Here is a 139,327-nt window from a genome sequence, read left to right as displayed (position 1 = left end):
CCGTGGCTGTAACTCCCACACATTTAAACACCTCCTTGCCCAGCTCCTTCCCAACAGCACTGTGACAGAAAGCAGCTGCTTTGACACAGAAGGGAACTTTGGGCTGTGGAGTAATGGAGGTGAAAGGAGCCTGAAGGGTGAAGGTGGGTGCCTGGGTGTGCTGGTGGGGCAATGAACCCAAGCAAACCTGAAGCAGTGGTGGGATGTGGTGTTGTGGGATGGCTGAGCCCATGGGCTCAGATTTTCCCTTCCATTGCTTCTCACTGAGGACACTGTCATGGGAGCAGAAATCCCCATGGGGAGGCTCATCTATCCCACTCCCTGGCTCTCCTGCACGAGGAGGTTTGTCTCCTCATGGGGCTACCACAGATTTTCCACACAGTAACTCTGTGACAGGATGGTTGGATGAGATGCATCTAAAATCTGTCTGGGCTGACCTCCTCCAGCACCTGCCCAAGTGAACTTTCATGGTACCTTGGTGGCATCTTGAGGAAACCCAGCTCCTTTGCCCTGGCTCCTGACCTCCTGGTGTGTCAGGAAGCTTGTCCCCTGCTCTGAGCATGGCTGGGCAGGATTCCCTGTCCCCCACTCTGGTAACAGCCAGTAAAACACCAGGTAATCTTATCCCATCCTTACTAAACAAAGCTGAATTTCCTTCTTGGGGAAAGCAGACAGCATCCTCCTGCTTCCACCTATTTAGGGGATAGCTGAAGGTTTGGGGTTTTTTCTCTGTTGCAAATGGGTAGGTTCATAAAGAACAGAAAAAGTAAAAAATGGCCACATTCATCTTGCTTTGAAAATGCTGCAAATAAATCAGCTCACTCCCAGAATAAGCTCTGCCTTCTTTTTGCGGTTGACTCCTGCCAGTGCTAATTGGAGCCAATAGGCACATCACGAGGGGAGCAACCCCCTTTACAGGTAACACTTCAGCCTGGCGAGCATGTTTACAGCCTTATTTCAAAGCCTTAAGGAGGAAGGATCTGTCATAAACCCTGGCAGCTTTCACTGAGCAAACAGTGCTGCTAGAACAGTTAAACCCCCAGCATTTGGGTGGAAAAATATAGAAAACACGTGTGTTTCCATGCGAGCTCTGCTGCTGTGCAGAGCTGGCTTTGTGGCAGTGCCGGGCAGCTGTGGAACCTGGCATGTCCTAGGTCATGAAGAGCCATCTCTGGCAGGGCTCAAGGACACTATTAGGTCTGGGTGACCCTGAGGACCCCCTGGGACCCTCACCCTACCCATGGAAGGGCATCCATATAATCCCAGTGCAAGGTTTAAGGAGATATATTCCCTTTACTGTGCTTGTCCTAAAATGAGCCCTTCAAATTTTGGGGTGTCTGAAGACAGTGATCTAGAAGAAAACCACCATTCCCAATTAGTGAAGGTGTTAGGTGTTGGTTTATTCATTTAAAGACAAAAAATATCTTGGGGAAACTGCAGAAGTTAGTCAAGACATTTTCAGGATTACTTTTATCTGAAGAAAATAAGGAGAGATTTCCTGTAGTGAGGATGTCAATGAGGTTTATAGGAAAAGCTCTGTGCAGGTGTCGATGAATGTGTGAAGGAGCCATGCTCAGGGACTGGGATGGGGAGACCATGGCCTGCACCTGCAGCTGATGCTCCCGATGCTGGATGCTGCATCTCTTGCTGCAGCACCATCTGCTCAGCCATCCTCACCTCTAACACTTGGGGATAAACTCAGTGTAAACAACTAGCAATAAATCAGCTCTTCCTTGTGCAGACCCCCCTGATGGTGCCCTTTGTCAGCCCCCCTGCACAAAGTAGCTGATGGTGCCATCTCCCACTCTCTGCAGGGTTAGGACCTCTCTGTCCCTTCAGGGCAGGGAGCAGGAGGCTGGCAGGACTCCAGCAGGGACATGGCACTGCCACAAGCCTTCCCCCAAAGATGAATGGCTGCCAGTTTTCTTAATCCAGCCACTTTGGAAAAATTGTTTGTTCTCATCCTGTTTGAAACAGCTTCAAAGTGGCTCCAGTCTAGACTGTGCCAAGATAAATTACAAACCTAAAGCACTGATATAAACCACAGGGGAAGGAGTCATTTGCTCTAATGTAATTAAAACAAGATATCATAATGTATGTAAGTATGTATATGTGCAGGCAGGCTCTCCTGGCAGGGAAAGAGCAGGATGCTGCCAGGCTGTCCCCAGCAGGGACCATCCCTCCTGGGCCGGGGCGTTTTGTCCCTTTAAGGGGTGGTGGAGCAGGAAGACCACTCCTCCAGCATCTGACAGCCAATCAGGCTGTGACGGGTTCCTGTGACATCACTACAGCTGCTAGAAAAGGTAACGGCACTGAGCTGTGCTGGGTGGTGATTGGACATTGTGGTTGGTCATGACCCTGGTTCATGGTGGTTGGTCATATCCATGACCCTGGTTCATGGTGGTTGGTTACATCCATGACCCTGGTTTATGGTGGTTGCTCATGTCCATGATCCTGGTTCATGGTGTTTGGTCATGCCCATGATCCTGGTTTATGGTGGTTGGTCATATCCATGACCCTGCTTCATGGTGTTTGGTCATGCCCATGATCCTGGTTCATGGTGGTTGGTCATGTCTGTGATCCTGGTTCATGGTATTTGGTCATGTCCATGATCCCAGTTCATGGTGTTTGGTCATGTCCATGATCCCAGTTCATGGTGGTTGGTCATGTCCGTGATCCTGGTTCATGGTGCTTGGTTACATCTGTGATCCTGGTGTGCAGTGGTTGTTGGTGCCCATGATCCTGGTGCATTGTGGTTGATGCCCATATGTGGGGCTGGTGTGTGATGTCATTGCTGGGAGCAAAGTGGAGGGCTCTGGAGAGGTGGCAGTGTGACAAGAGAGGCCCAGACCATGGTCATGGGAGGAAGGGAATGGCAGAAGGGGTGTCCTGATGGAGGAGATGAGGCAGGGAATGGGAGTCTTCCAGCATCCGGATGACTTTTGTCGAAGGGTATTTGATGGGAGCTTTCCTCCAGACCGCCTGTGGAGGCAGCTGAGGAAAAGGGCTTTTACTCCACAAAATACAGAGGGAAATAAACACTTCTTCATCGAATAGCTCTAATTTGTGATGAACTAGATCAAATGATAAGCAATTGTTCCGCTTCAATTAAATTCAACTCAAGTGAAATAGATGGGGATCCCCTTGTTCTTTAAGTCTCCTCTCATTTGCTGAAAATGAGGAAGGAGGAGAAAAAGGAAAGAGAACAACCTTTGAAATTTGGGGGAAAGTAAAGTAAATAAAATTGTGATTAAAATTCTAATTCTGAGTCATTTTGTTGACAAATAGAGAGTCCTTGATAAATAATGATTATATAAATTCAAGAGACTTTATAAAAAGTTAAAGATCATTAATTTTTCACCATGATTTGGGATAGAGACAAAGCTCAATGAAAGTGAATCCTATGACAAGAGGCAATTGCTAGCTACACTGTGTGTCTTTTAATAGCATTATGACACTTGTAAATTCAGGTATGTGTATGTACAGCTGGAAGTTAATAAGTGTCTGAAGATATGTGTATGCAGAAGTGTTTGTGAGTGGACGTGTGCTGTACATCATCCCTCCACTCCACACTGCTGTCCTCCCCAAGACCACAGCCTGCCTTTAACACCTCTCGGATCTCCTGTCTGGGTCTCTTTCCCTGGAGCTTGCAGCAGTGGATCATCCAGACACCATCTCAGGTGTGCGATGCTTTCACCCCTGCACTAAGCACAACACAATTCTTTTGCCAGTCAGTCCTGAAAAACGTCCCTCTGGTGCTGCCCAGACGCCGTCCCCAAGGGTGCGGTGGCAGCGCGGGAGGGGTGGGGACACCACCGCGGGATACCCTGGTGTGATGCCTGATGGACGCGCGTGGAGTTTCGGCCCGTGCCACAAGAGGTCTCACGGATTTCATCGGGACCATCGGAGGAATAAAATCCCTGTTAATGCAAGCGGGAGTAACGCTCGTGGGACCTCTCAGACGCAGGTGGAGTGTGGTTGTTGGAGTGTTCCCTGGGAACAGCCCTAAATCTCCCTCCTGACAGCCTTCGAGCCGGTCTCCAAAGCTACTTTATGCCTGTGAAAAGCAATTGTCCCTCATCACTCCTGGCAAATCACTTGCAGTACATTTTTATGGGATGGTTTGGGAGCCTGCAGGCACAGAGAGCCCATGGCCATGGAGCAGAACCCCGTCTGGGGCTGAGCTGCTTTTACCACTTGTGCCCATCTCAGTGCAGGGTAACCTGCTCTGCTCCTTGCCTGCGTTCCCTTTACATTCCATTTGTCACATCCACAGCTCCTGCAGGCAAAGCGCGGTCCCCTCCCCATGTCCTGCCCATGTCCCCACCCTGGACTGCCCGCACCCTCCCAGCACCCACGCAGTCTCTGTGACCACATAAATTTCAGCTCGGCGCTTTGAAGTCCCGAGGAGGGGAGTTGTTGTTTTTGTTTGTGAGTGCTTATCGCCGCGATGCTCCCGCCTGTCTCTCGGCGATGGCTCCGGCCTGCCGTCCGTGCAGCCCCGCTGCCAGGGACCGCCGGGCTGCCAGCGCCGCCTGATAAGGATGATGGATGGGGATGAGCTTGGCTCCACCATGGCCGGCTGCTTACTGGGAGCCAGAGCCGGCCCAGCGCTCCCTGAGCCTGGAGGAATGCGAGTTCCTGGGATGGAGAGCCGGCACGGGATGCTGGGCCCTCCACCAGCCCTGACAGGGGGTGTTGGTACCACATCAGTCAGGGTCCTGTCCATATCCCCTTGCCCACAGAGCAGGGTGGGCAGTGCATATCCAAATCCGCAGCCTGGTTGAGGAGCAGTGGGGAGGGGATGCTCCCACCCTGCTCCATCACTTCCAGAGTGGCTCTGCAGCCCACCCTGGTCCCCTCGATGGGATGAGGGCAGTGGGTGGCTTTGACAGGTGATGGGGGGACTGCCACCATGCTGCTGGGGTGACACCACATCTGTTAGCAGCAGCCTTATGCCGTAGGGACACCTGCATGCAGATGGTCCTCACTTGCTGTGCCAGGGAGATGCTTTTGTTTAATTAGGCTTCCTGGGTTGGGAGCAGGTCTGAGTGGGCTCTGCACACCCTGATCCCTTCAGGAGGGTGGGCTCCAGCACTGATGGGTCCCTACCCTGGGTTTAGGGCATCCCAGCTTTGAAATGATGGTGCATCACATGTGGGTCTCCCCAGCCTTCAGGGAGGCTTTTGCAGTGATTTTCAGAGTTGAGCTGCTGCAAACATACCTGGAACTGCTCTCTCCATGGGCCAGCTCTTGTTCCCGACTCAAAGCAAGCCAAGGGAAACATTTTTGTGCAGCTACCACAAGGCCCATGTTGTAGTTTCTTTGCAATGCTGTTCTTGCTTCTCTCCCTTACCACAAGTTTTCTTTGCCTGCCTTTGACCCAAACCTCCCTCCCTTTTGTATTTCTTTCCCATTCCCTTTCTCCCAACCTGTGCCATGGAGGACTCAATGCCTCTGCTCTCAGGTGTGAGCTGCAGAATTCAGCCAGCCCAAACCCTCTTCCCCTGGAAAGAGTCTGGATCTGGTTCCCTCAAACAGGCAGGATACCGAAGAGCCCAGAGCACGGAGATTGCCTCTAGTCCATTCCCCACAGCATCTCTCGCTGAACCCTGCCAAATGCAAACCTGGGATAAAGCACACTAATTCCAGCCCCTCAGTCAGACAACGGAAAAATTGGATGCCTTTCCACGCCAGCCTCATTACGAGGGTTTCTTAAATGGAGGTTGTGCTTATAATTAAATAGCCATATCTTGGCTCCCCAAGACAGGAGGAAAAGGCAATTTGAAAATGTATTAAAACAGAAAGTTTGGCAATTCTCCTGGATTCAGAACAATTCATGGATTTAAATTGTTCCATTTCAAAAATGTGTGCTTGCTTTCAATGGAATTAAATAAAGATGTGCAAGATGGAGGGAAAGCAGTACTTTCCTGAATGTTTTTCCCTCTCTGGCTGTGAAGGGAAGGGGTAAGTCTGGGCTCTGAGAACTTCCTTGGTAGCCATGTGGGCTGCTCTGTGTGGCTGATGCATTGGCTGACTCAGCTGAGGAGTATAAGAAAGCAAGAAGTCCTATTAATGTCAAACTTTCCAAAATTTTTCATCCTGGTTTCTGGTTTTACTCTAACCTCTGGCACTCCCTAATGTGCTCCTGCCACTGGTGGGACCAGCTCCCCAGGCATGAGCTGTGACTATCTGGGGATGGACAGGCTCCTCTTCTCCAGCTGCTTTCTTTTTGGGGGTGGCGCATTAAAAATAATGGTCTCAAGGTCGCTAACAAAGGACTCCTCAGGCATTTTGCACTCTTTGATTTGGCATGAAACATTAGTAATAGCATCATTATACAAGTTTCCACGTCTACAGGGGGAAACTCATGAGATATTTGAGAACACATCAAAATCTAACACCTCTTTTACTCCAAGAAAATATAAAAAACACCCTTAATTTCTCTTTAGACAGCAGCTCTTGTGCTGGGAAGGTTTAGCTCAGCAACAGCAGACGAAGCTCCTCACTTGACCAGGGGTAGTTACTGGGGAGGAATGGGAAGCTCCAGGAGAAAGTAACCCCTTTGCAGAGCACTTGCACACCTTTGCCTGCTTGTGCATTTAAGAGTCACTTATTCTAAGCCCCAAACAGAAAAAATCCTGTCCCTGCTCCCTCTGGCTCCTCTGGCACCACACATGCGTGTGTCAGCTGGGAGCTGAACGGGAGATGAACTGTGAGATGACTTATCCGGGTAGCAGGGAAGATGGAGGAATAGTTTGAATCCAGACCAAATCCTGAGCTCTGTGGGCTTCACATAAGCATTTAAGCCTTTGGTTGGGATCTGGTGATAGAAGAGGGCTGGAAAGCACATTTCTTTTGTGGTTAAAGGTCCTTTTGCCAGTCCATAAATCCAGAGGGAGGTCTGTTTATTCTGTTTACTGCAGTTACCTAACCTGTGAGCCTCTGTGTAAATCATGGCAATTTGATTTAGGGGGCAGCTGCTCTCCCTGTGGCGTGTGCACCGTGTCCCTGCCCAGACCCCCACGCAGGCAGAGGGATCTTCCAGAAGCTGGGAGATAAGAGCAATAAAAGCCGCAGCTCTCTCCAGCGCCACTGCCGCTGCATTTGCTTTGGCACAATCACACACTGCTGTGAACTGGTGGGAAGAGGGACCCGAGCCCAAATTATGCTTTTCCCTTTCCTTATTTTAAGGAAGCAGCAGGCATTTCCCAGAGCTCCCCAGATGCAATGTCCCATTTCCACCCTGTCACCCCAGGGGTGTCTGAGAGCTGCTATCTGATGGGGCTTGGCCAGGTGAGAGGGTGGCCAGACTGATAACCCCCCCTGACTGCACAGCACGGGCAGCTGCTGTCCCAGCCTTCCTCACCTGAGAGGTGCTGACTCTCCAGAGCCAAAATCGGCTGCCAGATAAGGGAATGACTCCAGATAATGGCGCCAGCTCCTCCAGATGAGTCCCCCAGCCCCTGGGGAAAACTGTCTGTGTTGTCTGTCTGTAGAGCAAGAGGAAGAAGAGAGTTTGGGCTGAAAGGGAAAAATTTGAAGGGGAAAAAAAAATCACCTTTGAAGCCCCAGGCTTGTCATGCTGGGCTTGGACACAGGTTTGGCAACAGAAGAGGGTTGATGCAAAGCTGGACTGCAGCAAGGGAGGAAAGTGACTCCAATCCAGGGGCTCCCCACTTCCCACAGCCTGGGCTCCATCCTCCAGAGTCCCTTCAGCCCTCTCTCCACCTCCTCCCACCCACCTCCCTTAAGCAGCCACAGGATTCCCTTGGCCTTCTCCTCTAGAACGCTGCTGCCAGTTTTGATGCAAACCATTGCGCTCTCCCGATCCCCCCCCATTTCCAGGCCAGAGCAGCGCAGGGGGGATCAGCCCAGGTCCTTGCTGTTTAGTCTACCCATCAGACTGGTGACGAGCAGTCTAGCAGCTGGCAGAAAGCACTTTTCTAATTGCTCGGATGCCGGCTCCGAGCTGTTTGTCCTGTGGATCTTTCTTTAAATCCTAGAGTGGGGGAAGGGGAGGATGATTGGCAGAGGGGTGGGTGAAAAATGTTATGTTCCCAGCATTGAAGTCTGGGCAGCTGGAAAGCTGCTGACCTCAAATGAGAGGGATTTGGGGTGTCGTTTGCTGGGAACAATAAAGTCAAGAAGCACAGCATCCTCTAGTCTGGGATGGCTCACTCCACCTTTGGCTTGGAGAATCCTCGACTGAAAAGCTGGACAGGCAGCACGTGGCTCTGGGCGTGCAGATGTTCATGCAGATGTGAGTGTGCATTTGGTGGTGAGGGTCTGAGGACCCCTCAGCATGTGGGCAGCTTGGTCCCTCCAGTTCCAGATGTGATGCAGGGGGATGTCCTGCCTCAACTTCAAGGCTTGAAGGGTTGAGGAGCCGCATTTGGCCTCAACTCACGTGTGCACTCGAGTACGTAGGCAAAGCAAGTGACTCATGGCGTTGGGGTCCCTACTTTGAACACTGATCAACGTGAACCCCAAGAGCTCAGGGCTGCCAGCTCAGGGAGGGGTGTAGACACTCAGAGGAGTCAGTGCAGCAGCAGGAATGACAAAGTGGATAGTCCAACCTGACCAAAGAGATGGGCTTTGTTTTCTCTAGAAAGCTGGAAATGGAGAGGGACATGATAAGAGTCTCCCAGGACCTCTGAGACAACAGTGATCAGTTGATCTCAGGGTCTGCTGAAGTTGGGACAAAATGTAATCAACTTAGTTTGCAATGAGAAAGCTCACAGGTCAGGTATTAAGACAAATGATTCAGGCACCATAGGACAGTCAAGCCTGTGCCAGGTTATGTGATGGGTAAAACCAAGCTGGACAAGGCTGTGGGAAGGCAGACAGGTGCAAGCATTGGGCTTAGAAGGGCTTTAATTCCCTGAGCTTGGTGGTCAGGCAGGGGACACACAGTGGCATCATGCACCGAGGACATCCTTGTCCTGCATCCCTGACTGTCCCCATTCCAGCAGCTCTGTTTCCTAATTGGCTGGACAGGCTTGACCCAAACCATTTACTCCTCTGTCACAGCACAGCCTGGACCACTCAGTGTCCCCTCAGCAGCTCCTGCCCTGCAGTGGGACAGGGACCAGAGAGATCTCCCCAAACCCTCCCTCACCCTGTGGCTCTGCTCTGGAGGTGGCATTTCTAAGCCCAGGAGAGCAAAGCTCGGCGGCTTTTAGACACTTACAAGATATTTTACAGGAATTTTCAAGCTATTTTCTAAGCCTCGTTTTGGGCTGGTGCCTTTTGGCATTTTAAAGAGAAAAATTATGTGGAAGCTGAGGCTTATTAAAATCCAAAACTCGACCACTCCTGCAAAAACAACCCCGTTTGTTCCAGGCTGGCTTTTATGGCTGCCTGTGCGTGATGAAAACTGGCTGGGGCTAGCGGCAGAGTGGTGTGGCTATTGCCATATCCCAAACCGCATGTTCACGGGTGTGTTCCTGATTTGTTGAAGCGCTCCGACTTTGGAAAGGTTTCGTTCAAACAGAGGCGGTGGGGAGCGGTGCTCGTTTGGGGTTTTGTGGCTCTTTTCATGTGACTTTGGATCTCTGGTTAAAAAAGCAGAATTAATCAAGATTAATCAAAAGAAAAGCACTTTCCTCCCCTTTCGCAGGCTGCAAGGAGCACACGCACTCCACAGTTACCGTCTGCAGCAGGAAAGCTTCCAAATCCTGGATCTCCCCAGCTCACGCTCCCGCCCGCATCCTTTCGGTCGGTGCCTGCAGTCTGCTGGTGACTAAGGAGGTTTATCTGCAGGGCTTTGCAATCAAAGGGCTGCGATAGGCAGGGAAGGATTAACCCCAGAAGGGGAGGAAAATCCCTCGCCGCCTCCTGCTCCATACATCAAACGCAGCGGCCGCGCGGCTCCTCTGCAGCGCAGCCCAGCAGTTAATCACGGAGGAGCCCGAGCCTCGGAGACGGACGAGACCTGACATCTGGCTCCTCCAGCCAGCACAGGACCCTTCATGCACTCCCTCAGCCTGTCCCAGCCTCGGGGCTCCCACTCGTGCCCGTCACCCTCCTCCGGGCTGCTCTCCCGAGTGCCCCCACACCGGATCCCGTGCGGCCGGGCGGCCACTTGGCAGCAGCGTGTGTGCAAAGAGAGATGGGATGGTTCATTCCATGGTCATGGGACAGTCATCAGCTGTGCCATTGTGGCTGCCAAGCCTCCCATCCTGCCCAGCCAGGGACGGGAGGCACTCCCTCCTGCAGTGCAAGGCGCTGCTGTGCAGGGGTGCAAGGGGGCAAGCTTCCCTGGGACCGGAGCATGTCCCTGGCATTACAGGGCTTCCCCCCATGCGGTTTCCATCCCATGGGCTAATGTCTATTGATAATGATCCTTTGGAAGCTTTTTGCACTTACCACGAGAGGCAGCAGCTCGCTCAAACTCCACAGTCCAATGCGTTCATAAACTTGTAACCTGAGCCGTCGCCCCTTCCTTTTAGTCCAACCTGCGTGTCCTGCACCCCAGCCCTGCCCCTTCCCTCCAGTGCCAAGTGCTGGATCACACCCACTGCAGGCTGACAGCAGCGAGATGTCCCACCTGGGCCATGCCAACACCCACAAATGGCACCGTGCCACATGCTTTCCCCCAGATGATTAATCACCACCAGGACTTCAGAGAGGAGAGATGGTAGCCCTGGGAGCTGGATGAGTGTTTCAGCTAGAGTGCACAGCTAATGCTGTGATGCCTTGCTGAACACATCCAAGAGCAGCTGTAACATCCTCCTGGCAGGTGAGTGGTCCCTGAGCAAGTAGAGTGATTTGATGTTTGGAGGAAAGATCAAGGGACTTTTAAGGGAAAAGATCCTGGTTTTGCAGCCATAACAGTTTCCTTAGAAGACAAAATGGCCATCCCTACCCAGTCCACAAGCCAACCTGTGGGAGGCATCCAGGCATGGATGCTCCAGCTTGAACTGTTGTGATCCATGTCCACCTTCAGTTTAGCAGGAAGCACTCCTGGGACCCTCATGGCAGGCAGGAGGGGAGTATCCAGCCCAGAATGGAGGATGTGTGCTGCCACTCTGGCACTGCCACCTGGGCATGTTTTCAGGCAGCTGCTCAGTGCTGGCCATACCCTTGGAGACCTGATGAATGCCCTGCCTCACTTGGAACATGATCCTGGCAGCTCAAAGTGCTGTGTTGGGCAGGATGGGGACAGCTCCCATGGCACAGGGAGCGCAGGCAGGCTGGCAGCAAGTGCATCCCATAGTGCATCCCTGCTCAGGGAATGGTGGGGAGGCAGGATCCCCGGAGAGGGCTCTGCAGAGCAGCACAGGGCAGTGCCAGACCCGTTCGTGACGGGAGCTGATGGCCAAGAGGGTTATCCCGGCCTGCCTGCAGCTCCATCTGCCTCCCTGCGCACCCGCAGTGGGAACAACTCAAAGGAGCGATGCAGGATGCATGCGTTCACCGTGCTATAGGGATTTCCCTCTCACAGGTGACCATCACCTGGCCGGCAGCATCCCCAGGACGGGACCCAGGAGGGCGGAATCGGGCCAAGCCCCGAGTGGAGCCGCAGTCCACATGTGCCACCCCCTGGACACTCGGCGTAACCGACTGGAAACCTCCGATCCCGCGGCAGGAGCCTCAAATCTGGCTGCTGGCGGTGGGACACGGAGATATTTGGCACTCCTGGGACTCTTCTCCCGGCTCAGCGGGACCCAAAGGGGCAGCGGGGCTCAGAGACAGGACTCTGGGCGAAGGGCGTCGTGGGGTGACTTAACCCACAGCCCTGTCAGCGCATTCTCCCAGCTGGACTCTTGCTGTTTGGGGAGTTTGGCTCTCCCATCCCTGAGGACTGCAAGGCACCGCAGGGAGCAGCAGGGTTTAGGAACTGTTACCTTAAACTATCTCCAAATTTGCAAAGAGCACGGAACCTCTGGGCTTTTTCACCTCGGGATTCTGCCAACCCAGCCCTCCAGGTGTAGCTGGGGTTGGAAGCAGCTGTGTTGTCTGTAGAGCTGAAATTTGGGGAAATGAGGGGGAGGAATTGGCGCTCACTGGCCCTGAGAGCAGAGGACGCAGAAACAAAAAATCGCCTCTTTTGGGAACCCTTGGAAAATGGGATTTGTTTGTTGCACAAGCGGGTATTTGCATCTCTCTGCACACGCAGGCTCTGGCAGAGCGCTGCTGCTTGGCCTGGCACCGGAGCCGCGGGATGCCGGCTCTGGGAGCTGAGATCTTATCTCGGGGATGCCCCAGCCAGAGCCAGGGCGTATCAACCCGTACTGTGCCGAGGACACCTTGCAAACGTCCCAGCGTGTTCCTGGGATGTATTTCTGGGATGAAGCCAGGCAGGAGGAGGCTTTCTGCTTTCCTGCCCCGGGCAGCTACTTTTCAAGCATATCTTTTGTTCCCGCAGGACAAGTGTTTCCCTTTGGAAAGAGAGAAAGGGTTTGTTTTCACGGTTTTTGGAAGAAGGGCTGAGCAGCGTTCCGGGCTCCCCCCGGGCCGGGCTGCCGGCGGCAGATGGCAGCAGAGCCGAGCCGGGGCTGCGCTGCGCTCCCGGGGCTCCCCTCATCCCCGGACTTCCCTGATCCCGGGGCTCCCTCGCTCCCTGGTCTGTCCTGGAACGAGCCAGCAGCAGTTTTTCCTTCCAAGCCGATTTTCCTTGCGGCGCGAGGAGCTCCTCTGCTGACTGTGCCGTGCCCTGGCTCCTTTCCCAGCAGGAAAGGGGAAGCCCGCAGGCAAATTGAAGCTGGCTCTGTGCTGCTCCCCATCCTCAACCACCCCAAAGCTTCCACCGTGACCTTGGCAGGGCCCTGCTGGGCACGGTGACAGTTCAAACATCTCTCTGCCTGCACCATCCTGGGGTCTCATGCCTCCCAGAAAGGATAAGCAATTCCCACTGCACCGATTTTCTAATGCCTCTCAAGAGAGAGCCCCGGGGACCAGGGAGAGGGGGAACCTCCTCTCACCTCCAAATACTCTCTGGAAAACAAAACAGAAAAAAAAAAGCACAGCACAAGGCTGCGGGAGCCATAAACAGGTTTTCAGTGGGTTTTCCATGGCACCTACCACCTGCTGGGAGCTCAGCCAGAACCCACGGCAGAGCATGGCTGGCCAAGGCACCAACCAAAGCTCTCACTCGGCTCCGGTGCAATGCTGGGAGGGGGCCAAGGACACCCCCCTTCATCCTTGGGGTGCTCTGGGGTGCCTGTTTACAGGGTCAGGTGGTTTTGTTGAGTCACGGGGCAGGGCTGGCAAGTGCCCAGAGCTGCAACATCAGCTGGATGGAGGCTTGGGGCTGTGCTATCCTCAAAGAAATAGAGGGGGAAAGAACTGTAACCCCTGGCAGGGAGCTGGGAGCATCCTCCCCAGACTGCCATGCTCCTCTAACACCCTGCTTGGTCAAAAAAGGAATAAATTAAAAACAGGGAGAGGAAAAAAACTCTGTTTTGAGAGCACAGATCCCTGGCTGGTGGAGCAGCTCCTGCCAGGAGCGTGGGCACAGGAATGGGATCAAGCTGTCCTGAGAGTCATGGTGTGGGCTGCAAAGCTGGGACCAGGTCCTGATTTGGAGCCATATGATTTTAGGAAGCCCAAGTGTGGCCACAGGGGCAGATGAAAACTGCTGCAAGCAAGGAGAGAGTCTCTGAGCTTGTATGTGCTTCTGAGCAGGACAGGAGGTGGTTGGGACCAGCTGGGGATGCTGGTGATGGAGGATCTGCAGCCTCAGATGGTGCTGAGCCAACCCCAAATATCTCCCTTTTACTCCCTGGATCACCTCTCCCTGGAAGCAGGGATGGGGGAATTTCCACTGCAGAGGCCCAGAGTGAGGGAGAGGGCACGAGAATGGCACTGCCAGTTCCCAAAGGACTGACCATGCAGGGAAGCCCACCACAGCTGCACAACTTCTTGGGCTGCACTGGCACCTGCCACGGTGGGAAATCCTCCCTGTCAGAGGCAGCCCCTCCCTCCCTTGCCGGCTCTGTCTCCTGGCACACCGAGTTATCTCCGGCACTGCCATCCTGGTGTCACCCCACCCAGCCTGGCTCACCACAGATGCAGTTAAGAGCTGGGGCTGCCCTCTCCTGATTACACACAGGGGTGCTGAAGCTTTTATCATGGGCAAAGCCCTGCTGGCTCACTCCATCCCTCTGGCCTCTCTGAGTGCTCGGAGCCCGGCTGTGCTATCTCCCCTCCTCATGTGAACTGCACGCCTTGCAGCCTGCCTATCTGCAGAGCCCTGCTGAGCAGGACAGGGTCCCTGGCCTCTGCCCAAGGGAAAGTCCCATTTGCTGCTACCTGGGGAACTGGTTCTTCCAGGGAAGGACAGATCCTGATTGCTCTGGTGCTGGCATTGCAAACCCCCAAACACCAGCAGCTGCTCCTGGGACAGGTGCAGCTCAGGAGCTGCCTCCAAACCCTGTCCTGTCCCTGGGAGTGGGATGAATGGACAGGATTGCCCTCCAGTAGCCAGCAGACCTTCAAGATGGGACAAAAGTGTGTTAGAAAAAGTTTAAATGTGAGCAGCCAACCTCACTGCAATTTCCTGGGAGTTTTCCTGGTGTTTGGGCTACCACACAACTGAGCAGGACACTAGAGGGATTGCAAAGAGAACAGCTTCAGTAGGCAAAGCATCCCAAACAGCAGCACTTGGGGAACTCCATGGATTCATCTTCCACTGCCATCCCAAATAGTCCTCAAAAAGCAATTGCACTGCATCTGTCAGTGGACCCCCTGCTTGGAAAGGGGACAATATGGAAGTGTTTAGCCCCCAGAGAGTGTGGGGAGGAGGAGAAATGCTGAGGACCCTGGGAGGACATGTCTGTGTTTGAGGATGAAGCAGACAGCATGCCCCAGTGCCTCACAGCAGCAGCAGCTCAGTGCCCCGGCCTTGGCTGGGATTATCAGTGACCATAACACGCCATCACCATGTGGAGAAAGGCAGGAGGTGCCTTAATGAGGCTCGCTAAAGTTAATTATTAAATTAACAGCTAAGACAGTACAGCTGCAGAGACGGCCACTGCTGGCACAGGAACGGCAGTGCCACGCGGAGCAGGATGGCTCCTGCCTGCCACAGGGAGTGTTCAGGCAAACCCACCTCAGGATTTGGCAGGTGCAGGGATGGAGGGATGTGTGTGCAGGGACACTGCCCTGGGGTTTCCCCTCTCTGGTGTCCCCATCCCACCAGGCAGGAGAGAAAGTCAAAAGCAGCCACTAATGTGGGTTTTGTGTTGTGTCGTCCTGGGGAGGTCTTGTGGCCCACTAGCATTAACCATCCCTAGCTGCTCTCCAGGCTCCAGCTGCCATCCTGCTCCAGGCTCTGGGCCACCATCACATGCTCCTCCCTGCTCGGATAAACTGCAGGGATGTTTTGGTTTGGCACGAGCTTTGGTTTTGCATCTTTAGGAGAGGAATTACAAAATAATAAGATAAGGCTGTAGACTGGAAGCAAGCTCAAAAAAATCCCGTTCCAAGAGTAAAGATGTCTCTCCTGCTGGGCAGACTTACAGGGTGATCTTGGTTTAGGACAGAAATTGCTGTCAAGGGTTTCTGGAAAGCTGGAAAGACCACCTTGAGGTGGAACTGTGCTGACCTTGTGCTGGCTGTACTGAAACAGAGGCAAGATTTCACTGTGGGAACAGGAGCTTAAGTAACTTGGTGGGCTGGAGAGGGGCAATATGTGCTTTTCTCCTTGCTCTTTTTCTGAGGATGGAGACAACCTGAACAATGTCTCTCTCTGAAGAGGATAAACTCCTCTCTGGCTCCTCTTGTTTCCACTCTGAAGTCCTGGCCTTGCTTGCTGTCAGATGAAAATGTGTTTAGGAACAAACAGCGTTAGCTGAGAAGCATGAAAATTGGACAGACTGAAACACAGGCGAGAAATCCTGGCTCTGACTGCTCACGACTTCACATTTATTTCGCTCATGATTTAACTTCAAAGTCTAACAACAAGCCTGGCAGGAGGACAGACTCCCTTACAGGTCAGCACTGTTCCTCTCACCAGACAAGGGAAAGCTCTTGTATCACTGCCAAACTGGGCAGCCAAAATATAACAAAATCCACCTGCAAATTCTGCACTTCTGGCCTGAGATTCTTTCACCAAATGTGGCTGGAGCTGGTCAGTCATTGTCACTCCTGCATCAATCTCCATCACCTAACATCCTCAGGACTTCCTCAGTCACTGGATGTAATTGATATTGCTTGATGTAATTGTAGAAATGAATTCATTGATGCAGAACATGGCCACTGCATCCCCAGATTTGCAATTAAACTTCTCATCCCACATTAACTTCCCCTGACAGCATTGGAGGCAGAGGATATTTCAGGTCCCTGAGGTCAGTCTCTTTTCCCCTTGTTGCTTGTTCGGCTGTCAAGAACCTCAGGAGCTCATTGGGAAGCACAGGGGCAGAAGAGGCAAGGGCAAATATATAAATTCATAAAATACAGTATCTTGAAGCCTGGGCTCCTGGTCCACTGGCCTCTGTGGTCTATGGATTAAAGATCTTCCTGGAAGCTTTACAGGAGCATGTCCATGAGCATCCCATAGTCTTGCTTGCCCCCTGGAGCTGGGAAAACAGACAAGCTATATCCTGGGGTTACTTAGAGATACTCTGGTTAATGCCATTGCAGCTGCTGACCTCGATGACTCTTTCCTACAGCAACAGCTCCGGGCTTTTTAAAACCACTGGTGGAACAATTCCTTTCCTTTGCTCCCATCTCCAGAACCAGGTGAGGTTCTCCAGCCCTCCTGAGAGCCACTACAGAGCCAGGGAGTTCCTTGCAACCTTCCAGGCACTACAGCATTATCTGCCATCCCCAGGCCAGGTCTCTGTGGGGAGGGGAGCTGGGGTACAGTCCCCTTGCCTGAGGCCAATCTCACTCTGCCATCCCCAGCCCTGTTCCTCCTCTGGCTGAGAGGACTGACACAGACGCTGCATGTCCAGCCCTCCACGACCCTTTCCCAACCCCACTGACCTCCCTGGGGACAAAGCATGAACACGAGCCCTTTTAGCTGCCGTGTTTGTGTACACAAGCCCACTGCTGACACAGATCTCTTAATCCCCCTGCCTGTGTCCCACGGGCCATGCTTGTACAGCGGTGGCCACGGCTGGGTGCTGGCACTGCACTTTGCTGAAGCCCTTTTACCTCTGACTCGCTGATCAGCTGCTGACAGGGTGTTATCAGGAGGCTGTGGTGGGTGCAGTGGCAATGCCAGCATCCTGGCTACGGGGACTGTCCCCAGCTTCACTTGGTGGCACCAGGGCAGACTGCCAGGGGGTGAGGAAGACTGGTGTATGTTGCTCTACGCTTTGGCGTTGCTTTGCTTCTAATTTATCGTCTCTCCCACTTCATGGGCTTCAGCTTGAAGGTGGAGGTGGCTTAGCTCACGATTCAGCAGGCTGATGTTTCCTTTGCACCAGCAAAATATTTGGGAAAGCAAACACAAAGCTGGCAAGGCTGAGTGGGAGTCACAGCCGGAGGGCCTGGCTCGAGGCAGAGCCCGAGGGGAGGGGATGCTCCGAGCATGGAGCCATGTCCCTTCCATGCTCCCTGGGTGCTGGGTGCATGGGAGAGCTGTGCTGGCTGCACGGGGAGCATCTGTGCAGGATGGAGCCCTCCCAAGTCACAGCGTGGGGAGGAAAGGCAGGAAAACCTGCTCAGCACTGAAACTTCCCTGCAATGGAATGGGAGCAGAAACATATGCAGTGGAGGAAGAACTTCGTGATACCAGGAGCACAACAGGCCCACACAGCACATCCCAAAATTAAAGGAGGCTCATTTAGTCATGCCCGGGGGTCACGTGGAGTCAGGTATGGAGCTGCCCCTGCTCCAGCCCCTTTGCTTATGTGCATGGTGCAGCTTTTGGACACAGAGATGTGCTGTACCCTCCTGGGGTCCTTTGTCACTCATGGTGTGATGGCTGGTGCTCAGGGCAGGCAGCCAGGACCGGCTGGACAGGGAGTGGGTGTGTGCTGACCCTCTGCTGCGGGTCACAGGAGGAGACCTGAACTCTGTGTGGGACAGCTGGGCAGGCAGCTCAGCCCCACCACTGCAGACTGGCTCTTGATGGGCTTCCTGCCCGGTTCCACCTCCTCTGGTACCCCCATGACGCCTGTTGGAGTCCAGGCTGTTGGCTGCTTGTGCCTGGCACCAGAGTCAACGTGGCTGCAAAAGTGGAAAGTGCAAAAGGAAAGCATTGGGGTAGGATGCCTAGTGCCCTCAAAAGTGGGGGAGCAGAAGTCTGAACTCTTGCACACAAAAGAGCAAAATGATTTTAACTTCTCACCAGTTTTCAGTCCCCTGGCTATCCGAGGAGGAGAACAGCACCCACTGGATCTGTACCTACTGGTGCAACGCACAGATCCCAGCATGCTGCCTGCCAGGGAAACACCTGGCAGTGAAATCCTTGTGCTGTGGGTCAGGCCAGGATTTGAATGGCAAAGCCCAGGGCTTTGCTTTGACTGCAGAGGGGTAAAACAGTATTTAAATAACTGCCAGCCCCTGAAAGGAGCAGAAGTCCCACGGGAAAAGAGAGAATTTGCGGCCGTGCGCGGCTGATGGCTTCATCACAAATGTACAACCTGCAAAGGAAGCAAGCGAAGCTGCTGGGAGCTGCCTCTGATTTAGTATTTCATAACTTTGGTGGTTGACTCCAAGCATTTTGGCTGTTAATTATCCTTAGGTGCTTAGAGGAAAATATCCCAGCAATTCCACCCATCAATCTTATTGATTCTCACCTTGAGTCTTTGGGAGCTTTTAGGGCACCTGCACTAGCTGCCACTGCTTGAATTAATTGAGCTCTGCAGAGTAGCTGCTGGCTGGTGCCTCCCTGCACATCAAGCACAAGGCAGAAAGATGTATGACCCTGGCCAGTGCTGGTGCAAGGAGCTGATGGCAGGGAAACACAAGTTCCTGGGAATCACAGCACATTGCCAGCATGCTTTGTTTCTCCGTAGGAATGGCACATCCTTGGGCGAGCTGAGTCAGGGACCTCCAGCACTGCTGTAGGTGGTTGGGACCTGGGAAGGATGCAGGACATCGCATCTGAAGCAAGCTGAGTTTAAGGCATCTTGAACAAGGATGTAGAGGTCTTATATCTCCTTTCTCTTTGTAGAAGTGTCTGAAATATTTCTGCTGAAATTCCTGATGGTAGAGGGGTGTCATGGAGGGTAAATATCCTTCAGAGAAAATATCAGGCTCAGTGGTCAACTTATGTCATGTTTTCACGAGCTCCTGGAAATGGAAGTAGTTTAGGGGACATAAGAAACCTTGGGCTAATATATCTCCAGCAAAATATACAAAGTGAGAAATTGTGCTCTAGAGGACGTATTGCTTTCAAAAGCCCATGTCATCAATAACTAGGAAATGGGGAAATTTTTCTCAAGCAGTCAAGATTATTTATTGGCTTTGGGGGAGTCCTACAAGTACTGTGGCTTTTGGAGGGAAAAGTTGGGATGGTAGAAGCAGTTATGTATCATTCGATATCCCTCCCTCCAATCCACTTATTAAAAACATGCAAAAACTCCATGGCAGACTTCAGACTTTTAATTACAGGATATTTGCTCACATTTCAATCTAACTTCCTAACACCAGGAAAACCCATGGGGTGCACTCTCAGGCACGAACACATCTGCAGCACCACTTCCCAGTGTGCAGAGGATGGGTGGAAGCAGCGAGGGGCCAGCGACTCCAAGAGTTGGTTCCTACCCCATGCATGGCACGAGTGCCCTGAGAGCACAGTGGCTTTGGCATCAAACCACTGAGCCCCAGCCCCTGGGCTGTGGAGTCCTGCTAAGTGAAAGCACTTTTTAATGGGCATGTAATGGAACTCGTTAGTGTCTGCTGTTTTATTACGCAGGTTGAAAATTACTTATTGGTGGGAATGCGCTCACTCTTCATGCTGATCTTTCATATGCTTTGCTAGAATGGTCCAAGTGAATTAATCTCAGAGCCAGGGAGTGTCTTCCATCTCTGTGCATCACATGGCTGCAGATAGAAAAAGCTTATGGGACTGTCTGGGAGCACTCAGTGTGTTCTCACCCCTGGGCCCTGGCAGCAGAAGTGGAGAAGAGGCTGCGTGTTGTGCTTTAGTACACGGTCCCTCTCTCCAGAACAGGGGTGGGAGCTCTGGGGTTAAAAACACAGAGCAAGGAGAGGCTAAAATGTGGGTTAAACAATGGGATATTGGAAGTCTCTCTGGCAGAAACCTGCAGGAATGGGCACTTTCTTCTGGTTATGAGCTAAAGCAGCTTGAAATGTGAGTATTTTGGGTAGTAGAATAAAAGGTTTGGGTGTTTTATTTTAAAAGTACTCGAGTCCTTTGTGGTGGCCACAATGTGCCACTAATAGGTGTCTGCTGGGGTTGGGAAGCACTTGCCATGGCAGGGTGTCAGGGATTTGCTGGCAGCCTGCCCTCAGCCCCACTCACCAGTGGGACAGCAAACCGGGACTGGAATTTGGGTTTCCACTGCCTTGTGGGAAAGAATCTCACCCAGACTGAAAAGGTTGGGTCAGATTATCCTGATGAGCAACTTCAGGGCAAGCTGAGTATTTTTCAATGGGAAACAGTCAGGTTTCCTGAAATTGAAAATTCCCATTTCAGTCTCAGAGTTGTAAATGCTGGCCCGGAGTCCTGATAATGGTTCTGCACCAGCATACCACCCTCTCAAAGAGAAGATGTTTCTCTTCTAGGAATGAGCTCTGGGTGTTCTTTGAAAAGCTTTTCCCTGTGGGCACCAACAGTTGGATGGTCAGGCTGCATTTGCAAGTCCTTTGGGAGCAGGACTTTGACACCCCTCAGGGGCAGTGGGGTTTGTTGGAGGGCAACACTGCAGGGCTGCTGCAGGAAAGTCAGCCCAGCCTTGTGTGCATTGTCCCTGACAATGTTTTTGCCTGGCAGGGTTCATGGAGCAATAACAACCACATAAATAAGTCAAAGCATATGACTCAGGATAGGAAGCTTGGACTTGCCTTGGCAAAATCCTCTTTCTCTTTTGCAAAGCATTAAAGATGCCTGAGCCTTAATATTCTGCCATCCACGTGTAAAGCTTGGGCATCTCACCAGGGAACAGCGTGACCAGCACTGGCAGCAGGCAAACTGGTCTGGAGGTGCTGGGCAGAGAAAATTCCGTTGGGAAGCACACTTCAAATCTCAGCTGACTGCGAGGTCTGCACAGCCCCTGGATGCAGGGAGAAGAGGTGTGATCAGGAGTGTGCTGCAGACGCTGATCAGCATTGGGCACCAGATTAGAGCAAAGGTGAAACTGCAGGAAACACTTTTAACGGTGACCTCGTTGCCACAGCGCTGGACAAAATTAGGAAAGTAGAACATGAGAAAGGGGCTGAACTACCAGCCAAACAGGATGGTGAAGTTAAGGAGTGTATCAGTCACATTGGCTGCTTTGTGCTCCTTGCCATGCACAGCCTTGCTCCATGCCACTGAACTAAAGCTGTTCCCAAAGGGAAGGTTGGGACCCTAGGTGAGCTTGCCAGACCAGCAGAAATTAAGCTGGGGATATTCCAGCCAAGCAAGACCCAGAGATGCTCAGAGACATTAATGGCCACCATCAAAGCATCTTTAAACCTGCAGGCCAGCACCAAAGCAGCCGGCTGTCTGTGATAAATATGCAAGCCACGCTTCAGTCAGGGAGAAATAAATAAGCTGTTGTACACGGAGCAAGGGAGGTGGGGAGCTCCTGCCCAAATCACTGCTCAGCAGAGGAGTTTCCCTGGAGACTGCTTCCTCGGAGCCTGCGCAGGGCCAGCACAGGGCTGGGAGGCAGCACCCAGAGCTGCTTGATGTGGTCTGGGCAGGCACAGGGACACATCTGGGGTGAAGGATGAGGTGGAGAAGCAGGACGGGGGATGCTGGTCAGGTGCTTTCATTGAATTTGGGGAAAGCAGAGATGGATTACTTCCTGCAGAAATGTGGAGACTCCTTGGCTGCTTCTCAGCAAGCCCCTGGAGGGAGGAGCAGAATATCCAAGTGCCGTGGATGCTGGGCAGAGCAGGGGAAGATGGGTCCAACAGAGGTGAGGACACCAAGGGGAGAGACATGGCCGGTGTGTTTACACCAGCTGGAGGTGGTGCACACTCAGCTTCCCTTCCCATGAAGGATGGGGTGTTTGAGAGCTGACCTGCCAAGGTGATGTTCCCTACGGCTGATGCAGGAAGCTTGCATGGACACTTCCCTCTCTCCCCCCTCGCTTGTGCATTTATTTTCTAGCACTGAAACCCTGCCGGGGTTTGGCCTGGCTGGGCACAGCATGAGGGTGAGACTCGCCCAGCTCCCTCCTGCCTGGCAGCTCTGGAGCCAGTTTGGCTCTTGGCCACCGCGGGCTCCTTCCCACTCACGTGGCAGCAGAGCAGCGTCCCAAAGGGACCGAACTGGAATGCTGCACACTGGCTGGGGGACAGGTGAGGGACACCACTGGGCTGCAGGTCCCCTGGCTGCAGCCACCTTCCTCACCCCACTGTGCTCCCCACCCAAGGAGCTGCTCCTAGAGAGGGTGTAGGTGGGAGACTGGCTGGGGGTTGTGCAGCTCCCAAGTCACACTCATGAGGAGCGCAGGGACGCCTGGCACAGCACGGACTGGGCCATACAGAGCACAGGGTGTGGCCTGGGTTACTGCAGTTGAGGTACTGAGCCAGCCAGGCAGCCAGGCCAGCAGACAGCTCACTGGAGTTATATTTAAACTTCCTTTTGGAATTTTACTGGCCAAGTTCTTGAATGATTTGGGATAACTGCTCATGATTCCTGAGGCTGTGGCACAGGAGGGTACTCTCTTTGCCAAGAGGTTGGGTACCAAGGGATGCAGAGAGACGAGATGGTCTCAGTGGAGCATCCCTGACAGCCTGGGACTCCCTCTATGGATCCACCAGAGCCCTGATGCTGTTGCCCTTCCAAATGTTGTGCTGAGCTCATGTTTGTTTCTCACTTTCTTCTTTCCTTCCAACAGTGAAATCAGCTTTTCATCCTTCTCCACGCATCAGCAGCTGGGAGCTACGTCTTCAGTGCCTTGTCATGCTGACGGGTCTCCTGCAGGGATTGCATAGATGTGTCCCTGGGGCTGCGGGACATGCTGGGACTTCCAGATGAACCTTTCCGGGCAGAAGCAGAGTCGCATGGTTGCTGTGATGAGGGAAGAGGCTGGGAGAGGCTTGCATTGAATAAAAAAGGCATCAAGTAAGGGCTGCTGTGAATTAGGCAGGTTGTGCTAAATGGTAACAGCAATGCAGGTTGCCTTTTAAATGTGTATAATTCATGTGCACCATACACACACAGTCTGCAGCTACTGTCTTGCTGGCTGCAAGAACTGAGGACAAATACCAGAAACATTAATGATGGTGATGAGCATGTGACATTCTATCAGCTAGAGATCAATTATGTATTTTAACCTCCTCAAACGAAGGTTTTTCTGGGCACAGGAGACAAGAGGTGGTCTCTCCCCCATCAATGTGTATAAATATCTGAAGGAGGGGTGCCAAGGAGATGGAGCAGGGCTCTTCTCGGTGGTGTCGAGCAATAGGACACAGGCAATGGGCAAAAATTGATGCACGGGAAGTTCCACCTGGAATATAAGGAAGAACTTCTTTACTGTGCAGTGACCGTCACTGGAACAGAAACCAGAGAGGCTGCGGAGTCTCCCTCAACGGAGATATTCAAGAACCGTCTGGATACAACCCTGTGCCATGTGCTCTGGGACGACCCTGTTTACACAGGGAGGTGGGACCAGATGGCCCAACCAGACCGTTTCTGTGATTCTGCGTTCCCCAGGACACGCACCGAGTCCCTTTCTGCACTTTCCAACCAGGTTATCCGTTTTCCCCGGCCGGGGAGACTGTCGAAGCCGGCTCGGGGACTCCGGGGCTCCACCGGTGCGTTCGTCCCCGGAGTCCCCGAGCCGGCAGCGGCACCCCTGGCCTGAGCCCGGCATCTCCCGGCTGGACAGTGAGGCCGGGAACTCGGGGAAGGGGCCGGTGCCCTTTAAGCCCCCCCCAGCTCAGCCGGGCGTTGCATCAGGCCCGTGCGCGCCGCCGGCCGCCCCGCGGGGGCGCGCCCCGCGCCGCCCCTCCCCTCGCCGGCGGCGCGCACGGGCGGGCGGTGCGCGCCCCCGCGGCAGTCGCGTGGTCCCCGCGCGGCTCCATATTGCGGCGGCACCGGGGTCGGGGGGTTCCCGGCGGGGCTCGGGGGCGCGCAGATGGCGACGCAGGTGGAGGCGCTGCTGCCCGGCACGGCCCCGCTGCTGCCCGCCGAGGAGCGCGCCCTGGTGCTGAAGCCGCCGCAGGACGGCGGCCGGGAGAAGGGCGAGCCGCCCATGGGCCCCGACGGCGGCCCGGCGGCGCCGAGGCCGCCCAGCGCCAAGCAGCAGAAGGAGGAGAGCAACAACCAGGAGAAGGAGAGCCTGCTGAGGGCCGGCGGCGAGGCGGAGGACGGCGGCGAAGCGGGCGGCGCGGGGCGCCGGGAGTTCATCGAGGCCCCGCCGCCCAAGGTGAACCCCTGGACGAAGAACGCGCCGGCCGTGAACGGGCAGTCGCCTCCCGGTGGGTGCTCGGGGGTCGTTGGGAGCGGAGCGGGGGGGGCCGGGTGCGCCGGCGACCGCGCCCCGGGCGGCCGCGCCATGCGGCACACACGGCGTGGGGCCGCGCCCGCGGCCTGCGGGGCCGCGGCGGGGCGGGGGGCGCGCTGGGAGCGGGGGGAGCGGCGGCGCCGGCCGCGGCCACGAGGCGGGGAGGGCAGCGCGGCCCGGCCATGCGGCGGCGGGGAGCGGAGGGCGCCGGGGGCCCGGCGGCGGCGGGCGGGCCCGGCGGCGGACACGCGGCCCCCCCCCTCCCCCTCCCCTCCCGCTCCCGGCATTCCGCCGCAGCAGCGCCGGCAACGTGGTCGGTTCCCGGCGTGCGGCTCCCCCGGGAGCGCGGTCCCGTCGCCCCCGCGGGGGCCCTTCCCCGGGCCGCGGCCTGCGCTGCCCACGTGTGCGCGGCCGCGGCTCCCCCGCGCAGGCCGCGCCGCCTTTCTCTGCCGACTCATGGCGGCGGCGGGGCCGGGGGCCGCGGCCGAGCGCGGCTCTGCCCAGCGCGGTCGCTGCCCTGCGTTAGGGGCACGGCTGGGGAACGGGGGTCCCCGAAAAGGGAAGCGGAGGGGCTGCGCTGTCCAAATCGCGCTTGTAACACGCTGCTGTCGTCAGCAAAGGCTGAAACTGCAGAACACCATTTCCTCGCCTGTCGGGATGGGTGCTGTGCTCCCCTCGTATCTGCTTCAAGTGAATCGGGAGTAGGAGGAAAACACAGAAGTTTTCACTAAGCGTCTTGTTTGGGAAAGACTTCATCTTTTTCTGCCTGACTCTGTTAACTCTGAAATCACACTGCCAGATGTGACATCAGATTCCCAATTACTGTATGTGCTAGTGTTTTGTAGGAACTGTTACTGCCTAGCATGATGATTCATCAGAGTTATTGATCTTTGGGAGATGGACAGCTCTGCAATTTCCACCTGGAAAGCTGTCATCTTAATGGAAAGTATAGAGGACAAGTTAATCGTGCCAGGTAGAAGTCTCTGTTCGGATTGTTTGGTGGTTTGTCTTTGTAGTCATGGACATAAGCAAAGCTTAAGGAAATCCAGGACAGTGTCGCTGTCTGCGTTCGCCTCGTGCTTTATGACACAAAACTGGTCACATCGCTCCTTTGTGTGAAGGTTGCACTCTATTGTGATGCCTTCTGAGATAATGATCCTGAGAAATAAACCAAAAAATGCAAAGTTGCGAGATTAAACGTTTCTCTTTGAGTCTCTTGTGTAAGGGGTGTCCAGATTCATTACCAGGCCTGTCAGTCGCAAAGGTGCATGATTTGTCAGAGTCAGCAGCAACGAGGCAGCTGCCCAGCACAAGCGGGGGGCCCTTGCAACTCCTGGAATGATTTTTTGAGGGAGAGAGTGAGAGTGTGTCATTAGTGTGTCCACGCAGTTGCAGGGTAAGGGAGTAATGCTGCAACACTCAGAATTGTCCTTGGGCCCAGCACAGTTGTCTCTATATTCCCAAAGGTGTTTAAAAAATGGAATTTGTTAGTGGTGTGTTCTGGGACTCTTGGCAGGAGCGACTGGTTCCAGCAATGCCCCCAGTGCTGCTACCTGGCTCTCCTCTCTTGAGCCATTGTTTCTTTTGCTGCCTGTTCATTAGCAGAAGAGAAAATGTGTAAAATAAACATGGCTGGTGAGCTCCCACGAGAGGCAGGCTGGCAGCTGACCTTGCTTGGCAGCCCTGCACCCAAGTACCTTCTTTTAGAGTTTGCAGGCTCATGTTGTGTCTTCATTTCATTGGGTGGAGGATTTGTTTTGGCAGACACTTACCAAAAAAGATCTGGAACGTGAATGTGTGTGAAAGAATCAGCTGGTGAGGTGAGTTGTCACGTTGTGACCTCCAGGACGATCACCCAAGGAAAGCGACTCTTTTCTATGCTTGCAGTGGATTGAGAACTTCTAAACTGTGGAAAGTCACTGCTGGAAGTCTTTGGTTTCTCAGCAGAGCTTACAAAGCCTTGGCTTGTAATCCAGCTGTGTTCCCAGTGCAGTGCTTCTGTGCTGGAGGTACATGGTAAATGTTTCCAGCCCTGATCTGCCAGAGGTACCGAGGAGACCAGACAGTGTAGTGAAGACAGCTCTGTAAAGATAAAGGGATCCCTCTGTGACTTGTTTTACAGGCTTTGAAAGCCCTAGTTTTTTTTATAATGATTATATTAATTATAGAGCCATAGAGCAGATTTAATGGACAAGACCTTCTCCTTAGGTGTTCACGCATTCTGTAATGGCCTGTGTTGGAATTGGTGTGTAGAATAAAGCAAAAGCATTGAGCTCAGGGATAACAGAGCCACAGATCTTGGTGAGTTTCTGCTGTGTGTGTTGGAATATGGATAGGGAAGAGCTTAAGTCCACCTCCAGGTGGTCAAAACACCAGGTTGTTTTGAACACTCACCATGGCTGGACACGTTGAGTGTATTGGGGGCCTGACACAGGGACTGAAGAACAGGGTCCTTTTTTCATGGATTAGGATTTACCTTCAGAAGCTTGTGTCTTGCCTACCTGCTGCAGTATTTTTATGCTCGAAGTTGGCAGTGAAGCTTGTGATATAATAGGATGTTTGAGCAAACATTTCTGCTTTTTCAGGAAGGAGGGCTCTTAAAGCAAAGCCTCTCCTTGCTTCTTAACCTCCCAAAAGCGCAACGGCTTGGCAGTAAGTGGGGCAACCATTAGGTTGAGTTAGACAGCAGTGATATTGCTGATGCTGTGAGCAGAGGCTGAGGCTCAGCTGGAGTGGCACACCAGAAAATTTTCGTGGTGTCTTGACAAGATGCACGTTACCTTTTTATTCCTGTGTGTTTCAGAGTCGGGGTGCAAAGAGCAGAGAGGGGGATCCTTTGAGTCCTGAGATCACATGGTCCTGTCCTGTGTGGCAAGGCTTGTACTTGACACTGCTGACTGCTTATGAGGGTCGCTGCAGAGCTGTAATGATGCCTCATTTTTACTCTCTAATGATCTAGTAGCAAGGTCTGTGTGACCATGCCCTTGTTATTACATGTTCCCTTCTTATCATGTAAATAAGTGCAGCCAGCAACCTGACTGACACATGATGGTGTTGTGTGTGTCTGCGGTAGAGAGAAAACATTTTCTGGCAAAACCAGCTTTGCACTACTGGCTATAAACCAAATTCAAAGTGTTTTCTCCAATTCTTCTGTAGATGAGAAGTGTGGCTTACAGTTAAGACAGCTCGACCTTCTGGAACATGTTGTACTCGTCTGCTGTGCCCTGCACCAGGGCTGGTGCTGATGCAAGCATTGGTGTGGACAGGTGTTAACAGCACCCCGTTTTGAAAACCTGCTGGATGTATTTCAAGAAATGTTGCATCAAGGCACTTGGCATTTCTTTATTTTTAAAGCCATTTACATCTTGGAAGTAAGAACGCGCAGGTTTTAATGACCGGCACTGCAGTCGCTGAGCTTTGCATGTGCTAACTTTTTTCATTCTCCTTGCAAGCGCTTGGCCAGGGAAAGCGGTGCATTTCCTAGTGGAGATGCAGGAGATGCTTTGAGTTCTTGAGTAGTTTCCTGCATGCTGTTTGGCAAACGTGCTGGGTGGATAAGCAGTACTTTCCAGAAGACACACCTTAGTTGCTAGCAGCAAGCACCAGGGGTGAGCTGACTATTGTTCAGAGAGAGTGCATGTTGCTTTATGCCTGAGCAGAGGCTGACTTGCCTACCGGTACTGAGGACAAGGCAGGGGAAGAGTCATTCGCATCTCAGCCCTCGCTGACTAACTCCCCATAGGGCCTTCCTTGAAACCAGCCTCCAGTGCAGGAGATAAGATGGATGGGAAGCTTGTTTTACATTGGCATTTCTTCACGTTCAGAGTAGACACGCACATCTGCTTGCTCAGGTATCCAGTTTGGTAGTCCTGCACACACCTATTTCCAAAGTGTTGGGCAATTCTCACTCTGTCGTGGCACGTAATTGTGGAGCTGTTCTGGCTGTTGCAACAGAGCTGCTATCGCAGCAGGAGGCCTCCCCCCACCACCCCAAGCTTCCTCTCCGAAATACTGTTTTGTTCCAATCCCTCAACTCACGTTTGAGTAACTCTTCCCATCTTGTTGAGGAGGATGAGGGTGACTGGAACTTTTTGCTCAAAAAAATGTGAGGCTTAGTGTTTTCCCTCCCCGCATACCTTTGCCCTTCAGCTTTGTGCTGGACCTTTGCCCTGTTCTGCACTGTTTGTTTCGGGGAGAGAAGGCTGGGGAATGCAGCGCAGCTCCTGGGAGCTGACTCACTGGGCCTGGTTGCTGGGCTTCAGCGCCTGCTTCTGCTGCGACCTCCAGTTCCAGATTGCCGGGTCTGAGGCATCGCTAAAGGATTCTCTTCGACCATCTCCTTAGCCTCACAACTCTTCTTTTAAACTTTATATTGCTCGTGGTGCCATGGAGGTTTCCACCAGCATTGCATCAGGGATCACTGGGTTGGGCAGCAGAAGGACTTGGTTCAGATGTGAAGACAAATTGAGTCCAGAAAGCAGGACTAGGAATGGGGGCACTGGGGCTGCAATGCTCTGCTCTCCCTTCCAAATTATGACACCTGATCTTTTTGCTGTGCTCGAACAGTGTGAAATTATCCTCAGGGCGATGCCAAATGCCGACTTGGATAGAGTTAGGTTGCTCTTTAAATACCTGAGACTATAGTGAATCTCCAACACCATCTCTGTGGTTGTGCTTGTTTGGCGAAATAAGGAATGGGCATTTTAGTAGAAAGCTGTGCTTGCTGTTCAGACCAGGCTGAACGTTTTAACCCTAACAGTTATTACATGTGCTCTTACCGTAGGTCCAGTTGGGACTGGTAAGCTTTGCTCATTCCCAGCTGCAATACACATTTACATTACGGTCTTTAATGTTAACTTATCCTCTGGTCATCTTGGCATTGGACCCTTTGCTGACTTCCTGCCAGGGGCCTGAGTCTCTGCACTGCTGGTTCTGTCAAATCCCTGGCTTGCTGTGTACACAGGGAGCTTGGGGAAGGAGGTGATGCAACCTTGGTGATACCTGCTGAGCTCTCCCATGGTGATAGTGCCATCTAGGTGGAGCTTTTTATGGCCAAGAAGTTGTCTCCTGGGGTTGGCTAAAGCTGTGGGTGGATTTCTGGATCCACTCTGTGGTCTCTGGCATGGCCAGCTCTGCATTTGTTCCTTTTCTCACTTTGGTTCCACTTGTTCTGCAGGTCCAGGTCCTTGTTAGTGAGGTCTGAATGGAGCTGGGAGACTTATCTCCTTGCATTGAAATAACTGGCTAATCTGAATATCTTGTATCAAATGATTCAGCTGCATGACCTGAGGTCAGAGGAGAGGGGGAAAAAGAAGGGCTTCAAAGAAGTTAATGCAGCTGGGATAACTTACAGCTACTTGTGTATTTAGGTAACACTAATGAATGACCAGAACAAATGGGAACTGAACTTGGCCTTGAATAAATCAATTACCAGATTTCTTTGTGGGGAAAGTTTTGGGTCAGGGTCAGTCTGGATTGCTTGGCAGAAAGGAGAGGTGGGTGTGCACATGGATGTCCTGCAGCTGTGGAGCAAAAACTGGCATGAGGTGTTTGATGGAAATAGGCTTGCTGATGGCAATTCTAATGCTGTGCAAGATAAACTTTTGTTTTTGGGAAAGGTTGTGGAAACTGTGGTCAAGTGTCAACATGTTTCTACAGAAAGCTCATCCTGTAATTGGAGGTTCCCAGAAGATCCTCTTAACTGAACTTACCTCTATCAGAGCACTCATTTGTGCTGCACTTTGGGGGGCTTTGTGGGTGGATTGCCTTTCCTGAGCAAACTGGTGTGTGATGTGTTGTGCCTCTGCTGGTTTGAGTATTGCACCAGGCTGATGGTGCTAGGTGAGCTGCTGGAACCATCCTTAGCAAGTCATCTGGCCCAACTTCGGTGTGGCACTCACTGTGGGTATTGCCAGGATCAAGAGCTCTTCCTGTGGCATTAAAGCTGCGTGTGCTGGGGGATGTTCTGCTGAGACGTGCAAAGAGAGGGAGGAAGGGCTGGGAACTGGCTCATCTAATACCTGCTTTATCAGTGGGTTACCTTCACTGTCCTTGGGGAGCAAAGCTGACTTAGGAACAGAAGATTGCCTTGACACTTCCATGTGTTTCAGCATTGTATGGGAACACCCAGCACGGTTCAGTGTTCTGCAGTGGTTGTGATTTTATTTTTATTTTGTGGGTTCAAGTCACCCTGTTCCTCTGTGTGGTGACAAACCGTAAGGTTTGGTAGAGTTCTCTGCTGCAGATGATGTGTTGGAGGTGACCATGGTGGCCCTGGCTGGGTTGGTGCTGTGTCACAACAGGCCAGGTGGAAACCTTAATTTACTTTAGAAATGGTCAGTGGGGCTGGTTGTTGGTGTGACTGAGGTCTTGATCTTGCTCACTCTGGCTCTGGTGACACTCAGAGGTGACACAAATGCCCTTTGTTCTCTTGATCTAGAAAACATCACTCTGGTTCCTCCAGAATACGTGTGACACTCACAACGTGCGGGTGGGCACAGCCTGCCCTGACCTGTGCTCCTGGGGATGCACGTTTGTTTCCTGCCGAACACCCCTTGAAGTGGCTGGGAACAGGTCTGCAACCTGCTGCTGTAGCAAGTGCTTCTCTCCTCTCCCAGCTTGCTCCCCAAAGCAGCCCTGGCCTCTGACGGGGCCCAGGAGAACCATCCCTGCCCCACCAGGAAGATGTTGGAGGAGAAGCATCTATGGTGCTCCTCAGTGTCACTTTGGCAGGCTCTGCAGAGATCTCTTGGTGACTGTGACAGCTGGGGGACAACCGGGAGAAATGGGGTCTCGGCTGGGGCTTGTGAACCTCACGTGTCCTTGACATACGAAGCAGAGTTAAAGCGAGCTTGGGAATCTGGACAGGGGGCGGAAATGTGCTGTGTGCCCTTCCTGCTGGTCGGGAGGGGCTGGCGAGCCCGAGGTGGGGTCCGGCCAGTGGGACACGGGCGCTGCTCCGCTCTTCCCGGCCCCAGGTATGGGGGTGCAGCTCGGGGGGCGGCGGGATGGGAGGAAGCAGAGCCTGTCCCGGGCACACTGCTGAGCACGTTTTTCCAGCTGAGCGGCAGCGTGTGCCGAGCTCCTGCAGAGTGACTCTGCAGTCTGCAGGGCACGGCTGCGCCGGAGCGAGCCACGGGCGGGCGCGGGGGGCTCTTACATCTTCTCCTTTCCTGGTAGTCGTTTTTGACTTCTTTGACTCACCTGCAGCGTGAATGCATGGAGAGAACAGGGGGTTTTCAGGGCTAGATAAGGTAGCTTTTAAGAAGTCTGAAAAAAAACCAGAAGAGGTGAGTTTTTTCCCTGGCTAAATATGTGGGGAAACAAGTATGAAATTGGAAAAACCACAAAAATGAGGGAAGGGTAGAGTTTTTTTGATGGGAAAGTAACAGAAAAGGTGTGTGGGGAGATTGGTGTTTTACCTGTCTGGTAACTCAGAGGTGCTGCCAGAGGTGGGTATGTTGCTAAATACTGAGCACTGTCTTTAGGCAGATTATTTATGATCTATAGTCAGCCTCCACACTAAATCACACAGCCTTTTTTATTGTCTTTTTCTTTGCGTATGCTTTTGAAAGCTTCTGGTCAGTGATATAAACGAGTGATTATTTTAGCAACTCTTAGCTAGCAAACTATCTGGTTTGCATGCTTTCAGATGAGGAAGCTAGTGACAGAATAAAATAGTTATAGTTAATAAGCAACACTCAAATGTTTGATAAGCCAGTGTTCACTTGAACTACAAGATACTAATTTCTTTAGATTCTCCAAGGTCACATCTTCCTTTTTTTTTTTTTTCTAAATGTTGCAAAAGAAGTACTTGAGTTTATTCCTGCAAGACCCTTCATATTCTCACTGCAGTTTTTATGCCTTTGCTGTAACTGGAAAGGTTACACTTCCAAGTAGTCAAAAAGTCTGTGTCAGCTCTCCTGACCTCGCAGAACAAGCCTACTGAAAATAAAGACAACCACAATAACAAATAGCAATGCTCTTGGCCTCATGTGGCACAAAAAAAGACACCTAAAGGAGTGACTGAAGCACTTTACCGTAGCTGTGTTACCTCCAGGTGGGCTCATGTTGGCAGGTCAGCTGCAGGGCTTTGCAAGAGGGAGAGTAGAGGGAAAAACAGCATGAAGAATTAAGTGTAAGGAGTGACACCAGTATGTGTGATGTTGAGAAATGATGTGTCTGTAGCAGCAGATACTGAAATGTGGATAAACACATCCCAAAAATGCTGTTGGGAGGTTTTTACTGTGACTGAAACAGAAGTGATGGGATGTTTATGCATGAGGTTCCACCCAGCAAGACAGAACAGCGAATCACGGAGGTGTCTCCACCATGTGCTCAGATGACAAAGCATGAGACTTCACTGTCTGTAATCATACTGAATTTCACTTCCCAACTCCCAGCTCAACCTTGAGAGCTCGGGGGAATACCGACTATGATCTCATGCATCTTCTGAGTGGTCAGAAATCCTCTGCCACTGCAGAGGGTCTTGAACTGAGCTGAACAAAAAGAGGACTGTTTTCTTTTGGCTTCCCAGTCTCAAGTGAGCTCTCTAAGCTCACTGTTTTCTGTTTTTTTGGTTTTTTTGTTGGTTTTTTTTTTAACTGTGGAATGTTAAATGTGACATTTGCATGCTCTGCCAGGAGGACTTTGCTGTAAATGAGCCATGGTTTTAAATTTTAAAATTAAACCTGTAAAAACAATTGTGAGAGGAGACATGGCAGATTACAGCAAGATAACCCTCTTAGCTTCAGTTGGAGGTGAAATCTGAGTTGATCTAATTGTCAGCAGAGAGTGGAATCAAGCAAGGATGGAGTTTAGAAGGTGATTGGAATGGCTGAGTGTTTGATTAAAATCAAGCAGTTAGCCTGGACCAGAGGGAGGCAATGCCTCAGACTCTGAGTCTGATGATTTGTAATTCAGTTAAGAGATTTAATTATGTTGTCTTCACTGTGCTGCCTTGTGTATCCTACAGCCCCCTGCTTGGCCCTCTGCCTGCAGCCCAAAGGTGTGAAGAGCCTTGCAATGTTCAGTTTTTGGGCTTTTCATAGGGGTTTATGGCATCTTTGTCTGATGTTATGGGGCATTACCATGATACTGGTGCATTTGAGGAGGTGACGTGGGATCCTCTTTCATGGAGAGACTGGATTTCTGGGTGCATTAATGGAGTCTCCTTTGTGGGGGGATAGATCTGTCCTGCCTGTTGCTTATTAAGCTGTCCTTGGGCAAAGCTTCTCTGGAGTTTAGGTCTGCCTTTGATGTGCAAGCAGAAAAGTGTGTTGCAGTGCTGAGTGCAACAACCTTGTCAAAGGGAAACACCATCCTATATCAGTTTCCATAGTGTGGAACTCAGCTGGCTTGTGGGCTACACCAAAATGGCTCCTGTATTTCAACAAGAGTCTTCAAGACATGTATATTTTGCTTGATCATGCCAGAAATTTTACTGCCTGTTCAATATCCAGTGGCTTAAAGAGCAATTTGGGGAGGGTGATTGTGATCTTTGGGCCCAGACTCGCGTAGGGTTGTTTTCTTAGAAGGCCTAAGGCCTCCAGTGGTGTCACTCCATGCTTACTGGTGATTAAAGGATGTGAGGCAGAGAGCTGGGTCACCAGCTGCTCTGTGGGAACAGTAATTGAGCACCTTTAAGTTGCCTTGGACTTTCTCTGAAGCCCCTTCTTGGGTTCGTGATCAGGAATGTTGGGATTCATGCTCTGGAGCAGCAGCACTTCGCTGCTTCTCCATTTTGGAGATGAGAGGAAGGGGTTAATGGGAGAGAACACCCAGTGTTTGTTCTCTCCAGTTCGAGCACTGATAAGTGGATGGGAGAAACAACAGCCTGTGACCTTCCAGTTATTCCTTGTGTGCCTGTGCATATGTGAGCATTGGATTCACAGGACTGTCTGTTTGGAGAGCTTTCGTTCTTCTGGTCAGGTTCCCCAGAACCCCATTGGCATCTCTGGTGCTGGGAGAAGAGACCTGGACCCTCTTCCATGTGGATCTCTGAAAGGTGTTTTTGCTGGGCACGGTGCTGGTCCTGCTGGTGACCGTGTGTTCAGCTGGTGGCACAGCCCTGCTGGGTCTGCGCTACTCCGCTTCGGTCTGGAGGAGACTGAACGTCAGCATTGAGGTACTCATTTAGTGTGTGGTGTGAAGTTAGGGAGTTACCTCAGATAACGCTCTGATTTTGGAGTAGGTGTTGTTTTCCCCAGTGTTGTTCCTCTCGAAACTCTGTGATGTTGGAAGTCTTCACTACTTTTCAAGTACACGAAGATATCACGAGCGCCACAGCTGAACTTCACTGAACCCACAGCTGTTCATACACTGAAAACCTATTTCAAGCATTTGTTTCTGTGTGGTTTGTGGGAAATTGATGTCAGAGCTCACAGTGGCTGCAGCTCTTGAGCCAGTGCAGGTGATGGGGGTGTCTGAGAACGAATCTAACCTCTCCTCTGGACAGAGAACAGAAAACCCCTTACCAGGTACTGGTGGTCTGGATACCCTTGCAGAGGAACTGATTTGGGATAAACCCTTACGTAGCTTTTTTTTGTTCCTCTTGCACAGACCTTAGTGGTGTCTTGGGACCTAGCCAGCATCATGTTAGGATTGATCCGTCTCATGCTTCAGCTTCTCTTCAAGGGGGTAAAGATATTATAGTAAGTTGAGAGGCATGGGAGGTGTTTGCATGCATCTGGCAGCTGGAGAGGGTTGGGACGATCTGGGTGACTGAGAGCTGAACCGTCCCTGATCCTGCTCAGCAGGTAACAAAGGAAGGGAACAGGAAACAAACAAGATCTAGGGAGGGATATAATTGGCCATGCTAATCTTCGGGTTTCGGGTTTCTTGCTTTGCTACTTTTCCCTAGCAGACCTCACCCCCTTCTCCTGAGTGCTGCTTTGAAGAGGCCTGTAACTGTCTCGGGAACCCCTGCAGACACTGCCTTGGCCTCCGAGGGGGAGCCAGGTGACGGAGGTTTGAACTGAAGTGTTGCATGGAGCTGGAGAAGAGATTCAAGCAGCTCTGGTCTCTTTGCACTACATGCTAGACTATGTAATTTGGACCTTTTCCCTGCCTGGATCGTCCCTGCCAGGCAGCAGGTCAGGTTAGGAGGAGAGATACCAATCGATCCTGCCATCTGCCAGCACTTCCTTCCCCAGTCCCTCTCCTGGGCAGTCAGTGCTGCCTTGCAGCTTTCGAGCCATTGTCATGAAGTTCTGGTCACGTCTCTGCTGCCGAGTCCCCGCGTGACCTTGGAGAGGTCATTTTTTTTGCTGACGTCCGAGTCTTTTGTCTGCAAAACGTGGAGGATGATTTGGTTACAACTTCACGGGTCGAAAGCCAGAACAAATCAGCTGGTGTCTTCCTGTGGCAGTGTGGATGAGCCCCATGTCCCACTGGGAGCAGCCGAGGAACTGGCTGTCATCTCTGCGCTTGTACCTGTGCGTGCAGAGGCACAGCGCTCACCCAGCACACTGGTGTGCTGGTACCAGTCAGTGCGCTTTGGTGACTGGCAGGTGACATAAAGCACTCTGAGGTCGTTTTTCCCCCTGTTTGGAGAGCAGAAGGGTAATGGGAGGTGGGGGCCAGCAGGGAGTTGGTTCCCGCTGGTGCTTGGCCTGCGGCCACGCGGCCCCTCGGCAGTTATGGCTGCAGGTTGCTGTAATAACGAGTCAGTGTTTCTCTTGCGTCAGGGATAGTGAGCTGCTCTTCAGCCGCTGCCTCCCAGGCCCTGCCAGGAGGAAGCAGTGTCTGTACTGGAAAAGGGCAGCTGGAGTGGGTGGTGGAGGTCCCTTCCCAGCTGTAGCTCCTGAGCTGGGAGAGGACAGGCTTCCTGTGCAGGCGTTTGGATTCAGCACTGTGAAGCGTGGCTGGTGGAGGAGCATGGTTGGCGCATGCTTCCGCAGAGAGCAGCGGAGGGGAGATGAGGGCTCATAAATGGGGTGACTTTTCTGGACCTGTCCCAGATACCTGAATAGCAGCAGTAGCCAGATAGCCCCTGGGGAGGGGGTATGTGTGTGGATGCATCAGCTTTTCTCTTTAAATGCCCCATTTTAGCATACGGTCTTCTCCTTTGTGTAAAAATACCATCAGGCAGAAATTGAAATTGAGATCCACCTCCAGCACCACCTAAAATAAGGACAACTGCCCTCAATTTAGTTGTATCTCCTGGGCTCAGTGTGCAGCAACTCTGGGTATTGGTGCTCAGAGCAAGCACCCCTGTACCACATCTGCACCCTCACGTGATGGTCCTGAAAGGCTCTGTCCCAGCATCCTGCCAGCTGCCATGCACACCCCTGACCTCATTCCCTCCTCACTCCTTCCTCCAACCACCCCCACCACCCCTTCCTGATAATAGGAAGATTCACAGAATGTGTTTTCTGCTGATCTGTTGTAGGCTATATGGATACTCTGCAGGGCTGAAGAGAATGGTCAGGGGCTTGGGAAGTACCTGGCTCTGCAGAGACTGGTGCTGCAGTGAAGAGATCACTGGTTCCTGTGGTGACTACAGTCCCTTTGTTCAGACACCAGTTTTTGATTTTGAGCTCATGCTGAGAAACAAAAGTGTCTGCATGCAAGAAGGGGAAGGAAATGTGAGACCATAGGGTCCAAATTTCGTGGGTCTGCTCATTTGCATTGCGATACTGTTATTTTGTGCTCCTTCCCACTGAGCTGCCTGGAGGGCAGGCTGGGCATGGCTGGGAGGGTGTTGTGCAGGCAGGGGCAGAGCTGCCTGGGTCCCATGTAGGGATTACCTGCTGCTGAGCAGGTGGCTGATGGGATGATGAAGAGCTGCTGTGAAGCACTGTCCTGCAGCATCTGGCCAGTGTTGGGATACCTGGCATCGGGGTGCCTTGCAAGGTAGCAGGTGTGTGTGGTGGGAGGAATTGGTGGGGCTGGTTTGCTGGCTTCACCTTTCTGTGTTGGGACTTTGAGCAAAATCCCATCCCATCTTTCTGTGCCTGGGTCCTTTGTGTTTTAGTTTTAGCCTTGGGAGAGCTGAAAAAGGAGCAGCTGACCTGGGCAGGCAGCCTCAGTCCTGCAGTGTAGGAGATGGGCTCCTTGGAGAGCAGTCCACGGCTTTACCCATTGCCACATATGTTTCTGCCTCCTTCCCTACCATGACTTTCTTGGGAAAAGAAAGCACTGCCTGATTTAGACTTCTCTTGGGCACCTGAGGTGCTGCCCTTAATTGGCAGGCTAATTTTTAATTGAAGTTACTTGTGCTTGCGGGGGAAGAAGGTGTCCCAAAGGGTTGTTGTGTTTGCCGGTCCCTGACTAGCCCTGCCTCAGATGTGTCCTCCCAGCAGCACCGTTTTTCAGAGCAAGTCCTGCAGACTGATTGCTCTGTGCTTGTTCTCAGCTCCGGGAAAAGCTGCCTGCAAGCCCAGTGTTCTCAGTGTCTGCTCTGGAGAGCTTGGAGTCAAATCTGTGTTAGTAGTAGGTGTGATGAGTTGGACATGCTCAGCCTCTCCCAGACAAGGGGGCTGAGCACTGGATGCAAGTGTCCTTCCTTGACAGGAGTTCCCCTGGCAAACCCCTTGGGGTGAATGTGAGCTGTGTCTGCCCTTGGCCCATCACATGTGGTCCTTGCTTTCTATGGACCTCAGCCACTGAGTAGAGTCATTGCTTTTCTAGTAAGTGTAGTGGCAAAGCTGCTCTAGAGTTGTGGCTGAGCTCAGGAGGAGCCAGGAGAGCCTTGCTGCACATCTAGAGCAGGACAGGGCAGTGGGGAATACAGCGGTGAGCTGAGAGGAGACCTTGAGAGAATGCAAGTTTGGAGTTGTGGTGGTGACATGCCTGATAGGAGATGTTGCTGAGGGGTCACCTGCAGCTGCTGCCTGATTTGGTGGCACTTGTGGTGTCTAGAGCCTATTGTGAGTGGCTTGGTTCTGTGGTGTGTGTTTGATGAAGAGTCGGCTGGACAGCCTAGCAGGAATGCAGACTGGACAACTGCACCCCTCAGGGCACAGCAAGGGGAATGTTTGCCAGAGCCGGCCTTTGCTGAATTCCTGGCTGGCACAAAGGAATTTATTTTATCAACCATTGTGTTGTTGTTATTTATTTTGGTTTTTGGTAACATCTGGTACGGCTGGCTGATCCAAACAGGTGGGATGCCAGTGTTACCACCTTGTTCCTTTGCAGAGAAGCCCAAGTAGGGAAATAAATTGTATCTTGTTTGAGATGTTAAAGGTCTTTTCCAACCTTAACCATTTTATGATTCTGTGAAGTACAGGGTGTTTCAGCTTGCTGATGTAGAAGCCTGAACTCATCAATGGCCATCACAGAAATATAAGATGTTTAAATGCACTTGGGACATGGGCTGGTGGAGGATTGCAGTAGAACATCCACCTTGCAAAGGATCCAAACTGGTGCTTGGAGACTGTTCTGGATGTGCTGGGCTGTCCTTGATATCATGCCTTCAAATGGCCACAGACCATAACTGTAATAGGGATGGAGGGAGTCTTGATTTAACTTCTGGGTATTTTTGCTCCGCTTGGCTTTTCCCGTTCTTATGTGGGATGAAAGCATCCCTGCCTGAGGATGCATTGAACATGGTGCAAGTCAAAGGAAGAGAAGTTATTTTGGCAGAGGGATGTTTTTGCTATTTCTGCATGAGCTGAGCCCAGGCCAAAGAGCATTGCCCCGCCTCAGGGGTAGTCCTTGCTGCAACTCTTGTGATTTTCCAGCTGAATGTGTGTTTTGGGTAGCTGATAAGCAGGAGCCAGGGGTCTGCCCCTGTCCCAGGAGGACCTTGCCTCGCTGGCAGCCTTCCTTCCCCCTCATCTTTCAGGATCCTTGAAGAAAACATAATGTATTGCTCTCTCAAAAGTACTGTTCTCATATCTTCTGGGGGAACTGTTATCAACAGGGTTTTTCCACACACACTGTCCTGTGTGCTCCTCAGATGAAAAGTCAGGTCCTTCCCAGCTACTTAAGTAAATATCTTCCCAGCAATACATAAGGTCTTCCAAGAGAAGGGCCTGTACCTCTAAGTGGAAAGAGCTTGGGGGCTGGGGAGGTTGAATAATCTGTTTTGGGGTTTGAACCCTCCAGACTCCATCTGTCCTGTGCAGCTGGCTGTGCCTGCTGACAGAGACTCCTGAGCTGGGAAGGGGTTCCCCTGGTGTGATGGGTGTTGTGCCAAGGCCCTGGATGTCCATTTGGTGATGAGTGTGTGTATGTCTGGTGTAGGTGCTGTGTTAGAGCCAGGCACAGCTGCTGATGTCCCTTGTGGCTGCAAAAACCAAGGACCATCAGGAGAGTGCTTACTTGGCTTTTGCCTTGGCTTCCAGCTGTGCTCCCTGTTAGATGTTCTCTGTAGATTTCCATCTGATATTGCTGCTCAAGGAGAGTGTGGGGTGCCACCCAGCTCATTGTGTGGATCTCTGTACATCTCAACAACCTTTTTTATTGCTCACTGCTGTCTGCTAGAAGCCAATACAGAAGGTTATTTATGAGAGCAACGCATTCAGGTAAACACAGACTCCTTCAAAATCTTTCTCACAACAAGTGGTTGAATTGTGGTGGATTCCAAGCTGGATTGATGTTTAACTTGAGATACTAAGAAAATACTTCCTCTGTTTAGCTAAAGCAAACAAATCGAGAGATGAGACCTTTTAAATGTGATTTGCACTCCAGCTGTAACCAATACTGATCTTTTTTTTTTTTTTTTTCTTTTACAGATATATTTCCAACTGACGGCCAGTCTGGTATGTATTAAATAAAAATGGAGCTCTTGAAACCTCCTTCTCCCTTGCCTTCCCTGCACTTCTCTTCCTTCAGAGTCAGCACTAACCAGACTTAAAAGACTGGTACAAGAATATGCAATGGACATTAATGTAACAAAAAAACTCCAAACCAACAAAAACCCCCAAAAAACCAAAGCAAAACAACTTCGTAAAGAAAGTACAGACCTTTAATATTTGGCCATTCCTGTATAGCAGGGAGATCTTTTATGCTTTTATGTAGTGATGACTAAACTGCTGGAAGGTTCTTTCCTCCTGTACATTGTAGCATAGCAAATTTGGATGTCCAGGGTGAAAGAGTTTGGGAACTTGTAGGTCTTGGTCATCACACATAATTGAAAACACTGATGTGTCAAGATGCAAATGTAGCTCAGATTGTTGTTGTTTATACGTTACCTGTATACAGATGGACGTGCCTATGAACCCGAGGTTATATATTTGAACTTGCAATACTTTGGGAAGACACAGACCTCCCCCATGTTTTGTAGTCTGTGTGTTGCTGTTGAGTATTGCTGTTAAGGACAACCAAGACAACTCACTGTGTTGCCATCTGTGCAGAGAAAAGACTTCCTGGCCCCAGTGGTGTGTGCAGCCTTGCTGGGAGGGAGGTTGCTCTGGATGGAGGTTTCAAATCAGGAAAGGAATTAGTTTTCCGAAGCAGATACTGATGATCTCAATTCATGCCTTTCCCAAATTGCCAGAAGCTCCTCATCCAGGCTGGTGTTGTGGAAGTGCCAAGACTGAAGGAAAGGTTTATGTTTTAACCAGTGATACCAAGATCATTCAGTGGGAGCCTGTTGTCTCAGAGCTGTGGTGCCATGTGGGGATGTCCTATAGCAAAGGCACTGGGAATGGAAGTCAGTGCCTGATGTGGCCTTGTGTCACCCCAGGCATGTCACTGTGTGCACCTCTGATGCCCATCTTTGGCTTTGCATGGGATCCCATTTCACCAGTTCATGGATAGTGTGAGGGTAAATTGCTGTTGATGGTGGAGGTGTTGGAAGTATGGAAATCAGCTCTGTTGCCTTAAAGCTGATTTCAGTAAAAAAAAAGGTGGTCTGGTGTAACATTGGAGGCACTGTAATTTAAGTTCCTGAACTGATCAGAGGGATGGAATTTGTGGATGTGTTTCCAGAGCTCTAGCCAGCTAACAAGGCCATGGTATACAACTAGATGCACTGGATTAAGGCTTTGATTCCACAGTTGTAAGTTTCTCATGATTCTGTTGCTTTCTCAACATGTGAGAGTGAAATATTAAGGTTTTGAAGCAGCAAAGGTATATTCCCATCTGTTGAGTTAATAGGAGGCTTTTCTTCACCCTGCTGAAGATCTGTCTTCCTTGGGTATTGGGTTTTGTCTGCCTGTGCTGCAAACTCAGAGATGTCCTTTGTTTGGCACAGCTCCATCCTCTGTTCTCCAGCTGGTTGGGGACCTTGCACAGCTGTCTCCAGGGTGGGGCATGAGTGTGTGTCTGCAGCAGATGATAGTGCTTCAGAGAGTGTTTGTTACATGTCAGTAGTGTTGCAGAAGACTACTTACAGAGCTGGGGGCTTTTTTACAATTCTGTATGTTTTTTAGGTGATAAGTCAAAGCTTAAACAGGATTCCTCTAAATGGTGGCTGCACAAGACACTGTGCAGTTTTTCTCAGAAAAGGCTTAAAGCTGGTGCCTTGCTTTTTCTTCCCATGCACTAAGCTTATCTGGAAGCTCTGGTATCTCAAAACACATTGAAGTGTGAAGGCAGCAGGCGAAGGCAGAGTAGCACTGCTCCTGCTACCAGAGCTGTTGTGCACTCCTGAGGCTGTTGGGTTTGACTCCCTCACCTCCTTTTCATTGCTGAGGTTACTGAATGAGTTGATTTGTTTTGGTCACCAGAACTCCCACACCCGTGTCTGGTCTATTTTTTAAGGTTAATCCTGAAAAGTCCAGGTGGGTTTCTATGGCTGGTTTTCCCTCTGGGTGAGAAGTCTGTTCTTCTCCCAAGGAAATGGTTAGCAGAGTGATGGAAGATGCTGAGTGGCAGTATCAGGGTTGGGAATTGCATAGGTGGGGTGCCTGAGCCAAAAATCTGCCATTTTGTAGGCTCAGTAGCTGTAGTGTGCCCCAGAGCATGTTCCTGCTTGTTAGCATATGGATGCCAGTGGTGTCCTGCCCTCAGCCTGGATCAGCCCCATGTCACGTGCAAGCGCTATGGAGGTGGAAGGGCAGAAGTGTTTGCATCCCAGTTACCTAATAGTGTTTGCAAATAAAGCAGTTGTTGGAGAGAGGCCTCACTTTCCTTCTGTCTGGCACAGCAGTTCCTCTGTCCTCTCCTCTCCCACATCCCACAACCAGGATTCAGCAGCTGTAGGGTGCTTTTCAGAAGAAGCCACTTCAAACCATGTGATCTGGAGTTCAGATGGAAAGCTGGGAGACTTCAACACCCTTGAGAGATGCAGGGTTGGGCTTGGTGGGCAGAGGGATGCACTTTGACATTCCCACTTCTGCTGTTGAGGAGGACAGGGAGGGCGCATTTGTAGCTGGATGTCTGTGGACAACTTTGGTGTGAACACCAAACTCCTCTGCCAGGTGACCGATGCTGTTCAGCTCCCAGGACTTGCTACTATGTGAAATTTGTTGCCTGCTCTGGAAGGGAATACTTTGGCCACTTCAAATGGATCTCCTGCTAGCTTAGTGTGCTGTGCCTGTGCCCTCCTGGCCTCCTGTGTGCTGCAGCCAGCCCTCCGCCTCTCCGTTGTGGAGGATCCCAGCCTTTTTAGTCTCGCCTCTGGAGGAGCTCCCTCTGGGTGGTTTAATTGCTTTTCTTTGAGCAGCTGTAACAGCTCTGTGCCCTTGTTGAATTCCAGAGACCAGAGCTGACTGCAGGGTGCAGTTGTGGATGTGCTGATGTTCAACAGAGCAGCAAGTGATGCTCTGTCTTGGTTTCACCACTCCTGATGACTTTTTTCATCTGCTGCACCCTGACCTGATCATTTTATACAATTGTCAGCAGTGTCTGAGATACCTTTCTTGAGTTTATAAATGCCCCTTTGAATTAAATGCTGTGAAGTTTTCCGTAAAGAGATGAGGGTGATGGTACCACTGCAAGGAAGTGTTTTTTAATCCTTTAGAAAGAAAAGGAGGGGAGATAGATCTTTAAATTAGGAAAGTGCTATGTTGCACTGTTTTGTAATTGGGTATTCCTGACTCCTTTGGGAAAACTTAGTTGGATTAGGGTGTTGTACTCTTTTTATGCTCTGTATTGACATGGGAGGTAGCCACCTGTAGCACAGGAATTAGCTTTGTCAGAGAGTGGTTTATGCATCAGGATTCATGTGATTGCGAACCCAGGGAGGAAGCTGCTATATCAGTTATTTATAAATAACCCAGAATGTCACTGCATCTCACTTAAGGTGGGGGGCATAAGTGAGGATGGTGTATCTTGTGCTTGGAAAGCATGCCCTGAAATTAGCTCAGCTGAGGTACAGTAATCCTGAAGTAACACAAAAAGAAGCCCTTCTGCTTGCACTCAAAGATCACAGGGATATTTGAGTACCTTGTCATGGTTTTAATACTCTGGATTCACCAACAGGAGGAAGCCCCCATACCTGTGCTTAGTTTAATCCAGGTGGTTATGGGACTGTAAGATTTCTTCAGCGCATTTGTGGAGACACCTTGATTAGTGGGTGACCTAGGTCTGACCTCCCTAAATCCCTGGGAAAGTTTGCTGCACCTGCTCCTACCACCAAATCACTGTTGCTTTCTCCTGCCCCAGGAGATGGGGCTGGATTTCTGCATGGTGCTGCTTTGTCTTCCTTGGCCTCACAAGCTGAGCTGCTGCTCAGTCTCTTCTTGTTCTATGCAGTCAGGGAGGCAAGTTTGCAGCTGTGCAGGCTGAGGGTGAGGTTAAGTGGTCACTTAGCAAGTGGCCACTGCTCAGGGGACACTCTGGCCTTGCAGGGATGCCGCTGCAAAAGTTGCTGGTCAGGTACAGGAATCACAGTGGGAGGAACTCGGAATGATGTTATTTAAATTATGTCACAGTCTCCTCTCTGGAAACCCATTCTCTTTGAGATGACAGGTTTTCCAGAGGCTTATTTTGTGCAGAGTTTGTACTTTTGCCTTGTACAACCCCTCTCCCCACCCACTGGCACAGTGGGAGCTGCACAGTCTCCTCCTAGACAGTGCGAACGCTTGGAGCTGGAGGGTCTCTCTGCAGGCGCTTGGCTCTCGATTCCTGTCTCTTTGTTGTTAAATATTTACAGTGAGACGTACCAGATGCTTTCCAGGAAGGGTTTTGTCAGCTTCCAAGTCCCCAGATGCAGCTGCAGAAGAGGTTGACGGCCATTAAAGGGATCGTGTCAGCGCGGCGCCCTGGGTTCGGCAGCGATGCAGTGACCTCCTCTCGCTCGTGCCACGGGCGCCGCCGGTTGTGCTGTCTCATCAGCCGCAGCGGGATGCAGGCAGAGAGCACCCTTCTGCTGATGACAACAGATTAATGATGTCTGGTCTAAGGCTTTTTGTTTTTCTTCTGCTTTGACGCTCTTTCACTGCAGAGGGAGCAGGTGATGCTCTTGGATTTTGTTCTCACACCTTTTTTCTGGGGCCATCTCTCCGCAGTGGTGCTGCCTTGGCTCCCGCTCCATTCTCAGCGCGCCGGTGTCTGTCTTGGTCACCCAGGTACCCTGAGAGGAGTAGAGTGATCCAGGGAGGCAAACTCCTGTCACCAGCTCTGGCATGGAGAAGCCAGCAGCTGGAGCATTGCTGCTGAATGCCTCTCCTGTGCTGGTCACACTGGTCAGGTTCCCAGTGTGCCTCCTGCTTTCAAGATAAGGTCCAGGACCTTGGGCTAGGCCCCTGTTTGTTGCTCTTGCTGCTTATCAGCTTTTGCTGCTGACAAGGTGACCCATTCCAGAGCACTGAGGATGGAGAGGGAGGGTCCCCCCCAGCCTGGACTATGTGCTGGTCTGGCCCCTCCACCCGGGATAGCCTGGACATGCACACAGGGCTTGCTCCCGTGCCAGGTGTCCCTGTTTTAAGTATTACAACTCCTGCTGGATGAGGATCTTCCAGGGTGCCGTGGAGGTAAGATCTCGGGAGGTGGCAGGTCGGCTCCTCTGAGGGGGGGGCCAGGGAGGAACAGGCTCGCTAGGTCATCGTTTTTCCAACTAAATATAGTTGCCCGTGCTTTCATAAGGTCGGGATTTTTGCATCACGTGACTGTCTTATCCCTCCCAGCCGGCAGTCAGAGTAGGGGATCGTGTGTCTGAATGGGTAATAATTAACTGTTAACTAGCTTTTCATTAGAGCCTGGCAGAGCTACGGGAGCTGAGGGAACTGCTCCTGATCCCTCCTGGAGGGTGGACACCCCCTTTTAATTTGCAAATCAGTTGTCCCCAGAGGTGAGTGGGGTGGGATTTTTTCTGTTTTATAAGGAGTTATGAGTCTGGTGTCTGTCTTTGCTGTCTTGTAGTTCCTGTTCATGTCAGCCCTCCCTTTCCCCTGTGACTGATTTTATTTTTTAGGTCATGAACTATCAACTGGTCTGTGAGCTGGCTTGAAGGAGGGCCTGACCCTCCATCTCCTCCACGATTTGGCTCACTTGCATACCCTGGGCCCCTGCAGCCTTGCCTCAGGTGCCCTCCTGTCCCAGCGCTGAGGTGTCCTTGCTGTGCCTCGTGCCTGGAGCGGCAGCTGGATCAACTCGAGCCTTTTCTCAGGGGCCCAGACTGACGCGGCGTTTTCCCTGGAGTGTTTTCCCTGGAGCGCGGCCGGCTTTTCCAGCCCCTCTCCCTGAACCATTTAACCTGACCCAGTGTTCACAGGTGTCCTTGAAGGCTTTTCTGTCTTCCATGCTGGCAGTGGAATTGCTGGTGACATGCTCTGCCAGCTGGAGATGTGTCTGCACCAGACGTGCTGGGTCAGACACTGATGCTGGAGTAGCCTCTCCTGCAGGGGTGGTGAGTGCATTTTCCCTGCTCAGAGACAACAGGGCGGCTCAGCAGCTGCGGGGGCCTGAGCCAGCCCAGCTTCCTCATTTTCAGTTTCTGAAGTCTGGTCAGCTGGATGACCTTGGCTATATCCCCTGTGTGATGCTTCTTGGTTTCTGGGAACCACTGGCTTCCCCTGGAGAGCCCTTAGTTTAGGATTCCTTTTTTTTTTTTTTTTTTGTAGAAAAGTGGTTGGGGGGTGGTTCATGTGCTGTCTCATTCCATGTGTGCCTGGCATCTCAGGGATTGTGTGCAGCGCTGTGAGCATGGGTTGTGTGTCAGGAGTTTCCTAGAAATCCTCTTCAGGAAAGAGGTTTGCTTGAAAAGGCGGTGGAAAGATGTCACTTGCCCTTAAGAGGGAGTTCATTTGCTACCTTTAAAAGTAGCTGTCTGTGCCAGGAAGAATCCAGGGTGCCCTCACTGACACTGTTAATGTTAGAAATGCCTGTTGGTGTTTTCTAACCCGCTCCTCCTGGAGTGTAGCTTGGTCACAAGTTGGAGCATTTCTGTCTTGGACTGAGAGGCTGCAGGGAAGATGATCATGCATTTTTGGTAAGTCCAGACCCTTCCTGCCCCTCGTTTGCTCTGGAAATAAAAGTCAGACCCTGCAGATAACGCACATGTGTAGAGCTTGTAGCAGCTTTGTGTGTTTGAAGGAGCAGTGCTGTTCCTCAGCTCCCTGAGAAGGGCTGTGATCTGCCTGGAGCCCCTGCTTGCTGTGAGGATCTGTGCTGCCCGTTTGTGCTGTCAGCAGATATGGGCTCTGCACGTGTCTTGAGCTGCTCCTCCTGTTCCAGGGCTTTCAGCTGAGAGATGTGAGGGCTTGGAGAGCTGGGATTATAACTCGGATGCCCACACTCAGCCTGTGACAGCGCTGTCCTCGCTCTACCTGCCTGTACCCCATCCTCCCTCCCTGTGCTTTTCCAGGGCAAACTCCCGAGCTCTTGGAGCTGCCTAGGGCACCCAGGTGGGAGTGTTCTCATGCTCTCTGTGGGGCTGTCAGATGCCCTTTTTGAAGTTATTTTTAGCGAGTGATCTTTGCAGCAGTTGCAGAGCTTGCATTGCAGAGAGGTGTAGGCAGCTCCTTGCTTCCTTTGCTGTTACAGTAGGGCTTGTACAGTGGAGCTTCTGCTGAGGAGCTGTGGAAAATTGCTTGGAAGGCTTTGAGCCGTGGTACCTGCAGCTTATCTCCTGCTCCAGGCTTTCCACATGATTTACAAGCCTGAATACTGCTCAACCATTCACCTGAAGGATCCAGTCTTCTGCTTGATCCTGACCTTGGCCATACTACTGCAGTTTTTCTTGCATGTACAGGAAACTTCTGATATTGCTGAGGTGTTGCAGATATTCCTCTTACCTTTGTAAGCAAGGCCAAATGCTGCCAGCTGGGAGCTGTGAGACCTCATGCTGCAAATGATGAGGCCGACTGTGGTTCTCCACAGTCCCCAGGAGCAGGTGGGAGCCCCTGTTGTGGAGACACCAACCCCTTTGTGCTCAAGATTCCTTGTGGTAACATCTCATTTAAAGCTGTTGGAGAACATCCATCCAGTGCTCCCTCGTTTCCTCCTCCATGCACTCACACGCCTGTGGCTGTGATTTGGTGGGAGGTAGAGCTGTAAAACATTGCAAACCTAGAGGAGGTGCAGTCTGCGGGCTGAGCCTGTCCTGAACCTTTCTGGCTTTGTGTGCCTTGTGATGCCTTCAGCAAAATGTGAGCATGCCAAGCAGTCAGTGCTATAAATCCCAGGCTTTTCCGCCCGTGTGTGGAGCTGCAGCGACAAGTGTTTCCCATCTCAGGCTGGCATTAGCTCTGGCACATGGCTGAGGCTGTGCTGGGAGCAGCTCCTTGGGAGGCAGGGCAAAGGTGGATCTGCACCTCTCTGCACACAGGGGTGCTACCAGATGGCTCCCTGAGGAGCCTGAGGTCCCCTCTCATCTGCTGCTGCTTCCCAGCCCCTTTACAGCAAGGGTGTGTTGCCCACCACAGCTTCTTACTGATGCAGAAACGGGTGCAGCACCCACAAAAGGGGCATTTGCCCATCCCTCAAGGCTTCTCTGCCTTTAAGTTAAGTTCAGGGGGTCCTCTTGGGATGGACTCAGAAAGAAAAGAGCTTTGTCACTGTCTGCAGGAGACAGGCTGCTGGTGGGAGCAGGGACTGTTGTTGGCTTGCAGGTCACATCTGGCCTGCAGGATTCGTCCTGCAAATGTCTCTGTGTGCTGTTGGTGGACATGAAGCTCACCAGCTGTGTCCTCTGATGGCTTGGTCAGGCTCAGACTCCATGTCCTGCACAGAGTGCATGGACAGTGAGGAGTGCCACAGGAGAGTCTCTGAATCCATGTCATGCCTCTGCTGCTGTGCAGATTAGGCCACCCTGAGAGAGAGACTGCTTGAGGCCTGGAGCAAGGACAGGGAGAGGGCTGGTGCCCTGAGTTTCCCATGTTGGCATGGTGGGGATGCACCTTTGGAGCTGTTCTCTGTTGGCTCCCTAAGTCTTCTCCTAGGCCCGGAAGGGGATTCTTGCTGCCATGGTGGGGTCCTGGCAGGCTTGGCTGTGGGTAGCTGCCTGCTGGGTCTGTCTCAAGGGAATGTCTTTGCAGATTGTGGTCAGTACCCCAGAAAGGACTCCCCTGCCCTCACAGAATGATTCCGAAGGAGCTATCTCTCTCCAGGGAGAATAGCTAATCCCAGGCAGAAACATTTTTCTCAGTTCACCCTTTTCCCTTTTTCTCAGACGTTTTTCTCAGCTCACCCTTGCCCAAGCTGCATTTGCTCTTTCTCACCTAAAAACCTCGAAGGAGCATTGTGTTGGTTGTGACTTACAGTCTTCACATGTGCCAAGAGTGTCCCGTGGAGTGTGGGAAGGAGGGAGGTTTGTTTGGAGACAGAAGAGTGAAGTGGATCCTGGTGGACTGCTGGGCACGTGGCCGTCTGTCCCACGCGGCACCGTCAAGCTCCTGCCAGGGCTCTGGGGAAACTGGGGATACTGGTCTGGCTCTGCCAGCTCCATCAGGACCTGCATCACAGAGCATGCGCCCCTGCCTCAGCCTCTTCAGCACAAAGTCCGGGCTCTTGGCTTGGAACCACCTTTATCAGCAGTTTCTCGTAGGTGCCAGGCTGTGGAGCAGGGAGCAGGATGGCTCCTTTCTGTCAACCTGGCTGCTGGGTAAGGAGGGGGTGCTGTGTCAGGGACAGTGTGCCAGAGCTGAGGACTCTGCACTCCTGCTGGGAGCCTGGGCTGCCCCCTGAGGCTGTCCTAGCTGCTGCTGGGGTTCTCTGAGCCCTGGTCTGCACTGCACATGAGTAGTACACCTGGAGCAGGCATTACAGCGTTCTTGCTATAGGTACAGGTATTTCTCCAATAATGCCAGGTCTCTGCCCAGCACTTCAGATTTATTCCCTCTCTTCATTTACCTTCTCTAAAATTCTATTATAAATGTCATTGGATGCAAGAAAAGGCAGGAAACGAGACTGCTGGGTGTTTGGTTTCATTTTCCCGGATAAGGCAGCAAATATGTTTCCTTGGCTGAGCTCAGTGGTCCTATGTTCTATGTCCCTGTTGGGGTGGAGGGACATTTAGCTGTGGATCTGCTGTCGCTCTGGCTGTCTGGTCCTTGTGCATGGGCTCTTCTTCCAGATAAGAGGCATGTGCTCACCTGGATGCCCCTGTGAGCCTTCCACCTCGATGGCTCTGTGCCCCAGACAGGTATGGGCTGAAGGAAGGCACGAGGTGTCTGCACAGCCTTGCCCTTGGTGTTTGTCAGGTGTGTTGGTGAGTGCTTTGGCCGTGGCACAGCCACGGGAAGGGTTTGACTGTGATAGCAGCATTGGGGCTGCTGGTGGGTGCTGCCACCTGTGCCTCATCCCCTTGGTTGCGAAGATGTAGTCTCCTCGTGGCTGGGCAACCCCACGGCTAGGCAAATGATCAGGTTCTGGCTGCAGGCAGCAGATCAAAACTCAAGACCTGCTTTTCTGTTCTTGGCTGTGCCAGCATCTGCCCTGTGGCTGCAGGCAGAGCTGCTCCTTGCTTCCCTGCCCGCTGTCCCCGTGCCAGCCTCACACCACTGAAACTCTGGCTCCTGCTGCAGCTGTTCTGTCTGTCCCCTCACACAGAGAGGTCCTGTTTTTCGGGAGGTGGTCAGGCACTGCTAGTGCAACTGAAATTACTTATTGCCACCAAACAGATGCAAAAGGAGGGTTGTGAGACGTCCAGGGGTCTGAGACATCTGTCAGCAGCTTTTAAAGGCTCGGCTGTGAACCAAGGCAGTATCCCTCCCTGCTTGTCCTGAGCTCCTGTGTGGGATGAGCAGCACTGACTTGCTCTCCATGTCTCAGGCGGATGCAGTGAGGTTTTCCTGCAGTGGGTCTTTTCAGCTGAGGACCACAAGACATGTTGCTGGTGCCCTTGATTATGTCACTGTGCCCTGGAGGGTGCCAGCCATGCGTGGCCTGTGCGTACCGAGGTCTTGACTCAGCAGATGGTGTGTCTGACCATGTGTCCACCGGCGCAGTCACACCCTCTCGGTCTCCACCGTGAATTGCTGGATCTCAGCTCCATCCATGCTCCAAGCTGGCCAGAGCTGCCCGCAGCCACAGCCCGGAGCAGCCTCCCTTCCTCCCTCGCTGCCGGGCAGCAGTCCTTTGCTTTGTGTTTTGTCTTCCGCAGTGCTCTGCAAATGCTAATTAGTCTTCTCAGCACCTCAGCGAGATAAGGGATCCCTGTTCATATCTTGCAGATAAGGAAAGCGGCAGAACTTGTTTCAAACAATCTCCTCCCTCCCCCGCAGGGATGATGGAGCCTGCAGCACCCGCCCCTGCAGCCTGTGCCCCTTCATCCTCTTTCACGGGTACTTGTGAGGGCCCCTTCTCTTTGACTGGTTCCCAGAAAAAAAGCACAAGAACGTCTATGGCCTTGAGGGCTCCTGAGCTGAAGCAGCTGGAGGAAAGGGCTGGATGCCATTTCTGTGGTGGGAGCAGGCACCTGGATGGGATCCTTGCAGGGAGAGAGAGAGCCCTGCTGTCCCCCAGCCCCGAGATCGAGCCTGATGAGGCTGTGCCAGTCCCATCAGTGCTGTTGGAGCAGGCAGGGGTGCTCTGTATCTGTGGAAAACCGGGCTGGCTGTGGATTTGTGCTGTAGCTCCTGGTGCCTTTTGAAGCTATATTTAGTTGGTGACATCTGTGGGCGTTGAGTGGAGGATTTTGGGGGCTGTTTTGAAAGCGCTGGCTCTTCCTACACTAGCAGGGAAGTTTAAAAGGCTTGTGGCAAGCTTTGTGCCGTGGAGCCAGGATTCTCAATGAAGTGCACATGGAATAAATGAGGCACACGTGGGACTGCCGCTGCTCATGAAGGGAGGCACTGCAGGTGGGTTGGGGAGGTCCTGGGGGAAAAAGGGAGGGTTCAGGGACCCAGCTGAGAGCTTGGACTCTTCTGCAGTTGAAATCCTTATGTGGGAGCTTTAGAGAAAGGAATTGGGGAAGGGGAGTGCACATGGTTCTGTCCTGCCGTGTCTGACTCTGCCTTATTGACACTTCAAAGCCTCCTGCTCTGAGCAAGGCCAGGATGAATCACTGGTTTTGAGGCTCAGAAGGGGACCGGTTTTGATCATCCAGGCAAAGTTGTCCAGCCTTGCGCAGGAGATCAAAGGCAGCTTTGAGCAGAGCTGAGTAGGCTACTCAGGGTGTTTCCCGGGGCATCCCCAGATAGCCTCTGCTGATCCTCTCTCCCTACCCCAGTCAGGGCTGCTTTTCTTCTAAACAAAGCCAGTGAGTCAGCAGAAATCCTCACTGCTGGAGCCTGGCACCTGGCACAGGCTGTCCCTTGGGGCAAGGCCCAGCAGGCTCTCCTCCCCCTGTGGAGCACCAGTGTCCTGGAGGAGACCCTCCTCGTGGTCCTTGTGGGGCTGGGTTGTGTTTGGTAGAGTCGTGCTGCTCTGTTGCTTGGACTCTGTGTGCCGTGTGTGAGCCTGATGGGGAGACCTCGCAGCCAAACCTGAGGGAGAAAGCAAATTGAGTTCCTATTTCTGCTTGTGAGGAGGTGGTGTGTGAGCAGGACCCAAGATGGGCCATGGTGAGGTTGAGATCTTGACTTGCTGTGAGGTCTTTGGTGGTGTGAACCCCAACGGTCTCACTCTGATGTGTTAAAACACCCCAGAGGTGCTTCAGTGCCTAAATACTTTCAGCTGTAGCAGGATTTAGGCACTTGATGTATCTGGCTCATTTCTCTCTGTACATTTCCTCTTGTGAACTTGCTGTCCCTGCTGGGATGCCTGAGTTCAAACCAGGATTCAGCAGCCAGAGACTTTTGCATCCCTCTGTCAGAGCCCTGCTCTGCTCCCTGGGCAGCACAGGCTCATGGTGCCGTGATGGGTCTTGGCCCTTCAAGGGCATGTTTGTTTTGCTGTTCTGTGGGTGCTTTGCAGAATGAGCTGAGCTCCTTGTCCCCCTTCCTCCCTGGCTGGCAAGGCCAAGAGGGGAGGGCAGAGCTAAGGCAGGGAGTGCCTTCCTGCAGCAGGTTAGGGTTAAAAGTCCATCTCTGACCCACCTGGATTGGTCAGAAGTTTTCTGATCTTATTGGGGCTGTTCTGAGACTCAAGTCAGGAGCTAGCTGTGTTCTCTGCTCACCTTTTCCTCTTAGCCCTCCTTTGATAAAGGGGGAGCTGCTTTGCTTCCTACCCACTTCTCTCCAGAGCCAACACTCCCACCCACAGCACTCAGCTGTGTTTTAACACTTTTGTTGTCCTTCTCTTGCAGAACTTACAACTCCAGCGAAAGTGGTGAGGGCTGCCAACCCAAGACAGAGGAAAGGAAGCAAGGTAAGGCTGTGCTGCTCTCCTCTTGATGGCCCCCTATTTCCAGTGCAGTTGTCAGTGCTGCATGAGCCTCTTGAAGGTCTGGAGAGCTCTCCCTTCACAAGCTTGGTTGTGGAGGGGCTAGTGTGCTGGCCTTGTTCTCTATATCCTCTTCAGCATTTTAGGGGTCTTGCATGTTGCTTTGACTGGCTTTCTGCCCAGCTAGGTCAGGGGAGACCTTCTCACCTCCCCTCTAACAGGGAGGCACCTGGAGGAGTCCTGGATGCGGGAAACATCTCATGCCACTGTGAGGACATCCCAAGTTCCTTGTGGGCTCAGCCTGTGCCCAGCTTTGCAGTGCAGACAGGGTGGTGACAGTGGTGTGTCCACAGCTCTGTCCTTCCCTGAGCAGTCTGTTCCTCACTGGCACACAGAGAGCCACAGGAATTGATGTCAGACAAAGCAACTCCTCTGGAGGAACCAGGGCAGTTTGTTCCAGGCAGTCAGTGGTGATGGAGGGACAGTTCCTTCTGGGGCACAGCTCGGGCCATGGGTTGTTGGTGTTGGCTCCCAGCAGCCAGTGGAGATGTATCTGCAACTTGATAGGACTTTTCTCCTCTGTTCCATTTTGGAGAGAGAAGGCCCCTGGGGATGAAAGGTGCTTCTCTCTGTGAAACAGGCATGGCCCTGCACTGGAATTGGTTTTCCCAGGAAACTTGCCTCCTGGGCAGAGGAGCCTGGCACCTGCATGTAAAGATGTGATCTCCTGAGGGATAAAATATTAATTTGACTCCACATTAATTTGGAAATAACAATCCCACAAGGGCAAGGAGGAGCCCCTGTGCCCACATAAACTCAGTGCCCAGCCATGATTCATTTGGTACCTGGGCAGCTGTTTGGCTTCTTTCCTCTGTCCTGCAGATTCTCTGGAACCTGAAAGAGGTGGATATAATAGTAGTGACCAGGTCATTTATTCAGCAGAGAAGTAGTTGATATTCCCCTGTGTGACCATGGGGTGACTGGAATGAGGGAGTCCTCAACACCTGCTTGAATTTTCTCCCCCACCACGAGACCATTCCCTTACTTTGTTGGCAGCACGTGGTGGTTGTAGCTGGGCACTCCAGTGGGGCTGTGCCTGGCTGTGACTGCCGCTAGGTGGAAGAGCTTCTTCAGTGAGATGTGGTTGCTTGAGGTGGATTTAGAATGCTGGAAGCTGAGTGCTTTCCCTGTCCAAGGGATGGTGCCTGTGATTGAGTGAATTACCCTGGGCAACTTGCTGCTGGGGGAGAATGTTTGGTGAGAGGCTGGGAGCTTGCAGGACTCGTGGCAGCCTCATTACCATACCTGATGGACATAAACTTGTCTGCAGTTACTTGGGATTAGTTCAGGGACCCTGCTTGGGTGGGGAGAGGGACTGTGCACGTGCAGTGTGAGTGTCCCCCTCCAGCCTCCTGGTGACAGCTGTTTGTGGGACAGTGGTGGGTGGAAAGGATTCTTCCCTGCTGCAGGGAACAGCACCTGCAGCTTTGTGCACTAACAGGACCTTTCTCTTTGGTACAAGGTTGGTGACTTCGGTGATGCCACAAATTGGCCAACACCTGGAGAAATAGCCCACAAGAGTGTCCAGGTGAGAGCACAGAACCATTGTGATGAGCAGGATAAGGCCCTTGCAGACCTCCCTGTCTCTCTGGAAGCACTGGCTGAGCCAGGCCGTTTGGGGTGCTGAGTGTCAGTGTGGAGGCAGCCAGGAATAGCGTGCAGGGAATTTCCTTTTAGGGCTGCCCATGTGGACTCCCTCCCTCAGTGCTATTCTGGGAAGCTGGAGCCCAGTCTAAACTCTGGGTTGGCTGAAGCAGGTAGGGCAACTCCCAGACCTGCTCTTCTCAGGGCTGCTTTGTGCAGCAAGGGGCTGGGCCAAAGTCAGGAGTTTGGTGGGAGGAACTGAAAATGCATGAGAAAGGTTTGATACGCCCAAGGGGCTTGGCCTTTCCTTCCTGCTGAGGACATGGGTGTCATTGCAACCTTTCTATTTTTGGATGCTGCTCTGCCAGCTCCTGGCTGTCTGTCAGGGCAAGGTGATCACTCACTCTTTTGCCACTGGGACAGTCTGGTCCCTTATAGGATGACCCTGTCCATGAGCACAAGGTCTCCCTGTCAGCCCATCTTGATGTCTCAGCTCAAGCACTTCCCAGCATCTTTGCGCTGCTCAGCCACGAGTCCTTCCCTAGGAGCAGGACAGCTCTGGGAGGTACAGACCAGGGATGCACCCAGCCTAGGGCAAGGTCTTCCTGTTCCTGCTGGGGCAGCTGGGGTCTGCCTCCAGCTCCTCACTTCTCTCACCTCTCACATCTTTCCTGCACTGATGTGTCCCCAACAGCCACACAAGGCACCATCCCTTCGGAAGCTACCTGTCAAGAAAGACATGAAAGAGCAGGAAAAGGGGGACGGGAGTGATGGCAAAGAGAGCCTGAAAACCAAATCTGATGAGTCTGGGGAGGAGAAGAATGGTGATGATGACAACCAGAAGTCAGCCCAGAAGAAGAAAGGTAAGGCAGGAGCTGATGGGGACTGTTCCCTGGGCTCAGCTTGTCTCCCCCTTCACAACCCACAGGCAGGTGGAAGCATCCTCTGCCTTCCCTGGGGGCCTTGCTGCAAGACACGATCCCAGCACTTGGGACAGCTGTGGGGAAAGGTGTTTGCAGGCTTCAGGTGTCATTTTGGTGGGAGCAGGTGGAGCAGGGCCCAAGGAGGGGCAGGGCAGGAGCCTGCCCTCCTGTGTGCTCCATGGTGGTGCAGAACAGCCCCTCATTGTGGGTTGTATCAGCTGTGGTTGACACGTGGGCTCAGTCTGGCCTGAGCCTGGGCAGGCAGAAGAGGGCAGAAGAAGGACAAGTGCTGTGATAATTGCCACAGGCAAGTTCTGAATCATGTCCCTCCATGTCTCAGAATCCTCGTCAGAGCTTTTCTGCATCCAGCAAGGCCTGGAGGGATGTCAGAGGACAGGGTCTGTCCAAAAGGCCCTGCTGCTTTCTTTCCCCCACATGTGGGGGCTGCGTGGCAAGAGGGGGCTGCGGGAGAGGAAGCAGATGCTCTCTGAACCTGTGTCACACCCAAACCCTGTCCTTTTGCAGGCAACAAACACAAGTGGGTCCCTTTGCAGATAGACATGAAGTCAGAGGTACCTAGGGACAAAACGGCCTCTCGGAACAACCGGCAAAACGAGCAGCACAGGCACCCCTCCAACAACCGCAGCGAGCTCAAAGGTGGGGGCTCGGGCTGGGCACCCGCTCCTGGCCTGCCTGCGGGGCAGAGCAAGCCCCGGTGACCAGGGGGCAACTTTCCTGCATTCAGAGGGCTCTGGGTGCAGCGGGCTTGCTCCAGGGAGGTGCTGTTGTGCCCTAATACCCCTCCTGCCTCTCCTTCCCGTGTGCTGCAGGCTGGCACCCCGACAACAAGCACGAGCGCAGCTGGCAGGACCACGACGAGACCTCCAGCGTGAAGAGCGAGGGAGGGGCCGTGCGAGGCACCTTCCGGGGCCGAGGCCGTGGCCGGGGCAGGGGCCGTGGCCGTGGCAGAGGAGGTGATCACTGTGTGTGTGCTCTTGTGACTGCAGGGAGAGTGACGCAGTGTGCAGGGCTCTGTGTCTGTGTGCCTGAGAGACCTGGGGCTCTAATGTGGGCTGGGGAGGGCAGAGCACTCCAGGGATACAGGGGAATATTGTGGCAGGTCATTCCAGATGGTAACTTGAGCTGCTTGTAACAAAGCAAATAATTCTTATTAGTGTTTTTATAAAAGCAAATGTCTTCCTGCTACTCAGGCCAAGCTGTTTTTCCTGTTTTCTGCTCATTGCAATACCTCTGTGAGCAGGAGTTGAAGCATGTTGATAGTCTGTAAAGGCTTTATGCCATGTGGAGAGCCAAGCAGGAGTCGTGGCTTGGATAAGGAAGAGCATGTGCCCTAGCATTTGACTGGGCAGTGTCTGTGCTAGCCCTGATGCAGCTTCAGTGTAGGGCCTTTGTGTGTCAGCTGGGCTGCCCAGTTGCTCCTGGGTAAGAGGGTTCCTGGGCTCTTCCGTGGCAAAGGCAGAGAGCAGGAGGATGTGGGACGTGGGTGCCCCACTGCGGGCTTCCAGGGGGCCCTTAGGAAGAGGGAACTGTTTGTGTAGGAGCCCAGCCTCATCTGGCAGTGCAGCCTGTGCGGCAAATCCCAGGGGCTCTGTGCTGACCCTTCCTGCTGTCCCCAGGGCACTTTGACTATCAGTACGGATACCGGAAATTCGAGGGCTCCGACGGGTCCCGCACCCAGAAGTACGCCAGCAACATCACCTACTACTTCGACAACATCAGCAGTGCTGAGCTCTACAGCGTGGACCAGGAGCTGCTCAAGGACTACATCAAGAGGCAGATGTGAGCACCACCTCCTGTCCTTGTCCCAGTGTTGGGTGGTGGGGACTGTGCAGCCAATCCCACAGGAAGGGTTAGAGCCGAGGTGTGCCGAGTCCCTGCCTCGCTTCCAGCACCAGCACGCCTGGGCTCCCCAGGCTTGCTCCCCTCAGTGTATGTGTGGGTTATTTCCATGGGGGTGCCCAGAGGGTGGTGGCTTGGAGCTTCCTCTCACTGACACATTGTCCATACAGAGAATATTACTTCAGCGTGGACAACCTGGAGCGAGACTTCTTCCTGCGCCGCAAGATGGACTCGGATGGCTTCCTGCCCATCACGCTGATCGCCAGCTTCCACCGGGTGCAGGCGCTGACCACCGACATCAGCCTCATCATCAAGGTGAGGGCAAGGAAAGGTGACCTTTCCTCCTTGTTCTGCTTCTCACCACCCCTGTGTGATTGATGCCTGTTTGCTGTGGATGAGGTGCAAGTGGAGCCTTCTCTTGTCCCTGACTTGCTCCTGCCTCCTATTACTGCTTCCAGGGAGGAATGACTTGGGCTGAGGCCCTCAATATGCCAAAACAAAGCCCTAAGTTAACCAAGTATTGCTTGGTTCCAGGCTCTGAAGGACAGCAAGGTGGTGGAAATCGTGGATGAGAAGATCAGGAGAAAAGAGCAGCCAGAAAAATGGGCTCTGCCTGGCCCCCCTATGGCAGACTACACACAGACAGACTTCTCACAGTTCATCAATTGCCCCGAGTTTGTGCCCCGGCAGAGCTTCCAGAAAGAGACTGGTGAGCCCTGGGGGAATGTGGAGGGAGGTGTGGGATGCAGTGCTGGGACTGCAGCACGACTGAGACCCTGAGAGTCAGGAGTGTTCCCCAGGGCAGGGCTCTGCCATTGGCTTTCTCCTTGGTGGCGGGAGCTGGTGTGGGCTCTGTCCTTGGAGCCCCAGAATGCTGCTGCCTCTAGACATGGGGGTGGTGTGAGAGACCGAGTGTGGATTTTCCTCAGTTGAGGCTGAAGGGATTCAGGGAGGGTCAGTCGTGCTGAAAGTCTCTTGACTTGCCTGGAAATAGTCTACATCTGCTGGGCAGAGCAGAGGGCACTTGTGAATCCAGCCTTTCTTTACTGGTTGAGGAGATACTGGGCACAAATTGGGCAGCAGGTGTGGAGCTGTCAACCAAGTGCTGCAGAAGGGTCTTCTGTCCTTCGTGGGCTTCCCATGCTCTTGTCACCCCATCCCATGGGGGCTGGCAGGAGCCCAGGGCTGGGCCTGAGAGCCCAAGGTAAGGATCTTCTTGGTGCTGTTTTAAGAGTTTTGGCAGGAGAAGTTCTGGCTCCAGACTCTCTTGGGAAGGTTTCCCAGAGAGCAGCAGAGCACCTGCTTTAGGGCTTTGTGTGTCTGGGAAGATGTTGCCTGCAAAGCTCTGTGGCCACCTCTGGCATCACAGCCTTAACTGGAGATTCCCACTCCAGCACTTGTGGGCACTGTGCTGGTAAGCCTTGGCCACTGGATGCCAGTTAGCCCCACAGGCTGTGCCATGCTTCCAGAATGGTTGGGTAGTTCGTAGCTACACACACCCCCTGGGTTCCCTCCCTCCCTCTAAAGCACCTTGTGGCTCTTGTTGGCTCCAGAGTCCGCTCCAGGCTCCCCACGTCCTGCCAGCCCAGTCCCTACCAAAACAGAGGAGGTCAGTAACCTGAAGACAATGCCCAAGGGCCTGTCCACAAGCCTGCCAGACCTGGATTCAGAGACATGGATTGAAGTGAAGAAGAGACCCCGACCTTCCCCAGCCAGGCCCAAGGTAAGTGATGTAGGAGCTGTTGGAGTGGGAGTCTCCCAATGGTTGGGGTGACTTGGATCATGCATAGGCAGGCTTCAGTCAAGTAGGATCTGTTGGGAGTGATGTCCCAGTCTGTCCCATTTCCATCTGAGCCCCTTTGGAGCTACTCCTCAGTGGTGTAAATGAGGTGTTCTCCCCAGATGGGCTGGGGTAAAGAAACAAGGGGCAAGAGCTGGGTCTCATGTCGGTGTGTGGTCTTCACCCTGTGTCCCCCTTGCCCCCCTACCTGCAGAAACCAGAGGAGTCAAAGACACCACAGCAGCAGAAGCAAAAGGACCAAGATGAACCCGAGGAGCTCGACTTCCTCTTCGATGAGGAGATGGAGCAGATGGACGGCCGCAAGAACACCTTCACCGACTGGTCAGACGAAGACTCGGACTACGAGATCGACGACCGCGACGTGAACAAGATCCTCATCGTGACACAGACCCCTCCGTACCTGCGCCGGCATCCTGGGGGGGACCGGACTGGCAACCACACTTCCAGGGCTAAAATGAGCTCAGAGCTGGCCAAGGTGATCAACGATGGGCTCTACTACTATGAGCAGGACCTGTGGACAGAGCAGTTTGAGCCGGAGTATTCACAGATCAAGGTGAGAGTGGCTGATGCAAGGATGGAAGGGATCCATGTGGGCTGTGGAGAGCCTCATTGCAGCAGTGGCTGCTGGGCTGGAGTGAAAAGGGCAGGGCAGCAGGTTGCAGGCTACTCGTGGAGTAGAACTAAGCTGGGATTAGTCCTCTTGCAATGTTTGGGATTCTTGGCTCCCAGCATCATGCTCAGCCATAGCAGCGATAAACACAGCCCTGTAACCAGACGTGAGGCTGCAGCCAGGTAAACAAAGTGCCAGTAGTGAGGTGACCTGGAACGTGGGGTCCATTGTTCTGCTGTCTGCCAGGATCTTGGCTGGCAGTCCCAGATCTGTGAGGGGAACTGGGTGTCTCTGCACTGCCTGTAGTGCCCTGTGCTTTGTGGTGCAGGCTGTTGGAGACTACACGTGTTGGGAAGGGATTCATAGGTGGCCGGGCTGGTCTTGGCCTGTGCTCTTCTCCATTTTGGTGTCAGTTTGCACAGAGATGAGCTTTTTATAGAAAGCCCATCTGCTGTTTTGAAATGTATGGGTCCCAGCTTGGTGACTCTCACTTTTGGGGACTTGCCTAGACTCACTCAGTGACAGAAATCATGGCTGTGAGATGGGATGGGCTCAGTGCTTCTATGTCTGGTACCTGGCCCATTGCTGAAGCAGTGCTCTCTGGGGTGACAGAAGCTGAGGGCGACAGGGACAGTGTGTTGGGGGTGTGAGTCCTTCAGATCCATGGGAGTGTTGTGCCCTGCAGCCAGTGTGGCTGTGAAGATTTGGGGAGGGGGGCTCTAAGGACCCAAGATGTTGGCAGGGGGGTCCTGGCCATAAATAGGTCACTGAGCTCATCTTGAACGTTACTGCACTGGCTCTGACCTGGGTGGTAAAAGCCTGAAAGAAGCAGGTGCTGGTTAGTGAAGCTGCATTGTGGGATCCCTGAAAGCTTGGGAGCAGCAATGGCTCAGACCTGGCCTATGCAGTGCCCAGTTTTGTGTCTGCTGCATCTCCCCTTCCTGCCCCTGTGCAGCAGGTGCCCTCTGGGCACCCAGACCCTGGGACTGCACTCAGGACCCAATGTTGTGGCTGTTGCACAAGCAGAGCCATGGTTGTGATGGGGTGAGTGGTTTCTTCACCATCTTCCTCCTCCAATGCAGCAAGAGGTGGAGAACTTCAAGAAGGTGAATATGATCAGCAGGGAGCAGTTTGACACCCTGACCCCAGAGCCCCCTGTGGATCCAAACCAGGAAGTCCCTCCTGGTCCCCCCAGGTTCCAGCAAGGTAAGAGATGGGGCATGAATGGGTGGTACTAAATTTGTCCGTGCTCCTCATGGTGAGAGGTTCTTGGAGGTTGGGTGGCAGCTAGGGAGATGGAACTGGGGTCACAGGTGTGGTGGATTATCTAGTTCACAGAGTTCACAGAATATTCTGAGTTGGATCTTTCCCAGATTAATGATGCTCTTCCAGCTGAATACTTGGGGGATCTAGAACTCACAGTCTTTGTCCCAGTGGAGTGAGGAAACCTTGGCAGACTCTGATGTACTTCTGGGGATTTGGCTCTCCTCTTGGACCCTCTCTGAGTACTTGGGAGGCAGCTGCCTGCTAGGCCTTGTTTGCCTGTGTGACACCAGGGCCGTGTCCTTGGGGACAGGGATTTGTTGCTGCTGTTAACCACTAGGAAGCAGATACCTTGTGGGGAGCTCAGTCTTTGCATCTGCTGCTAGGATTTGTGCTTTCTAGCCAAACTGGATTTGAAGCTGCTTGTGTGGGAGAGGGGATGTGTCCCTGCATTCCTGCCCCTGCTGCTTCCCAGCTGCCTGATGGTAGTGATGCTCTGGTGCCCAGAGCCCAGCCTGACACGGGGCGGGGGTTTCTCCCTGCAGTACCTACAGACGCTTTGGCCAACAAGCTCTTCGGAGTCCCTGAGCCTTCCACCATTGCCCGCTCTTTGCCCACGACTGTCCCAGAATCACCCAACTACCGCAACGCCAGGACCCCCCGCACCCCGCGCACGCCGCAGCTCAAGGACCCGACACAGACGCCCCGGTTCTACCCAGTGGTGAAAGAGGGCAGGACGATAGATGCCAAGGTGGGAGCAGGCTGGGCTGGGGAATGGGAGCTGGGGTCTCCCAGCTGGGGCCTAGGGAGGAAAGGAACACATCTGTGACGCGCTGTGTCTTGCAGACTCCACGTAAGAGGAAGACGAGGCACAGTTCGAACCCTCCGATGGAGTGCCACGTGGGCTGGGTTATGGACTCTCGGGAGCACAGGCCCCGGACTGCCTCCATCAGGTACCACAGACAGGCGTGTGGGATCATGGAGGAGGCAGAAACGGGAAAGGGAGGGAGTGTGGGAAGGAAGGGGAAAGGCAGCATCTGGTCTTGAGGGGATGTCTCCTGTTAGGTGGCTGCAGAAAGGACAGGGATCAAACCTGCCCTTCCTAGAAAGGCTTGGGGAAAATCTGTAGCCTTGCAAAGAGCAAAATGAGACTTGATTAGAAACACTGGTTCCCTTCCTAGTAGGCTGCTCCATGGCTCATGTCCCAAACCCAGGGTAGTGATGGCGTAGGTGGGACCAACAGGTGGGGTGGAGTGTGACCCTGCTCTGCTGGGTGATGCCGAGGAAGGGTGTTGACAGGAGTCTCTCACGCTCAGCTCTAGCCCCTCGGAGGGGACCCCGGCTGTCGGGAGCTACGGCTGCACCCCGCAGTCCCTGCCCAAGTTCCAGCATCCTTCGCACGAGCTGCTCAAGGAGAACGGCTTCACACAACACGTCTACCACAAGTACCGGCGGCGCTGCCTTAACGGTAGGGACGCTGCACTGAGGGGTGGGACAGGGTGTCCCTGCACTGCTGTGTTTGGGACAGGAGCATGGCAGGGATGGACACAGGCAGGGTCCTACAGGACAGCCCTGCTGGCAGCTGCTGTGTCCCCATGGTTTGTGGGGAGCGTGGGCTGTGCTCAGGGTGTCCAGTGCTGGGGCTGGGTGTCATCACAGTGCCACAGGGCCCTCCTGCCCGTGAGTCCCTGACTCTGTGGGAGAGGATTGGCCTTGTAATCATCTCCTCTTCCCCAAACAGAGCGGAAACGACTGGGCATTGGTCAGTCCCAGGAGATGAACACACTTTTCCGGTTCTGGTCCTTCTTCCTCCGAGATCACTTCAACAAGAAAATGTATGAGGAGTTCAAGCAACTGGCTGTGGAGGATGGGAAGGAGGGATACAGGTAAGAGAGGAGTGACAGAGTGGCCTTTTCTAAGGGTTTGGCCTTTTACAATGCTCACAGCAGATTAAGGCAGTGCCTCTGCCTTGCTTGAAGGTGGGTCTGGGGGTTGCCTTCAGTCACCTGCTGCTGCCCTGTGTTGTGTGCACCAGTGTCTGAGCTCCACATGCTGCTCCCTTCCCAGGTACGGTCTGGAGTGCCTTTTCAGATACTACAGCTACGGGCTGGAGAAGAAATTCCGGCCAGACATATTTAAGGACTTCCAAGAAGAGACCATCAAGGATTATGAAGCTGGTAGGTGCCTCCTTTGGCTTCTCTAAGATTGGCAGTGGTGTAGCTCAGCTGCATGGTGCTCCTGAGCCTCTTCTCATCATTTTGGGGAAGCCACATAGTGCTGTGCATTGGGGACTGAGATGTCCTGTTGCTCATTTCTCAGGAGAGGGTTGAGTAGATCCTCACCATCCTGAAGATTGCTGGGGGCTGGAGGAGGGCAGTGGGAGGCTGCAGCTCTCCCGAAGCCTTCCTCTAGTGGCACCATTTCCTGTGGGATTTCTCAAGGCCCCGCAGTGGCTGAGCCTTGCCACCACCAAGTCAGCTGAGCCTGGCGACATCCCAAGTCAAGGGGGCTGCCCAGGACTGATGTAGGTTGCTTCCATCCAGGTTCTCCATCTTGCCGAGGCTGTGCCCACCAGCAGGACAGCAGGGTTTGTGGGGAAGCCTGGAGGAAAAGTGTCTTGTTTGTTTTTTTGTCCTGCTGACATCTGGATTTTTTTTATTCTCTCCAGGGCAGCTCTATGGGCTGGAAAAGTTCTGGGCCTTCTTAAAATATTCCAAAGCCAAAAATCTGGATATTAACAGCAAACTGCAAGAATACCTCAGCAAGTTCAAGCGCCTCGAGGACTTCCGAGTAGATGTGAGTAGACACAATTCCTGCACCATTCCTGGATGGCCCCTGCAAACAGCGCTCTGAGGAAGGAGGATTTTGGGGGTCCCCAGGCAGTGGCAGGAGGGGGGCAGTGACACCTACTGTCACTCCCAGTCATTGCAGCCAGGCTGGGAACAAACGGCGGGATTGGAATATGGCAAATCCACTCAGTGTGGGATAAGGAGCTGGGTGAGCCTGTCCTCCCAGGTGAGGTGAGGTGAGTAAAGGGAGCGCATTGATGGTTTGAGTCGAGCCAGCTTTGTGGGGAGCTTTGGCTCCCAAGCTTCTGGATTGTGCCCCTGTGTGGGAAGCAGGTGACTATGAGCAAGTTGTCACCATTGTGGTCAATTTGGAAGTCAGTCAGTCTTTTTGTCAAATCTGACAGCAGGAAATTTGGACAGAAGGGTAACTGAGTGCTTGGGGTGAATGTGTGTGTTCCTTGTGGGCCAGGGAGGGAAGTTGCAATTGGAGGCTTGTAGGAGGGCTTTTTTCCTGATCCCGAGGGACGGGAATTTGGAGGAGGCTGTGCTCATACTGGGGTGCTTCTCTTCCAGCCACCCATGGGGGAGGAAGGTGGACACAAGAGATACCCCACGACGTCAGGGGGAGATGGCAGGAAGCGCTACCCATCCCAGTCTTCCAGCAAAACGGTCAGCCAGTGCCCATCCAGCCAAGCCCACGCCTCACCCAGCCAGCCTGCACAAGAGGATGCCAAAAACCTGAGCCAGCAATCCCCTGCCCCATCAGCTGCAGAGTCGCAGACAGTGGGGAAGTAGAGAGGCTGCAGCATCTGCTTCCTTCCGGGGGGTGGGGTGGGTTGGGTTGGTGGGGAATGGCTTGGAGAAGGGCAGACATGAGGGGGTGGGACAGGAAGGGAGCTGGAAGGTGGGTTCCCAGGAATAGGCTGCTTGGGAGAAACTTCAACGCACACGATTTTCTTCTCTTGTGGCTGGAAAGCAAAGACGATCTGCATCCAAAACACCATTTTGCTGTTACTACCCTGACTAGAGCCAGACCCACTCCCAGCAGACCCACCCTTTCCCTTCCCTCTCCTCCTGTGCACACACTCATGTCTTAGTGTCTCTTCAAAAAAATGTGTTCTGGCTGGGTTGGAAAGGGGAGATTTTTTTATTATTATATATATATATCAAGTTTTAAATTATTGCTAGAAGTTCGTCTGGATTTACCAAAACAAGTGTGCTCTGTGTGGCCCCAATGAGTCCCCTCTGTGTCCCCCCTTGGATCACGGGGCAGCCGCTCAGGAAGCTCGGAGGAGCGAGGTTCCCCAGTGGGGGACCGAAGCCACAGCGTGTGACGATGCTGCGGAGCCTCTGATCTCCATGACCCGGCTGGCGTCTCCCATTCCACGTACGGCGGTGCCTCTCCGACACCGACCTCCGCGACAGGAGCATCGCCCTGTTCGTTCTCCCGCTCCCTTCTCCCTGACGTCTTCACCTTCCCGAGGGTCTGGCTCTCCCTCTGTCCACCTCTCCCTTTCACCACGGACAATTTGGAAGTCAACCAAAGGACCTTTGCCAAGGATAGGCTTGTTCTGACTCCTTCCTGCGAGGATGGCTGGTTGGGAGGCTGGCAGGCACCTGGACTCGAGCCTGCATTAGACGGTGCACCCGCTGCCCCAGGAATGCCCATCGCATGCAAAGACAGGACTTTGCAAAAGGAGCTTTTCTCTTCCTTTTCCCTTGGAAAAAAAATGACAAAAAAAAAAAAAAAAAAAAACAAACCCACAACCCCCTCTACAACAACAACAACAGACAAACTCTTTAAAAAGACACATCTCCCTTTGCTTTCTTCCTTGGAAATATTATTGAAGAAAAAAAAGAAAAAAAAAAAACAAACAAAAAACCCCAAAAACACACAAAAAAAAAGTTGCCTTATGGTGGAGCTGGACTGGGGAGGCTTGTTGGCTTCCTGCACCCTGGGGTGCACTGGGCTCTTGGCTCCCCCCAGGCCCAGAGACTCCTCACGGCATTGCTGCCGAGCTGATCTTCCCTGCGGCCTTTCCTCTGACCCCGCAGCTCTCCCGATGCCTCCCTGCCAGGCCTGAGTCTCCTGGGGAAGGTGCTGAGGGCAGTCACATCAAGACTCGTGCTCACGCAGTACTCGCAGCCCCTCCGCCGTGTTTGTACCATGGCAGCCTTGTCCCCACGACAGCGACTGTTCCTGTCATGGCCTTGCTCGCGCCCCCGGCCCTCCCTGGGCGGGAGGTGGTCTGCTCCTGTCTGTGCTTCCAGCGTGGTTGGGGAGTGAGCAGGGAGATTGTCACAGCAGCTGGGGGGACTGGTCCTGGCTGTGAGCGAGGGCTGCTTTTGCTGTAGCCTGACAGGGAGTGAGGCAGCCCTGGGAAACCTGCCCCACAGCAGTCACTGGCTTGGGGCTGCTGGTGGGACTTGTGCAGGGCAGGCAGGAGCCCTGCTTGGCACAGGAGAGCTCTCACCTGGGTTTCCTTGTGTGTTGTGTTGTGGCAGGCGGCTGCCTGGAGTCTCCCACTCAGGGCACAGTCCCTGTGCATTTCCAAGGGCTGAGATGACACCGTGTAGCTCCTTACTCGGCTGAGGCAGGGGGTGACTGCAGAGCTGCTGTGGCATTTACTTGATAGATCCTTATATCTAGCACCAGGTGGGCTTTGGCAGGCAAACCCTCCCCAGGCTGTGAGCTGGATCCTTTGCGAGGGGTATGTGTCAGACATGATATCTCTGAGATGTCCAGTGCTACCTCTGGAGCTGCTCCAGAGGTAGCACTGGAAAGTCATGTTCCTTTCCAGCCGGACCCACTTGCTTTGCTGCTACTGTGCTCCTTCTGATGGGTCCCTGGGATCCCTGGCTTGGCTCTGGCTCTGGGGTTCCATCCCTGTGAGCTCCAGAGCTGTGCTCTTCTGTGCAGTGTGGAGTGGGCACGTGCTGCACCACTCCAAAGGTGCAGCTCATTGCGTTGCCCTCTCTGCAAAGTCAGAAGCCGGTACTGGACAGTGTTTTCCCAAGGGATCCAGTTGAGCCAGAGCTGCATCTCATAGCTGGGAGGAGTCATCGTCTCTCCAGGGCTGTCCCTGTGCGGCTGCAGAGTGGGTGAGTGAGAGCAGCCAGGAACTGAAAGCAGGAGCAAGAGGGGGAGCATGGACAAGCTGTCCATCAGCAGTGGCTGGGGGTGCTTGTGGGGCCCTGGCTGAAGTCATCACTTCCCAAACTGACACTGCTTCCAGGATGCTGCCTTGGTGGGGGCAGGTGGGCTGGTCCAAGCGGAGTGGCTTCACAAACTGCTGCTAGAATTGAAAGCACAGCTGGGTTTGAGAGGCTGGGGAGCTGCCGCTTGGCCATTTCCTGGTGGTGTGATCCTGCCCTGGTTTGTCCACCCCTGCCATGTCACCCTGCAGCTGGTACCGCTTGCAGGCCTGATTGCTGCAGCAGGCAAGCCCATCTGAGGCTGTGAACTCCGTTATGGCAGCAGTGCTCTGGGGTTGTGGGGTGGGAACTGGGCAAGATGGGCAAAAGTAACACTTGTACAGTGCTGCGGCCGTGACTGTTATCTCTGGATTTCCCCCTCTCGTGAGCTGGAGTCAGATCTCTGAGGTTACGGATATAGGCGGGTTTGTCCCTGATTTGGGAAGGAGGAGGATGGAGAGTCGATCAAGGACATTGTAGATGTGTTGCTGGTTGTTTGAGAGTGCAGGCAGGTCTGGATGTGCCACAGGTGATCCTTGCTGCTGTGTCTGTGCTCCTTTCTTGTGCTTGTTCTTTCTTGAAGCCAATTGTCTGCATTTTAGCAACAAATTAATAGGAGATGGGGAGGGATGGGCTGCTGCTATGGAGTTGTTGCTTGTGGCGCAGACTGAAATTGCTTGGGTGGTAGAAGAGGTAGGACATTTCCCAGAGAATTTCCCAAAATACTGATTTTGAGTAATTTTTAATTTCTGATCCTGAGGCTCTAGTCTTAGCATGGAAGTGTTTTCCCTTCCCCCTCTGCCAAGTCAGTGGTTTGTCATTAATGTGTGCACCAGGGGAAGGTGGGTCAGAAGAGTGATCCCAGCGGTCCCAGTGCCCTCCAGGTTTGTGGACTGTGTGCCTTGTTTTGCTGTCCATGGGACAGCAGTGGGCAGGACAGAGCAAAGATGGACATGACAGCCTGAGGCAGCTGCTGCTTGCTCACACCTGTCTTCCTCCGGGGAAGGGAACACAGAGCTGTTCCCTCCCGCTCTGTGCTGGGGTGGGTGCTGGTGGAGGGCAGGGAGCTCTCCAGGTGCCTGGTCCATGCCCGGCTGGGTCAGGAGTGGCTGCAGCAAGGCTGCCGCTGCACACAGGAGGCATCACATGCAGCTCATGTCCCCAGTGGATGAAGGGACAGCTGTCCAGAGGGGGTTTGCATTTGAGGAAGCTCTTGCCCTTCTGTAGAGGAGGGAGTTAGGCCTTGCTTTTAGTTTGGATGCTTCACCTCCACTGTGTGTTGTGCTTTTTTTGATTTCAGAGGACTGAGTGGTTGCACACGTGCTCCTGTGAGCACTGATTGTCCACAGCCCTCGAGGGCTGTGTGGTGCTGGCATCCAGCCACTGGCACAGCCTGGGGGGAGCCCCAGCTGCTTTTGAAAGGCTGAGGGAGGCTGAGTTGGGGCACCATTCCCCATCCTGCCCCTTTTCTTAGGAGGTCCTCCAGGCTGCTGGAGCTTAGGGCTCCTTGCTGAGGTCAACTTGTCTTTGGAGTGCAGGTGGCTGCAACAGGTACAGAGCTGTGGTGTGGGGTCAGAATGGAGGTAGAAGGTGTGTTTCTGAGGAGGCTTTGTTGCTTTGCCATGCTCATTTGTGAAAAAAAACCCAACAAAAAACAAAAACAAAAAAAACTCTAAAAAAAGTAATGATGCTGCTGCTCTGTTTTTGCCTATCCATCTCTCTTCTGCTGCCCCCCTGGCACCCCTGATGGCGCCTTCTCACTGTAGCCCTTGGGGTCCCTCGAGTTTCAGCACCTGCTCGGGACTGGTCGTTGTACTGTAACAAACTGATGTGTTTAACCTCAGTGTCCTGCCATGTTCCATGGCAGTGCAGAGGGGGCCTTCTAGCTGTTAATGCCTTTCCAGTTACTTTATCAAAAGGAAAAAAAAAAAGGAAAACTGTAAATGTAGCAAGCTGTGTTTGCAATGCTTATTGTCTCCTGTCTCCTCTGAGGCTGGTTATGTTACTTGTCACTGTTTGAAATGGATGCTGGGCTCTTCTTGAGAGGGTTGCTACACTTGATGTTAAATGCCTCACTGACTTTTTTTAAAGTTTCCAATACAGGTAACAGATAAAAGAATTTCTTTCTTTCTTTTTTTTTTTTCCTAAGCAAACGTTCATCTCGGTGGCATGGAGCGGGTGGCTGGAGGGCAGCATTTCCAGTAGTTTACAGTTTCACTTTCTGCAGACACTTGAACATAGGACCGATGTATCTGTGACAAGCACATCCCCTTGGTGGGAAGCTCCAGAGGAGCAGGGAGTGCCCTGGGTGCCAGCCGGCCCCTGTGGAACGTGCTGGGGACCCTCCAGCTCCCCACACTGTCAGCCTGCTCTCTCCCCAGGTGTCAGCCCTACACCAGGGTGGCTTGTGCCTGTGGTGCCCCTTGTGGGAGGGGGTGCTTGGCACCACTTGGTCCTTCAGGCCTCCCTGGTGCAGCCCTGCTCCCCATCTTCCCCCCAGCCTGTCCTGGTCCCATTGAGGTTGGAAACCTTTGGATCTGTGGCTCAGAAACACCCACTGAGCTGCATCCCAGCGAGTGCAGCCTTCTGCTCGCTCGCCTGGAGCTAAAGGGGTGATGGTTCGATGTGCTGACCCTTCTCAAACCCTGTGTGTCCAACCTCAGCCTTCTGTTTCCCAAAACTAGAGAGTGTGTGCAACCTTCTTCAGCTGCATTTATAGTAGAGACAAACTTAAAATGACTCATCACAGACCATGTATCACTTGGGAGGAAAATCTTGTTAATATGGCCCGCTGTACATGATCCATCTCTGTCGATAGTACATAATCTTTGACCCATGTGCTAGGATCATCATCGCGTATAAAAGGAAAAGAGAAAAATGTAAAATACTTGAATGAGAGCTTGTATTATAACATTAATATTATTCAGAGTATCTGCTTTCTAGGCTGATGTGATTCATTATTCTAGTAATGCTTTAGTCCTTTGTAATTTGTGGTAATTATGCTTTTTTCCTTTTTAATACAAAAAAAATGTATAAAAATAAAAACTTCAAAAGACAGTGGTGCCTGGGTTTTCTGTTCTGCTGACTTGCCCTCCCCAGGGAGCTGTGGGTGGGTGACTGGGGTGAGTTCAGCTGTAGGGACTGGAGAGGAGCAGGGGAAGTGGAGCTGGGCTGACCACTGGTCAGTGCAGCACAGGTCAGCCCTGTGTGCCTGTTCCTCGAGGGGCTGCTCTAGCACTGGGGTGAGATGTGATGTTTTTGTTCCAGGGCCCCAGGCAGGATTGAGACTTGAGATCCTTGAGAAAATTCACAGTGTGTTTCGGATGCTCTGTGGGTACTTGGGGATGTGCATATTGTTCTTCTCTTAGAAGGTTTCATTCATCTCCACAGCTTAGGGCAGTAGGGACTCTGCTTTCCTTAGAAAATCTTTCTGTAATTTCTCAGAGTTTTGGTTGTCTCTCAGAGCAAGGGCAGGCGCAGCAGGAGGAGGTGACCCTGGAGCACATCAGCTCCCAGCTCTGCTTCCATGTCCCACGAGGGGAAACTCCCTTTGTTTGCAGCTGTCTGTGGAGCAGTGATGAGGCTGTGGCAGCCCCAGTTCAGCCCTGTACTGACTTCCTGTGCAGAACAACTGTTCATGGCAAGTCAGGCCCTTGTTGCACATGCAGTGTTTCTAAAGCTGTGGCCCCCGTGATTTTCCACGGGGTTGTGTCCTGGATCCCAGGTGCTGTGAGTCACAAAAACTGGTTTTAATTGTATCATGTGTAGATGGAGTGACTTTGATGTTTCTATAGAGTGAGTGGTGATAAGAGAGGCCAAATCATCACCTAGGGAGTCTGGTGCTAAAACCTTGATAAGGAGAACCCCGAGCCATGTGGCCCAGAACACACCTGGCTCATACACAGACAGCTGGAACCAAGGGCCAGCGCAAGTTAACAGAGGAACAAACCATTAAATTTAGTTTAAAAAAGATTTCTAGAGCAGGGATTTTTGTGTGTGTGTCTTGGGTAGAAAATAATCGCAGCAAAAGTGCAATCATTTCAAGCAGCATATTTAACTTCAGCTTCACATTTTGTTATATGTGGACAAGAACTTGTTTCTCAAAATACTATTTGGTATAAATCACTGTCTCTCACTCTGCTCATCACCAGGCTGGGCAGGAGCTGCTGGGCTGGTTCACTCAGCTTTCTTGGGTAGCTCAGGGATGCTTTCGGAGAGCGGCGTGAGGCCGAGGAGAACCTTGTGTCTCTCGAAGGCTTTGGTTTGTCTGAACACTCTGTCCGTGCCGTGCAGAAAATCCAGCACTCCCAGCACTCCATAGCACTGGTTGAACCTGGAGAACCAGAGATAAACATCACTGGAAGTTACTGAGGTTACCTTACCTATCGTCCTCTTTCCTTTCTGAGCCCTGCTAATCTCTCCATGTGATTTCTTGTCCCTGCAACAGGCTCCCTGGCAGCTCTGTCGAAGCCTGGGTGAACCTTTTGCAGCTTCTCTCTGGTGCCATCACTGCCCAGAAGTGGTGGCACTGAGCAGCAGCTGTGTTTCTCCTGGGCAGCTCAGAGCTGTGGGAGCACCAGACACCCACGTTACCATGCCCACGTGCTCTCAAGACCTGGCTGTCCTGGGATATGGAGCAGATGTGCTTCCAGCTGGTACAGCTTTCCACTCAGAGTGTTTCGGCTCTGCAGTGATCTGTGTCCTGGCATGTGGTGATTGAACTGTTCCCTGGGCTGGTTCTGCAGGAGGGGCAGACTTTTCTGGGGAGTATGTCTGAATGTAGTACCCACTGGGAGATGGGAATGTTTCTCCACTGCTTGGGTATGTATCCTCGAACAACCTGCTGCAACTGCTCTCTCTCCAGCACAACAGGCTGAGAATCTCTGTCAGGAAGGGTTAATGGTGATTGTCTGGGCAAAGTGTAATCTGATCAGTGTTACTAATCCCAGTGTATGGGAGAGGGACAGGCAGGCTTGCTTATTTCACTGTGTGACTTGCCCTTGCTCTGTCTTTAGATCACATGAAGCGTCTTCTAAACTTCTAGGAAGAGCCTTGCAGAGAACTGTCCTTAACAGGGCTGGAATCCCTTGAAATCCCAATCTCCATTTAACTGCTGTAAGAACTGGCAGCACTCAGCCTGCTCTCAGGTGAACTGCAGAGCTGCTCTGCTGGTGCATGACTTCGGCAGACCCACTTGACCCTCAGAAAGGAGCTTTTCCTGTCGGTGCCAGGGCACAGGCAGGAGAGGAAGGAGAATGGGAAGCTGAGCAGTGCCCAGACATACTTGAGGTGGTGGAAGTCATGGAACTCTGGAGATGGCAGGAAGGGCAGGTGGTAGCCACAGTGAGAAATGCTTGTTGTTACCAGAGCGAGGGAGAACCATGCTGAGATTGAAACAATATGAGATCCCATGATCATCGGGCCAGTCATGACAGGCAGAGTGTTGGAGATCTGGAAATGAGAAGAAACGACCTCATTAATGGGTCCACAACAAGCAGACTCTCCTCTAGGAGCTGAATTTTGTCACCTGGTGATCCATCACACTTGTTTTGTGCAGTGTAAAGGGAAGATCCCTCTGCAAACACCTTACTAAAGTTAGGCAATAATCCCAAAAGTAGTAATAGAGATAAGAGAGTTCTACTAACTGCAAACCATTGTCATAGCCCAAGCTCCCCAAGCCTGCAGTAGAAGTTAGACATGACACCAAACCGTGGGTGTGAGGGCAGCATGATTCCAGTAAATCATCCTGGAATCTGAGGTGTAAATTTCAGTTTCGCCTTGGAATAATGCTGAAGCTGCTCCTGGGAAACCTCGCTGTGAAAGGGCGTGGCCTGCAGACACACACGGCAACGTGAAAAACCCAGCTGCATCACTTCACGGTGTCCTGCCCGGGGCACAAATGGCTCTGGCTGCCCAGACCCAGCTGCCTGCACCAGCATGGCTCAGCTGGGCTCCTCAATCATTATACTGCCCAAAGACTGTCACCTGGGGAGACCCTCAGAGCTGGTGCTGCAGCCCAGGACTATTGGTAACAGGAGATAGAATTTGTAAGTGGAATCTTTTGAAGTATGTGTTTTCCTGAGAAGTCTCAGCTGGAGGAGTGTTGGGATACGCTCCTTGCAAATACTGATCCCAGCCACCAGCACAAAAATCCTGACAGAATTCTGAGTCCACACAGTTACTCAGACTGTGTGTCAGATCTCTTGCTGAAAACACTGTCTGTGCTCCCAGGCCTCTTGGGGCTCATGGAAGCCCTGTCCAGTCAGTTTCTTATCTAGTGGAGGCCCTTGGATCTGTGCTTTTAAAGCTACTGGAGTCCAGTATAAACAATTACTGCAACCCTCCTAGATCCGAGCTTCTTGGCAATGCAGCTCAGCTTCCTCTTCCTAAGGAAGAAGCCTCTAAGGGCACATTTGCTTCTCTTCTCTTACCATTCCACCTCATCCCATGGAAATCACACTCCACACAGCAACTGGAGGGTGACCATGGGAGAATCCACTTACTATGTGTTCTATTGGGTGAGCATAAATGGAGACCACACCGATGGGGGCTGTCCACTCGTGGTGCTTCTTGTGAATGTACTTATACAGGACTGGGTGGTGAACAAGCCTAGGTAGAGCAAACAGAGAAAGGCAGGTTTTAAGCTCTGCAAGAAAGGAGTAACAGAACACAGAATTTCTGCAGGTGACTTGCTCGTGTCTCCTCTAACATAAAGATTTCAGAGCAGCTGGCAGTGAGAGTGTAGGACTCCTTGCTTCCTTTGCTCTCTTTGTATTGAGCCCTTAATTAATGTATCCGGTGGCTGATGTTAAACACAGTCCAGCTAAATCCCATAAATCAAAGTCCCTGAATTACTTATTTATTCAGATCTGGGAGTACTACTTAGGGGAAGACTCACTTTGTATTTTCACCGTTTTGACTTTTTCTGCTGGAAACTGTCAAAGAATCACAATTTTCACTTCTGCAGGTCCTTTGTAAAAAATGGCATTTACATTTTTTGGGTGCATTTGTCCTAAAGGGAAACCTACATATTTCTGAGAGTACTGTGCTTGCTTCTGCACAGGCTTCTGTCTTCCTTGCTTTAGTTCTGTCCTCCAATGTTGGTGTCAGTGCTTGGAAATCCTGCAGTGTTGGGAGCCAGGCCCTGATTTGTAGGTGCTGTACAAGGGAATGGAGATCAGTCACTGATCCCTGAGATATTTTCTTTCAGGACAGCCAGTCTTGTTCTTTTCAAAGAATGCTGGGTTACAGCTTCTGTGCAAAACTGCATGTTTCTTACTGTTTTAAGCTGTTCCGCCTTTAAAATTCTACACATTTTTGTTTACTGGCAGCACCACGGCCTCATGTTGTGAGGGGGGATTTCAGGACCTGTAAGATTTCCCACATAAATACAAGATTGGTGGAACAGAGGGATGAGGATTATTGCTGTTGTAGGATATGAGCATAAGCTTAAAGGCATGGAGGAAAATCGAGAGTCCTGTTCCTCTGCTCAGCTCACCTGTGTGTATAATAGAAGAGAATTTCCTCTACTACAGTAAAAATGCTTAGCTCCACAAGAAACCACTGGAAGGTTGGCAATTCCTCGCTGAAGGTGTTGCCCCACGATTTCATGATGTAGAACATGGGCACAAGCATGGGAAAGGAGATAAAGAACTGATTACCCAGCGCCGTGTAGATGGCTTTCCACAGTTTCTTTGTGTCCACCTGCAAAAGAGAAGTCAGGACTTGAGGCTAAGAAAGAAGTGATGCAGTTTCAGTTGGAAGGATGAAAAGCTTTAAGATTTGTAGGCAGTTAGTTTTGGGATCAGCTCTTTAACAAGCAGTCAATGCAGATCTGATCAGTAGCCTCATTACAGGATCTGCCTTCCTCCCTGCAGTGGGTATACAAGACTTGGCTTGATCCTCCTGGAATCCTATCTGGTTGCAAGAGAAAAGCAGAACAGGTTCTTCTCCCCATTCCTGGCCTAAGAGACTGCAGGAAGTGTTTAGCCAGCAGAAAAGGCAGAGTGAGAAGTACTTACAGGATCATTCTTGCCCAGCTGAATGCGATAGCGAGTAATGAAAGTTGGCTTTCCTGTTATATCAGCCACCAGAAGGATTCCATTGAAGCCCCAGAAAGCAAGTGCAGGCACCAATGCAGCCCCTGTGGCGTGAGGGAAGGGCAGAGATGTGTGAATGAATTGAGAGCAATGGCTAAATCAGGAACAAAATACACTGGCATAGTACCCAGAGGACCTTGCTGGGACCCAGATGTGCCAAGTGCACATCCCCTGCCCCAAGATGCTTAAAAATGGAATATGGGTGAGTTCTGACACTCAGGTGAGATTAAAGAATGGGAAGGAGGTTAGAGCAGACAAATGTCTCAGAGGTTGAAACTTGACATAACTGAAGCTAAGAAAAGGCTTTTCTAGGTGGCTGGGAGGTCTCTGTTTCTTTTAAATGCAAGTAGGATAAAGTTGAGTTGATCTCTAGCACCTTGCAAGGTCCCTACCAATTCTGTTCACCAGCTGCTAATCACAGAAGAGAGTTTTATAAATACTACAGCAAGAGTAGAATTCACTGATTTTACTTACATTTTTAGTAATTAGTTCTACTGAGTCATTCAGTTCTCACAGGAGCAAAGTGTCTTCACAGGGAAGCCACTTCAGCAGCAGCAAAAAGATCAGATTTTTAATCTGTACAGGGTTCTGATGATGACCCCATCCAAAAGCAGAACAGCTGCACCACATCAGCTGTGGGTGGCTTCCAAGCCAGTGCTTGTCAGTGGGAGGATTAGTGAGTTCAGGAACCTTGTCCATGTCCCCCTTTTATATGTAATACATAGATGGTTTCTCCTGAGGAGCATTGTTAAAACTCACCAAGGAGGAAGATTGTCCATTCATCTCCTTCCATATAGTTGTAGAACTCCAGCCATGCTGTTTGCCAGAAATTGCCTAAAGTTATATTCTGCATAAACCTGTGGGAGTAACAGTTCTTGGTTGCCCATCTTTCCATCCGCCTTTCCCCCTTTCCACAGAAAAGTTTCTCCTCAAGCTGTTTTGTCTGAACATTCTTACCAAGAAACAGAGTTCACTAAGGCAGTGAACATGAGCAGGCCTGTACTGAAGACATAGGCACTGATCTTCAAGGCATCCCAGAGCTTCTCTCCCTGTGAGAAGCAACAAGAGTAAGCACATGCTGCTGTGTCCTGCCCTGGCATTTTTGGTATTTGAAATGACGAAGGCAGTCTTGTGATGGCCTGTTTTGCTTCACACACTCTGAAGAACACAGTAACAAAGCTGTTGTGGGATACTGTGTGTAATGGAGGGGGGAGTACACACACATCCATCTGCCATGCTTATAGAGACCTGATGCATGGCTGATGTGGAATTTCTCTGGAATAACCAAAGGGAGAGAAAGGACCACTGATTTTTTCCCTCTTTTTTTTTATTTGGCATGCTGCTCAGTACCTGGAGGGCTGTAACTCAAGGGGCTTCTGGATAACTCAGCTGTGGGAAAGGAGCACCTGCTGATAAGGAATGTTGCTCCATCTCAGCACCTCCCTCCCTCAGTATTTTCTCCCTCCCAAGATGCAGTGTTTTTTGCCCACAGCAGTCAAGAACTGCTGTGCTCAGATGACCTGGTTAACAGGAATAAGTATGTTCAAAAAGCAGTATTCAATTATTTGAATATTTAAATATTCAAAATGAAGTGGTTTAGCAAATATACAACAAATTTATAACTAATTATCTGTCTTTTAGAGTAGTCCAAGTTGGAATTGGTTCTGGACTGCAATTAATTTGGTTTTCATGAGTGAATATGAATTATATTTATCTGCAATATAAATGTTTTTTAAAAAATCAATGCAATTCAAAAATGATACAGTATAATTAACCAGCTATTGTCTTCTTCATTCCTCTGTCCTTCCTGTTTCTTAACTGTGGTGTTGTGCTGCACAAACACACTGTAGTAAAAACAGTGTGATTCATAGCTGCTGTCCTGCTCACCTCCTGTCAGAGAGGACAAACAAGAGAGGCAGCTCTGAGAAATGCCAAATGCAGGTGGTTTAGGGTAATGCAATATAAAGGAATCCTCTTTACATGGCTTTTAGATTCTGTAACAGTTACAGTACATTAAACGTGGCCTAGGACTTATGAGCAATATTTATTTGTCCCAGGACAGAACTTTGCCCATTAGCACTGAAACATTCACTATTAAAACAAACAACCAGTCATTTTCTCCTATCACCTCCTTCTCTCCCTTTTTTAATCGAAAAAGCAGCCAGGGACGAAGTAACTGCCATGACTCCTGCCCTACAGTTTGATGTTTGTGAACCCTCTGGATTTATTTGAGAGCAGTGCAATCAGCTGCCACTGTTATCACTGGGTGTACTGAAGTGCAAATGCCAGGCTGGCAAAAGCCTCTCCTCCAGCATCAGATAGTGCCTGCTGGATCCTGGACCAGAGATTTGCTCTCTTAGCAATTCCACTCTTTCAGTTGCATCCATATTATGCCCTATGTATGCTGATGTAAGACTTTCTTAACCTTTAGACCCTGGACCATCACTTACATAGTCCTTAGAAAAAAAGGTTACAGAAGCTATGAAAAGCTTTGAGCTTTTTAACAGACTTGTATCCTATAAATCCTTTTTCTCTTGGGATGATGAGAGAGCATACCAAACAAAAATTCTGTCTTACAAGTGTCAGATACTTCAGTTAGACCAAATAAAGTTTCAGTTGCTTTAGCATCCTCCAGCTCAAGAGTTTCAAACATTAGTAACTCCTAACACTCACAGACACTGTGCATGTCGTGCTTTGAGACAGGACAGAGAGGAGCTAAAGCTCAGCACGTCACCTATTTTAAAAGCCCTTTGGCTAGGATATGTCTTGTTTTAAGCCTGTGTTTTTATTGCATGTGATGAAGTGATTATATGAATCCCACACAGTATAATTACACGAGCAGTAGAAGCAGAGAAGTTTACATAGAAAAAAAAATCTTGTTCATCAAGTCCAAGTGCTTAACACCCTGCTTCTTCTCATGCCAACAGCTATGGCACAGTAGTTTCCAAACTAATTCATGGATTGCTTGAGTTCTTGCTCTTAAATTGCTAGTTCTTGTTCTTGAAGTGCTTGTAGAAGTTGGCAAATTCCTTAAGTGCAGGACAGGGCTGCTGCTGGCAAGGTAAAGAGACTGGGGCACATCAGCTGGGAAGTAAGTGTTTAGCAGGACCACTCTGAGGACCAGGCCCAATGAGGTGGCACAGCTTCTGGTTATGGGGGACTGTGGTGGGTTCTTGCCATGCAAGCAAAGATAACAGGCCCTTCCCCACTTGCTGCCGTAGCTGCAGTCCACTGGAAGGGAAAAATGCTGGGGAAATGTTGCTTTAGTGATAAGAGGTGAGCTCCTAATTGCACTAAAATGTTTGGAATGAGGATGTCTGTCACTTCTCTTAGAAGATGATTCAACACATCCAGCCTTCCAAAGCATCTGCATAACGCTTCCTTTAAAAGATGACCTTGAGCCTTTACCTGCTTCTGCAGCTCAGCAGTGGAGGAATATCCAGAGTCTCTTTCCATCTGAAATAAAAGGTGATCTAAGTAAGTGAACCTTGTACAGCTGGAGAGTGGCAGAATATGATGCTGACAACACCAAATCCCCTCCACTTGCAGCTCAGTGGTAAAAGTGTAAAACATTTACTCTCTGTGCCCTGTCCTGTCCTGCTCCATCCTTCATGTGTTGGCCATCAAGCAAAGCTAAGTTCTTGAGAAGAAAAATGCCCTTATTTCCTGAGGAGTTAGTAGTGTCCCAGAAGATTAACAGGGATGCAAGGATAACAAAGAAAAATGGGAGAACAGCCAAAACCAAAGATTTTTGATTGTGTCACTGGTGTGTTGTGGTAAGACTTCCTCCCTTGATCTGGCCCAGGAATACACTGCAGCACTCAGTAGCTACTCCAGCCCTTCCCAGGCTGTAAGGAAATGATACTGTGGGACATATGTTCTTCCATAATGACAACATGCAATTAAATGAACAGGGATGAAAACAAAGTGAGTTTGTGCCACAGAGAATTAACACAGTAGAGCCCCACAGCCTTTGCTGAAACTCTAAGTTACAGTTTAAGAATATGGTAAGTAACAAAATCATCTTTGCTTCAAGTCCTGCTACGGTCACTTAGAGGGTTAAGGTCCTAAATGGGCACGTGGCCATCTCATAATAAATCTCCCTGCATTTGGCTCTGGCTTGACCATTTGTTGATGATTTTGTTATAAAAAATTAAAAAAATAAACCAAACCCAAGATTTAAGTAGCTGCTGAGGCTTCACTGCTGGCCATGGCCATGAAGGGTTCTGTATTTCAGGCCATGTTCTGGCTGTCCTAGGGATTATTGCGTAGCTGTTTTTATATTTCTGCACTCTTATCGTCAAATATAATTAGCAAAAGTTAACAAAACATTCCTTAATGTTTTCTTGGTTTCACATGGTCTTTAAGAACAAACACACAACTTCTAATAATATGATGGCCAGATTACTGAGGATTGCAGAATTTAATCCATTTTGCTTTTCCTAATCAGCAGAACATTCAAGCACAGGCAAACTGTTACCTAAAGTACAAAGGCAAGCACAGAGAAGGTTCAAAGGTCCCTGTGTAGGGTACAAATAGTTGGAAAATTACTCATTAGGAAGATGATATTCTATTACCTTGATGAGGGAGGGAAGCCTCTTGGGAGTACTCTTCTTGCAGCGTTTCAGAGAGGAGGAATAAACTGCCAAGAAAAAGTCCTGTATTAGTCAGGAGGTTATAGTTTAGATTTGAAATTACAGCCTTCTGGGTATGTTCTTACAAATACAACTGTGTTTATTTACAAGTGTTTCCAGCTCTGTTACGTTATATATTAGTATGCAAGTTAAAGAGCACGAGACAGATGAATTAGACACCTTCTTCCTGCTTACTCACAGACACAAAAGAGCAAGGCCAGCCCACCACACCACACACTTTAGTGGAAGAAACTGATGTTAGACAGTTCTGAGGAGGAAAAAAGAAAAATAAGGTGGAAAGGGATTTGAAACTTGAAACCCTGAGGCCAACTCCCAACCCCGAATTTCAACACTAGGGTTGGAAGTACTCCTATGGGAAATGCTAACTTTCGGTAGCCGTCTTAAAAAAGAAACCAAATCCAAGTTTAGTTTGTCTCCCTTGGCAAAAAAAAGTAGCGTGAGAGGTGCCCTAAGGTGCTATTGCTTAAAATGAGGATGTGCTAGGGAACCTGCAGTGTCCCAGGGCTTCTTGTCCTTCCCCAGATATGGAGCTCCTCACTACTGGACTTTGTCAGCTACCAGAGCCAGTCTGCAGGATTTTCTTTTCCTCTCATATTGTTTGCCAACCACACCTTTATTGATAAAATACAGTTGAACTCCAACATATCTGATGAAGAATACCCATAAGAAACAACTAAAAATAGCCTCTAGCCTGAACAGAACAGCATAAATAACATGCCACAGGTCAAATTTAAATGGATCTTATCTTAATTTTTAAAAGACCTTCTAATCACGTCCGTTACGTAACATCCACTACGTGCCCATCTTGTCACACAAGTCCCCTCAGGGCAGGTGTGCCCACTGTCTCCAAGAAAACACTACTAATGCTTGAAATATGTCAGGCTCGAACAATCCATTCCTTTGAGGCTTTGCTCCATTCCAGCTTTCTTAACAGGTTGTTCAGAGCCTTGAACAGTTGACTGTCTGCACAGAGGGAGACTTCACAGCTTCTCTGGGAAATCTGTTCCAGTATTTGACAACCTTCACTGTAATTTTTTTCCACTTGGAATTTTTTTGGTTGTAACTCCTATTATTTGCCCTGTGCACATCCCTATCTTTACAACCACCCAGCAGGGAGCTGAAAAGAGCAATATCCAATTATTCTGCTCGGATAGTAGAGTAAATAGTGCTGGCCATAGTTTTCCGTGGTTAAAGAGATTATTCTGCTCTGATGACTTTGTAGCAGACAACATTAGATCTAGGTGAGGCAGGTGTAAAAGGGGAACCTCACTGAGCTGGAAGGCTGATGCTCCAGAGGTTCCTCCATCCAGCAGTGCTGACTCAAACCTGCTGAAACTTTGCATGTGAAGAGCTAGAGAGCAGAGCACTGTAGAAAATGTGACTCTGCTTTTTAGAAGGAGAAGGAGCTATTACTTGATTGAGTCACGTATTCTGTGCATTTAGGAAAGAGTTAAAATTACGATCACATTTCTAGTACTCTTTTTTAAATAATCAATTTATGACAGAAGGCTGGCTTGGGCAAAGATTTCCCGTTCAAAACAGAGCTTCCACATCTGCTTACCCTCTGTTTCAGAACACTGCCTTTATTAAGCCACTTTTCAGGATAAGATTTTACATTACTTACATTAAACCCAGATAAATTTGGATAGAGTAGGTTTTCCCCAACATCTCATTACCTACTCTTTTTTTATTGCATAATGTCTCTCCTGATTCAGAATACAGCAAATACATTAAAAAACCATTCATGTAACCATGGCTGTTTCAGCAAACAAAAAAGCCATTCAGCTGCTTGGCACTGCTCTCATGTTGGCATGTTTTACAGCCCCGAATCAACCACTGAAGCTCTCAGCTGCCTGTAGCTATTTCCAAATATCAGCTAGAACTAGTGCTGCTTAAAAAAAAAAAAAGTTCCTTTCCAGTTATTTCCAATTAGTTAATTGAAATTTGCTCCAAAGCAAATTCTCAACCATAAAGTAAAATAATTGCTTTTCCAATCAGTCTCTTGACATTAAAGGGGGAACATACACTAGTCAAACAAGGATTCTAATGCATTTTCTTATATTATTATTTCCATGTATAACTTCATTTGCCCAAAAACTGTTCATTAAGTCACAGATCTTGTTTTCACTGAATTTTCCACTTCAGGTACCAAAAAAAGCTAGTTCGTCTACGTCATGTTTCAAAATGCTCAACATAATCTGAGTATAATCTGAAAAAATCCCTGATGCATTTTTTACATTTTTTATAACATGTGAATTATTATTTATGCCCCATGCCTGATGTTCTCTTGTATTTCTGGTGCCCAGACAGCCCCAAGCTGAGGCAGCACGGGTGCCCTTTCCCTGTACTGAACCCATTGCACCACCTCCTTCTGCCACCAGCCACAGACCTGCATGGCAGGTGCAGCTCAGTAGCAGCTCCATCTGCTGTGATGGACTGGCTGCCCACCACAGCTCCTTGGGATTCCTTTTGCCTTCCTGCCTGAAGCTTCTGTTGTAGATCTTACTTCACTGAAATCAACCTTTATAGGGCACAGACAGTGGAAAACTGCTCCTGGGAGAAAAAAGGCTGTGACTATCCATGAAAGTACAGAACATAGTGAACAAAAAACACAGGACCACTTACCTGGTCACCTGAACAGCTGCATATCAGCCACTCTATGTGGACAGACACAGGACCAGACGTGGTGTTTGATGTCCTACCAAGCACTGCACGGATCTTAGGGCAACCACTGCTCCTAGAAAAGCTGACAATGGAGTTCACACAGACACATGACATTGCCTTTAAATGACTTCCTCAAAGTTTCTATCATATCTTTTCAAGCTGCTATACCCTTGAACTCTGGCTGCCTGTTCTTTGCTCACCTCCTGCTGACGGTAGCCTAGGAGAGGTCCTTTCTGTCTATTCAGAGCCCAGAGCTCAACTCCTCACTTTTCACTACTGCTCTCGAAACTTTATGAGGGTTTAGGGAAGGGTGACGGGGGTGTGCTTCCAAGCCGGTGCTGCCTGTCCCCTCCCAGACAAGTCATGTGAAACCAGTGCCATGTCACTGTTAGTGCTGACAGTGTTCCCCGTGGGTATGTGCACGCTGTTACTCAGTTAAGCACGTGGAATAAATCTCTGCAGGTAAATTTTTCATCGTTATACCTGGTAATAGAAAAGCCACCAATGCCCCTAAAGATAAGCATTTTTTATAATTCACTAACTCATGGCTGGAGCACAAAATAGCTACTGCCAGTGCAACTGAATGGGTCAAAGGTGTATTTGTTAAAAGCAATTAGGGGTCACTGTGGAATTTGGCAAAAAACCAGCAGTCCAGCTTTCATGCTGTTGTAGTAAGTCTAAAAATTACACCAACTCTGTTGCTACACAGTGCTCTCAACCAGTTACAGACTTTGCTTCCATGGGTAAGGTGAAGATACATACAGGTTAGCATGTGCTTGGGCTCAGCTGTCTTTAAACATAATGTTTACAGACCATAAAGAGTGTAATTATAGTATTGCAGAGAGCAAGACGTAATTTACAGTAACATTAGTCTTTATTATGCAAATGTAGCCCCAATCTGTTACTTACCCCATAAATAGTTCCCTATTATGAACTAAGCTCTGAGAACTGAGGGTGTTACTATCATAACTCCCCAGATCTATTTTTCCACAAGAGGAAAGACAGGGAATATCACCTCTGCCTCACAGTTAGCCTTGTTTGCCCTTCACAGGTGAAGAAACACAAGCTCCTTCTCAGTAACACCTCATGCCAGGACAGCTGCAACTGCAGAGAGCTCTGCAAGAGTGAACAGGATTTAACCCTCTGTTACTGTTTCCATCGACACTTTCTCTTACCTAATTCCAACTATTCCCTGGTAGGGACAGAAGTTGTCATTCTTAGCAGTTGCTACCAATTGGTATTTATCACACAGAGCAGACTCAACAGGGAGGAATGTGATTCCTTCAAGCTATTTACTCACGTGCAGAGGAGGAAGTGGAAATGAGCATCTCAAGAGAGGGGTGCCATAAGGATAATGTGCTCAGCTGATCTTTGGATTTAAGCTTGCAGGGGGAGGGCTGTTCATCCAACAGCCAAAAGTAGGTGATAAGACAGTGAATTTTGGACCTCAGTGCTCCTTTTTAACCACGGTTCAATTCCAACATGGGTAATCTCTGAAATATTCATACCCATAGGGACAGCTCAGCATATTAGTCATAGGGTTGTAAATGCCATTTGTCTTCTGCTGCAGTTTTGTGCCTAGCACAGGTTATCACTCATCTAACAGCTGCTTCTGGCTGCTCTGTGCCCTCTGCTGATGTCTCCACCACAGACACTCCAATGCTGGTGCAATCTTTGCTGAGCCATGCAAAAAGTCTGATTTCTTCTCAGCAAAAAAGCTTTTTGATCAGACACTTCATAAAATAACTTTGTTCACTCCCCACAGTTTTTGTAATAGCCACTAGTTGTTTCACTATTCAAAAGGAACATCAGGGGAAAATCTATGAAGAATCTTTCAGAGTGTTGTACAAGCCCATACTGACAGTTCCTCTAAGGCTGAAGAGGCATCTGAACTTGGCACACATCACCCATTGCCTAATTCCCTGCATTCTGAACCAGACTTCTCACCACCTGCCAGGGCATGTATGCCACGACCTAGCACTGCAGTGGTTGCTTTGGGAGCACCTACGGAACAACGGAAGGATGAGGACAACAAAAATTCACGTTTCAGGATTCCCACAAGTTAAGTTTTCCTGTGGTGGTGTGACTAAACTCTAAAGGAAAGGCACAACAGGACATGCAGCTCAAGCTGCCCAGTGTGAAAGTGTTGAGCCGAAGGCCTTTACTCCACTTTGTAATGCAGCTCTACATTCATGTGTAGATGTGAGGACTCTTCAAGACCTGCTTTGGAGTGCTGGAGTTGGAGACAAAATTGGTAACTTCCACATACAGAAATGATGGGACTTTTTAAAGAGCAGGGTGCCTTTTCCAGCTATTCTGAATCTTTATTAGCCATGTCATGTTTGAAAAAAACGAATTCTGATCTCATCAAGCAAAATGCATCTCCAGCTCTTCCCACCAGTGCTTGCAAACATCCTTGAACAGCTTTTTTTTTTTTTTACACAGGAATTTTTAAACACCACAAATGTAATTTATCACAGGTGGTTATAGCCTGCAACACATTTTTATTACAGTACCAAGGCACAGATATTTACAATGGCCTGAAGAGATGCATCCTCCCTTTTCCCCTAGATTCAACATCCCTTCAAGCACTGGGTTTACGAGTAAGAAAAATTACTCTGAACTCTTTCGGGAAATAAAAACTTGACCTTATATTTACAGGGTGCTGTAATCCAGCCTGCTAAATTTACCTGCTAACAATATAGATTTCCTTGTAGAGAATCCCAGACTCAACTGACCACAGGAAAAAAGGTGATTACTTTCTGGCAGTGTAGCATACTGCATGCTGCATAAATAATGCAACCCTAGAGACTGCAGAGCTAAGGCAAAACGGTAACTCTCCATCATCTCTGAAGATAAACTCTGAATCAAAATAATGCTCAATAATGGGACGTACTAAGATGCTGACAGCAGCAAGGTCACTTGACAGAGCAGCACGTGAAAAACGTTCTTCTTTTCGAAAGGTAACATTTCTGCTGAGGCATGAACATTAAACCTGAGACACTGAACGATGTCTGACAAGTGAAAGATACCAATATCTGGTTTTCCAGATACTTTGATCAAAACGCTGGGCAAGTAGCTGAGATTCAGGGAGAGGAAAGACTCCCATATGGGCAGATAACTCAGTGCCAGAACATATATAGATATAGGCACACACGTATTTTACAACAGATGCAACCCTGTCCAGAAGGAAGGCAGTCTAAAACAAAGGAAATACTATCTAAGCTTAATTAGTAGACAAACTTCCAAATGAACTGCCTATCTGCCATCAGCATCAGCCAGCAAAGCAAGCGTTGGCAGCCGTGTTCCACAAGCAGTAGCTGCTTTACCAGCTACAACCTTCTGTTGTTAACGTAATTTAAATTCCATTCCTGGAACAGGAGAAGCCAGACTAAAAGTCTGCAGGTGTAGTAGGAACTTAAATGACTTCTAAGCTCCTGCAGGAAGAAGCAGAACATACCCACTACACCATAGGAGCAACGCGTGCTAGGACAGCAGTGGTTTGCTCTATGGGCTTTAGAAAATCCCCGTTGGGAAACAAACCCTCATCCCACTCCCACCCTGCGCGCCCGTGGCCTGGGAGCCCGGAGGGGCTCGGGCCTAACCCCGACCCGGGGACCCCCTCACCTCCCCTTGGTGAGGGAGGGGTGGCCTCTGCTTCTTTCGGGGACGCTCAGCCAGGGCCCGGCGCAGCCCGTGTCCCAAGGGATCGGGGTGCTGGGGGCTCCCCATGCTGGGAGCCTAGCCCAGCCCCTGTGGGCGTTATGGCGCCGGTTCCCTCACGGAGCGGAGACATCCAGCTCCCTTATCCCTACCCCCCGCCAGCGGACTTTGGACTCGCCCGCCGCTTGCAGCGCGGGGAGCCCGGGCGAGCCCATTAGCGGCACTGCGGGGGGGAGAGAGCAGGAGAATCACGAGTCAGCCGGAGCCGGGCACATGCGCAGTACGGGCACCACGGCCACGCGCAGTAACGGACCCTCCCCCCCCCCCCGTCCCGTCGCGCGCGCCGCCGGCTCCGCCGTCTCTCGCTGTCTCTCGCGAGAGCCAAAGCGGCGCGAGACCCGGAAGCGCCGCCCCTCGCGGCGGGGGGGACTCGGAGCCATCGCGGCTGCGCGGGGCGAGAGCGGCGCGTCCCGGCCGAGGCTGCCGGGAGGTACCGGGGACTGGGACGGGCGGGCAGGCAGGCACCGGGACAGCCACCGGGACAGCCACCGGGGCAGGCACTGAGGGGCTGGGGCGGCGGCGGTGGGGATAGCGGTCTTTCCGCTTCCCGGCCGCGATGAACCGTGTCCGGCCGCCCCCAGGCTGTGAGGGGGGCCCTGAGGTGACCCCGGGCCGCGCCGGGCTGTGGCGGTGCGTTCGGTCCCTCCGGGTAACTGGTGGCGCAGGGCCCGGCCGTGGGCTGGGCTGGAGCTCCCTTGCAGGCGCCTGGGGGCGGTTCGCCGGTGTTACTGCGGGAAGTGGGCACCAGCCGGGGGCTCAGCCGGGCTCTAGCACTTCGGCCACTGCCGGTGGTTTCAGCTGAAACACCCCGGTGCGGTGTGTCTCGAGTTACGTCAGAGAACCATAAAATCCCGGAATGGGGCAGGTTAGACGGGACCACAGTGGGTCACCTGGTCCAACCTCCCTGCTCGAGCAGGGTCATCCCCGAGCGTATAGCACAAGATTGTGTCCAGACAGTTCTGGAATGTCTTCATTGAGGCAGGCTCCTAAACCTTTCTGGGCAGTCCGTTCTCGGTCACTGCACGGTTTTTGGTCATGTTCTTCCTCGTGTTCAGGGTTTCCCCTGAAACTTTCTGTGCATCAGTTTCTGCCCATTATCTCTTGTCCTGTTGTTTGGCATCACCAAGATGAGCCTGGCACCCGCCCTTTAGGTATTCATACACATTGAAACTCGTGCCACTGAGGGTTCTCTCTAATGCGTTCTGTTACTGTGTTTAAACAATTGGCTTCATCATAGAATCAGAGAGTGGTTTGGATTGGAGGAGGCCTTCAAGATCATCTTATTCCATCCCCCTGCTGTGGGCAGGGACACCTTCCACTAGACCAGGTTGCTCAGAGCTCCATCCAGCCTGGCCCTCAACACTTCCAGGGATGGAGCAGTAGCTGAGGATTAAAGATGGGCATTCGTTGCCTGTGCATATTGTGCCTGAAGTTTCAAAGCTTATGCCAGGAAAAGGAAGATAGGGATAATGATTCTTTACGTAAATAACTGGACTGTTGACTGTGCATCTGCTCTTATATTGTGAACAAATGCTCTAGATTTCATTCAGCATGTTTGCAGAAAGTGATCAAGAAAGCTTTAAATGGGTTATTTGAAGGTGGATGTGTGGCTGACTCCTACAGAGCATTTATTCACATGTCACTTCCTTTACTTAAAGCATTATTTATTTATCTCTTTACAGCAGCACGCTGATAAGATTGCACAGCTTGTGATTCTACGCTATCATTTGAGGTCAGCATCAGCTGCCTTTCTTCTGGTCCCTGCAAAATGCCAGCAGCCCTTGCAGAGAACAGCCAGGTTATCTGTGAAGTATGGGCCAACAACCTGGAGGAAGAAATGAGGAAAATTCGGGAGATTGTTCTGAGTTACAGCTACATTGCCATGGTAAATGTTTTATACTTGACCTAATTGCCTTAGTCAAGGGATTTTTTTGGGTTGGGGACAAAGTTGATTATTGAGTGAGAAAGTGAAAGTATTTCTCCCTACCCCCAGTCAAACTGAACTAGAAGAGGTGAAAAAATAAAAAGCTGTTCAGTAGCTTTCCAGAATTTAATACAAACATACAATGCTGAGTATGGGTTGATTGAAAGAAGGGGAAGAGGGAGACCAACTTAAAAACATGAATTTATTTAATATTTACCTATTCATTGTGTATTACTTTGTGCAACAGGAAAATGAAACAAGTCACAATTGGGTTTAAATCCCTATTTTCCCACTGGTGTGTTTGTCCTGTGTACATGTTTCTCCATTTGGCTATGGAAGATGCCATGGGACTGGAGGTCAAAAGGCCTGCAAGTGACTGCTAGCCAGCTGGGCTGCCTCCCTTTTAATGAGTGCTTATGTTGATTCTTAGGGAAGAAAAGTATTCTGGCTATAGATAAGACAGTGTTCAGAAAGCTTTGTTTAAGAAGAGCATAATCTCCCCCAGGTGGGAGGAATCTCCTCCTGCTCTTACAAGTCTGTATCTGCTTGGCAGCACCCAGTGTGTTAGATAAAGAACTGGTTTTAGCTGTGATACTGTAAGTTCTGTCAGTTTTGCTTAGGAACACTGAAACTCAAGCTAGGAAAAGTCCTTATTAAAAGTGTGGCATAAAGACAGATGCCTCTGCAGAGTGTGTAGGATTTTGGTGTCAATTTCAGCTTTGGAAGTGAATATGATTTTTTTGTTAACATTTGTCAATGGGAAATTAACTTTTTGCTTCTTTATAATCTCACTGAAAGTGTGCTTAGGACCAGCTTTAGTGGCTGTGCAGTAAGAGTGGACAGAAATACCTCTTGGGCAAGGAAGAGATTGTGTCAGGTGCACAACACTGGGTTCGTTGTGAAAGATTTTGTGTATAGTCAGTAGAAACTAAGTGACCTAATCTGAGGGTAAAAATAGTGTGGCAGGTTGGTTTTCAGCAAAGACAGCAGACAATCACTGGCTAAGTAAGAGGCTTTTCATCTAATAGATGGCTGCTGTTGTTAACATGTGTTTTGACTGGCAGTAGTTTTTGTTAATGTAGGCATTGACTGTTCCTCAGAAGCAGTGAAGGTTTTCACTGTCTGGACTACCCTCCTAACACAGTGCTAGTAATGACTCCTAATAGAATCCACGGTGAAATCAATTTTCCCTTCTCTCCTAGGACACGGAGTTTCCCGGAGTTGTTGTCCGGCCGATCGGTGAATTCCGCAGCTCCATAGATTATCAGTACCAGCTCCTTCGCTGTAACGTTGACCTGCTGAAAATTATCCAGCTGGGCCTGACTTTCACAAATGAGAAAGGGGAATATCCTTCTGGCATCAATACCTGGCAGTTCAACTTCAAATTCAACCTTACGTGAGTCTTTGAGCTAGGGAATAATTTCCTGTTCCCTTCTGCTGGAGTGATGCTTTCCTTTGGTGAATACCAGTGTCCATGTGTTCCTCATTGCTGGCTGGTTCTGAGTAATAAGAATTTAGATTCTAATACAGATACACCTATTTTGGAGTGCCAGGAGTTAACAATGGTCCTGGAGTTCAAAGCCGTGCTAAAATTCTATCCTTATTACCCTTTCTCTTGATAATTTTATGTGCCTTTTTTTTCTGGAACAATGTTTGAAACTTCATATATATATATATATATATATATATATATATATATACACACACACTCCATCTCTTTCTGCTAAAAATAAATGGATGTGCTGGTCTCATGAAAAAGAAAAAGACCTCTTTACAGATGCGTGCTTAAGTTGGTGTAATCATCACATCTCTTCAGGAGAATGAGTGTGGCCATTAAATGGAGTGTGGCCATTAAATGGAGTGTGGCCATTCTTTTCTCCTCCATACTGTAATATTCTGGGTTGCAGCTGAAACAAGTTTCATTATCCCTTCCCCTGTAATTATAAAGATAAACTCAGCATAATTACCACTAGAGCTGTCTGGAAATAAAGAAAGGGTTTATCTGGCAAAACCACACATGTAGAGGAAATCAATCTATTTTTATGAAACTCTCATTGGAAAGCATTACAAAAATTTGTAGCTACTATGTGCAGATCATCCAGTTCTTGAACTCGAAAGTTTCACTATTTACTCCACAAATTTGTGAGCTTCTTAAAAGTATAGAAATCAGAGTGAGGTGGTTTTTGCTGTGTAATCATTTCATTAAATGAATTATCATATTGACAGAACTTTGCTCTGTGTGTTTCCTCCCCCTCAAATGACACAAACCAGTAAAGAAGTCAGGTTTCTGCTCAGCTCTCCACCGAGCGCATCATTCTTGTCCTCCTTCCTGAGTCAAGGATGATGCAATTCTGTTTACTCCCAGAGATGGAAGTGGAGGTGCTGATGAGGTGGTACCTGCTGTGGAGTGAAATGGAAAAATGTAGACAGGAATGATGGTCAGTGCTTCAGAGTTGCACATCTTCCTGTTTGGGAAAACTCCCCTTTTCTCTGGGTCCTCATCTGTGGTGCTTCCCTTCGCCTTGCAGAAGCGACATTGTTCAAAACTCTCAGTTTCAGTCCTATGGAGGTGGAATCTTTGGAATTTGCACTAGCAATGGAATTGTTAACTAGTTGTGATCACAGCTTGTTACGCATGTAGGAGGCTGCTGTAGTGGTATTAAAACTGAGTCAGTTTGAATTCTAGAGAGACAGAGTGGAACCCATAGGTATCCTACTGGTTAGTCCAATTCTTGGCATACAGTGTGGGGAGAATTTTTCTAAAATGAGCTTGTCTTGGCAGCACCCTGAGTGCAAACCTGCTTTTCTTTCCCTTCAGGGAAGACATGTACTCTCAGGATTCCATAGACCTCCTTGCCAGCTCTGGGCTGCAGTTCCAGAAGCATGAAGAAGAAGGGATCGATACCCTGCATTTTGCTGAGTTGCTGATGACATCTGGGGTTGTTCTCAGTGACAGTGTGAAATGGCTGTCCTTCCACAGGTGGGTCCAGGATGGTCACTGACCCTGTTAAATCTCTTCTTAATTCTCTGCATTTTCCATGGAAATTGACAGATTTTAAGGAGAAAAATTAGCAGTCCTGTAGTTCTTAAAATAAACATCAAGATACAAAGGCTGAGTTTAAGAAGTAAGGACACTTCATAGTCTGACTTTCTGACTGCTTGCGAATCCTTTTGCTGTTACAGTCTCCCTCTCTTGAAGAAGCTACTAACAAGTTGAAATGTGATTTCTGCACTTAGTAAATGCATTGTAAAGTAAGGATTTTGTTTCTTTTTCCTTCCAGTGTTGGTGGTGCTCTGAACTTCCATCTGTGTGGTTAAGACATCTTTCTTGTAGCATTTCAACCAACTTGATTAGGAAGCCTCTGGTCCTTGATACGATCACAAATGAAAGGACTTGGCACCACCTCCTTCTCCCTCAACAGATACTTGCAGGGTTTCCTGCTTTTCTGTATTGCCCTTAGCTGCAGAAATGTACAGAGTTGGGAAGAAACGTGTATCCTTCCCAATGGCTTAGCTGTTCCACAAAAGGCCAGTGAAGGCACTTGGGGAGCATCCCAAAATCCTACATTGACATAGAAAATCAGGATGTGTTCTGGCTGGGATCTAGAATTTTATGAATGTCAGAAAATGTTAAGGCTTGAAAGGCACAGCAAGTAAAATGCTACTGAAAAAGGAGATACAGGACTGATTGGGTTATAGGTGCTGCCTGCTTACCTGGTTTCTCTATGGTTTTGTTTTCAGTGGTTATGACTTTGGCTACATGGTGAAGTTGTTGACAGATTCCAGGTTACCAGAAGAGGAACATGAATTTTTCCATATCTTAAATCTTTTCTTCCCATCTATCTATGATGTGAAGTACTTAATGAAGAGCTGCAAAAACCTCAAGGTATCTCCCCAGCACGCAGGTGATGGGCATCAACACTGTAAATGTACAGGAATACAAGTGGCAGAACTCCTGCAGATGTTGTCTTAGAACTGGAATGTGTATAAAAGCCAGTAGTGACACAGAAGCACCTGAGACACAGTTTGTGTCTAATGGATGCTGCCCTCCCCAGTTTCAGACTTACCAAGTGTTTATTATAAAGGGGACATTGCCACAGCCTTCTGGTTTGTGTATCAGAGGCTAATTATAATTCAGCGTATTTATGCTTCCTATGCAAGGCTATTTCTTTTACATGAAATACTCTGACTTGATTAACTGGTAAGAGGGTTGAAGGTAATTTATCTACTGAATCACAGCCTTGAGTAAAGGGAGGGAAAGGCCCAGCATGTGTAACCTATGAATGTACCCACAGTTATCTCAAGTATCTGCAACAGGAAAGGAAGGCACCTAAATTTCCAAAGAGTTATTTATGGACTCTTGAACACCATTTCCCACTGTGTTTTGCTCACAGCTGGAGTGTGTGTACTGCTGGGATCTGCACTGGTTCATCACAGCCTGTTTGCCCTCATGTTTTGGAGAAATGTGGCAATTTTGGCAAGAGATGGATCTGCCAAAATAAAATCTCTTCTGTTCTCTTTGCAGGGTGGCCTTCAGGAAGTGGCAGATCAGCTGGATTTGCAGCGAATTGGACGACAGCACCAGGCAGGATCAGACTCTCTTCTCACAGGAATGGCGTTCTTCAGAATGAAAGAGGTACTGCAGTGTTCGTCCTTCTCCACTTCCTATCCATAAATGTCAACATGTACAATGTGGTGTTTGTTTTGGTTTGGGATTTTTGAGCCTTGTGGCCATTACACTTCAAACTGTCAGGAATAGGAATTGCTGATACTGGCACAGACTTGTTCTGTTTACTTACCTTTCATGTACTTACTTTAATTTACACACTCCATCTTGGAGGTGGCTGATTTAAATGAGCTGTTAATTAACACTGGATGTTTTCTGATTTAGAGGCACAATTAAACAATACCTGTTTCTCTTCTTTTTTTTTAAATCTGCAGTTATTTTTTGAGGATACAATTGATGATGCAAAGTATTGTGGACGACTGTATGGCCTTGGCACAGGAGTGGCTCAGAAACAAAATGAAGATGTGGACTCAGCCCAAGAGAAAATGAGCATTTTGGCCATTATCAACAACATGCACCCGTGATGAGCGGTGCCCCTCAGCAGAACGTGTTTACCATATTGGCAGCTGCTGTCCTCAGCCATTTTCCCTAAACAGTATCTCAAACAAAAAGCATCTTCAGTGCACAGGTTGCACCAAGCCTGCAGTTTTGCTGAAGAGCTGCATTTTCCTTTGAAACCCAGAAGAGTTGACTGAATTCCTAATGCCAGCATTTGTGGTTTGCCATATTTTTAATACCAAGGGCAAAGGACAGAATCTACTGTGTATACCTCTGTTTTTTTCCTCTTTATACTGTACAGAATCTGCAAGGAAGATTTACCAGTAGAATACTGGGTAGAGCTATGGGTTGGGAAATGCAGTGAAAATGGACACAGACATACACACAAATTTGTAATTTGTGTTTTATAAAGCTTATTTTAAAACTTCTGCATGTTGTGAGGGTGACAGCTTCACCTCATGTGTTGCTTATTTTATCTCTCTCTGTGGAAATTGCTCCCTTTGATCACTGCAGAAGTTTGGGAACGGATGACATTAAAAATGATCCTTGCAGCTAAAAATACTCAGAGATTTGCTTTGACAACAGAGGGAATGGAGAGTAATGGAGCTGATTTGATCAGCACTCCTTAGTTTCTAATTCTCTATGTTACAGGTTTGACCCATACTAAGCCTCAGCTTTGTTCTTACGGGTATTAAGGAACTGTTCTGGAAATACATTCAGAGGCCCACAAGTTCACCTTTGACAGGGGATTGGACCAGTACTCTGACTTCAGTTTTCTTCAACTTAAACCTACAAATTTTATTCTTCTCCTGCAACACAACTAGGTCAGCAGATGGAAAAATATTTGTTCCCCCCTGCCTCTCCAGCCCCTAATTTTATGGCATGCTTAACAGATAAAACAGCTGTTTCTTTTCATTATAATCACCTGAAAAGTAGTTAAGAGGATGAAGAACTTGGGATTCCGACTTGGAAAAACATTCTATAGTATTTTTTTTTTCAACAGCTCTGTAATGACATTTCTTAAAAGAACAAACCCTTTTGGACATGTCAAACTTAAAAATTTTTAAGACTGGCATTTTGAACAAACTTAATCCACTATTAAAAGTTGAGGTTTAGAGCTGGTATTTGAAATGTTTGTAAAGACTAGTTTTTATTTTTTGTAAAATAAATTTTTTTAAACCAGGCTTTGTTTTGGATTTTCCATCAAGCACTAAAATTTCCACAGTTGAGGCTTTGGAATCTGAATTTGGGAGATACATGCTTAAAGATGCTCAAGTTTGTTTCTTTTACTGTTTATGATGTGCTACTGGGGTAGTTCTTAGTAAAATGTCTTTTGAGCTTATTGTACAGTAGCTGAGGAGGGCTGAGCTGAAGAGCTCTGGAGAGTTGTAGTCTCTCCCTGCTGCTCTCTCAGCACAGCTCACAGTATGGTGCAGTATTCCTGCAGTGCAGAGTGGCCACTTAAAGGGACAAACTTGTGTGTGAAGTTTTCCTGCTCCACCTAAACTCCAGTGGCTCCTGCTGTAAGTGCAGGAAGGCAGTTTGGTTAAGCACTGGCTCCCCCGCCTGGTTTTCAGGTGCTTCGTACAGAATTTAGCAAATTCAAATTGGTGGCAACACTTTACTGATTAACACATCTACAGCAGGATCTTGTTTCAGTCTAACCCCTGGCTTTCACCTGCTGCTCTTGAAGTTGTTCTCAGGCTTTACTCAGCTTGAAGCAGGAATTCTGTCAGGATTAAGTCTGCATTTTGGCTGGAAGAATCTGGAATAGTTTTTGATCTAAAAAATCCATCACTCCTCCTTTTAAACACTCTTAAGCAGTAATCTTTACTTGAAACTTTCTAAATTCATGATGCACGTTCTCCCATCAACTTTCTTTGCTGCATTTAAAACCTTGCCTCTAAAAATGACTAAGACAGATGCTGTGCTCACTGACACTTCTGCAGCCTTGTGTTTTCAATGGGAAAAGTTACTTTTTCTAACAAGCCACACAAAGCATTTAAGTAAGCTGCAAGACTGGTCAAAATACTGCATGTTCAAGACTGCAAAATCCAGAATTGGTTTTGGCACTGTCTAGAATAGCACTGGTCTAGAGAACTAATTTCTGTACATCAAATTTAATACCAATTCATGGTGGTAGAAGACTTTATTTAAAGGAGAGAAAATAAACTCACAATGCTTAAAGAACAATACTGGCCTAAGGGTCAGTTTGCTTACAGAAACCATTGATTTTCCTGAGGGCAGCTCACTCTTCCTCCTCTGCTGAAAGACTATACAGCTGCTCAAAACTTTCTCTTGCACGTAAAGAGCAAGAGCTTTCATTAGCATAATGTCCAACAAATAAAAAACTATACAAAAATCCGTTATAACAGTTCAAGCCCACACTCTACTGCTTTCCAATTTTCTAACAGTCTCCTTTAGTATCAGTGGATGAGCACAAGTGGATGTGTATAAACATGACATTTTGTATCAGTAACAGCCACAGCCATCAAAAGAAGCCTCCACTTGAAGAAAGAACAGCCTTGGTGTTAAGCAGCTGGAGGCAGCTCAAGGGGGACAGTTTGGTCTCCATGTCATGTCAAGAAGCTCCTGCCAGCCTTTTTGTAAATCCCAGCACTACCGTGTTTCCTAAGGAGAGCGAGAGCCTCTTCCTGCAGCTCAGAAGGACACTGGGATCCAAGGTGAAGGAGTACAAGGCAGCACTCCAGCACGTCAGGGAAGGGGAAGACCTGCAAAAAAAGGAACATGAGGTGATGTCTAGAGTTTATACTACAGTTGTTCCACATAATCAGGCAGCTCTCTAAAGACACTGCTTTGTAGCATCCTCAGAACAGTCAGGAGTGAGATGCATTTTCTCCTCACATTTATCCAGGTTTGCCTCCTCTTGCCCAGTCACCATGGTGACATATTTTCAAGCATGTGGTATGTACTGTCTACAGCTCCTCATCTATAAAGGCCATTTTATAGCTTAAAGTTTTGATTTCATTGTTTATAAATTCTTTTTTTCATACATAAGTAGCAAGGGATTACTCTTAAAATGCATGGGATGATCCATACAGGATGTCTCATTGAGTTCTCCCACACAGGAACTTTAGCTGTGCTTTCCAACTGCATGGGGAAAATTGTGCTTGAAAGAAGAATACCACCCTGATGCCATGTGTCAGTTCTCTCTCAAAACTGCCACAGGATCACAAGGAACATCACTGTTCCTTTCTGTACAAAAAGGATTCTGTGATGATGCTGCCCTTACAGAATGACTGTCTTTTTTCAGAACTGCAGTGGCTCTTCTGAAAACTTACCTTTAAATTGTCTGGGAATTCAGCTAATTTCTGCTTTGCTTTCAGAAGCTGCTTTGTGAGCTCAGGGAGCGTAATTGGTTGCTTTACTTCATCTTTGCTGTCAAGAGAAGAGCAGGTGTCATGAGTAACTGTTTTGTTAGTTGCCTGTGTAGCCTCCCTCCTGGACAAGAAGCACAGGAGAGAACTGGCCAAGTGTTTTATGCTCGAGCTTGTTCTTGCCAAAGTCCCAAATCAATGTTCAACAAAGAAACAGAACTCTTAGGTCATGCTTGGCCTTTTCATTATCCTCCCTCTTTCAAGCTGCCCTGTTTATTCACTGTAACAACACCTCATGCATCACAAAACTGTTCAGCTGAGTTTATGCACATGATGGTTCACCCAAGGGAAATGCAAGATTTCTGAGCTGTATATTCAAGTGCCCCTGGGGGATGAGATGGAGGTTAGAGCTAGTCTAGGCTAAACAAGAAATTTCCTGCACAAACACACAAACAAGCAGCACTTTTTAATCCACTCATTTATATGCTGAATCTTACCAATTCATCTGGCTGCTGTCAGAGCATGGTTTGTCTGATTCAGTCTCTGAACTCTGTTCCAGGTTGCTTCCCTGCGTGTTTCCATTTGTGTTTTCCTGGAGATTGTTCCTCTGCTGCTGATGCTGCCGGATCATTTCTGCTAAAGTCTCCTGGACCTCAGCTATGTCTCTCTGGGTGTTCTGCAAGGCAGCCATCTCTTCAGAAAGGAGCACTTGGCAACCCTTCAGTTTTGACTGTCTGTCTACCACATTAATCGAGTCAGTTCCTGAGTCACTTTGTGTCTCACACTTGTGAACGTCAGTTGTACTGCAGAGGTTTTCACCCATCTCAGCTGCAGTTTGAACCGTTTCCTCAGGGGATGGGTGACCTGAAACACAACTCTTCTCAGGAGCTGTCTGCTCACTGGGACACAGCACAGGACTCAAGACAGCCTTCTGCAGGCCAAGGCAGTCTTTGGGTGGGTTCCACCACAGGTCATAGAGCAGTCTGTAAGCCACGAAGCCCTCCAAACTCCTGCAGGCATCCATGCTCTGAGAATTTGTGCTGTCCAGTTTGTGTCTCAGGTCATCACAGCCTAATAATGAGAAAAGGATTACAAATAGTTCACAGAACTTTCCAAAGACAAAGAGCAGATCTGGTAAATGAACCAGGAAACCCTGGAAACCCCAATCAGGGATTTACTCAGATGCTGGCAGAGCAGTACACTAAGTATGAAAGCAAAAACATCTTTGTGAACACAATACTCTGTTCTATCTAAAGTGTTCTCATCAGCTACAGCAAATTTCCTTGGTCCCAAGCTGCAAAACACAAGACTCACATAATCAAGAGCCACAAACTAAATGCACTGCATACTCTAAAGAGAATGGAGGATAGGTTGGAGTATGTGAACACAGCATTCTAATGTTCCCCATCTCCCTCACAGGAGAGAATTCACTCAAGTTTCCTACATCACTCACACCAGGTGGACATAGCTGAGCTTCCTTCCACAGTCAGGAATTTTCATCGCCCAGTGGCCTTTTCACTAGCCAAATTCCACACATATGCATATGTCTTGCTGCTTCCAAACATTATTTAGCCTAGGAACATTAATGGACACAGCTGTGTTGTCAAGGAAGAGCCCTGTCACTGCCAGCAGAAGAGACACAAGGACACTTACCCTCAGGAAGGATGATACTGCAAATCTCCTGCATCAGAGTGAAATTCCCAGCATCAAAACTGCGGGTCACAGCTCCAAGAATATTTTTCACTGCCTCATCCCACGTACCCAAGTGACAGCTCAGGGCTGCAAGGGCCAGGTCATGGGAGATATGGAAAAGCACCTACAGGAAGCACCAGAGAGCACAGTTAAAAGTTATACTGCAAAGTGTGAGCTTATGACCATCATGGAAGAGCCCAGGAGCACATGACTTGACCAAAAGCAATTTTAATGACAATGCAATTTACACAGTCTCCTTCATGCAGGAGACAGAGCATTTCTACATCACTTTGAGCTGAAAAATCAGCCACTGTGCTTGCCTGTGTCCTGCTAAGCAGATGAGAAGCGGGAGCGGTGATTCACTGTGGTCACACAGAGGAGCTGCAGGAGCACTGGTCTATGGACAGACCTTGTGAACACCAGGATTTTTGACAACAAGCAGCCCTGCCTCCCTAACAGTCCACTACAAACCCCCGAATCAGTGCTGAGACTCCTCAGCTCTGTCAGTAATTCCCAGCCAGCACATCTCAGTGACCTCAGGCTGACTCCCAACACCCTATGTCAGTTCTTACCCTGCACACAAACAAATGCAGAAACTAATTGGTGGCTACACAAAGCTGCCCCAGCTGCTGATCATCTCTCTCAGACTGCAACCCCATGCTGCAGCAGGGTGCAGACATCAGTTCCCTGGGAATGGCTGGTGCAACACCACAAAGTGGCTGGGTTTACTGCCTATGCCACAGTAAGGCTTCATGCCTGCACAGACTGAAATCCATTTACCTGCTTTGGGTGTGTGTTGCTGGTTGAAGGAGGATGCTCAATCCTATGCAGCTGCTCCTGTGCACATGTGGCTCGTTCAGTGGTGTCCATGCCCAGCAGATTCTGCCACACTTCTGTCACCATGTCAAAAAACGAGGCCTGTCTGTTCAGCTCCCAATTGTGGTAACAGGGGGGCACGGGGCTCTTTCGCTCACAGGGATTCCTTTCACTGAGGCACCTGCAGAGCAGTTCGTTCAGGCAGAAAACAAGGCTTTGTCCCTTTGACAAGGAGGAAAAAAAATAAACCACTGAGCTGTTGCAACAAGAAAAACAATCCCTTGCTGACCACAGCAGGTAGAGTGACTTAAGAACATCATGGCTGGTAGCAGCTTCTTGGTGACAGAGCCTAAGGGAAGTCAGACAGGAATGTCAGAGCAAGCCAAGGTAGCCACCTGCTTCTGAGTCCACAAGAGATTTCAAATTCAAACCTCCAGCAGCTGGACTTAGAGTTGGCTCATTTGTTCCTTTAATGTAAACAGCAAATGCTTTACCTCTTTCTTCTCATGATCAGTATTACACTTAAAAATGAATCCCACTTTCTCAACCACCTCTCATGTAACTAAGAAGCAGAGCCTGCATACCACCCCACCATGGCCCTCTGCAAAGGTGCACACTTTTCCACAGGGTCATTGCAATATACTCCCAGAAAAATATTTTGAGGCAAAACCAGCTCAAAGGACCACTTGTGGACTATTCAGGTATGGGAAGTGGTGCCAAGTTAAGTTAATCTAGAGAGAGACAACACTGAAGAAGGTGGAAAGGACCAGACTCACAAATAAAGTTTTATGTTGCTGAAGGACTTCCTGAGCTCCCACCCAGTTCCTGGATAACAGCAGGTCTTGGGCACATCTCAAAGACAAAGTTGCTGACAACTCCTCCTCCCCAGATATCAGAGCAAGCTCAGCAGCAGTTTTAAGGGATGTCACATCCCCCTTTTTTGACAACACTTTAACTGCATCATAGGGTGAGGAAGCCCCCAGATAACTGAAAAAGATAAAAGCAAAACAAATTGATTGGTACTAAAATAGTTTTTTAAATTGTGTTGCAACACAGTATCACAAATATGCAAATGAAGATGATTGTGGATTTTCCACAGGTTCTCAGAGAGCTCTCACCACTTTTTCTTATCAAAGTTTACTATAGACATATGGTGAACAATCTGATGCAAAGCTACCAAGGGGAAGTCACACAGCCTTAAAGTCAGGGACTGAAATTTCTGGTGGTCTGCATACCACACATGGCTTGGATGAGCAATAAAACAAAACAGATTCAATAGACAAAGGTTATATGCAGCTGTTTGTCCCTACTGCATTTGTCTGGGTTTCATGCAAATCCTTTCACAACTGTGATTATCCACAAAAATGCCAGAACTGAAATCAGCATCAAGCAGAGGACACTACTCCAGCCAAAATATTTCAAGTGGTATTAGTAATTTTGGTAGTCACAAAGGATAAACACTCCAGTTGGAGCAGGATAACCCAATGACCATATATTAGCTGAGGCTTCAAGAAACTCAAGATGAACTGCTGCACTGCATGTTTCCAGTGGAAAGGTTGGAAATCTCACATAGTCTTTTTTGTAGACAACCTAATCTTAGTCTTGCTAGACTAGTTTTCAAAAACTTCCAGTAATGTCTGTGGAAAGAGATGGCTCTACTGTAATATGACATTTGGATCTTTTGCTCTGAACTGCTCTCTGGAGCTTCTTTTCCTACCTATATTAGAGGAAATTTAGTGAGATCAGGCTCAGAAAGCACCTTATACAACCAATGACCGGACCAGTTAACAGATTTCAACTGCTACAAACCCAAGAACTTTCTTTGTTGTAGGCATAGAACCAACTTTGTCTTCTCCCCAGTAACACTCACCATTTGGCAGCCATGGAATAATGACCATCTTTCTCTAGCAGAGCTGCCCAGCTGGTGTAGAGATCCTTCAGAATTGGATCTTCTGGACGCAGCCTGGCCTTAGCCATTACAATCGCTTCCCTAATGCACATAAGGGAAACCAGACAGAAAAGTTAATCTGTGTGCAAAGAGTGAACCAAAATGACAAATCCACCCCACAAGAAAACCAAGAGAAACATAAATATACAGCAACCTGTAAAAATTGTTCACTTTCAGGAGCTCAATAGCCTCATAGACTTTATGGATGGACAGGAGATGGGAGGCAGCCTTCACGTATTGCTCCTGGAAACACAGCTGCTTGGCAAAGGCTTCCACTGTCCAAACCCAGGCCTGGTATCCAGCTGTAAAAGAGAAGGCAACACCACTGGAGACAGTTTTATAAGTGGAAGAATTCCTGTGGGATACCATCAGTTGTTTCTTCAATATGTACCTCTTCTCTGCCCCAGAGTAGTTTCTTATTTCTTAACTATCCTAACACAAGTCAATGAAGTGGGGCAAAATTAGGCCTTGAACATGACTGCAGGACTTCACTGCCAGTAAAATAACTTACAAGGATATTTAAACCAGCAGCAAGCTGTAAGGAATGCTAATAATGTTACAAAGAACCAATTCTTGAGCTTCTGTCCAGAACCACCAGAATGAGGGGACCTTTGGCAGCCAATTCCACCAGCTTATGTGATGCAAGAGCAAACATACCCATGGGTGACATGGCTACGAGCTGGTCTGTCAGCTCCCCCCTCTCAGCAGCTGCCTGGAGAACACCCTTCAAGTCTCCTTTCCATAGCATGAGCTGCTGGAAGAGCTCTGCGTGCCCATTCTCCAAGTGGTGCTTTCCTGTTGGAAGCAAACACACTTCCCATCAGCATGAGGGCAACAGCATCGTTTGTCACAGTAAAATAGCTTGGGAGAAGTGAAATAACTCAAGCTTAAGGTATGGCAGGTTTGCAACTGAAAGATGTAAAAACTATCTGGGAAAAAGATGTATCTTCTTCTCACACAGAGCTGCATTCTTAATCCTAGACTGTAATCCACAGTAAAGAAAACTCAAGCATTTTTCCCAATTTATTTTCTACTTGAATACAAGTTAGAGTGGACACACTCTTTATGCCACTTACCTTCCATATCAATCATCTTGTGCAGAGAATCCCTGTCTGTGAACAGCCCCAAGTGGATGCAATCCTTGAGGTCAGGGGACACATCTTCATTATTATCTAAACCAGATAAGAAGAATGAATATTTAGGATTTAATACAAAACTGGGAACTGGAATGTGCCAAGTCACTGTACCACTCAACTGTTGGCAAGTACTTCTCTTTTCTACTTTCTTTCCTGTATAGCAGATTTAGCAATTTGCTGGTCAACACTCAGCACTTAGATGTAAGTTTGATACCACAACTAGTCACACTCTTTGATAAAGGTGAGGATTTAAGAAAAATAATGTCCTGTGGTTGAAGTCAAGTCCCTGGACACATACTCTGAGTACTTGAGAACACCTACCCTCTCGGTATTTTAAGTTTTATACTGATACCTTTAGTTTTCAGACATGCAGCCAGCTTCAAGCAGTCCTGATGCAATTCATCTTTTGATCTGTGATCCATTAATGTGCTGAAGGGCAGAATAGAACGAGGCTTCTTCTTCTTCAGAGAGGCATCAGAAGCTGAAAAATCAGACACATTTTAGTCACTGCTGCTGCAGTTACAGCAGAGCTCCTCAACATATTTTAAAAGCACCCTCTTCTTTCTCTGGCATTTATTTGGTGTCACATTAAGAAGAGAAGCTCCAGCCAAACAAGTCCAGAATGGGGAACTCTGCCTTGATACAGGACTGTAAAAAATCCCTGAAACATACTAACCTGGTTTCTCTTTAGGTGGATCCTTTTTCACAGGAGCAGCTTTCTGGGTCACAAAAGGCTTTGGTGAGCTGAATGAAGAATAATCACATGCAGATGAAGATGTATCCCTGGACACTGTGGAGTCAAGTGATTTAAAAAAGGAAAAGCAATGAATGGAAATGCACACAGAATAATTCACATATTGACATTCTGGTACACTAATTTTGAAACATACAGAAACCAAGCTTTGCTTTGCCATAGAACTTAACAGCTTTTTAGGGAAAGGAAACATCAAGAAAAAAGAGAACTGTCAGAAGGCTAAATGAGATGTCAAAAGACACCAATGAAGATGCACCAGTATTATAAGATTTATCACTGCTGATCAAAAATGACACTGTTTCAAGCCAAACATGGTAACTGTTCATGAGGCCAGAATCTTGTTATCTAAAGACAACTAGCCCCAAACTAGTTTGGGAAATTACAAAAGGCATTCCAGAGCCTTTTTCCTTCAAGTGGACAATTTCAATAAAACCATACAATGAGAAAATCTGCATGAAAATTAAACTTGGTGATGCTCTGAGGGCTGAACAGTCTGGAAACATTGAACTAAGATGATTTGATTATTACCAGTCACAGAGACTTTATCAGCCAACTCTGCCTCCTGAGCTTCTTTTTCTCCTTCATGGTCTGACACTCCATTTTCCTCCAGCAACATGTCCTTCATGCTGTCATCTCCATTCATGGCATCATTTGCATCCTGCTTGCCTGGACTCTTGCCTGTTGGCTTTTTCTTCTTCTTGGTTTTGACTTTTGGCTGCATACTTCTTTTCTTCTCTAATTCTACACTCTTTTTGCCTGTAAAAGGTGGCAATTTTAGTGAATTAGCTGCCTGCATCTCAAGATCAACACTTATCCAATTAAAGATAAAACTCAATGTAAACCTAGACACAATTTATTCCTGAAGAGGAAGCAGATTTGGAATTCAGCACAAGAACTTGCGTAATTTCAACAAGGCAACCCTCCATTTCTTAGCTCCAACATCACCTTCAGGAAAGGTCTTCTGTTTGAATACACTCACCCTGAGGAGGCCGTGTATGTTCCTGCTTGGAGATGTGCCACTTGTGAACAGAAAAATCATCTGCTCCTGTATAAACACAATCTGAATCCACTGGTGACCACTGGACACTCAGCAGGCGGCCCTGGTGCCCTCGGTAGTTGCAGAGTGGCTCTTCCTTCATCACATCCCACACCTTGGCAACAAGACAGAAATCCACTTACTCAGAAAGTCTCTTCTTCACCTAATATTCTGCATTTTCTCATGATTTGCACATGCAGGAACTTCTTTATTGGGATTTTGCAGGGGTATTTCAAATACCAACATGCAAATGGAGAAAATGTAGGGCTTTCCTTTGCTTGCACTGATATAGCTGCACAATGCCTTTCTTTTCTAAGGATCCGAAAGTGCTAATACGAAAACCTTAATGATTGGACTTAAAAATCAATTCACAAATCACAAAATAATCTGGATATCAGATATCCAGAACCAGCAGATGGTTACCAAAGGTAAATTTGCAGTACTTCAAAAGTTTATGTCACAAAAACAAGTTTTGCTCTTTAGTCAGCTGTGGAATGGATGATTTGAAATACAATTCTGAGATGCTTTGGACAATACCTGTGCAGTGCCATCATAGCAAGCAGACACCAATCTTCCCTCATGGTGGGGGCTCCAAGAAAGACTTGTGATTTTAGCTGTGTGCCCAGCCAGAGTTCGAAAAGGCTCTGTTATTGTCAAAGGACTTTCTGAAGAGTTCTCTGAAAGAAAAAAGAAAATTATTAAGTATGGCCAGAAAGACAAAACAGAAATAAACAACAACAAAAAAAAAAGATGCCAAGACTTGGAATATAATCTGCAAACTGTTACCTACAACACTCTTCAGATTATGCACATAAATGGTGGCATTGATGGAACCTGAAGCTATCAGGTAACTCAGCTCTGGCTGGGTCCCGTGCTCATGGTGCCAACGAATGGCATTGATCAGCTTGTGATGCTGCTGGATAGTGCAGAGCAGCTTCAAGTTTGGTGCCTGAAATATTTCAATTGAGCTGAAATATAAGAACAACAGTGTAAGAATTCCAGTAGTTGGAGAAAATGGGAAAACTTTTTTGTTATCTGGCATGAGCAGAATTGGAGCACGTGAATTAGAGTCACTGAGTTTGTGCTTTCTGGATTCAACTCAAACCCAGCAAAAGTGCATTTCAACCATGAGTGGATCCTTCAAAAAGAATTTAATGTGATAATGAGGATCCTCCATGCCAAGAGCAGGTACAACAAATAACAGCAGGGAATGCTGAATTATGATGATTCAAATACATCAGCAGTGGAAGAACAGATACAAACTAGGGCAACAAAAAGTGCTTTTGCTTCACCACAGTGACTCCAGTCAAGATCAGCACAGACACCATCTTAACCTACAAATGGAACATACCCATCCTCATTGCCAAGAGCCAGGAGTTTGCCATCTGGTTTCCAGCTGATCTCTGTACGTGCAGGCAGCTTGTGCTGCAGAAAGAAGACACAATTATTGCCAAAACCTCTTAAATCTCTCTCATATACATTCAACAGAACAAGGCTGGCAACTGGACAGAGCTGCAATTAGTCTGCAAAATGGAAATCATAGAAGTGTCCATTGCTTTTTTAACAGTGACATAAACCTGAGCAATTAAGACTGAAAGAACTGATGCAAGAACCAATGATTGTTTCTATCAGTTCTGGGAAATATTTTGAAGTTTTGTCTGGATTCCAGTAGGACCTGGATGTTTCATCTCCTTACACTCCTTGGAAAGCACCAGACATTGCAACCAAATTCTATCGCATTTCAAAAGAAACCAAAGTTTACTTGTAATTATCCCTATTCATTCTAATTCAGACAAAAAGTACTTACAATTTACAATTTAGATGCCTAAATATGATCATTTCAATGCCTGTAACATTACTCTCTTAACTCCCAGCGAGTCTTCACTCAAGAAAGAAGCCAAAACCCAGCTGATACAAATCAATACCCTTTGACTAACTTCAACTGACTTAAAAGAACTGAAGATCCAACCCACTCCACTTATTTTATACTTTCAACTAGGAAATGACTGATCACACTTGAGAAGATACTCAGTGATCACCAACCACTCTGCACTGGCTGCAGTATAAATGGAAACAGCCTCCTGCAAAATCATGATTGTTTTTAATGAAAAATTTGTCTTAAAAGGTTCATGGTTGAAGCAAGTGAACTAAAGGAATTGAGGTAAATAACTTATGCATGCCCACCACGTGGTGAAAGCTAGGACATGATTCAGGTTATCACTTCAAGTGCTTTGGAGCTGGAAAGCTCTGTATGAACCTACTACTTTAAGCAGCCACACACAGCTTTAAAACCAAACTCTATCCTCCAATTTACCTTTTCCAGTTAAGCAAATTATAGTGTAGAAAATTAAGCAACTGATGCCAGAAAAAGATGTGCCATGTTGACACTGGGAGAAAAAAAATAGCAACCACCCTCTTCAGACACAAATACATGAACTGTTTAAATAGTTTGAGTCAGCTAGTGTCTCTGAAGTTCATCTGTGGAGACTGAGGGGTTCAAGTTTTTTGTTACAGAGACATCACAAAGGCAAAATCAGAAACTTAAAACTACAAGGCCATGGAAACTCTGGCATGGTTACTATGAATCCATAAAACCCCCTAAAATTCATACTCACTTTGATTGAATTGGTGTCTCGGATGACTTTGTTGATGTCATTTGCTTCTCCATTAAGCTTCCAGGGATTGTGTTGAAAAACAATTCCTTCTCCAGCACAACTGTACAAAGTTACAGAGGGCTGTTCACTTTCTTCTCCTATCCAACAGAGAAAAAGAGCTAATTATACTCTGTTCTTCATCAGTCTTCACAGAACTAATCCCTCCCACTATAAATCAAAACATTATTTCAAAAAGCAATATACATCCTTCTGTGTGTGTGTATATATATATACATATACATATACAATACACAGAGATTTAAAAAGCAGTATCCATCTGGCCTGCAGTCCAGCAGCAGGAAATTCTCACAGTACAACCCTCTGAAAGGAGCTCTCATTTCTACCAACAGATCCCTCATAGCACAATCACTGCAAACACTAAAATTTCCTTTAAATTTTGGTCCTTAAAAGAAAAAAAATCCAAGTTGTGTGAGAAGAGCTGAAGTTCAAATGGCAGAAACTCTGGAAGGTGTATTTGATTTGATACAATTGCTGCAGGAAGCCTGTGAAGTTCCTGGTCTGTACCACCCTGAAGCAAGCCCAGAGGTGTGGAGCACTACTCTCACCTATTTCCTGAAGGTACCAGAATTCACAAACTACAGGAGTTTGTACCCTTGCAAAACTGTTACGAGTTCCTCAAGCAGAACACATTCTTAGCTGCTCTAAAGGATTGCCACCAAGCAAATGGGGCTCCTTCTCCAAAGAAGGGAGGGAACAGCAGCTTCATGGCATCCCTGTGCTCTGCATGGGCGTTTTATTTTGCCACAAGGTGTTGGAAGACTCACCAGAAGTCAGAGGAGGAGTTGGAGGCCCCCAGGCTAATGTGTACACAGTCTTCTTGTGGTAAGTACTGGAGATCTGAGGTGGCTTATTCTTAGCACTGGGCAGGAAGACAAGGAAGCAGGGGCAGTCACATTTCAGCAAATAGAAATTAAAAAAAGATAGAATCAAAGCAACATACTTGAGACACCAGGTGCTTTAATATTCTAAAGCCATGGCTCAACCAAGCTTTCTTTAACACCTGCTGTAGGACACTACTAAAATTGTAACCCAATTGTGCTGGTGACCTTCTCCTCCTTGCTGCTCCTCCTTCCCTGAAAATGTCTTTCTGGATAAAGTCCTGAACTGATGTCCTCCCACAGGTGATCTCGGGTCATGCAATTTTAACTTATGGCAAGTTTACCACAGAAGCTCAGATATAATGCAGATGAAAAAATCCAACTGCTCGACTAATTTTAATTAAATCCTACTCATCTAACAGCAAAGGTATCTCTCAGGAAAGACCACACCACACCCCTGTATGGTAACACACCAGCAGGATCTGACACTAATGAATTTGAAAGCTGCTTTTTTACCTGCTGGACAAGGTGTCAAATATGCCAACTTTTCCATCATCTGTTCCAAAAGCCAAGGAGCCTTCCTTAGTTGGATGCCAGGATAACTGTGAGAAAAATAGAAAGAGACACATAATGGCCTAAGTTACACTTTATTGCTAAACAATAAACAAAAGGAAAATGCAGAAACTGATGAAGAAGGACCATGCCCGATACCCATCCTTCCAACCACAGCCATTTGATTTGATCACTCTGCTCTGAGTATCAAAGGCTCTCCCCCTTCCATTTTTGATAGGATAAGATGAAAGGGACTAAAATCATTAAAATGCTATTTAATACCTACATTACAAAACAGAAATAGCTACCAGCTATTTTACCAGGCAGTAACTTTTGACCAACCACTGGTTAAACCCCACCTGAAGAGACCTGTGTTGGTTGTACTGGTTTTTGTATCTGTCAAACTTCCTAGCACAGCAAGGGTAACCACGGATGAAGCAAGGAAGAATCATGGAGTATAAAAGTGAAAAAGTAACATAACAGCCAGCTGGACTTCAGCTTATTTCCACTAGATGTAAATGCAAGCTTCTAGGATTGTAAATAGGTCTAAAAATTTGTTGCCAGATTCTAAAATGTATTGTATACAGAAAGAATTGAGTATAAAATGAACAACTTGGCTTTATCTCGTTTTAGTTGGGAAAAACCTTCAGAGTGAGAAAAACATACTTGAAAAAAATTCAGTGAAAAGAAGAGATAAGGGGGAAAAAACAGGAATCCAAAGCACACTTACTGCTGTAACCTTGGACTTTATGCTTTGCCAGAAGGTTTTGACATCATAAATATTGTTCATGGACAAAGTATTCCACACGCGGATCATGCTGTCTCCAACCCCGATGGCAAGACAGCCTGTGTCCACAGGAGAGAAGGCAAGGCTGTAGACAAATCCTCCAAGGGAGGGCATGGTCCAGCTGCAATCCAGAGTTGACAGATCCCAGCATTTCACCTGAAGAATATTTAAGGAGCAAGGAGTGGTCAAATACAGTGACTGATAGGACAAGAAAGAACAAAGCAGAAGTGCAATGAAGAATCAAAAGGTCGAATGCAAGCCTTGACAGGATGTGATCCCAGAGGATTCCATGTCACAGCCAGGGCTGCAGTAGCTGCAAGACTGGAATGGACACAATGAATACATTTTACTAAGTTGCTCTTCCAATTTCAGAACAGGAGACACTCTGCTGCCTGTAAAACCCCAAAGATTGCAAAAAAACCCCATAAAAAAATAGATGCATTACTTTGTACAATTAAATGATTTTAAGAAGGAAAACCAGGCCTTTTAAAAGGGAAACATAGAGGAAATGAAGTGGAAAACACCTTTCATTAAACCGTACTATTCAAGTCCAGAGCGTCATAAACATTCACTCCACCATGGTAAGAGGTTGAGCTTACAAACTAACAGAAACATACACAACCTGTGCTCAGAACAAATGTTATAAATTGCTGCAATTAACCCACTTCAAGAGAAAAACTGTGGCCCTAAAAGGGTTACTCTCACTCCCTCAAACTGCATAGTACAGGCATTTCTATGTTAATTTTTAAATGGTTCTTACATCTCTGTCCATTGAAATGGAAAAAAGGAGCTCTTTGTCTTGGTGCTTCACAGAACTGAGATTGAACACAATTCGGGAGTGGTTTTGTCCTTCTGAAGATCCCAGAAGAGTCCATTTGCGTTTGCCAGGCTGGGTCAAATTCCAAAGGAGCAGTTCTCCTCTGCAAAATTGAAATTTATTTAAATTCTTCACTTCAGAAGAACAACATAGGCTCTTTACAGACTATATCACAAATATCCTACAGGTCAGGAGTAACAGAGCTCTGCAGACATCCAATGCCTGTACAAAGCTACACACACAAACACCACCTGAAAACTGACATTTTTTCCCAGTAGATGGGCATAAACCACAATTAGTGCTATTAGCAGTCAATACTCAGTCAGATTCTTGGACAAATTATGGGACAAACAGTAACTTTCTCAAAGTCTGAACTCTTGGCCTGTTTTCTGCTGTTACACTGGAAAGGAAGGAGTTGTTTTCTATTCAGCACTTCCTTCAGTATCAACAAACAAATGCAGCTGCTGCTGGTCCCCAGGCTGCTGAGTGCCTCACTTACCCAAAGCCACTGGACACAATCTCAGTGGGATGGCCAGCAGGCCAGTGCACAGTCAGCCAAATGCGCTCCTTGACTGCCGGATCCACGGCTCCACCTCTCCTCTTGGTGGGTGGCAGCTTCAGAGTCATCACACCTGCAGAACCAAGAGGGATCACTGGACCTGACACATCAAAAATCTCAGACAGACAGAGGAGTTCTGTGAATCTGCAGCTTGAAGTACATTCCCCATGCTCTAAGCACACCAAGGCTGCAGTTCAAGAGCTGTTCCACACCTTGTTACTGTTTATATCTTACTTACTCCTGCCTCTGGTACAGCTCCATATTCGTATGGTTTGATCCTTGCTTCCAGAGGCCAGGTAACAACCTTTCTTCGTGGCTGTGTCCTGCGTCAGCTCCCCATTTGGAACCTTGCCTTCCTCTGAAGGAGCTGCTGAATACCATTGAAATCATGTTATTATGCTTTCAAATTCAAAGCTTTATGAAAATGAGCTGAATATTACCTTGATGTGTATCAGAACATATTTTCTGATATTGAACTTATCAGTTGCTTAGCTACTTACTAGCCTTCTGTAAGGAATTCAGTCCTCTGGAAGGACATTTACATGAACTAAAAACTACTCCACAAACTGTTAATCATGTCTACATACCCTGGAGCTCATCCTGCCAAGCAGGTAACCTTTCTTCCCCAGGCACAGGGCACCAGGCCAGGCAATGTATTTCATCCTCATGGCCTCTCAGCCGGTGCACAACTTCTCTCTTCCTGCTGATATCAATTACAACCACCATGCCATCCTTGTAGCTGAAAGCAGAGATTTAAACAAATTAAGAGATTCTTGGATGCTTGTGGAATAATATCTGAGGTGATTTACAAGCTCTTTCCAGGTCACTATCACCCTATCACAGAGAAGACAACCTGTACCATTACGCTGTTACAGATTTCTTTGCCTTTGCAGGTTTACCACATCTAGATGTTATTTCTAATTTGTTTTACTCCTAAAGTAAAAGTACAGCCACCAAGACCTCTTAAAGTTAGTCTTTCAACCATGTAGCTAAACCTCCCAATAAATTCTTGCAGAAGAAGAGTGGAAAACAAAACATAACGAATATTTACTAATGAGCATTTACCCAATGGCCACCAGGTTTTCATGATGAGGAGAACAGGTGAGGCAGAAAACTGTCCGAGGCTCTGGGAAGAACTGCTGGCTGTCACTTCTGTTGTGCCAGTAACAAACAATGACACCTTTCTCATCACCAGACACAATCAGATCTTTCACAAGAGGTGACCAATGCAGCGCTGAGATTGCATTCTGAAAAAAAAGGATTGAAAACGTTTAAAGCTGGCTTACTACTATCTAGCCTAGGATAACAGGCAGAAAATAATCTGTGAGCACTCCCCAGCACCAGTTCTGTTTGTTCCTGAGTGTCTCAGTTCTTTTAGGATGGATGTAGTTGCTGATGGGGAATCCTGAGCCACAGTAACTTCTTCAAATATACATTCAGTCTGTCCTGTGGGCAACAGTAACTTGCTGAGATCATTTTAAGCGAGCTGGCTTAAGCGGCAATGAGTCCAAAGCACGAGCACGCTGGTTCACTGCGGCTTTGATGGTAACCAGCAGCTCATTAAGGTGATGCAACAGCGCTGCAGGCTAAGAACAAAGAGCCGGCCAGCAAAATCCAACGGGTTTATTTCCACAGGGCTTGAAATTCACTTTCGGGCAAAGCAGCCTCACCGTGCTTTGTGTGCGAGCTCTAAAACACCGCACCCCCGCCCGCGAGTCCCCGCCTCTGCCTCGCCGTGCCCGGCTGTACCTGGTGCAGGCTGTACTCCAGCACCGGCGACAGCGTCCCGGTGTCCCAGATTTTGACGCTTCCGTCGTCGGAGCTGCTGGCGCAGAGGCTGCTCTGCCCGGGGCAGGGGCAAAAAGCGAACCCGGAGATCCTGTCCGTGTGCCCGATGAGCTCCCCTGCAGCGACAGCGAGAAATCGTCACGGGACACCCGGAGCCTTCCCACACCTCCCGGATCCCAAAATCCCGGGGCTCCCGCCGCCGCCTCCCATGTGCCCTCCCTGGGCTCCCGGTGGCGGGGAGGCCCCACGTCCCCGCTGTACAGCACGGGGGACAGGGACGCGAGGGAAGGTTGTGACGGTACCGTAAAACGCGGGCGCGGCGGCGGCGACATCCAGAAGGCAGACGCGGTGCCTCGCCGCGAAGCCGAAGAGGCGGCCGTCGCTGCTGGCGTCGCTGCAGCGGCTGCTGTACCAGTTGGGGGAGGCGGGCAGCGCCCGCACCCCCATCCCCGTTCCCGTTCCCATCCCCGTTCCCGTTCCCGTTCCCGTCCCGCTCCCCGCCGCCATCGCCCCGGGTCCCCCCGCGCCGCCCCACGTGCCCCGGGCGTTGCCGCCGAGCGCCGCGCACGCCGCCGCAAACTGTCGCAAACCGCGCCCCGGTCCGTGCTCCCGCCTGGGCCTCTGCCGCAAAGCGAGGCCGGGAAGATGGCGGCGCGCTGGGCGCTGGGCGCGGGTGAGGCTGAGGGGACGCGGCTCTGGTTTGGGGGGTCTCGCTTGAGAGGAGGCCACCGAATTGATCGGAGGGAGGGAGCAGCTCACTTATGAGGAAAGGCTGGGAGAATTGGGATTGTTCAGCCTGGAGAAGAGAAGCTTCAACGACCAAGTTGTAGCCTTCCAGTGCCTGAAGGGAGCCTACAGGAAAGACGGGGAGAGACTATTTACAAGGGTCTGGAGTGACGGGACAAGGGGGGATGGCTTCAAACTGACAGAGAGTAGGTTTGGATTAGATATTACGAAAAAATTGTTCCCTGTGACGGAGGTGAGGCCCTGGCATGGGGTGCCCAGAGCAGCTGTGGCTGCCCCATCCCTGGAAATGTCCAAGGCCAGGCTGGATGGGGCTTGGAGCAACCTGGGATAGAGGAATGTGTCCCTGTCCGTGGCAGGGCGTGGGACTAGATGTTCTTCAAGGTCCCTTCCGGCCCAAACCATTCAGTGATTTTATGGTTCTGGTCATACCTCGCTCACTGTTCCTTCTCTTCAGGAGCTGCCTGGGCGCGGGGTCTCCTCAGCTGGGCACGACCAGAGAGGTGAGTCTGGCTTTGTCACCCATCCCTCACTGCCCTGCTCAGGGGTACCTGGGGCTGGGTGCCTGGTTTGGCCTTCTCACCCAGCCCTGGAGCTGGGGGAACAGGTCACCCTCTGTCCCTGTGGTGTCCTTCTGTGTATTTAGAGCTTGTGCCATGATGGAAGCGTCTCTCTCCTCACTTCTTTCTGTTGGACATCCATATTTTCTCTGACTTTATGGTTCAGGTCACAGTAATGTGGTACCTGTGCTGTCCCCAGTCACTGCTTTTCTTAGTTGCTGAAGTTTCCCCTCTTTCTGGAGGAATCACATAGTTGTGCTGTAGGTGCACTGGTACTGCCAGCTGTATCCCTGCAAATATCTTAAAAAAGTATTCCATGACATTGAGATATGTGTGTTATGCTAATCTCTGCTTTTAGGATGTGAACAATGGTGTACAATGCCCTTTTCAAATCAGCATGCTCTGTTTGCCTGCCATTTTTAAGATGTTTTGCACGGGTTGGCCACACACACAAAGATGTTCAAGGCTTAGTAAAACCCACAGTATTTGGTCTTGAACTCATCTGTTTGTTGTAGTCAGGAGTGGCTGCCCAGTGCTGCTTTATCCAGGCAGCAGGGAGCAAAATGTAGCTTGGTTTTTCAGAATCTGAGGTGAGCAAAATGCCTGAAAACTAATTTTTGCTATCAGCTGTCTGGTTTTTGTATTGAGTTGATTGTGTTTTGGAAGTACTTTAGAACACCTCTCCTTTCAAATTTCACAATGTTTATTGACCTCTGATGCTCTGAGATACTCAGCCCCTTGAAAAGCTAGAAGTTTTGACTGCTAAAGATGTTGTTGGTAAAAGTTAAGTATGGAAAGTACCTTGGAAAAGTTATAAATAGTTTGTGTCAGTCCTGAGCCCCATGGGAACATCAGAACAGAGGTGGCTGTGACTTTGTGTGGCAATTTGAGGACACTTAATGTGGAATCTCATGATATGCCAGTGTTCATAGCTTGCTTTAGGAAGCCTGAGGCTTTTTGTTGAATTAAAGAGGCCTTTCAGCATAAACTATAAAGGACTTTAACAATTTCATTTTGTGAGTAGGCAAATGTGTCAATTCTTTATCAAGACAGCAAATTCACGATTTTCCAGATAGGCTGGGCAGGGACAAAGAACTCTTATATTCAGCAGCTGAGGCTGTGGTCTTGTCTTGCAGGTGGCTGGCATCTGGTAGCCTTTTTCCTCTGTCATGCATCCACACAAGCACATCTCTGCAGAAAATTGGGAAGTGGGAGAAAAAGAACAGGATTGTTTACCCTCCACAGCTGCCTGGAGAGCCTCGCAGACCAGCTGTAAGGATCCACCTGTGAATGGCCTTACCTGTGAATGTTTGGCAATTTCTGAACAGACTGTCACTGTCTGCACAGGGTGGCTGCACAAGGCACTAGTTTGAAAGCTTATTTGCTCATTATTCAGGATTTTATTCAGTTTGGCTGTATTGTAGAAGTTAATATCACTTCGAATGTTTTTCATCTCTAAATTATATTGGAGCCTTGTGTGGTTCAAGCTGTAAGGGGCCCATCCTCAGTAGAAGTCTCTGAACTACAAGGAGGTAGAATTTGTACTGTCAAACAACTGATATTTTGGAATTCCATTGTTATAATTTTTCTTCATTGGGAATTAATGTGTTGTGGCTTCTGTTAGACACACTGCTCAGCAAAGTAAAAGTATTTACATCTCAAAAGGAAAGGGTTTTTTTTGGCATGTGTTTTGTGGGCCATGGGCATTTAGTGATTTTTCCTGTGAACATTATGGCCTAGGACATAAAAATCCCTGCTGTGGACTGTGCTGACTGATGCAGTGTGTGTGAAAATGCAGCTATTGACAGACTCCTGTATGAAATCAGTGTTTTACCTGTTCATAGAGTGCCATCTCTTTCAAACTTGTATTGATGTTAGATTCTACTAGCTGGTGTTGGTCCCTGTTAGTAATAATGTTAAATAGGTCTGTGGAGGCAGCTTTTTGTGCCAATCAAACTTGAAACCCTCTTCACTTCTGAAGAGCTAATTAAGTTCATTCTGGTAATATTGTTTATTTGCTCTGCCAGTAGGTTGAGTTGACAGCAGGGTAATATTTTTAAGGCTGAATGGGCATGTCAGTCTTTGCTTCTAAAGGTGGAGAGAATGAGAGGAAAAGATGGTGAAAAACCTTCTGATTATCCTTTTCAGGGACTTTGCTTATAAACGAAGTGTCATAAGATTGTATTAAAATCTCCTGTGTGCCAGCACCCTTTTTTAGTGCTTTTAGTTTCAAATGTCAAAGCTATGCTTGATATGCTGTTCTCATAGTAGGCAGAGCCATGCCTTTTTATTCCTAGTAAGAACATAGATTGTGGATCAGACATGGATGCTCCATTCTGTTTTCACAGCAAAATTATTCATCCTTTCACTTTTTATTTTTTTGCCCCTAGGAAATATATCACTGTCGGAGGGAAATAAAATACAGCAAAGATAAGATGTGGTATCTGGCAAAACTGGTAAGCCAAGAGTACTTTGTATTGGGCTTGTTAGAATGCAAAATTTAATTGCTGTATTTGTCTTAACAGCCTCATTCAATCACAGTTTAATCAATGTCTTTATAACAGAGTCCTGGGGATGAGCATGGATCTGGGCAGGGAATGGCTGTGGTTTGGTTTAGCTGTAAGCTATTACACTGAAGAAATGGTAGTTAAGGAAACTACAGTATTTTTGCTTTTATAATAGCAGTATAATTTAAGGAATGTCTTCTGAATAAGAGAAAGGAAATATTTGTAATTGCAGAAGTTAATTTTAACACTTTGATTGCAGATAAAAGGAATGTCCATTGATCAGGCTCTCGCTCAGTTGGAATTCAGTGACAAAAAGGGAGCAAAGGTGATCAAAGAGGTAAGTAGAAGTATTTTTTAACACTCCTGGTTTTCAGAAAACTTTAAAATCAATACCTGTCACCAGAAGTTTGGAGGTGTTTCTACTTCTGTGGGGTTTTAATGTTTCAAGTAAGCCTGTTGGGAGCACATTCTAGCAACATATTTTCATTGCAGTCATGTACTGTTGTGGCTTATGAATATGTTGGGCTCACTTGTGCTGGCTGTTTTAATTTGTCATGATGAGAAATTCCATGTGGGTGTCCTGTCTAGCAGTGCTTGGTGTTAAGTTCATGGTAAATGGTGCAGAATCCTGGTTACTAATGGCTGCTACATCTGTGTGCTTTGGTTCTTAAACTGTGTGAGATGAAGGATATTGTTAAGGAGGCTGCTGAGTTCTTTAAAGGCACAAAAGCTTTGAATACAGTAGTTTGGATTCTCAAATTACTCATTTTCTTGGCTGAAGCGTTGATTTCTGACAGTCATGGCAAAGAGGTGTCCTGTATTAGCTGAAAATATTGAATGGACCAAGTTCATTTTGCCCACCTTGGAATTTATTTCTAGTCTGATGTCTAATTACACAAAGGTCCATGGATGGAAGGCTGACTAATGCTGGTGGAAACCATCTCCCCAAAAATGTAATAGAGTTGTCCTGAGGCTTTTTCATTCTATGCAAGGAACATCCTTACCTATAAGATGTTTGTCTTTTTATCTCTATGAAATACTTTTTCTATCACTTACTTAAACTTTCAATTGCTTCCATGTTATCTAGAGATAAGAAATACCATTGCTTAAATTCCTCCTCAGTATTTCCATTTCTTTTCTTTTTGTTACAGGTTCTACTAGAAGCACAGGAAATGGCTGTCAGGAAGCACAATGTGGAATTCAAATCAAATTTACATATAGGTACATTTTTAAATTTTAGTACATTAGAAAAATGTCATCCTACTCTATCCTACCCTATGAAAATGTTTCATATTTAATAAAGTTTTGCTGCTTCAAATCAGCAGAAGTGAATAGAGGACAGTTTCTGCTAAACTTTACCAAAATGTGAAAGGCACATGTTTGCAGCATTTATAAGATGGAGAGCAGAATTTCTGCTCCCTATCGAACATAAGGTCCTGAAGAGGAAGATGCTTGACATGAATATGAAAGACCAACAAGAAGCAAACTGTTTCTAGTTTTTAATGTTGCCAGTCAGAGATGCTGGGAGCTTTGTCTGTGGCTGGTACAACTAGATTAGCAGGATCAAAGTTAAACTTCCATCAGAAACAGTATAAAAGTAAATGGGTATTGACTGTAAACTTATTAATAAAAAGACTTTGCTATAGATGATTTACAGGATAACCTTGTAACTAAAGCACTTTTTAATCTAGAAAAATATTATAGAAGTGTTTCCTCATAGGTGTTTTTAGGACCGAGAAAAACATATTCATTTTGTCTGATATGGTATAAATTTTACCAAACTGACCTCATAAGCTAAAAGTCACCTGGATGGTAAAGCAGATTTGAGTAGAATTCTTTGGAGCCTTCCAGGCCTCTGCCACAAGAAGGCTGAGCTGCTAGTGCAGGACTGGATGTGCAGATAATGAAAATACCTGTGATAAATGCAATAAAGGGAGAAAGGAGGGAAAATGAAGTCTGTAAGACTTCACAGGAATTCATGAGACAAACTACCGAAAGGCAGTGAAATGAATACCACCTTCAGAAGAGCTGTATAATCTAGTAAATGCTCAGTGTGATTTGTCCTTCCCCACATATTTATCTTGGTGTGCTTGCTTTCTAAATTCACCTTTTTGGTGCTCCTGAAGAGCGTTAAGTGCCGCTCACGGGTTTCTCTGTAGCAGTGATCTGCTAAACGTAACAGAAGAAAGATGGAGGGGAGAGTCCTCAGTAGAATTAACTTTCTAGAAGCAGCCATGAAAAATACACTGGCAAGACAGGTGTTTTATTGCAGCTGTGGCAGTTTGTTCTTGACTGAATAATCTTCTCTCCCCTCTCCTTTTCACTTCAGCGGAGTCGCTGACGGGCAGAGGCCGCTACGTGAAGCGGGTGCGGTGCCACGGCAAGGGCATGTTTGGCATCATGAAAATCAGCAGGTGCCACTACTTTGTGAAGCTGGTGGAAGGTCCTCCTCCTCCCCCAGAGCCACCAAGGACTGGCTTTGACCAAGCAAAGGAATATGTGCAGCAGCTGCGAAACAGAACTCTTGTTCATACACTGTGACACACTCTTGTGGCTGTATAGGTATCTCTGGTTGGGCAATGTAATTGTGTAAAAGAATGATTAAAATCATGGTTTAGTTATATCTTTGGTGCTGCTGGAGCTGGATGATGTGAGAACAATCATAGGGTTTTTTCTTATTTGTGAAGTCGTGGGTATGGAAAAATCTTGGAGCTGCAGCTGTTACTTTTTCTGAGGTACTTGGACCACATTATTCAAGCTTGACCCTGGACTGCCAAATCTAGAAAATATGGTACTGTGATAAAGCTTGGTGTCTCTGTTATGTATGGTGGGTCTTTTATTGTAAAACTGTGTGCTTGACAGTCATGTTGCAAGATCAAGCCTCAAACTAAAATTTGACGTCTTAAAGTAGTTTACAGCATTTGGAAAAAAACAAGTAACAGTGGGCAAAACCAAGTAATAATATTTCAGAATTTTAGACATCAATTTTTGGTTTATCTGGGCTGTAACAGCCTTTGTTGTGCATCTTGGACATTGTGTCTGGGAGTGGAAAATAAAAGAAATCCGTGGAAGTTCAGGCTTTGGGAGTCAGTAGGTGGCAATGTTTAGTTTGTCAGAGAGGAAGTGGCAGTGAAAACTTCCAGCATGGTCAAACCGTTTTGGATTTTGCCCTTGGCATTAATAATCTGATATGGGCATGGAGTTCAGGCTGTTCTCTCTGGAAACTCAGTGTGGGTAACAGGCAAATTATGGAGAAAAGCTTGTTTTGGTGAAGAGTGAACTAATTCTGCATTGTCTGGAAACAAATTTCTTTTTTAACATTGAGGAAAGTAAAACACTCCATGGATTGAATGTGGAATTGCTTGTTGCATATACAAATCAGGCTTTCAGTTCTCTGAAAACAATCCCATTTTTATCATTACTTCTTTGAAGAGAAAAAGACTGAGGTTGATAGGGAGAATCTCATTTCACCCAGTCAAATTTTCAAATCCAGATGGCCAGAGTTGATGAACATCAGCATAAAAAGTGAATGGGCAACTGCTCGTCAATGCAAATGTCTGATACTTAGACCTTTCTTTTCCATTCTGGGAACATTAGAGTGGGAGATAGATTGTTTACCTCATTTGGGTCTTTCTGCCACGCCAACTCATGGTAGCTTTTCTTACATGTGTTTACTTTGATCAGTACTTGGATGATGGCAAAGGGACAGCTCCTATAAGGAAACAAATTATTTTTATTGTGTTAAAAAATGTTGGTACAGAGTGATTTCTTTTGGCTACCAAAGAAAGGGTCTCACGATGTTAAAGATTATGAGGGGATGGTGAAGTTACACAACAAGCATGATGAGAGCTCAGTCATTAATGGGGGTGTATTTGCAGTCTGGTTTTCTGCAGTGCACTTTCAAACACATTTCTTGCTGTAAAGCCACGATTTAGTAACTTGCCTGAAAGGTGTGTTCTGATAAAACTCTCTATCTCTGTAGTCCCTGATGTGTGTTTGAAGAACTGTTTCTGTTGTACTGTGATAAACAGCTGTGCTGGGCTCTGCCAGCTGCCCTTAAACTCCTCTCTGTCAGAGTGAATCTCTTACAAGTTGTAGCAAACTTGAATTGCTCATAATCTTTTTTGGGATCAGTGATCTGGGAGAAGACTAAAGAATTGCAAAATAATCCAAGTTTAATAAGCACTCACATATATTATGCTTAGAAACATCTGAATATCTAAAACTTGGCTTCTAGGAATTTTATTCCAGTACCTATTTCTCCTGCATGCTGTAGATTTTGCTTCAGATCTTTTCTGGACCTCCAGAGAAGGCTGTGTCCTTAGAGATATCATTACTCTGGTTATGAATCTGCAGACAGGGAGGGAAGTGAGAATGTGACTGATGTATTTTCCAGCTTCTTTATGATGTAGCGGGTGGCCCTGAAACTCCTTTAAACAAACAGACCTGGGCTTTAAGAATTTCTCAGTTAAAAAGCAAGGTTGTTGCTTGTCATGCTTGTTTTCTTCCTCAAGACCATAAGTGGGAAAATTCCATTTTGGCATGGTTTTAGTATTCTTCTGTTCCTTTATAGCCTTTTCTGCTGTCTTAAACGTGCATAACCCAGAGCTGATCTTTAAAGAGGTGGCTGAGGAAGCTCCACAGCTGTAACAGGAGTGATGGGGGATTGGGTGAGGTGAGGAACTGGCTTGGTCTCTGCCTTTCCCTGGTAGGATGATAAGGATGTCTGGAGTGGTTTCTGTGGTAGGTGCATCAGCATGTTGGGAGCCTGAACCTTTTCCAATTCAGTAAGATCTAGTGATATACAACTTTATACTGGCAAGTTCTATATATAATTGTATATATATAAATTTTAGAGGTTTGATTCTACTGTGCTTTCTTGTTAATTAGTACATTGGCACCTCAGGTATTTGATACAGATTCAGACACAAAATTCCATGCTAACTGCAACAAGCTTTTAGCAGAAGATAATTTATTGTAAAAAAATGTCTTTAAATGAACTGTCATCAGGAGGGAGAGGCAGTGAGGCCTCTACTTGGTGCTGATTTCATGAGTAACATGTGGGGGCACTGTAAACTCACCACTGATGTGTGTTTGTGCTGGTGGTACAGAAATGAGAGAATGAGCAAGTACATGTGAAGGGAAATCTGAAGAGAGCAGAACTGTGAGCTCTGCTCAGCAATGTGAGATTTAACTGAGGAAAAACTTGCAAACCTGCTGTTGGGCTTGTTCATAAATGTTTTGAAGTATCCAATGAGAAAGTAGAAGTACTTTTGTCAGGCAGCCTGATATTTTTATAGACCTGTGTGGTTTGTTTTGTTTTCCCTTTTTGAGACTCCTGGGCAGTTATTATGAGGTGGTTCATCAAAGGTAGAGTAAGAAAGGCTCATGACTGTAGTTATAAAATGATCATCAGCCTCTTTTAAAACATGGAAGATAAATGAGAGCGTGAGTCAGTGTCTGGACAGTTGGGTGCCGCTGGTTCTGGCCAGGTCTGTGCTGGGCATTGCTGTGGTGAGGTGGGTTGCATTAGGGCTCAGCTGGTACCTGGGCACTGCCAGATGTGTTCTGCCCAGTGCTTCAGCTGTGTTGCTGTACCTGTGAACTTGGCTCAACCAAGGTGGTGCAGTGCAAGTCCTGTCATTCTGTGTTGGCACAAGCAGGAGCAGTGTGACAGTCCTGTCTCCTCTGCACTCCACTGCTTGGGAAATCCTTCAGTCACTGGAGTGAAGGAACAATAGGAATCACTGCTTTCTGCCAGTCCCTATGAAAATCCACTGCTGGGATGCTGGAAAGTAATTTGCAAACAGAATTCTGCTTTGAATAGAAATAAGGTTACTCCTAATGTCCTCAATGGACCACAGAAACAGTGTGACATTCCCCAGCATATGAGCTACAAAGCCTGCTTGTTCAGGCTCTTCAAAGAACAAGCCTTTATTGCTGATTGACATCTATCCAGCAGCACTTCAGCCATGTAATTTAAAATAATTAAAAATTGACCAAAGTAAGAGATTGTAATGGCAGAAATAATCACACAAATTGCTGTTTGCTGGAGCCTTACATGGCAAAAATAAGGGGAAAGTTTCAGGAACTGACGTAGTTAGACTGAAGTAAGGAGCAAGATATCTCTTGGGAATAGTCAGTGAATGCAGAGCTTGTTTTGTATTTACTCTGTAGCATCAACACCTCTGCTTGTTTCAAGGAAGTTGTACATTAGTACGGAGGGCAGGCTGCCATTGAGCGGAACGAGCCAAGGAGAGCCTAACTTTACCTTGGGCAAATTAGGCATTCACCTCAAGAGTATTAGCTGAGGAAATTAACCTGAAAGTCTGTGTAATACACTTGAAAACAAAGACAAAACGTGGGGCAGAGCATCTGAGTAACTGCTGCATCTGTGGGTGCTGCTTCTGTGTATTGCACAGCAGTGCAGCCATCAAGCTTTGTGTGGTAGAGGACTTGTGGCACCCATGTTCCAGCTCTCAGTGCTTTTCTGTTTACACTAATGAGGACTCCTTTACTGCTAGGAAATTGTTTATGTGGGTGACAATTTTCTATCGTAATAGAAAAGTTACAAACCAGTCTTCTGGCTTCTGTTACTAATCAAACTCTGATGCCAGCCAAGAGTGGAGTAAAGGCATTTGTACATGCTGTTGTGGGAAACTCCATCCATGTGTGCAGCTAATAAGCTGGGAAATGTGTGTTCAACTCTCCTATTGATTATCACCTTCAGAGCAAGACAAACATGGGTCCTTACTGTATGCTGGCCGTGTAAATTAAAACTTCATTTAAATGAAAGCAGAGTGAGATGCACTGCACTAGGCCAGTACATGATTGTTGTTCAAAACCAGCTCCTCTGGATGCCCAATTCCTTGCCTTCTTTTTTCCCCACTTAAGATTCCCCATAGTGCATTAAGATGAACTCAGTAGTTAGTAAATTTTCCCCTGTGTAGTTTAAAAGCTCAAGGTTATGGGCTAGAACAAGAAGTGTCATGCTATAAATCAGGTGTAATGGAACAGCTTGGGAGAGTGCACAGGAGTCCTTCCCCTCACACTGTGTGTGTCTGAAAACTCAGAAGGTAGAGCTGGCACAAGCCCAGAAACCCCCACGAATGGCTGATTAAATAATTAGTAATAAGCCTCGTGCTGCTACCCTCTCTCTTGACAGGTGAATGAGGGAAGACAATTTTCATCTTCTAGATCAAATTGTATCTAGAGAAATTTTAGTGTGAAACAACCAGAACTGAGGTGCCCTTAGGAGGAGAAGGTGGATTCCAAAGTCAGCAAAGGGAATGGGCAAAATTATTTGAAGCTTGGATTTACTTTGGGCTGAGTGGAGTCAAGAGCAAGAATCAGAAGTCTGGTGCAGTTACACCTCTTACTTGCAAAAGTCAATGAAAATTTCTGAGGTCAAGGCAATGCCAACCAAACTATTGGCTGAGTAGCCAGAAATGTCTGCATTTGTCTCTAGCATGTCACACTTCAAAGCAGAATTTCCCAGCTGTTCTCATCAAGTCTGAGGTGTTTCAAAGATATTCTTCATTTTTCTTTTGCTCTTATTATCTGTCTCTTTAGGGGGCCTGCACTCACTGCTTTTGTGGGGATGGATGCTTGGAAAGAAATTATTGTTCATCTTCTCCATCTGTTCTGATGCTGGATATGCCTGTCTTTTTGAAGGCTTTCAGAGTCTGTGCTGGGAATGCATTTCTCTTCCTAGTATTGAGAGATTTGTATTTTTAATGGGTATTTGTTTTATCTATCACATGCTAGATTTAGTCACTTGATAATCTCTCAGCAATGCAGGCAATCTTCTCATGTCCTGATCTAGTAGGCGGGGATTTTATTCATTTAACAGTTTGGCTTTGGGCTGAGATAGCCATGAGAGGTAAATCCTGCCTTGTGCTGTGTGCTCACCACCCCCAGAGCAGCAGAGACTTGCAGGGATCTGCAGCTGCTTTCAGGATTGTGCTCTTAGAAGCTTTCTTTACACCTGTAGTATATGAATAAATTACTGTGTGGGTACATCTCTTTCCTTCCCAGACCATGCCCTGCTTTAATATGATTTCTTGCTGATAAGTGAGGCTTCTTGATGGAATTTTTGCAATGACTGCATGTGCTCAGTTAACCACTTTTGGGTATCTTAGGAGTCCTTTCTAACATCTGTCTGCTTTGATACAGAACAAAGGTATCCTTCCTTCTTCGAGTGTGTTTTGTTAAAGTTAGTTGGAAAATGAGGAGGAAAAGCAAACAGAACTGCTTTAATGAAGTGACATTTCTGCCCCACTCCAGCACAGTCCTGGAATAAACTCAGTATCATTTTGCCTGAGCATAAGATGTTAACATTTCTTTCTATCTACAGCGGGGAAAAAACAACAGGTCTTTTGTTCTCTGACACAGAAGCTTCCAAGTTATTACTCACTTAAAAAAAAACCTCCACAAACTTAATTCAGATCCTTTATCACACAGCATCCTATCTTCATTTTTTAAGTGATATCTTCAGATGTTGTATTTGTTCCTGATAGCAATCATGGGGGCCAAAGTCCTAGGTTTCCGAAGAAGGCTGATAATAAATCTTTCTGATATGGTTCCTGGGAAAGCAGGGCAATAGGGGTGATGACCCAGGGGTGCTTCATATACCCACAAGGTAAAAAGCAACAGCAGCCCCTGTGGTTGACAGTTCCTTGGCACAGCTGTGACTTTGGCAAGTCAACACCCTCATGGCACTGACAGCATAAACATTTTGTGGCAACTGCGCAAAACAGGCAGCCAATTATTTTACTAATGATTTCTTCTCACTGCTCTCCTCCTCCTTCATCTGCCCTACAGAGGAAAACTTTCTCCCCTGTACTTTGCCCTCATGGATAATGGCAATAATGTTTTGTTTTTTCTTTTCTGTAAAAATGTGCTAACACTGCAAGTAACCTGTGCTGTGTGGGACTTGGCTGAGTGATTACAGTCCTCCTCTAAGTTCCCCCATTTTCCAGACATTTCTAGATCCTGTCTGTGACTGTGGTAGCTGTAGCAGGGATAGTCTGAGAGTTTGCATCCCCAGTGACTCCTCTCTGAGCTCCATCCTGTTGGTACCAGATTTCTATCAGCCTCTTACATGGGGTAAAGGGAGGGGAGGCATTCAGCAGTGAAAAGGTGACTTCAGATACTCTCCTCCTCCATCGATTTTAAAAGGAGAGGGGTGCAGCTTCCCAACTGAAGACTGTCCTCTGCCTCACCACTCCTGTCAGCTGTGGAATCCAATACAGCACTTTCATCTAGAGACTGTGATGAAGCAGTTATTAAATGCAATAGAAATCATTCAGGGCCCTTTTGATTAAAAGTTTCACTCTTACCTCTCTGGCTTTTTATGTTTTTCGAAAAGAGCTCAGCAGCGACACAGAATCAGGGAGGGAAACACTTCCCTGCTTTGTTATTTTGAGGGGATGGGGCTTTCAAGCACACGAAGGTAGGTGTTTGCCTCTAAAACAATGGTTTGATATATTATAAATCTTGAGAGGCTGTGGTCCCTCTCCTCCCCAGCTTGGGCATTTGAGCAGTGATCCAAGTGCATGAAACTGTGTGGAAATGTCATCTTTTGGGTACTCATCATGGAATAAAACACCAAACATTTAAGAAATAACCATTACTTTGCATATAACACATGCCAGAGAAAGAGTGTGAAAAAAATGTCAGCACCCTTCTATTAGCCAGCTCTTTTGAATAAAAACATAAAATATTAATTTAAATCAACTGAAAGGAATTAAAAACTTGATGTTCTCCTTGCCCCAGAAGTACTCTGCTGATAAGAAACGAATTTAAAATGCAGAGTTTTCAAATAGCAAAAATGCTGCATATTTTAAATGAAGTTGGTCTTTTTATGTATAGCGTTTTGAAATAAAAAAAAATAATATTAAATGCACATAAAAATGATTACTGTAAATGGTGAAGACATCAAAGTTTGGCATCAAAGTTAAATGAAAGCGCTTGGAAGTCTGTTTGTTTGATCTGTACATAAAAAAGCTTAAAAAGAAGCCCGGGCGCTCTTACACGGCTGGAACTGGGTAGCCAGTTCAACTTCCTCTGCATCCCAGAGATTCCCAAAGTAGGTTAGATCCAAACATGGTCAGTGTTTTTGTTGGGATTTTTGTGTTTGCCCAGCATGCTTCTCTGCCAGTGCACCAGGGAAAATGAGCTGGCAGAAGACACAAAGTTACAGGCTCTTATAAAACAGAGTGAATGAACTCCGGGACAATGAAATAAATGCCTCTTTCCTCTTCTGGTTTTGGCGTGAGGGTTATCAAAACGAAGGTGAAAGATGAGTACTTGACCTTGTTGAAGCCAAGGCTCATATTAACTATATTCTTCCTGGTTGTGTTTCAGCCCCCATTCCTGGCTTGGCAAGAGGTGTGAATTAGGAATATGGGTCAGAGCTCTGTTAATTTCTATCAGCTAAAGATCTGCCACAGAACTAAGCCACACTAATGTTCAGTTCCTTTCAGTTTGCTCTTAAAAAAAACCCAACAAACTTGAGATGTGTCATCTGTAGGAAAAAGTGGGACTTAGTGCCTTTCACCAGAAGACCCCACTGTTCTTTCCAGTGATGAGCTCCTACAGGAACCTGCATGATGCAGAGGAGTGCCTGAGCTCTGGGCTCTCCTTGGGTGTAGTGCAAATCTGAGACCTTTGTCTACAGAGAGCTAAAAGGCAGCTGATTTGGTTTGAGAACTGCAAGTTATAGCAAGACTTCAAAGAAAACCTCCTTGGTTCCTGTGACTTTTATTTAGCAGCCCAGACCTTTGGGATCAGCAGACTTTCAGCACTTAAGGGCGTGTGGCAGTCAATAAAACTTATTCTCAAAACCTCTACAAATTTACCCTGTTTAATTTGGCTTCTAATCAGAGCCCTTCTGATCACAAACCTTTCTCCAGTACCCTAAGCTGGAGCTGCCTGTGGCTCTGTGGTCCAAAGGAAGATGTTCCGCTTTGAGGAGCAGCTTGAAAGGCTGTGTGTTACCTGACACAGGAGAACATGCTGCTCCTTCACCTGGCCTCTGTTTGTAGCCCTGGAGTTAAATGTGCATTCTCCTCAGGAGGCACATCCAAGCCTGTGCCTTTGGAGATGGAGACTTCAAGGCTTCTACAGGGGCTGCTGCATGAGGTCACTGCAGGGCAGCCAGTGAGGAAAGTCTTAGTAGAGGACTTGCCCTTCAAAAATTCAGCTACAGCCTCAGGGTGTGTGTGCCTCTGATTTACAAAGGTATTATTTTTCCCTGTTGAGAAAGTCAAAATTTTCCTACTCCCATGTTCTCTTCCATTCAAGTGTTCCACAACACGTCCCCCAAAACAATTAATTGTCTTGTTAAAGCAGTGTTTCTTTTTCATCCTGAAAATTTCCCCTGTCAAGTGCTAGAAGGAGAAACCTGAAGTCTCTGGATCACTTTCCATTTTCTTGCTGTGAGCAGGAGTGCGGGAAAGATGCTTTTTATGAAAATAGCTATTTTTTTAAGTGAAAGAAATAAAAACCTCCCCTGGAATGAAAACACAGCCTGAGTCCTCCCAGAGGGGTGGCAGCTGAGGTGGCAGGCTGCAGTTTGCCACTGTGCTCTGCTCTTAGGGCAACATGCTGATTTTTATTTGGTGAGCCCAAATTTCACTGGAGCCCTGTGAGAGGGTGACTGGGTCAGGATGTGGTCACCCCCCTGCTGCAGCACAAAGCTGAGGCTGCTGAGCTTACCTTCTCTGAGGATGTCAGTCAGTTTTTCAACCTGCTTTCCTGGCTCTTGCAGGTGTTTTTATTGTAGTTGCCACTTAACAACATCTGGTTTATTTTGGTTTTGTACAGTATTCTCCATTTCTTCCATCTGGTGCCAGGTTGAATTTCACAGGGACCTGCAATGCATCCCGAGGGAGGGCTGAAGGAAGGAGGCTGCAGAGAGAGGTGGTGTTGATTGCAGGCTCTCAGTGCATGGCAAGCTGGTTTTCGGGGATGAAATTAGCTCAGAAATCCTCATGGTTTTGCCTTGTGGACAAGAGGAAAAACCTGGAGGACTCAATATTATCACCTGCATCTCCCTTGCCTGGGAGAGCTTCTCTGCAAGTGCAATTAATCTGTTTTCCTGTGAATGAAAGAGAGCTCTTGAAATAATCTCTTTCCAACCCCTCTTGTTATTTTTAATGGATTCCAGAATGAGCTGGTTGCTATGTGTAGCTTTTTTACATACAAATTTGGGTTTGAACCCAGCTGAATATTCAGTCCAATTAAAAGCAAAGTCTTTGCTAAAACAGAGGCAAGGGGAACAGGGGGAAAGCCTTTCATGCAAATGAGTGAAACAATGAAAACAGGAGGACTGAATGTTTGTTTTTCATACATATTCTTACAGGTAATTGTGATTTCATTCCTAAAAACTGCCCGCTTTAAGAAGAAGTGATTGTATTCCAATAAGTACTTGTTTATTAAACTTGCAGTGACTGAAGTTGAATATGAATTATTAAAATGTCTGTGAGGTGCAGGGTTGTTTTTCTTTTGCCAGGTGTCTGTGAAAAGTAAAAACGACAGGAGAACATGCAGCAGGAGAAAGCCAAATGCAAGGCAGGAACTGGCCTTGGATCAATGGTCCCAGTCCCAGTCCTGCTGGCCACAAGACAAGATCCCCAAAGTCTGCCAGCAAAGCCAGAGCTCTGTCACCTGCAGGACGGGGGTGGGGAAGGGCCTGCACTGCCCAAGGAAGTCAGCTGAGAGTTTCCTGCTCTCATAAACTTGTGTAAGGCTGAGGCATATATTTCTCTGGAGAAATAAGAGGAAATCTGGGAGGGAATGAGAATACCAGGAGCGCAAGAGTAACAGCAGGTGTGTTGCAGCACATGGCAAAGAAAGAGAGAGAAGGGGGTGGTCTGTGAGGACAAGTGGCATCTGTCTGTCTGTAAAAGGCACAGTGTAGCCCACAATTTCCAAGTACCAAGAGGATTTTGACAGAGAAGTAATAACAGAGCAAGGGAAGCCTGGAGAACTCGATAGATTTATTCTTGTAAGAGGTTAATGGCTTAGCCCTTAAAATGTACCAGAAAATGCAAGGCGGTTTATGTGATGACTTTGACACATTCTGGCAATAAATGCAACGTGAAGATGTTCCCTCCATTTGCCTTAAGCCTTTGCCTTTACTCTGTCACAGTAGCAAACTCACTGTACATAAGAGAAAAGAGCAGATGTGAATTTGTTGCAAAATAATTGTGTTTCTTCGGCATAGTTTGCTCCAGAAAGGAAGCTCTTGCCTTTGCACTCGGCATCTCCCAGGCTTCCCAGCAGTGTCAGGAGATGTCAACCAGGTTTGGCAGTTGAGGACAAGTGCAGAAGAGATTGGAGTTTATAGAAAAGCAGTGACAGAAGAGGGGAGATTCTGTAAGTACCTGAAAAAGAAAAGCTGTGATGCCCTCCAGAAAAGAGACCTTGTCCTGGCCCTGCTCCAGGAAAACTCCCACCTGGAGTTCACATCTTCCTAAAGCATGAATTCCATCAGTCACTTGACACAAGCCACTAGAAAATCAAGCTAAGTTTTTTCTTTTTGTGCTAATGTGGGTGAATTCGGGAGAACTGTGGAACCAAAATGTCCTGAACAGGTGATCCTCCTGATCTTGAGCAGCACCTGTGCAATTGCAGGCTTTAATTGCCCCTGATTCCTGGGAGTTTGCTGCATGGTTGTACAGTTTTGTCTGAGAGAAATTTAAGTCCAAAGATTCTTCTTTAAGCCCAACAACCTGCTGGGTGACAGAACACAGGTACAGTCATATCCATATCTTTGATTGCTGGTTATTCATGAGGTGCTGCAGGCATCTGTGCCTTTTTAGCTGAGTTCCCTGCTGTGTAGTCCTGCTTCTGTCACTCTCTCAGTAGAAAAACACGCTTTGGCCCAGTGATGTCTGCACTGCTGTTTTCTTCACCGTGCTCATAGTCTAAACATTTATAATTCAAAGGTCTTCAGAAAGAAGTGACAGTTTCTCTTCTACAAAATAAATAGCATAATTACTTGTGTTAATTATTCCTTCTCAATTACTCACTTACCAGGTCATATATTACTCCAAGGCTTTTAGTGCCTTGGGCCAAAAAGGGTCATTACAACTCACAGCCTAATGACCTGGCCAAAAAAATGTAAGTGAGGGAGAACGAGTCCTGAGTCCTCCACTGAGCTCTCTGGAGTCATTTATGGATGCCTTGGGAATTCTACAAAGGAACAGCTTGGAAAACAAACAAGAATTGTTCAGTGTTGAGTATTGCTCTCGTGACATCTATGCTATTACAAAGATTTACAGCTGGAATAATTCGATCTGGGTTTTTCTCTTCCCCCCATTGACTCACATTTTGGAAGGCAGTCAGGCCCTGAGAGTTGGGTTTTGCATAATTGAAGCACCAGAACATATTAAGTGGAACAACTAATGGGGACGATTTTTTTTCCTTTCCTTCCAGACTGGGTTATCAATTATGAATTAGTGGCAATCTAAGATCAAAGGGGTTTCATTTTTGCAGCTGAATTTGAGGATTTTGGAACTGAACAGATGAAATGCAGCTAATGACTCATTTCAGGAAGGCTGAGACAGGAGATAACTGATGGGTGGAGTTAAGTGTTTGCTTTAATGTGTTTCTGACCACGGACATACATTCTCAAATGTAAAACTGGACACTGAGATCAAGTTAATCACATAAAATGATGCTGTGAGTTCCCCTTGTGGGGCATGACAGACAGCAATCTGATCTGTAGCATTTTTTATTCATGCTGACTATGACCTAGTTATTGAGCCATATAGAAACATGTTAAGGTTACCTCGTATTGGTTACACAGAAGGCTGCTTTGCATCAGTACAAGTTCCATTTCTGCTGAGAAAACACATCTCTCCAGCAAGAACAGTTCAACACATGCTTAAAACAAACAAACAAAAAATTATGAGGGCTTTAAATTAAAAGTGGCTACAACCCAATAGAGGCACATTGAAAAGAGCAGCCCAAGGCAGGGCTCAGCTATGTGCTCCCTGAAGTGGCAAACAATCAAGCAGTTTATGATTCAAGATAGTAGATGGTGAGACAAAAATCTGGGAGCCTTAGGGGACAAACAATAATCTGCTGTGCTTTCTGCAAGGAACGTGCAGGAACACTGGACAAATCTGGCAGGAGCATCAGGTGCCTTGGGTTTTAAAGTATTTTCTCCTTGAAACACTCTGCTCCTGAGTAAGTGGCCCAGATCAAACCAGGTGAAAAGGGTTTGTGGTGAAGTACTCAGAGCTTCTCCTCACGGCTGTTGTTGGAGGCTCTGGGGGTGTGGAGCTGCCCAGGTGAGGCTGTGGTTACCTGCTGGTGCTGGCAGGAGGAAACACCACCCATGGAGCTTCCCTGAAGCTACAGGAGAAGAATTCCTTAACCCGGAGGCTTGAAGGCAGGAGGAAGAAGCTTCCCAAGGAGTCCTGGCTGCCGTAGTAAAAGTGAGTTTCTTACTGGTGTAACAAATCTCTAAATTCCTAAAGTAAAATTATTGGGGAGGGTGAGACAGCCTGGGTGAGTTGAGGGGTCCTGGGTGGGCTGCTGGGATCAGCCCTGGGGGTGTGAAGCCTCTGTGGCTGCCCAGCAGTTCTGTTTGTTTTAGCACTAGCACTGGCTATCAGCTCCTGCTTCAAGAGCACAGCAGAAAAAGTCAATTACCTTGTGTGCTTTTATGTAAAATATTTTCTTTGGCCTCAAAGTTATCATTTTTAATAGGATGTTAGATAAATTTCATGCTATGTATTACTTATTTTGTTTGGATAATGCCTTCTAAATAGGATTTTAGATAAATTTAAATTTAATTGTTTCTTATTTTGTTTGCATAATGCCTCATAGTAGGACTTTTGAAATTAATGTGAATCTATTACTAAATTCTAATGGAGCAATTATGAAAATAATGAATTTATTATCACAACTGCTGTTGGAATAAAAAGGAAGGCAATTCTAATGACCCGACTCACCTTTGCTGATGTATCAGAGAGAAAATGAGGCTGAGAGTACTAAATGTTATATTCAAACAGTTTAATGTTTGGAGAGAAACTTTCAGAACTTCACACTTACATGAAATGAATATTTATTTTGGAATAAAAAAACCATTTCTAACTGCTGAGGCCAAATGGACAAAACCTGCTTCAGCTTTCATTAAGAAATTAGTGCATTTTTTTTCCCTCTTGTCTTGAGGACTTGAAACACCTTTTTTGGGGGGTGTTTCATTTTTTCTAATGAAAAATGCTTTCCCCCTCCATAAATTTTGCTTTTCATTTGAGTTCTGATGTGGAGAAGGTGTGTTCTCATGCTCTGAGTTGCAGAAAACTTTATTGTTATCTGGCTGTAACAATGAGCACCAGGAGATGAGAGTATCTCCCTCTACAAACCAGTAAGGAATCTGTTCAAATCCATGGCTTAAAAGTTTCTTCTTCTTTCTCTGGATCAGTGTCTGCATTTGTTGATCTTGTTCATGTTTCTCCAACGGCTCCTCTACTTCATGATACTAATTTTATTCAGGTATCTGCTACCTTATAAATCTTTGTCAGAGACAATAGAAGACATGACCTGGGCATGGCCTTTTAGAAAATAAACCTGAACCAATTACTATAGGGAAAATACTCAGCTCCTGTTTGAAACTCTGGGCTAGATTTGGTGATGACTCTCTTTTCAGACCACAGTGTAAAGCTTTTTTTCTCAAAAGGATCTTCTTGTGGCTGCAGAGCTATTGCTTAAGAAGTTACTGCTCTGTCCTCTTCTGTGGTTTCTGGGCTTTGATGCTCGATGCAGGCTCCCTGCACAGAGGGAGCCCTGTGAGCCTCGGGGCTGCTGTGTTTGCCCAGCCTGGGCTGGAGGCAGAGGGATGCTGTCCTGATCCGGGGGCTTCCCGAGGTGAAAATACGTGAGAGCAGAGCACGAGCAAAGCTGTGCTGCTCGTTGGGCTGCAGGGCTGGGCTGAGGTGTTAAACCACATTCCTTATCTCTGCATGGCTCTGCATCCTCTGGCTTCTTCCCTGGTGCTGCCAGGACATCCAGCAATTTCATTTCCTGGATTGTGCCAGCGATGGGGGTGGGAATCTCCTATCCCCTCTGTTTGCTGTTTGTTTTATCTGAGGCGGTGTTAACCTTTACTCAGTGCACTTATTTACTTCAGGTTTTAATAGTGTGATAAGGTCACTACAAATTTAGTGGGAGGCATTTTAAGCACTTGCAGCAATAAATCACAGTGTACATCACCCTTGTGCAGTTTATCCAGACCCAGAGAAATCCAATTGGGTCCATAATATGAAGGCCAAATAAAGCCAGGTATCATAGTGAGAAAGCTTTGACGTATGGCTCTGACAGAACCTGCACACTTCTCCTCTATAAATTAACAGCTATTTTGCAGAGCTGACAAGTAGCTGATATTCTTGGAACTGATCCTATTTGTGGCTTTTTTCCCCTCCCCTCTTCCATTCTGGTCCCTTGTTCTTTCCCTTTAGAAAATCCAAGGAGAAGAAAAAGCAGTCTGTTCTCTAAAGTAGGTTTTAAAACCCTGGTGGCACAGACCCATGTCGCAAGTCCAGTGAACTTGCTGGTAGTGCAGGAAACTCTAAAACCTCAGGGACTCATCTCTGCAGGAATATGTTCTTATCTATTCCTTTATGCATTGGATTTTTTTTTTTTCTTCTTAGACAAGACAGTCTTTGCAGGTAGGATCAAACCAGCCTGTAGGTCAGCCTAGGAGCTGCAAAGTCCTAGTGACCAGAAAGGGGTAGCAGCAAGCCCTGTTCCAGAGCTGTAGATAAAGCACAAGGGAACGTGTGGCCACTGAACTGCACTGGCCAGGAAATGGGCTCAATAACCTGGCATGTATATCCTGCTTTAATTCCTGTTACTTTATGGCCCCTGCAGTACCCCAGGAGCCCAGCCAGTCGTCTGACCTTACCCCTGCCTTTAGTCCAGCAAAATTGAAAGGGTGTTGGAGAGAGGAGGGAAGAGGGGGAGGAAGGGATTATTTGCCGGCAGTGATGTCGGATTCTTGAACTCTCCAAATGACCCAAGAGGAGATTGATTTCACCTGTAAAGCTCAGCAACCTCCTGGGTTTTAAGCTAACATTAAAAATTAAATGCCAGTTTCCATGTTATTAAAGGTGGAATAAAATTGCTGCATCTTACCACACTCAGAGCAAGAGAAAGATGGAGACTTTGTAGAGCTCAGCAATGCTGTTACTGTGAAGAGTAAAAGCAGTGTGAGGAGGAAGGCTGACTGTCTCCTCGAGTTTCTCCTTCATCTGCATAGTGAGAGAAGAAAAAACTCTGAGTGAGAGACAGTGCTGTGATGTCTGCCAAACTTTCCAGAGAGCAGAGTCTGGCTGGGCTGTGCGTGCAGCACACCTGATGGATGCTCAAACACAGCCTCCGTAAAAACAGGCAAGTCAGGTTTTGCCAGGCACTGCTGCCTCTCACTCAGTGTCAAATGCTCCCTGCAAGAGCAGCTCCCTGAATGATAGATTAAAAAGCAGCAAGAGCTCATCAAAATCTGGATACATCTCTTTTAGGTGAATAAAGCCTTGTCACTTTGGAAAACTGCAGGGACTGGATGAATTTTTCCAAGGCCTGAGGGTGAGGCAGTTTCCCTCTCACCACTACGGGTGTGTTTTGGATATACATAACCATTGCTGGTTCTGCCATTTTAAGTCCTTGCCTGATTATTTTCTGAGGAACTACAGCTCCTAGAAATATCTTAGTTGTTTGTTTTCAAAGGTACAAAACTCTTACCATCACCTGCGTGGGTGGATTACAAATATCTGACCTGTCTGCAACAGGCTGGGAGAAAAGCCAAACCTTTTCTGACATCAAACCCTATGACTTTTATCAAAGTACACATATTTTTGGAGCAATGGGGCTGAGAATATGTAATGCACAGGACCTGTGTAACCTGATGGAGGTCCCTATGACAGGACACAAAAGTTGTCTGTCTCTGTCATGAAATTCAGGGATCAGGGGCCAGAGGTTGGAATAAATTGGATGTGCCCTTGCTGCAACCTACCAGGGGTGCAAACCACAGCTGTCTCTGGCAAAAAATAGGCTGGAGCCAGCATCACTGGGAAAAGGGGAACTTGCCTTTAAACAGAGTCTCTGCTCAAGGCACTGGACACAGTCCATGCACTGAAAGCTGCAGCTCCAGAGCATTTTCCATGCCAAGCTTAGTCTCCCTCCAGGTCTCTAATGCCTAACCATACTGATAATCATCTTTTAATTTTTTCCTGGCTAACTACATCCATAACTTCTTGCTCTAGTAAAAGTCTGCTTAATGCGCAGCCGTGTTGTAAAGTCAGGCTGCGGTTCCAACATGCCCAGTCCTTAAGGAAGCATTTGTTCCAAAAAGACCCATTTCTGTGGGACATTTGCTTTGATTTGTAAAACAGGAAACACGTTCATTTAACTGTGCCATTCCTTTGACAGGTCACTATTTCACCCTTTTGGTGCAGTAGAAGCTTATTTTTAATAGGTTTATTGCTTTTTGGTCATTTGTTTCCAAAGGCCTCACGTCAGTGCTGCAGCTCTGATCTGGAGTACAGAAAATTAATTATTTTTACAGTAGTCTATTCCTTTCACAAGGCCTCATTTTAAGTGTAGCTCAACTGTATTACAAGTAACAGTATGTGGTCCTGGAGGGACTACCAAGCCTCTAATTTAATATTGTCTGGAAGCCTTATAATGTCAGCACTGCCGGATCAAGCTTTTCTCTTTCTAGCCCTCCTGTGTCCCAAGGGGAGTCATGAGGGACCAAGCTGGCTGTTGTGAGTGTGTGTGGATGCTGCTGGGTGTGTGTGTTCACTCTTCTGGCTTTGGATTTTTTGGTCTCTGAGCCTCATTAATAGAAATGAATGTCCAGAATGAAGGCTTGTCTCAAGAATCTGAGGGGGGGGGTTGAACTAGATAACTTTTAAAGGTCCCTTCCCACCTGAACTGTTTCATGACTCTGTAATAAATAGGAAAGAACTGTGTGTAGAAATAATCTGTCACTGCCAGGGTTTCATGGTGAGAGCTTCTGCTGTGATGGCACCAAACCCCATGGAAATGTCCTCAACTCCCTCTGCTGATGTGTGTGCAGTCCCTGGCAGATCACAGTGCCTGAGGAGAGGACACCTGAGTTTACAAGGCCACCCTTGGGCATGGTTCTGTGTGTGCCATTTCCTTTCTGTCTGCTCCTTCCTTCAGTGCTTTGAGAGAGTTTGGGGGATAAAACCTTACAAATTGTGGTTTGGCCCCTGTAGAATGGATATTTAAATGGAAGTAATACTTTCATCAGTTATGATAGAAAGTGATCCACATTTAGGAGTGGGGTTGAGGCCACCCAGCATCTCACAGTACCACTAAAATCCACCATTTTCTTCATCTGTAGGATGATTCAGAGCTCTGGAGAGCATTTTCTTACCTCCTCATTTTTTGTAAAATTATTCCACCTTCACTTCCAAACTTCCTCCTCTTTCTCCTCCTCTGGCTAATTCTCTCTGGGGAGGTTTCCTCCTCACTGCTGACAGACAATGACCTAGATCTTGTGCATCTTTTCTGGAGAAAGCAACTGAGCTGATGCTCCTTGTTCTCTGTGCTGTGTAAAGCTGTGCATGGTTCAGCAGACTCAAACACTTTGCCCTTGAGAGTAAATCTCAGATTCCAAGATGCATCTTTACCATTGTGTTTCATGCTCTGCAGACTGAAGTGCCTGTCAGGATTTCCTGTGAGCTGTGGGGATGAGTTGATACTCTCCACCTCACTTCTGCCTGCTGACAGGGCACTTACCATGAAATGCTGACTGGCTCAATTTAATTTTGCTTGTGTCATGTTGGTATCTCCATCCCTGTGAGATCAGAGACCCTGTGCCTTTTGCAGGACTGGATTCTGTGTGTACTTACAGTGAGCAGTGGTTGGACTTGCAGGAAGAAGTGATCTGGGTAGCCAAGATGGAGGGCAAGAAACAAAAATGTTTTCCCTTTTCCATAGAGAATTTAAGGCAGAGAGTGGAGAGGAGCAGCCTTCCCTAGGGAGCTTGGTAGAAGCCCTAGCAATGACTTTGAGGCTGCTCTGGATGTTGGTGGCAGCACAAGAAGCACGTGTGATGCTCCTGGGTGGAGGCCTGTGACTCTTCCCTTGGCTGGGGACGAGTGGAAAATGGGATTTAATTGTCTGAACAGCACAGGTTACTTTTGAAACAACTGTTTATTGTCATTTACTCTGGTGCTATTTCTGCACTGTCAGCACTCAAGGCCCCAGACTTTTGACATGGGATGAGAACCTTTGTGTAGGGCTGGCGGGGTCCAGTGGGAGCACATGGACCTGGAGGTGATGCCCGGTGAAAGAGGGAAAGGGCACAATTTCAGGATGTCATTTATAAATATGCTTCTAATTGTTACCTTGCTTTGAAAGACTTTGTGAAAGTGTGGACATATGGACTCCCTCAGCATTCAGTTGTTTTCAAGAGGCATATTGTGTGTGGGTGAGTGCTTGATAGTATGGATACAAGGAAACCAGAATTTTCCCAAATGGTGAACCACTTCTGGTTCTCCCACTAACGGGAGGTCTCCCTCTCAAGGTGACTTTATTAATTGGGCCCTCTATCATCTCTTGCATCACAGAGGAAGTGAAAAGATACCAGCAACTCTGTGTGGCCCTGCAGACAGCTACCATCTGCAAAATCAAGAACTTTCCATCAAAAATTAATTAAATTAGCCCAGATTCCATAAGTAATATAACTGGATCTCCCTGGCACCTCCCAAGAGAAATACACTCTAAGTCAAATGCACCCAGAGACCATATTTGGAAATGAAACAATTATTAGTCTAATTCAGTCATCAAATTAATTTTACAGAGGCAGGAAATGTCAATCACTGGAGGAGGTGGCAGCAGAGTGTGGCTCCCAGCCTGCTTGGGACTGATGGATGCAGCGAGAGGACAGACAGACTGACCACAGTGTCTGACCATGGGTGGTATCCAGACCACCCTGAGCCAGGAGCAGCCCATTAGTCTGTTCTCTCCTTGTTTTCCTCGAGGGAGTTTTTCTTTTATACAATAGCACCGAAGATACAGGACTGAGGGGCAGCTCCCTTGGCTGCTGCAGCTGCTGTATCCATGAGCTGCAGGGAGCACGGAGAGGTTAAGACCAGGAACAGGCCAGGGCTCCTCTTCGTGCATCAGGCACCGAAGAGAAGCAGTCATGACACCTAAATTAGAGCCTGGGAGGACTGTAGTCAAACTACATCCTGAGCATTGCCATGAAGTGCAGTAAGTGGCCTGTCACATGCAGTTTGCTGGTTTGCTCATCCCCTGCCCTGGGGATGACTGTGTGCACCAGGAGTTATTTGCAGCAGCAGGAATTTTCCCAATAACTGTATGCTTTCCTGCCTGCTGGAGAAAGCAAGCTGAGATGTGGAGATAGTTACAGCAGAGGGTGTGGTGAAGGTCCTTTAATCAGACAGTCCTTGGAAACTCTTTGATAGGGACAGAAAAACATGGATGCAAAACTTTCCCTTTTTTTTCTTGGCTTGTTCTGCATCAGTCTTTTATAGGAGTCAGGACTGGGTTTAGTATTTCCATTTCAGTGTCCATATCAAATGCACTGCTTTCCTGAGAGGATGTCTTTTCCAGGCTCTTTGGGAGTGCTTGTTTTTCCTTGCATCAGTGGAAGTGCTTGTTCCATCTATACTCACTTGTCCTAAACTTGATTGATTTCTTGAATTCCTTTACCTGCTGATGGGCTGTCTCTACTTGATGCCTAAATTTTTCACAGCTGCTTTCCAAAAGGTATTCTGTTTTCTGCCCAGCACATCTTAGCATTGGTATTAGATTCAGGGACTGGTTATATTCTAATTCAACCTGTCCAGTGTTGATTTCTTTTTTTTTTTTTTTTTTTTTTTTTTTGCCACACAAATGATTACCTTGACTGATCTTCACTCTCCTTGTAATTATGCCTCTATGCAGGTTTCTCTGTATGGTTTGATTGGTGGGTTAACTGCTTGAAATGTGACATTTGGCAGCTGAGGGGTTTCTTTTTGCTGGTACATGTGGGCAGTTCAGGCAAAGTGCCTTGAGATCTTGGGCTGACAGATGAAAATAAACTTCTTATTGTGATTTTTTTTTAATTGGTTAAAGAAACCCAACATTATTGGCTTTTCTTCATTGTTTCATGCATTAAAGAAAGTCCTAGATGCAGGCATGTAGTCAGAGTTGTGATTCTTTGGTGCGTTTGAAACTTTGGGTTGGGTAACCTTTCTGGTCCAGCTTTGATCCAGACTTGAAGTGAAATAAGACAGAAGGGAGCCCTTGGAGGTAAATACTGAGTGCTCTGTGGGGGAGTTTAGCCACCCACATGATTGCTATTAATTGTAATGATGGTTGTGAATCTACATTCTCATGCATCAGGTTGTACAATTACCCCTTTGGTGCCATTAGAGCATCTCTTGAGGTTCCCTCTTCACTTTCTGCCATCAGCCAGAGCACCTGCCTCCCCTCCAGAGTCCCCCATGGGATCCACTTCA

At 48.2% G+C, this 139,327-nt stretch overlaps 5 protein-coding genes across 10 annotated transcripts; 3 read left to right on the top strand and 2 right to left on the bottom strand.

Moving 5' to 3' along the window:
• The first annotated feature begins 24,077 nt into the window (after positions 1-24,077).
• Positions 24,078-70,211, top strand: LARP1 (La ribonucleoprotein 1, translational regulator). 2 transcript variants are annotated; one of them, XM_082291207.1, is made up of 20 exons: positions 24,078-24,504; positions 40,211-40,237; positions 52,993-53,054; positions 54,592-54,657; positions 55,408-55,576; positions 56,162-56,293; positions 56,467-56,610; positions 57,274-57,436; positions 57,667-57,811; positions 58,031-58,205; positions 59,050-59,219; positions 59,491-59,850; positions 60,990-61,113; positions 61,716-61,921; positions 62,017-62,123; positions 62,487-62,638; positions 62,912-63,056; positions 63,238-63,347; positions 63,839-63,966; positions 64,533-70,211. In XM_082291207.1, the coding sequence occupies exons 1-20, from the start codon at positions 24,162-24,164 to the stop codon at positions 64,752-64,754; spliced, it is 3,150 nt and encodes a 1,049-aa protein (XP_082147333.1). In that variant the 5' UTR covers positions 24,078-24,161; the 3' UTR covers positions 64,755-70,211. The 2 variants fall into 2 exon arrangements, with proteins under 2 accessions (XP_082147333.1, XP_082147332.1); XM_082291206.1 differs by having other exon boundaries at positions 55,405-55,576.
• A 993-nt stretch (positions 70,212-71,204) lies between these two features.
• On the bottom strand, positions 71,205-86,344 carry FAXDC2 (fatty acid hydroxylase domain containing 2). Of its 4 annotated transcripts, XM_082291602.1 has the most exons (12): positions 86,200-86,344; positions 83,588-83,688; positions 82,534-82,639; positions 79,831-79,895; positions 78,662-78,709; positions 76,211-76,302; positions 76,013-76,110; positions 75,176-75,297; positions 74,653-74,858; positions 73,658-73,763; positions 72,439-72,605; positions 71,205-71,487 (listed from the first exon to the last, which is right to left on the bottom strand). In XM_082291602.1, exons 5-12 carry the CDS (start codon positions 78,707-78,709, stop codon positions 71,331-71,333), a joined length of 996 nt encoding a protein of 331 aa, XP_082147728.1. In that variant the 5' UTR covers positions 79,831-79,895; positions 82,534-82,639; positions 83,588-83,688; positions 86,200-86,344; the 3' UTR covers positions 71,205-71,330. The 4 variants fall into 4 exon arrangements, with proteins under 4 accessions (XP_082147728.1, XP_082147725.1, XP_082147726.1 ...); XM_082291599.1 differs by lacking the exon at positions 83,588-83,688 and having other exon boundaries at positions 82,534-82,654; XM_082291600.1 differs by lacking the exon at positions 83,588-83,688 and having other exon boundaries at positions 82,534-82,645.
• A 303-nt stretch (positions 86,345-86,647) lies between these two features.
• Positions 86,648-94,467, top strand: CNOT8 (CCR4-NOT transcription complex subunit 8). 2 transcript variants are annotated; one of them, XM_082291258.1, is made up of 7 exons: positions 86,648-86,725; positions 87,978-88,180; positions 89,422-89,615; positions 91,038-91,199; positions 91,961-92,105; positions 92,745-92,855; positions 93,161-94,467. In XM_082291258.1, exons 2-7 carry the CDS (start codon positions 88,064-88,066, stop codon positions 93,308-93,310), a joined length of 879 nt encoding a protein of 292 aa, XP_082147384.1. In that variant the 5' UTR covers positions 86,648-86,725; positions 87,978-88,063; the 3' UTR covers positions 93,311-94,467. The 2 variants fall into 2 exon arrangements, with proteins under 2 accessions (XP_082147384.1, XP_082147385.1); XM_082291259.1 differs by having other exon boundaries at positions 86,657-86,725; positions 87,981-88,180.
• Positions 94,468-95,414: 947 nt separating this feature from the next.
• Positions 95,415-112,507, bottom strand: GEMIN5 (gem nuclear organelle associated protein 5; the record flags this gene model as incomplete). The annotated part of the gene is made up of 28 exons (XM_082291430.1): positions 95,415-96,016; positions 96,587-96,683; positions 97,120-97,693; positions 98,276-98,438; positions 99,095-99,352; positions 99,907-100,117; positions 101,001-101,120; positions 101,233-101,380; positions 101,736-101,873; positions 102,155-102,250; positions 102,567-102,695; positions 102,891-103,004; positions 103,497-103,724; positions 103,948-104,119; positions 104,542-104,681; positions 104,791-104,972; positions 105,356-105,429; positions 106,620-106,756; positions 107,444-107,538; positions 108,014-108,099; positions 108,780-108,992; positions 109,597-109,756; positions 110,153-110,285; positions 110,451-110,579; positions 110,800-110,951; positions 111,278-111,459; positions 111,962-112,116; positions 112,303-112,507. The coding sequence occupies 28 exons, from the start codon at positions 112,505-112,507 to the stop codon at positions 95,861-95,863; spliced, it is 4,647 nt and encodes a 1,548-aa protein (XP_082147556.1). The 3' UTR covers positions 95,415-95,860.
• Positions 112,508-112,630: 123 nt separating this feature from the next.
• MRPL22 (mitochondrial ribosomal protein L22) lies at positions 112,631-118,434 on the top strand. Its single transcript, XM_082291637.1, has 7 exons — positions 112,631-112,673; positions 113,202-113,247; positions 114,441-114,576; positions 115,695-115,760; positions 116,071-116,148; positions 116,963-117,032; positions 118,141-118,434. The coding sequence occupies exons 1-7, from the start codon at positions 112,646-112,648 to the stop codon at positions 118,350-118,352; spliced, it is 636 nt and encodes a 211-aa protein (XP_082147763.1). The 5' UTR covers positions 112,631-112,645; the 3' UTR covers positions 118,353-118,434.
• Positions 118,435-139,327: the final 20,893 nt, after the last annotated feature.

Source organism: Coloeus monedula (assembly GCF_965178545.1).
Source record: "Coloeus monedula genome assembly, chromosome: 15".
Taxonomy (NCBI): Eukaryota; Metazoa; Chordata; class Aves; order Passeriformes; family Corvidae; genus Coloeus; species Coloeus monedula.
Note: the sequence above shows the minus strand (reverse complement) of the source record. Positions and strands in the feature narration are given on the sequence as shown.

Bases quoted from the DNA above. Each gene is read 5' to 3' on its own strand.
- LARP1 (XM_082291206.1), top strand. From the start codon at position 24,162: ATGGCGACGCAGGTGGAGGCGCTGCTGCCCGGCACGGCCCCGCTGCTG. The intron at 53,055-54,591 runs GTAAGGCTGTGC...CTTTGGTACAAG, and splicing joins GACAGAGGAAAGGAAGCAAG to GTTGGTGACTTCGGTGATGC. The intron at 55,577-56,161 runs GTAAGGCAGGAG...GTCCTTTTGCAG, and splicing joins GTCAGCCCAGAAGAAGAAAG to GCAACAAACACAAGTGGGTC.
- MRPL22 (XM_082291637.1), top strand. From the start codon at position 112,646: ATGGCGGCGCGCTGGGCGCTGGGCGCGG. The intron at 113,248-114,440 runs GTGAGTCTGGCT...CTTGTCTTGCAG, and splicing joins AGCTGGGCACGACCAGAGAG to GTGGCTGGCATCTGGTAGCC. The intron at 114,577-115,694 runs GTAAGGATCCAC...TTTTGCCCCTAG, and splicing joins GAGAGCCTCGCAGACCAGCT to GAAATATATCACTGTCGGAG.
- CNOT8 (XM_082291258.1), top strand. From the start codon at position 88,064: ATGCCAGCAGCCCTTGCAGAGAACAGCCAGGTTATCTGTGAAGTATGG. The intron at 88,181-89,421 runs GTAAATGTTTTA...CTTCTCTCCTAG, and splicing joins GTTACAGCTACATTGCCATG to GACACGGAGTTTCCCGGAGT. The intron at 92,856-93,160 runs GTACTGCAGTGT...TTAAATCTGCAG, and splicing joins CGTTCTTCAGAATGAAAGAG to TTATTTTTTGAGGATACAAT.
- FAXDC2 (XM_082291602.1), bottom strand. From the start codon at position 78,709: ATGGAAAGAGACTCTGGATATTCCTCCACTGCTGAGCTGCAGAAGCAG. The intron at 75,298-76,012 runs GTGAGTTTTAAC...CTCACGCCACAG, and splicing joins ATGGACAATCTTCCTCCTTG to GGGCTGCATTGGTGCCTGCA. The intron at 71,488-72,438 runs GTATGTCTGGGC...CTGGTTCTCCAG, and splicing joins CATGACTTCCACCACCTCAA to GTTCAACCAGTGCTATGGAG.